The sequence below is a fragment of the Bubalus kerabau genome, chromosome 19 (genome assembly GCF_029407905.1).
Source record: "Bubalus kerabau isolate K-KA32 ecotype Philippines breed swamp buffalo chromosome 19, PCC_UOA_SB_1v2, whole genome shotgun sequence".
NCBI classification, from domain to species: Eukaryota; Metazoa; Chordata; class Mammalia; order Artiodactyla; family Bovidae; genus Bubalus; species Bubalus kerabau.
The window spans coordinates 33,495,094-33,637,533 of NC_073642.1; the positions used below are offsets into that span (position 1 = coordinate 33,495,094).

Sequence of the window (142,440 nt, forward strand, 5' to 3'; positions counted from 1 at the left end):
AGGCCCCAGAATACTGTCCCCCAAGTGCCTATTCATTGCAGAGCACAGCCAGGCCCCCAAAGCCTGAGCTTGACCACCCAGAGCACCCACAGCCTAACTCATGCCCTGGCTTGTCCCCCACAGGCAGGCCCACAGCTCTGCCCCCTGCTCAGTGAGGGACCTCCAGGGTCCCTGAGCCCCAGTCCTGACTGGTTCCTAGGCCAGAAGCTCCCAAACCCCAGCAGCTGCTCCCCAGCATCAGTAAGCCTCACCCCATCCGACCTAGGAACCACTCTCCTCTTTTCTTCCCTGAGAGCCGATCCCAAACCCCTTCTGCATTCTGCAACTCAGAAGTACCCCCAGGGTCATGGCTGGAGGAGGGCAGGGGCTCTGGGAGACGGAAGAGGAGAAAGAAAGAAAGAAAAGATGGCAGAGAGAGCCAAGCAGAGGGAGACGAGGCCCCTGGAACCTGCCCCGCACACATTTCACCCTCCGGTCTTCTCCTCACCCACCACCCCAGACGTCCACTGCTTACCTCTAGGGGGTGCAAGCAGGCTCAGGGACTCTTCAGAGGGACACCTGCAGAGAGACAGCAGAGAAGGGGTGAGAGCACAGTCAGATGGAGACCTGCAGACTCTTCACCCATAGGACCCATCTGGCGATCAACCCCACCAAGCCTCTGCCCACAGCCCAGGACAGAGGGAGCAGGAGACTGGGCACCCCAGGGGTGCCAGACTCACCTCACAGAGTTAAGAACACCCTTTTCCGTAAGTCAAGCACCCTGCTGCAGCCCCGGGGAGGGGCCTCAGGAGAGACGGAGTTATCCCAGGGGGTTCCTGCTGCAGGCCCGAGCTGCACGTGGGCCCTGAGGGACGCGCACATAAGCAGAGAGCGGCTGTCCCCTCCTACCTGTACCTGTGGGTTCTCTGGCCCCTGGACACACAGGATTGAGCCTCAGATTCTCCCTCCTGGGGTCAGATGTGGTGGCCAGAGGGAGCACCCAAGCCCTTTCTTTCACCTCTAAGTGGGACCTTGACCTGGTCATCTCAGCTTTGTCACCCCACAACACCGGGCAGGCCCACTCCCCTCACTGGGCCTTGACTTCCCCATCAATACCAGTCGGTGAATCAGAGTTGCCTGGAGGGCTTGTCAAAACGCAATGTGCTGGGCCCCACCCCCAGAGTTTCTGATTTCAGCAGGTCCAGGATGGGGCCCGAGAATCAGCATTTCCAAGAAGCTCCCAGATGATGCTGATGCTGCCATTTGGGGATCACACTTTGAAAACTGCTCGTCTAGTTGTGTTTGGCCTGCAAAGTGCATAGTGCACACCCTCAAGGAGTTCACAGGCTAACCGAGGAGACCACATGTATGTGTACACACCGCTGACTCAAGGAATGTGGAAATGTGGCTTGTAGATCACAGCAGGAAATGTGGCTTATAGATCACAGCAGGAAATGTGGCTTATGGATCTACTAGGTTTGGGCTATGGGCCAGTGCAGTCATGTAAGGCTCCCTGGAGGAGAGAAAGGCCTAATTTACCTTTTGTTACATATTGTAGTCTTATTCCTATACAAGTAATACAAGCATACCTGGTTTTATTGCACTTCATAATTATTGTTTTTACAAATTAAAGGTTTGTGCCAACCCTGCATTGAGTGAGTCTATCAGCACCATTTTTCCAACAGCATTTGCTTGCTTCATGCCTCTGTGTCACTTTTTGGTAATTCTTGCAATAGTTGAAACCCTCCACTAGCAAAAAAAGATTATGACTCACTGAAGGCTCAGATGATGGTTAAAAATTTTTTAGCAATGAACTATTTTTTAATTAAGGTATGTACCTGGTTTTTTTCAGCCATAATGCTATTACTTAATAGACTGTAATATAGTGTAAACATAACTTTTATGTACACTGGGAGACCAAAAACTTCATGTGACTCACTTTTCTGCAATATTAATTTTATCGTGGGGGTCTAGAACCAAACCCACAGTATCTCTGAGGTGTGCCTGCATGAAAGCTTTCTCTTGTTAAAGAGCTTCAGATACAGATGCTGCTGTTGTTTAGTCGCTCAGTCATGTCCGACTCTTTGCTACCCCATGGACTGTAGCCCACCAGGCTCCTCTGTCCATGGGATTTCCCAGGCAAGAATACTGGAGTGGGTTACCATTTCCTTCTCTAGGGGATCTTCCCTACCCAGGGATTGAACCCACATCTCATGCATTGCAGGATTCTTTACCGCTGAGCCACCAAGGAAGCCCTTCAAATACAGATACCTATGGGGTAAACATATTCTCACTCACAACCACATCTCCAGAGGTCCTGACTGCCCATCTGGTGTGAAATTTTCACTAAGCATTTGCACAGACATACTGAGAGGTGCACAAGTGTTTATATATAGAACAAACCCGCAGTTACACACCAGGAAAGGCTCTGTGCTGGTGTATAATCAGGTTCCTCACTTAATAGATTTTGGAGAACTTTCCCCATCTATATATAAAGATAATAATAATGATCACTGCTTGTATTCACTGAGCACCTACTATGGGCCAGATACTGGGTTGAGCAATATATGTATTAACCCATTTAATTATCCTAACACTCCCCTCCCCAAGATGGGTGCTGCCGCTGCTGCTGCTGCCGCTGCCGCCAAGTCGCTTCAGTCATGTCCGACTCCGTGCAACCCCATAGATGGCAGCCCACCAGGCGCCCCAGTCCCTGGGATTCTCCAGGCAAGAACACTGGAGTGGGTTGCCATTGCCTTCTCCAATGCATGAAAGTGAAAAGTGAAAGTGAAGTCGCTCAGCCTTGTCCGACTCTTAGCCACCCCATGGACTGCAGCCCACCAGGCTCCTCCGTTCGTGGGATTTTCCAGGCAAGAGTACTGGAGTGGGGTGCCATTGCCTTCTCCGAGATGGGTGCTACTGTTAGCCTAATTTGTAGAGGAGAAAACCAAACTGCAGAGTAACCTGCCCAAGAACGTCCAGCCTAGGGAGTGGCTGAGCACATGAACACCAGTGTCCGTGCTCCAAACGGAGCCCCACCCCACCCTCCATGTTCAGTGCTACATGGAGGAACTCCACTCAGGGGCAAACTCTCACCTACTTAATCAGACCTCCCAGGATGAGTGATTAGGGGGTTCTAATCTTTTATTTCCATAGCTAGGAAAAAGCCTGTCTCTTTATACACATGCATTCCTAAAAAGTAGGTCAAAAGGTGTACACATCTTACTTTTTTCTTGTTGGGGGAGCATTTCTTAGTTCCCCAATCAGGGATCAAATCCGCGCTCCCTGCAGTGGAAGTGTGGAGTCTTAACCCCTGGACCACAGGGGTGAGATCTCAGGGTATACACATTTTAAATTTGGATACACTGCCAAATTGTCCTCCAAAAATGTCTATGCCAACGCCAGGCTGACTGTTTCCCCAGGGGAGTGCCTACTGAAGAACAATTCCCATTTATTGAGTACACACTAGTTGCCAGATCCAGTGACATCTGGGTTGTCATTTCTATTTTGCAGATGTGGAACAGAGGCTCTGAGAGGTTAACTTTCTTGCCAAAGGTCACACATCTGATAAAGAACATATCGATTTTTTTTGATATAATGGAGGAAGAGAGAGAGGGAGGAAAAAAAAGAGGGCAAGAGGGAGAGAGGTTCCTCAACCCACATGACCCACAAGCCCTTCCATCTTTCTGCTCCCATTTATAGCAAAGGTCTCGAGCAGTCCCTACTCAGCATCTCAGCCTCCACTCCCTCACTTCCAGCTCTCCCTCACTCTCCTCCAGTTGTGCTTCCACTCTGTCACTCCACAAAACTGCTCTTCTCAAGGTCCCCAGAAACCTCCGTTTTTCCAAACCCGGCTGTCACCCTGATGCAGCTAACTGCTTCCTCCGACAGGAAACACTTTATCTCTGAGCTCCCAGGATTCAGCCTCTCCTGGTTGTGCTCCCAGGCTTTCCTCCCTTCTCACCCAAACTGCCTCCAAACATCCAAAGCCCCGGGGCTGGCAGGGCTCTCTGCTCTCTCCTGTCTACATTCCCTGCTCTCACCTGGTCTCTGTAGCTTTAAATCCAGCCACGCCCCCAGTCTCTCCAGCCCCAGCTCTCTCCTGAGCACCAGCTGCGTGTATCCACAGGCCTATTTGTCATCTCCACTTGCTCATCTAAGAGACCTGTCCAAAACAGAACTCTTAATTTTTATCCCCAAAATTACATCTCCCTCAAGCCTTGACTCCTCTCTGCCTCACCCCACACCCAAGCCATCAACACACCAGGTCAGTACAACCCCGGAAACACATCGCAAACCTACCTGCTTCCCCTGTTCCTCTGCTCTTGCCCTCATCAGCCCTTGCCTGGATAACTGCAGCAGCCTCTTGCCTCTCTGGGCTCCCTGATCCCACCCTGGTCCCAAACTATCACAGCAACCACATAATGGTACAGACAGAATCCTTCGCTCTCCAGCCATATGCAAGGGGTTTCCATGGCAGAGAGAATCAAGTCCAGCATGTTCAAAGTCTGCCCACCACGGCTCAGAATTCACCTTGAACCACAATCTGGCCCCCTCCCACACCAGCCAGCTTCGGGGACTCTGTCATCGCTGCTCCTTCTGCCCAGAATGCTATTTCCCCAGACCTTCTTATCATTCTGTTCAAATGGGACCTCCTTTATCTTCCCTGGTCACCTCCAGCCACCCCAACCTCTCCCATCATTCATGGACTTTATCCCTGCTGCTGCTGTTTAGTCGCTTCAGTCATGTCTGACTCTTTGCAACCCCATGGACTGCAGCCTGCCAGGCTCCTCTGTCCATGGGATTCTCCAGGCAAGAATACTGCAGTGGGTTGCCATGCCCTCCTCCAGGGGATCTTCCCAACCCAGGGATCAAACTGAGGTTTCCTGCATTGCAGGCAGATTCTTTACCGCTGAGCCTCCAGGGAAGCCCCAGACTTTATCCCTATCTAACATTATCTTGTGATTTACTCCTTGTTGTTCATGCATCTCCTCATCATAAGATGAACCCAGTAAGGCAGGAAGGGACCATATCCATCTTACTCACCTCTACATCCACCTCTTACCATGTGCGGTACTCGACACAGAGCACTCAGTAGATATCTGATGAATGAATGAATGAGTGGGCAGAGGCAGCTCTATCTGACTCCAAAGCCTGTGCTTCTGTTTCCTACACAGCCTGCTCCCATATGAAGCAGGAAGGAGCCAGAAGGTAGACCCGGCAGGGCAGGACCCTCTGAGCAAAGGCAGGGAGGTGGGCGCAAAGCTGAGACAAAGCCAGCTGGAGTGGCGGATGCACGCTGGAGAGCAGCAGGGCCTGGGGCCTCCCTGGCATGCCAAGCCCAGCAGCCCCTGCCCCCGGGGGGAACTGAGGCCCTCACACCTGCCAACCTGTCCCATTCAGGAGGGAGCCTTGGGGGGGCGGCCGGCAACCGAGCGCGACTGGTGGGGGGCCAGGATGGCTGCCAACAGCTGGCGCTGCTGCCAGGCAGCCAAGTAATCGTGTTAGCCAGCGGAAATTGGTCCAGGGAGTTTTTTTCCTTCGCCTCCCGTTTTCTTTCTCTTCTCTTCCCCCTCGGAGCTGCAAGACTCGGAAGATTGATCTTTGCCTGAAACGGAGGAGATAACTCGATATAATGAACTCCACTGTCCCTCTTGCTGTTTGGAGCTTTTAAAAAATTTAAAAGGGCTGGGGACAAAAAAGCTCATCCTCAGGGTTCTCTGGGGCTGCTCATCCTCCCCTGGAAGCCCCTGCCTCTGTTCATGCCCCTCTCCCAATTCTCCATCTGCCTCCTTCCCCCTTCTTTTTCCCTTGGGATGCCTTGATGGAACAAAGGTTAAAAATATCCCCTTTCTCTCGCAGGTTTTAAAAATAATTTCTTTGAGGTCAGGACTGGATTGGCCAATGGCCCTGCCTCCCACAGCCCCACCCCCATGGCCGCCCCCACTCCCCAGAGTCACCAGCCAGCCTGGGGGTGACAAGTTGGCTCAGACCACCTCTTCGCAAAGCATTTCCAAAGGGAGCCTCGAGGCCCAGACCTCCCACTGAGGCGCTGCCAGAGACGACTTTTGTTCCAGCAAAGGGCTCTTTAAAGAGCCGCCTAAAGACGCACAAAAGAAGCCCAGCTCCAGCTGGGACCCAGGTTTTGCCCCACCTCACTGGAGGTCCATGGCTCTGCATCCCCAGTCAACCCCACCCTCCTGCCTGGGAGTCTTGGCTCTGTGCTGCAACATATGTCCACACAGTCAATCAACATTTATTGAGCACCTACTCTGTGCCGAGCATTGGACTGGCAGCTGGGGACCCGAGGGACAACCAATCCCTTCTGATTCCTGCCCTCAGTGGCCCGAAAGCCTGGTGAGCAATCAGTGGTCACACTAGTTGGGGCGGGGCAGGGCGGGGGCACTCTGAGAGCATAGACAGAGGTCAGGGGAGGCTTGCCTGAGATAGCATCCTTAGAGCAGAAATCTAAGGACAAGTAGAAGACCACAGAGCAGAGGGTGTGGGTGGAGGGTTCCAGGCATTATCAGGAGGGTCTGCTCTCAGACCCAATGTTGGGGGTGGGGGGTGGCTTCTTCCCTGGGCTCTCTACCTGCAAAGGGAGGCCAGATCCCATAATTCCTTACCTGACATTCAAGTCCCTTTCTAAACTGGACTCTGACCCCAAGACTCCCCTCATCTCCAGCCTCCTCCTTCAAAGTGAAAGTGAAGTCGCTCAGTCGTGTCCGACTCTTTGCGACCTCATGGACTGTAGCCTACCAGGCTCCTCTGTCCATGGGATTTTCCAGGCAACAGTCCTGGAGTGGATTGCCATTTCTTTCTCCAGGGGATCTTCCCAACCCAGGGATCGAACCCGGGTCTCCCACATTGTAGACAGACGCTTTACCATTTGAGCCACCAGGGAAGTCCAAATATTTATTTGAGTCGCTGTTTGGGGGGCAGGGTGGGGATGGCGGGAAGAATACTGGAGTGGGTTGCCATTCCCTTCTCCAGGAGATCTCCCCGACCCAGGGATTGAACCTGGGTCTCCCACATTGTAGGCAGACGCTTTACCATCTGAACCACCAGGGAAGTACTCAAATGTTGCCTCATCAGCCCCTGGGCAGGAATTTCTGCTCCCTCAGAGCTCCTACACCAGTGCCTCCCCACCCTGCCTACTGGATTCTGCAGGCCCCCTGTTCACATGAGTCATGCTGAGCAGTCTCTGTGTAGCCAGAGCCCCATACATAGCCGGCAGTGTGTGGCCAGTAGAAGGGAGCAACTGGGACACCATCAGAAGGTTCCGGCTCAGATCAGTGATGGCGGAAGGCATCAGAGAGAGCTTCCTGAAGAGGTGGATCAGGGCTCTGAATAAAGAAGGATGTGGACAATAGAAGCTGGGGCATGGCGGGTGGCAAGGATCCAGGGCAGCAGAGACAGAGCAGCTCAGGAAAGGCCCGAGGAGGCAGGCACCCCAAAGCCTAGGCTGATCACTAAGCTGTAGCCCGTAAGAAGTCACAATGGAAAAGGGGAAACTGAGGCTCAGAGAGCAGCTGCTTCTACAAAGCAACAGAGGCAGGTGGGATGCTGTCCAAAGGTCCTTAAGCAGTCATGGTCCACCAGCACCCATTTCTAGTACTGTGCGTGCTAAGTCGCTTCAGTCATGTCCGACTCTTTGAGACTCTATGAGCTGCATCCCAGCAGGCTCCTCTGGCCATGGGATCCTCCAGGCAAGAATACTGGAGTGGGTTGCCATTTCCTTCTTCAGGGGATCTTCCCAACCCAGGGATCGAACCCATGTCTCTTAAGTCTCCTGCATTGACAGGTGGGTTCCTTACCACTAGCGCCACCTGAGATGCCTCAACCCCTATTAGAAGAGCTCACAGACCAGTAGGCAGGCAGGTACCACACCACGTGGCCCGTGGATGGGGGATGGGAGCCTGGAGAGTCCAAACCTGAGCTAGGGAGGAAAGAGACAGCCAAAGTGGTTCTCTGAGGAGATGTTAGCTGGGTCAGGAAAGGCACTGCAGGCAGCAGGTCATCCCGGGCGAGGGAAGAATCTCCAGCAGGTCTGTTTGACCCACCCAGGGTTTCTGGCTTGGCCAGGCTCCTGGGAACACAGTCAGCCCACTCCAGCCTGAACCTTGGAAAAAACATCCCCTTCCCCACCTACCATATTGCCCTGAGAGGCTGTTCTGAAAAAACCCTGGCCAGTCTCAGGCTTTCTGTCCTTCACTTTGGGGCCCTGAGATCCCAGCCTCCTGGGCCCAGGGACACAGTAGAGGTGAAGAGCTCTTACCCAAGAAGGCCCCTGAAACTGCATGCTCCTCCCGCATCTCCCAGGCGGCCCCGGAAACCAAGCCTGGCCACCCAAGAGGGGCAGGCCACAGCTCCCACAGATGGTAGTGTGGCCAGCCTCTCTCCCCAGGGCCCACCCTTGCCAGGAAGAAACGGAACGGCCCAGCCTGACCTTGTGGTTCTGCAGGCAAGTGGCTTCCCGCCTCAGCTTCTCCAGCACAGCCCCCTGGGGCTGCGGGCTCTGCGGGCATCAGGGCCGGCTGGAGGCATAGGAAGCTCGGTGTAACCAGCCCAGCCTGCTGCTAGGACCTGAAGCCTGGTCTCCACACAGACCAGGGAAGCCTCGCCCAGAACGTCCAAACACAAGGCTTCAAGACCTCAGCTGAACCCAGAGAGGAGCAGGGCTGAGAGGAATCAGGGTTCAGACAGAGGGGGAGAGAGTCTGGTGGGAGGAAGGGGAGAGAGAGGCTTGGGCCATACTCAGTGGGCAGAGCCTGAATGCCAGGTGGATGGAAATACTGGGCATCACCATCTGTGCCCAGTAGCTCATAGGCTGATCCAAGCAGAGGAGTGGGGCTCAGCCAGTTACTGGCAAATGTGAGGCCAAAACAGAGAGGCTGCTCCAGGGATGCTGACTGACCTGTCTGAGCCTCCCAGGCCCAGCTCTGGTCAGGCCAGAAAACCTGCCGTTGGGCATGTGTGGAGCTGAACATTTTTTCCTAAGCCTCTGAGGGGTGAGAAGGCCCAGGCTGGTCCCCCGACCACGGGCTCCTGGCCAGTCCAGCCAGAGTTGCCCCTGCCCATCACTGCACCCACTCCCCGGGGCCCCTGGGGAACAGAGTCACAGCAAACAGGCTTGAGGAGGCACCATGGGGTAGGGGGCCGGGGCCTGACATAGCAGCTCACCTTCCCTCTCAGCAGCCCTCCGAGGCGGGTGTGGGCATCCCCATTTCAGAGAGAAGAACAAGGCTGAGTTGAGGACACAGCATCTTGCTCCCAGTCCAACAATGAGAGACAACCAGGTGATGCACAGAATCATAACTTTTATCCAGCCTATCAGAGAGCTGAGGTCACGAGGCAAGCAGGGGAACCAAACTGCAGAGGTTGACAAGTCGCTCCAAGGAGCGTGAGACACACACACGGTTTCACCCGGGGCAGAGAGGGGAGGAAAGGACGCTGCCAATACAGCAGGTGAGCAGAAGACAGCTACAGGTGGACGAAGTCTCAGGGGCTGAGTGTGGGTCAGTATATGACCATGCAGATCCCACGGTCCCAGGCACAACGGAGGTTGGCCTTCCCCACCAGCCTGTTTTCATGGGCTCCCACAACACTCATGAGAAGGGCGGGCCACAGTGGGAGATGGAAGAAAGACCCCTCAGTGCACAGACAGGACACCTAGGCCACCTCTCCTTGGTGACCTGGCTGTCCCTGGAACTTCCCCAACCTCCCTGCCAGCCTCCCTGGCTAGGAGGGGTCTCATTGGGGAATTTGGGCAACCCCTAATCCTCTCTGGGCTCCTTCTCTCATCATTTGCACCCACGACCATCACCTTCACCAGGGCCCACAGGGTAGTGAGAGAGGGCTAGTGGGGAGCCCAGGAACTGGGGAGCAGACAGACAGCACCTTTCACATCTTCTCTGTGAAAGGGGGCACATGACCCCAATACCCCAAGGTGGAGTTGAGGGGCTGAAAGGGCACAGATGACGGGGTGCGGGCAGAGCCGAGGCTTCCTGGGTCAGGCCTGTGCCCTGTGCCCTGCCTAAGGAGCCCCAGCCTAAAATGGGTTGGCAGGGTCTTCTCCAATCCTTCTGCAGACAGGCTACTCCAGGCACAGGGTGGGAGATGATTCTCTTTTCTCTCTCCCTTCAGATAGCCAAATTATAGTTCAATATAAAAGCAGAGGCAAAGGCATCAACTTCAGGAGTTACTCTCTTTGTAACAAGTAAGTGGGGAGGACAGAGGGAGGCAGGAGGGAGACTGAAGATTTGCGGTGACTGTAGGTGGGGGGCAGAGTAGAAGAAAAAAAACCCCAGGCTGCTGCTGGGGGAGGGAAGCAGCAAGGCAGGGGGCCAGCTGGAGGGAGTGCTTCTGTGAGCCTGGGGGTGGGGGTCGTTCCCTCCCAACCAAGCAGGAAAGGTGGGATCTGAGGAGCTCAGGCGGTGAGCACTGTAGGCTCCAGGAGCAGGTGGGGGCCCACTCTGCTTCTATTTATGCAGCCAGACAATCAACAAGTATTTCTTGAGCACCTGTTATGCACCAGGCCCTGAGGGTCCTCAGTGAGTAAGACAGACAATGTCCTTGAAAGGGAAGTGAATGTGTTGTCGACTGGCTGGTCCAACACCTCCTGGGAGATCTCAACACTGGGTGCACACCAGACACGTCTGTGAGACACCAGGAAAGCCCAGAGTAGAGTGAGAGCAGAGGTTTGGAATTAAACAGGCCTTGGTCTGAATCCTGGACCTTCATCATGAGCCATGTCCACGGGCAAGTCCCCCACTCTCTCTGAGCCTCAGTAACAAAAACAATGGCAGCTAACTTTTATTTAAGTTACAACGTGCTCAGGTTTGTTCTATGACTTTACACGCCTGCGTGCATGTGTGTGCTCAGTCGTTTCAGTCGTGTCTGACTCTTTGTGACACGATGGACCAGTAGCCCACCAGGCTCCTCTGTCCATGGGGATTCTCCATGCAAGAATACTGGTGTGGGTTGCCATGCCTTCCTCGAGGGGATCTTCCTAGAGATTAAACCTGCATCTCTTATGTCTTGTGCATTGGCAGGTGGGTTCTTTACCACTAGCGCCACCTGGGAAGCCCCTTTACATGTATAAACTCATTTAATCAGTACAATAACACTACGAAGTAGGTACTATCATTATCCCCCTTTTCTTGGAGGAAACCAAGACACAGAGAAGTTGTGCAGATACTGTGTGAATGGAGACCAATGTAGGGTCACCTAATGGTTCCTGAGACACCTGAGGACATAGGGTACCTGAGTTTGAAAGAGCAGATTATAAGAACTGGGTCAGGATAAGTCAGTCAGTAACTCTCCTGGGGACCCTTCATAAGGAACATGAGTGTGAGTGAGGGACCTCCTCCACTTCATGCCGTGGTCTCCCATCCCTCACCCAACCCCAAGGCTGAAAGCACCTACTTGTCTCTCCACCTATCCAACTCCTGCTCAGCTATTTTCTCCCGTCCAGAGTCAGTACTGCTACCGCCTCCAAGAAGCCAGCCCAGATTGCCCAGCATCCTTTGGAGCACCTTGAACCTGCAGTCTAGTTGAGGACTAAAGCAGACCTAGAGGGTAGAACTGCCCCTGGGCCATGAGGAAAGGGCCATCAGGTGTAGCAGCACGGCCGGTGGGGAGGCGAGCCCTGCCTGGAGGATAACAAGGCACCCTACCCTGCAGGAAACTCAGGCAAGACGCCGCGCTCGCTGGCAGCAAAGCCAACGTGATGGATGACACCATTCAGTAAGAAATAAATCCTGAGACCCGCGCGCCAGGTGAACTGGGGGGTGTATCCGTCTTAGAGATGCTTAATGAATGTGCCAGCCGCAGTGGATGGCAGCACATACATCTGCCTCCCACCCCTCTCCAGCTCCTTGTGCTCTGGGACCACCCTCATCCCCAACCCTCAGGCTCAGCCCTTTCCCTAAGCTCTCCTAGAATCAGGGATGGAGGGTACAGGAGAGGTGCAGAGATTAGCTGGTCCAGACCAAAACTCCCATTGCACAGACTGAAAAACTGAGGCTCAGAGAGAGCAGCAACTCACCCAAGATCACATATGAAGCCAAATGCAGAACCTAGACTAGAACCCAGGCCTCCAGCCAAAGCCCATGTGGCCACTCCCTTAGACTCTACTCTCCAGGGGCCTCTCCAAACCCTTCCTGCCTTTAAGTTCTGCTGAGTTTGCCCCCATCCCCAGGCGCAGGGCTCCTCCAGAACACTAATCCTGGATCCTTCTGTTCCTCTGTTCCCCTCTCTAGCTGCAACAAGATGGCCACACCGTGGCAGGCGCCCAGGGCTCGTGATCGCTCCCAGTGGGACTGAGTGGTTCACAGTGAGTCCAGGTCGGAGAACAGGCAGGTCCTAAAGGTCCGGATTCATGACCAGGTAAGATCCATCCCTGGAGACTCCTCCCAAGCACCAGACCTTCAGGTTCCCTCCCCAGGTTAATCACTCCTGCTGTGCGCCTGTTAATTATTCTTGGGCTGGTGACCCCTTACTTCCTAGAAGAACAGAGGTCAGCCTGGCCCTGGCTGCAGCAGAATGTCTGCCAATTCCCAGGCCGGGCTTTCACCAAACTGATGGGCAAGTGTGCTCGGAACAAATCCCTCAATCAAATTAATGAGATGCTGACCTGCCATGAACAGAGCAGAGGGAACCTCAGGGAAGCGGGTGGGGGCAGAGAAGGGCCGGAGAACGAGCTGCATGCGATGACACAGGAACCAGGCAAGCCCCCACCCCAGCATCTTCCCGCAGCTGCCACCACGCCTGAATGTCACCATTAAAGGGAAACATCGTTCCTTTGGGGTTCAGAGGCATAAAAGTCTCCTATTAAAGTGAAAATATCTTGGAGAGAAATCACACCCTCAGTCATTATCCACCTCCACGCGTCAGCGCAGAAAGTGGGCAGAAGGAGGGGGAAGCATGGGGGAACCTACTGTGTGCCTGATGTTGGAGACGACCCTGAGACTCGGGGGCCAAGTGGCTGGTCAGAGGTCACTCAGCCTATGGGTGAGGGTTTGAACCCAGAGCCAAGCTTCCTCCTTCCATATGATCCAGAGAGGGGCTGTGGTTGCCTCCCTGAGCCTCCCCCTCGCAAGATGAGCTGCTGCCCAGCACCATCAGCCCTGTGGGGCTTCAGGGCAGAGCTCCACTGGGCCCCTGGGGGTGGGAAAACTCGGAATCAAATCCTAGGACAGGCACTCTGAGTTCTCCTAGTGAGGCAGTACTTTCCACAGTATCCCACCCTCTGGACATCCCCTCCCCTCACCCCTGGGGCCACCAGTTTGCCACTGAGGAAAAGGAACTGTCCTTGGAATCAGATGACCTAAATGCTAATCATATCTCTTAACCTTCCTGGACCTCAGTCTCCCTATCCATAAAATGGAGCGAGTCACACCCTCTTTGCAACATCACTGTAGGGATTCCCTGGAAGAAGATCTGAAAGAAGCCCAGGCCCTAGGGGGAGCCCCTCTGCCTCCACGTGGAGCCACCCACCTGGATTCCTGCAGAGCCCTGGAAGTCCTGGAACCCTGAAATGGCTGCCTCTAGAGGAGGGCTCAGGCCCAGTCAGCAGAGCCAGGAGGGCTGGGACCCTGCCACAGCCGCAGTCCAATTCCTGCAGTGGTCCTGGAGGGAGGTCTGGGCCCACCATCACCTGCCTGGCCCAGTACAGGGCTCTTCTGAGGCCCCTGCCTTTCCTGACCACAGGAAGCCCTGCCAAGAAACAAGCATAACACCATCCCCTGGGTGAGGCTCCGGTGAGCACCCCTCCACAACCCTGTCGCTCTCTGGGCAAGTCTCCCTGCAGCTCTTCCTCCCACCCAGTTCTCCCACACCTGGCCTCACGGCCCAGAGGCAAAAAAAGGCTCAGTGACGGCTGCTGGCTGCAGCTGAACAGGGCCCGCAGCAGGGAAGGGTCTCTAACTCCAGACATATGCCAGCCAGGCAGGGGTCCCTCCTTAGGAATGGCTCGTCTCTGTCCCTTCCCACAGTCACTTCATAGGCCTCCTTGTTGCTGCCTAGTGAGGCCACTTCAGTGCCCCGGAGGTTCTCCCACAAGACCACCATCAACCCACCCCATTTCCCAGGCCTCCCCGCCATCACCAAGGGGTCTTCTGAAAAAAAGGGGCAGGACCCCAGCCACTTATTGGCTCTTGAGTTAATTAATCACTTTCTCTCTGCTAATGAGTTGAGGGCTGTCTGGGAGCAGTCAGAGAGGTTGAAACACAGAAAAATAACTAGCTTGGGGGTTGTTGAGGAGAGTAAGGAAGAGACAGGAACAGCATTAAGTAAGCACCAAGCTGTGGGGCAGGCTTGCTCTATTTCATTTAATCCTCCAAATAGCCCCTCGTATTATGCCGTCTTTACAGATGGAGAAAGTGAGTCTCTCTGAGCTGAAGGTGCATGGCTTAACTTTGATTTGAACCTGGATCTATTGATACCTGACTCTCCATTGCTCCTTGACCCTCACCCACCCCAGGTGCTGAATTGACATCATCAGATGGACTAACTGCCCTGGTGACAGAGTTGGTGCTGTTTCCCAGATCCTCCTTGGGACAACCTTGCTAGTCACCCCTTCCTCCCTGCCCTCAGGGTCAACAGCTGGCCTAGCCAACCTGTGGTGGGAGGACGCCTGCTGCCTCCTGTGCGGCAGACTCCCTCTCCCCTCTCTCTGCAGTCTCACTGGCAAATGAGTAAGAAGAATAGAATTACAGTTGGGCTACATGAGACACAGAATTAGCAGGATTAAATAAAAATAGCTATTAAAAGTGCCTTATAATTAAATTCATTTTCCAGTTATTTGTTTTACACACACACACCCGCCAACACTCGTGCACACACGCACATTCTCCAGGCCGCAGCTCCACACTGAGTGGGTGTCAGGTCCCCAGCTGCCAACCAGCCTCCTCCTCACTGCCGCCTCTTCTTTGGAGTTCCGGGGCTTGCCCCTCTTCCTCACCCGTCTCCCTGGCCCTGCTTCCAGTCCATCCAAGGAAACTACCGCTTACCACTATTCCCACGTGCTGAGCCTACTATGAGCCAGACACCTAACACCATTCGCCTCCTTTGTTCCAGCCAAAGACATATTTTTCATTCAATAAATACCTGTTGAAAGCCAAGTACTTAACATGCATGATCTCACTTAATCCAAACAATGACACTCATTCCTTCATTAATCAAATATTAGTTGAACACCTACTACATGGCAGGACTGGGTAAGTGCTGGTAATATTTCAGCCAACAAGACCAGACCCTCTGTTCTTGTGGAGCCCATCCTGAAGAAAGCCCAGAGCCAGAGACCAGGCCAGGTGATGGGGAAGGGGCAGATGCCACCTGAGTCGGGCCAGGAGGAGGTTAGGTGGGATGGGGATGCACCGAGAGGGGCGATTCTTCCCACTGAGAACTCCTCGAGGGTGGGAGGGTGTCCCACCATCCTGTGTCCAGGGAAAGAGGCAGAGCACAAAGTGGGAACATCATTATGATTGTCAGCCTGAACTGACTTACCAGGTGTGAGCTTGTCTGTACCACTTCTCAAGTTATACTTCTAAATGCTTTTAGGATTACCATTATTACTACGAGTACTGCTGTTAGGGCTCTCATCACACCTGTGGAGCTGATCAGTCATGAATATGTAAGAACTTAGAGAAAGCCTCATAGAGATGGGACAAATTATAAGACCTCTAATAGTAGGGGTGGTGAAGATGCCCTGGGAGAAGTACAGTGAAAGTCTATGTACAGAGGATCACACAGGGAAGGAAGATTTCCAGCTGATCCCTGGAGGACTTCTAGGGGGAGGGAGCAATTCTTTTGGCCTCCCCATCCCAGACCCCTCCCCTCTGCCCACTTGGTCTGATCTTTAACTCCTTCCCCTGGGGCTGTGGGAGGACCCCAGCCCCAGGCCTGGACTCTAAATGTGTTATTGCTATTTAGCTGCAAAGTCATTTCCAACTCTGTGACCCCATGAACTATATATAGCCTTCCAGGCTCCTTTGTCCATGGGGTTTCCCAGGCAACAATACTGGAGTGGGTTGCCATTTCCTTCTCCAGGGCATCTTCCCGACCCAGGAATCGAACCCGCATCTCCTGCATTGGCAGGCAGATTCTTTACCTCTGAGACACTGGGGAAGCCCACTCTAAGGGAGAGGGCACTTCAAAACCTTCAGCCTTTGAATTCAGCCAGTTAACCAGCACCACTGTCTCCTAAGCCCTGGGAAAAGTACAAGAAGACCTCATCTTTCAAGCAATCAGATAGCTGGGAGGAGGGTACACATGTCCAGGATGAACAAGGTCTAAGACAACACCAAAGCAAGGGCATGGCCCCAGGCGGTGAACTGTGAGGCCACCAACACTCCCTAAGTCCCTGCTGTGCATCCAGTATTCTCCATCTTTTCCCTGAGGCGGAACAGCCACCCTCTCACACCACGGCGCAACCCTGGGCCCTTCTTCAGAGGAATCGACTCAAAACCCAGAGAGGTCAGCAGTGACTTGCCCAAGGTCACAAGACCTGCAAGTGGCAGAGCTGGGGTTGGATGGACCCCAGATCCATCTGATCCAAGGCCTTTCCTTCCCCCACACTGACCCTGACCAGGAAGGCCCTGCTGGGGGACCCAAAGGCCAAAGAGACAGCATTCCTGGAAAATGTCCTCTGTGTGGGCCCTGCCTGCCTGGCCCCTCTTGTCCTACCCTCTGTCCTCAAGGTAGACAGCCCACCCTCCTGACCCCCCGCAGAGCCCCCACACTCAGTCAGCCCCAGGAGCCCAACAGTAAAGAATTTGTCCTCGAAGGAGGCAGCTGAGCTAATTAGCAGACTTCATCCTTTCCTCAGCGAGAACATTACTTCATTATCAGAAGCCAAACACAGCCCCACGGTGTCCGGCAAACACGTTCAGGCAGCTGGCAGAAGCAGTGCGAATCGATGGGCAGCAAGAGGCCTGCTCTGGCCCAGCCTCCCCACAGGGCTCTGGGACTCTGTCCCATCTTTCTGACAAATGCCAGGGAAGGGAAAGGCGCCTGTGTTGGATGGGAAAGATTACAGCTGAGCAGTAAGGCACAAAGACCCCACAGACAACCTGGGTCTATTGTCACTTCCAGATGAAATCGGCCAACCCCAGGTGAAGGAGGGGAGGACGGGGGCAGGGTGGGATGCTGGGAGCAGGCCAGGCACTGGAGAGCCAAATGGCAATCCCACAGTGTCCATGGTGATGGACAGCCTTCCCTTGTGTCCACAGGACAGAGACCAGCCCCCCAGTGGGGGCACAGCCTACTTTCCTAGACTCATCGCTGCCCCCGCCCTACTCCATTGCATGGGCACCTCACCACCACCCCCCCACACACACACACAGGTGGCCTCAGGCCTGCCTCCTGTTCAGTAACCACACTGTTTCCCCCTCTTTTCTGCCTCTCCAGACTTGGTGCCATCTCTTTCAGGGGCCTTTCTGACTGTTCCACCCTGCAGGGACCTGGTCTGCCTCATGTCTAGAGCACTTTTCATAGGCCCCATAATCAGGCACCTGATTCTTTGCCTGCCGTGCCCAGCTCTCATTGTTGTGGTCGTCATTGGTGATTTGTGGGTCCTCTTGTGGAGAGAACAGAGATCCGGCTGCCTCCAGCTCTCCTCCGTCATTGAACTTGCTATAGAGACAGGCACACAGTTTCTGCTTGATAAGTGTTTGTTGACTGAGTACTGGGAAGGCCTTCTAAAGCCTCTAATGTGCTGCAACTGGGAACATGTGGAGAGTTCAGAGACCAGCGTTGTAGTCAGCTCTCATGCTAAGGTTCTGTCTGCTCTTGGAGAAGTCACTGGCATTCTCTTGGCCTTAGTGCCCTGACCTGACAAAGCAGGTTTTTGTCAGAACGACCAGTGGGATGAGTTCAGCTGGGAGGAGATGGTGGGCCCCAAGGATGAGCTGGGTGCTGTTTGTGGTGCTGAATCTGGGCAAGGCCCTCTCTGAAGCTGGTGGGTACAAAAACTGAACAAAGCCAGAGAGACAGAGGACTGGAGGTGGCGATAGGAGGGTGGGGGGTGGGGGTGTGGAGAAGGAAGGCACAGCTGAGAGACAATTTATTTGGACTGCTGGTTCTGGGCATTGCCCGGGTCTGTCAGCATGGGGGCCACATGCTCAGGCTGGGGGAGGAGATTCAGCTTCAGCCACTGGGGGACCAGCTGTCTAGCCAAGGACCCAGAGTCACACTGAGAACACAGTCTGATGGAGGAGAGGCTGGAAGCACACACACACCACGTGTGCATGCAGCAGCACACACATCACAGCCTGTGTGAACAACGCAAGCTTCACGGGCATGAAATTTCCAGCCCAGAGTGCCCTCCCAGGCCCTGCCACACTTGGTCCTCTCACAGCCAAGGAGGCCCAGGGCACCCTTGTGGACCCATTTAAAGGAAGAGGCAAGTCAGGCTCGGCTCCTGGATTCTTCTCACTTCCAGAGAGTGAGAGGCTACTCCTGGGTCCCCTCCTCCTCCAACTGTGCCAGGTGCCTCTCTTCGTGAGGGATGAGACAAAGAAGGCATTTGCTGTGGAAGAGCAGGCAGCAGGCCCGGAGCTGGGGGAGAACACGCGAGCAGGGAGGGAGGGAGGAAGGGAGGGAGGCAGGAAAGGAAGATAGATTCCACTGCTGTTGAGGAGCAGATCTTGGCAGGGCTCTGTGCTGGCCCAGCCACCGTCCGCTTTGGAATAATTTCTCCGGCAGAAACTCCATAATTATGGGTAATAACAATCACTCTGATTCGCGTGTATTGAACACCTTTCAGCCCAAGATCTCCAAGTGCTTTGCCAACACTAATTAATTCATTAGGCATGCCCGCCTCCCTGGGACAGGGCGACATGACGCCCCACCCAGTGCAGCACAGCTGGCTCGGGTACTCAGCCGGTGGGTGGCAGTCCCAGCAGGGGCACATGTTGGGTATCCTGCGGGGAGAGGCTCTGAGGAGGAGGAGATGGAAGAACAGCCCATCTGGCCCCATATCCTGGCTCAGTTGCCCCCTTAGAGGTTGGATCCACACCCCGAGACAGAGTCTCCCTGCCCCCAGCCTCCCTGCCCCCAGCCTGTTAGAGGGCCAGGTGCAGAGAGTGGGCGGAGCCTCACCTGAGCCCTCACTCCCTGGGGACCTTAGGAAACTCACAAGCTTCCAGGAAACAGTTTCTTCACCTGTAAGAAAGGGGCCCGGGGTCTCCAGCTCCCAAGGTGGCTGTGGAGCTCACAGCATGTAGGTGGAAAGAATTTAGACCTGAGCAGGGCTTTGCAAATGAAGGGTGCTGTTTCTCCCTCCGTCAGCCCACTCTATGGAAAATGGGACCAGCTGGCCAAAGATGGATGTATAAACCCTCCTTACTGGCTCAGACCCTCCTAGGACTATACGTGGGCACTCAGTCCCTTTCAGAAGCAAGGAGATGCCCCTCACTCCAAGGGGCGCCCAGTCCTACCCCCAGTCCCACACTGGTCTCAGTGCCAGAGGCCCATGGATCTGACTGGGAAGGAAGCGGTTCCCTGAAGGCCAGGCTCAGAATTGGGGCCAAAAGAGAACTCAAGGGTCAGCAGGCTATAGCCCTGAAGCAAGGCACTCCCCAAATTCAAAGAGAGTGGCCAGATCAAGTCATCTCCTCCAGGTTCTGACAGTGTAGACAAGAAAACCGAGGCACAGAAAGGGGAGGAATACAAGCTTTGAAGTTCCACCTGGAATCGAAGCCTTGCACCACCAATTCTTGAGCAAGTCCCTACCTCCCTGAGCCTCCATCTCCTTATCTGGAAGATAAAATGTAAAATACCCTTGGCTAACAGTGCTGCCTACACTGTAGGTATTAATACTTAGCAAATGGAGCCAATGTCATTAATTACACTGCACTTATGTTGTCTATTTAACAGCTTCCCTGAGGTCACAAAGGAAAGTCCATGACTGGATCCCTGGTTTCATGTCACAACTCTTTACAGAGCACCTACTATGTGCCAGGCACCCTGCCATTTACCTCTCCAGCTCCCTTCCCTTGTAAGCACCCTCTGCCCAGCTGGTTGGCTTCCTCCCTGGGGAGGCAAAGTCTCAACTACAAGGAACACGCACGTCCACATTCGTGCAGAAGAGCTAGGACAGACCATTCGCTCTTCCTGCTACTGGCCGCCCCCTGCCCAGCTAAGCCCACTTTCTTCCTTGATGGGTTCTGATCTCTACCTGGTTGTTGTTGTTCAATTTCTCAGTCATGTCTGACTCTTTGTGATCCCATGAACTGCAACACACCAGGCTTCCCCGTCCTTCCCCATCTCCCAGAGCTTGCTCACACTCATGTCCATTGAGTTGATGGTGCCATCCAGCCATCTCATCCTCTGTCATCCCCTTCTCCTCCTGCCTTCAATCTTTCCCAGCATCAGGGTCTTTTCCAATGAGGCAGCTCTTCACATCAGGTGGCCAAAGTATTGGAGCTTCAGCTTCCACATCAGTCCTTCTAATGAATATGCAGGGTTGATTTCCTTTAGGATTGACTGGTTGGATCTCCTTGCAGACCAAGGGACTCTCAAGAGTCCCCAAGCACCACAGTTCAAAAGCATCAGTTCTTCAGCGCTCAACCTCGTTTATGGTCCAGCTCTCACATCCATGCATGACTACTGGAAAAACCATAGCTTTGACTAGATGGATCTTTGTTGGCAAAGTGATGTCTCTGCTTTTTAATATGCTATGTAGGTTGGTCATAGCTTTTCTTCCAAGGAGCAAGCATCTTTTAATTTCATGGCTGCAGTCACCATCTGCAGTGATTTTGGAGCCCAAGAAAATAAAATCTGTCTGTTTCCACTTTTTTCCTCATCTATTTGCCACGAAGTGATGGGACCAGATGCCATGATCTTAGTTTTTTGAATGCTGAGTTTTAAACCAGATTTTTCACTCTCTTCTTTCACTTTCATCAAGAGGCTCTTTAGTTCCTCTTCAATTTCTGCCATTAGGGTGGTATATCATCTGCATATTTAAGGTTATTGATATTTCTCCCAGCCATCTTGATTCCACCTTGAGCTTCATCCAGCCCAGCATTTCACATGATGTACTCTGCATATAAGTTAAATAAGCAGGGTGACGATATACAGTCTTGACATACTCCTTTCTCGATTTGGAACCAGTCTGTTGTTTCATGTCTGGTTCTAACTGTTGCTTCTTAACCTGCATACAGGTTTCTCAGGAGGCAGGTAAGGTGGTCTGGTGTTCCCATCTCTTTAAGAATTTCCCACAGTTTGTTGTGATCCACACAATCAAAGGCTTTAGCATAGTCAGTGAAGCAGATGTTTTTCCAGAATTCCTTCACGTTTTTTGTGATCCAATGGATGTTGGCAATTTGATCTCTGATTCCTTTGCCTTTTCTAAGTCAGGCTTATATATCTGGAAGTTCTAGGTTCACTTACTGTTGAAGCCTAGCTTGAAGGATTTTGAGCATGACCTTGCTAGCGTGTGAAATGACTGCATTTGTGGGGTAGTTTGAACATTCTTTGGCATTGCCCTTCTTTGGGATAGGAATGGAAACTGACCTTTTCCAGTCCTGTGACCACTGCTGAGTTTTCCAAATTTGCTGGCATATTGAGTGCAGCACTTTAACAGCATCATCTTTTAGGATTTGAAATAGCTCAGCTGAAATTCCATCACCTCCACTAGCTTTGTTTGTAGTGATGCTTCCTAAGGCCCACTTGACTTCACAGTCCAGGATGTCTGGCTCTAGGTGATCACACCATCATGGTTATCTGGGTCATGAAGATCTTTTTGGTATAGTTCTTCTGTGTATTCTTGCCCCCTCTTCTTAACCTCTTCTGCTTCTGTTAGGTACATACTGTTTCTGTCCTTCATTGTGCCCATCTTTGCACGAAATGTTTGCATTTCATGCCAAGATCTCTACAGGGAGACCCCTTCATATGGTGACAGAAGATGACCCCTCGTGTGCAAAGACAGCTTTACAGTTACAGAGTGCACAGTCCCACTGGGGGCTGTGAGGAGCTCAGACACTTGATACCCACACTTGCAAGCCCAGTCCCACATGTATAGAGCACTAACAGTGATGCAGTCACACACACAATCACACGAAATACGCGGTGACACACAGCCATGGACACACACTCTCATACAGAGCCACACAATACATATACCAACACACAATGACAACCACACACCCATGAACACACACTATGAAGGGGAGGTCAAGCCAAGGCATTGCCCCGGGCTCAGCACAGCTGATTGGTGAGTCAGTATGACCATGTCCCTCCATCTGGGCATCTGCCTGGCTTTCCCCTCCCTCTTCTGCACATTTTGATCACAGTCTTAAGAGCACTTGTGTCAACATGTTAACTTGAAAGACGATCGCAAAAGTGCCACTCTAAGTGAATGTGCTCAGGCACTCCTCTATTTCCACCCACACATCTTCCCCACAGGGGACTGGACGCCTCCACATGTGTGCATGCACACCCAGGGCTCCACTACCTCTCACACACATGCATCCAGGCTCACATATGCTGACATCAGGGACACTTTGGAGCCCAGCTTGAGGGAATGGCCCCATTTCTGTTATGCAGGTCTCCCCACACATCCCTGCAGCCCCTACACTGGGGAGTGAGCCAGAAACCCCATGAGTCCCACCATCCTTGAATAAGATGAGCTGCTCAGGCCCCGGCTGCCTGCCTCCTTAGCCAAGCAACCCTCCCTTCCCCCTCCCCCACCAGTGTCCCTGTCTCAGGGTCACCTCCTCCAGGAGGCCTCCAAGGTTCCCAGGAATCATCTTGGTTTGATGTTTGAGATGATGTCTTTGAGAAGGGTCTTTTCAGGCAGTCTGCCCCTGGTCTTGGCTCTGGGCTGACACGACAGGAGGTCCAAGCCACCGGAACAAGAATGTTTGTGAACCACTCTTATAGGACGGTAGGACGCTCCCCCTGGCTTGGGGTCCCACCTTGCATCCCCAGAATGGGTTCATCAGGCATTGACCATGTGCTCATCAAGCATTGACCATGTGCAAGGGATTGACTCCAGGGACAAGGCATCACAGGGGAGGGGGGTCTAGTCATCCAGAGCAAATCTGAGGTGGGGATGGGAGCACCCATTGGCATAGGCTGCGTCCCCATAGACCTTAAAGAGGTCACTTTCCATCTTGGTGCCTCAGTTTCTTCATCCATCAATGGGAATATTGTGAAGACCAAATCAAGGTACTTATGATCTAAAAACACCATGCAGGTGTGAGGGTCTCGGTGTTTTCCTGCAGGGTATCCTCAGGGAAGTCTTCTATTCCCCTGACCACACAGGGCCTCCAGTGGACCCTGAACCACAGAGAGGTCCGATCAAGTCTTCAGAGGAGAAGAAAGACTGGAGAGAGGATAAGGAGAGCCAGCAAGGGGTGAGAGGCTGCCCTAAGGGACAGAGAGAAGGAAAGGACCCTGAAGGAAAACACCGAGACCCTCACACCTGCATGGCGTTTTTAGATCATAAGTACCTTGACTTGGTCTTCACAATATTCCCATTGATGGATGAAGAAACTGAGGCACCAAGATGGAAAGTGACCTCTTTAAGGTCTATGAAGAGGAGAAGAAAGGCAGCCATAGGTATCTATGAGCAAGAGCTGCCTGGAAATGCCCAGAACCCCCCACCCTGGCACAGGCCTCAGGGCACAGGGCCCCTGGTAAGAAGCCCAACCTTCAGCTCGTTAGCCAAGACCTGCTCATTAATCACCACGGGCTGCCTCTCCTTGCCTTGGCTGTGTCAGGCCATAATAATATATGAAGAACATTCATTTATTCACCATCTTCCCACTCAGGGAAAGATATATGACATTGTAGGAATGGATTTATCCTGACACCCAGCTTTCAGCAAAGTGAGGCTAATTTAAACATTTAAGTCAACAGCTCACCCCTCCCATTGTCTCCCAATTTCTTTTTTAATGGTGGGAGGTGAAGAAGGGGAAGGAGGTTGAAAATGCACAAGCCTGCGTGGTTGGAGGATTAAAGGCGATGGAGGGAGAGGAAAGGGAATCTCGGCCAGCTTTCCCTCTGGCCTCTCTCCCACCACCCATCCTGGCCCCACCTCTGAAAAATAAAAAACCAGGGCAACAAGTGGGTGTGGAGGAGCGAGCACCAAACTTGGGGTCCAGAGTCCTGCTCCATCTCTAACTCACTGCACCCTGATAAGCCCATCTCCAGCCTCTATGCCCTTGTCTGTAGAGCAGCAGGTTGAACAAACTAGACTCTGCCTAGGTCATCTCCAGCTTCTGGAGCTGGGTTCCTTTGTCCACTTCTGGGCATCTCCTCACCCCTGTGGTCCACCTGCATGCTCCTGGGATACAGAGGGGAAGCAGGACTAGGCCCTGCCTAGAGATCCATCAGGAAGGGCCAAGACGGCTGCTGTGCTAGGGATAGTCAGCTGAACCTGAGGGAGTTCAGAGCAGGCTGAGCAGTCAGGGCGCACTTCATGGAAGGGGCAAGGCTTACATTCAGGACAAGGGAGCAGCCAGGTCTCCATCTGTTTAAGAGCACCACCTCCAGGGGTAGATGTGTACTTGTGCTAGGTCACTTCAGTCATGTCCGACTATGCGACCCTATGGACTGTAACCCACCAGGATCCTCTGTTCATGGGACTCTCCAGGCAAGAATACTGGAGTGGGTTGCCATGCCCTCCTCCAGGGGATCTTCCCAATCCAGGGACTGAACCTACATCTCTGATGTCTCCTGCATTGGCAGGCAGGTTCTTTACCACTAGCACCACCTGGGAAGCCCCCGAGGCTAGATGCTTGGACTCAAATCCCTCCTCCGTGGCTTTAGCAGGCTGCTGACCCTCTCAATGCCTCAGTTTTCTCATCTGAAACCTAATGACAAGAGTGCCTACCCCACAGCATTCTTGAGAGGATCAGATGGGGCCACCATCCATGGGAAACCCCTGGTACCATGCTCAGCACAGAGGAAGTGCCGAAGCAACACCATCATCAGGGGTGGGCCAAGAGGAGAGGAAGAAACAGCTGGGTGAGGTCGGTCTGGCCCGAGTCTCCCCACTTCAGCTCAGGCCCATCTGGGCATGGTATCCCAGGGTAGGGCGAGCTCCACTCAGCCCATCCAGAGCCCAGGAGGCCCCTGACCATGGCAGCAAGATTTCTCTTTGCTCCCGGTTGAGACCAAACCCCCCCACCCTCCACGATCAGCAACTAAAACCAGGGCCCTCTCTTAATAGCAGGGCAGTGGAATAAGCAGCAGGGTACCCAGGGGGCAGGCATGTGGCATGAGTAAATGCACTGCCCTCATGTGAAGGGAACCCCTTTCCGGTTCCCCCCAGGCCCCAGCCAGGCTGCTTCACTGGCTGCGTGTGCATGTGTGTGTGTGTGCATGTACAAGCACACATGTAGGCACACACTAACTTTCCCATAGTTCCCTCTCCCTTCACTGGCCTCTGACCTGAGGTTCCAAGCCACCAGCTCCCCCCAGAGAATCCTTGGACCTGAGACTGGGCTGGTGTAGAGGTGAGGTGCTCACCACAAAGTCCCCGTCCAGATGGAAGGCTGGAGGGCAGCTGGGAAGAAGAACAAGGACCCTCAAAGCCTGCTAATCCCCCACTGCCAGGGCCCACTCGGCTCAAATGGGCCCAGGGGTTGTGGCCAAGTCACTCTCAGAAACTCGGTTTCCTCACCTGAGAAAAAAGGAGCCGATTAACACCAACTCCACAGCGGGCTGTAAGGCTAAGTGAGGTCATATGTTGAGACGCCCAACCCTGGGCCGGGCACACAGTGGGTGCTCAGTTGCTGAGCACCCCCCGCTGCCCCTCCCCACATTTCGAGGGTGCTGTGAAAGCCGAGAGCAGCTTTCCTCTCACACTCCCCACCCCCCCACCCCCCGCCCAGAACAGGGGACCCCGTTAGACAGTGACGGATGGGAACCAGCGACTGAGGGAAAAGGTGTCAGCTTATGTGGGGGTGTCTGCCTCTCTGCAAGTCTCGCTCTAATTGAGTGTCCTATTAAAACACGCTGATTGGTAACACAGCCACTTTATTTATTTATTATTTTTTTTTCACAGCCACTTTAATAAAAGAGTTCCTGTGTTATTTTTACAAGTCACCACTGAACAAACATGCCAAATCCTCCTCCCTGGCCACACCCACAGGGAGCCTGGCATCTGAGCCACTTGTCATAAGCGGGATGCCATTGCTCACCTGGTGTCATAAGCGGGATGCCACTGCTCAGCAGTGTCCATGCCCCCCACGGCCTGGAGGGTGGCCATGCCCAAAAAAGTGACAACCAGAACCACCTCCCCCGTGCCCCCCGCACCGGCCCCTGGCAGGCTTGAGTGACAATTTTAACAAGGCCGCTTATTTTCCCTCCTCGAAAGGAAGCCTGGCGGTGACTCACGCCTGTTTCCCACAGCAGCCTACTTCGGTGTTGTCGTTGCTCAAACACACCCGACGGCTCCCGCCCCTGTGGGGGCTGGAGGGCACCCGGGGGTGGGGGAGGTGGCATTTAACAGCCCAGGCTGGGTGTGGAAATGTTCGAGGAGGCGAAGTGAGCCTCCCCACTGAGGGTGAGCTCAGCCCCGCCCTGCGACTCCAGCCCGTTGGGCCTGGGTGCCCATCTATAAAAGCAGAGGTTGGACCATACACAGGGCTTGCAAACTGGGCAACAGAATGCTTTGTTTGGACTGCTCAGTGGGTTTTAAAAAATTAGAGTCTGTTGCCAACTTTTATAAATCACATAGAAATCTGGATTTCTCGTTCTTCTCCGAAAAACCTGATCTGGCCATCAATACCCTGCATTTCCACGTAGCAACAGTCAGGGCAGCTGACAGTGGCTTTCCGGTTCCCCCCAGGCCCCAGCCAGCCTGCTTCGCTCACCATTCCCTGCCTGGCTCCTGGAACCTTTGAGTGTGAGATCCCTGGGCCTCCAGTTCTGAGGTTCGGAATCTCTACATCTGTATGAGCCCCCTGTGCTCTGCCTGGAGCTGGAAGAAATGAGGCACAGAAGGAAAAAGGAGTTAACAGGACTCACAGCCAGACCCAGACTGGGGATACAATCCAGGAACACACAAACCACAGAATTTATTGTGAAAAGTTTTCTTTTGTGTTGCTATTAATAAGTATCCATGGGTTAATTCACACCATTCTATGAAACCAGACATTTGCTCTAGTGTATGGGACTGGATGGTGCTGGGACCTGCCACCCAACTGCGAGGGACCAGCCATGACAGCCCAGTGCAGACTCAGGATCACCATGATCAAAGGCTAGAACGACTTGCTGATAGCACAGAAAGGGGGATGGACATTCTCTTTTTTTTTCAAATTTGGGGACATAAGAACCAGTTGTAATTGTGCAAATACACAGAATGAAATATTTTCCACTATGGTTGTGCTCTTTCCAGTTAAAAATGCCTCAGCTCTAGAAATACCACTAATCTGGGCCAGGTCAGATGTAGGACACTCCAGGTAAACAATCTGTCACAGGAATTAGGGGCTGGAAGGAGAGATTCTAACAGAAGGAGTTCTCAGGAGGAAGGGCACCAAGGGCTTGGGGGAGCCAGGCATGAAACTGGCCTCAGGCATGAAGCCAAGTCCCCTCACGGCTGCCTGTAGCCCCAGGCCCAAGAATTCCCCTAGGGGAGTGATGTCAGAGGAGACGACCCAAGGAGTTCTTTGAGGCCCTGTCACATGCTTCCGTCCTTGACTCATGGCTTCTTTGAGCCTCAGTCTTCCTATCTATAAAGTGGACGTGAATGATGGAGTGAGGCTTGGCTGTGCAATGGTGTTCAGGCAACAGGCCTCTGCTTCCATCTCCCTTGTTCTCCCAAGAAAGGGCCCAAAAGCCAACTGCTATGCTACCGTGCTATGCTACTAACTCCTGGCTGTGTGACCCGAGGCCAGACCCTGACCTCTGGCCTCGTGTCTTCCATCTGTAAAATGGAGCTTTACACCCTCTTGGGTATTTTGAGCCCTAGAACTTGAAGAGAAGAACCTGTCCTGAAATAACCTGGGCAGACTTTGCTGAAGCCAGAACAGCCTGTGGCTTCCCGGTACTTGGGGGTGGAAGAGGACCCAAGGAACAGGCTGGGCAGGCGCTGGGTGGTTCCTGCTGGGTGCAGGCAGAGCAGGTTGAGGGGCGGGTGGAAGGCAGTGACATGAGGACAGTGAGTGCAAGCCACTCTTTTAGGACCCTGGCTGTGGTGATTAACCTTGGAGGGGACGTGGGGCAATGGCATACACCAAGCACATCATAGGCTCAAAGACCCAAGTGTAAGGCAAGGTACAGTCTCACAGCCCCAGAGAAGCAGGCCTTAAGCTAGCCTCCTCCAGGAAGCCTACCCTGATCACCTTCCTTTCTGGGTCAGGACCTCACTCCCCTCAGGCCCACATTAACTCCTGATGAGGCCCTCAGGGTCCAGATGGAGGAAGGTAACCACCTCATGCGAAGAGTTAACTCATTGGAAAAGACTCTGATGCTGGGAGGGATTGGGGGCAGGAGGAGAAGGAGACGATGGAGGATGAGATGGCTGGATGGCATCACTGACTCGATGGACGTGAGTCTGAGTGAACTCCGGGAGTAGGTGATGGACAGGGAGGCCTGGCGTGCTGCGATTCATGGGGTCGCAAAGAGTCGGACACGACTGAGCGACTGAACTGAACTGAACCTGCCCAAGGCTGCACAAGCCCCCAGCCTCCTGTGCTTCCCAGGCAGGAGATCTGGACTGGAATCTTGGGAAGCATGATCAGAGAGGGAGAGCACCTTGGGGAAGCCACACAGCAGATGAGGCTTCAAACCACCAGGTCTTTGCCCAAGCAGGGCCCTCCACCCAAACTCAGGTCTCTTGTCCACTTGGTGAACACTTTTCCACTTCCCACACTCAGTCCACATGTCCCCTCCTCCTCGAAGCCTTCCCTTGACCCACCACCCAGGGGACACACCACTTCCTCCACTGGCCCACCCACCTGCCAAGCAGTCCCTCCCACTCTACGTCTGCCCCAGGGCCCTCCCTGTGACATCTACTCACAAGGCCGCCTCCCCCAGGGCTGCCAGCTCCCCGCAGGAGGATTGGGTCTGACTGTTCTCTATCATCCCAGTACCAGCTTCAGGACGCTGCTTGGCACACAGTAGGTGCTTAAGGAACAAATGGAGGACCAAAGGTGAGAAGGCAGGAAAGAACTGCCCTGGAAAGAGAGGTGCCTGCCCACCCCCGCCCCCAGGCAGGCAGGCAGGCAGGCATGCCCCGCCCCACCCCGCCCTCGCCCAGTTGGCAAAAGCTGCAGAATTAAGCACAAGTTATAATTAAGACGGGATGTTTGAAGAGAAACATAATCTCCGTTTCCGTGGGATCCATGGGCACAACAGTAATTAACGTCTCATTAACATTCGCCTAATTAAGCAGTTTATGAAAGTGTATGGATTTGCATACTGCCACGCCAGGCAAAATTAACCCCTCAGGTCCTGGGTGGGGCTGGGAGGCAGAGAGGGCTGGGTGAGGCCTGGGGAGGAGGCGGGGTGGAATGCCACCTGTCAGCAGAGGCTGAGGGAGGGGAGGGTCTTCGCCTGCCCTCCTAGCTACCGCCCCCAGCCCCACCTCACACGCCCCTCCACCGGTCTGAGGGCGGAAGTTTACTCCTCCCGTCTCCCCACTCCCTGGGCCAACATAATCTTCTCAAAAAGGATCTTTTTAAAAAGGAAAAGTAGGTCATCGGTTTCCTGCCCCACTACTAACCAACCCCGAGAGTCTCCCTGGGAGCCCACTGCTCAGCCAAGCTCCTGGGTCTCCACCCTTCCCTGAGGCTCTCTGCAGGGAACAGACCTACCACCTAAGAAAACCTTTTTAGCTTCAGGTGCTATTATCTGCCTCACTCAGCACCCCCAGCTCCCTGAGGGCTGTGTGAGTGTCACCCCATTTAATCCCAAAGAAGAGGGGCTCAGGGAGGTGTCGGTTCAGTTCAGTTCAGTTGCTCGGTTGTGTCTGACTCTTTGTAACCCCAGGCACTGCGGTACACCAGGCCTCCCTGTCCATTACCAACTCCCGGAGTTTACTCAGACTCAAGTCCATCGAGTTGGTGATGCCATCCAGCCATCTCATCCTCTGTCGTCCACTTTTCTTCCTGCCTTCACTCTTTCCCAGAATCAGGGTCTTTTCAAATGAGTCAGTTCTTTGCATCAGGTGGCCAAAGTATTGGAGTTTCAGCTTCAGCATCAGTCCTTCCAATGAACACCCAGGACTGATTTCCTTTAGGATGGACTGGTTGGACCTCCTTGCAGTCCAAGGGACTCTCAAGAGTCTTCTCCAACACCACAGTTCAAAAGCATCAATTCTTTGGCGCTCAGCTTTCTTTATGGTCCAACTCTCACATCCATACATGACTACTGGAAAACCCATAGCTTTGACTAGACAGATCTTTGTTGGCAGAGTAATATCTCTGCTTTTTAATATGTTGTCTAGATTGGTCATAGCTTTTCTTCCAAGGAGCAAGTGTCTTTTAATTTCATGGCTGCAGTCACCATCTGCAGTGATTTTGGAGTCCAAGAAAATAAAGTCTCTCACTGTTTCCATTTGCCGTTCATTTGCCATGAAGTGATGGGACCAGATGCCATGATCTTAGTTTTTTGAATGTTGAGTTTTAAGCCAGCTTTTTCACTCTCCTCTTTCACTTTCATCAAGAGACTCTTCAGTTCCTCTTCGCTTTCTGCCATAAGGGTGGTGTCATCCGTATATCTGAGGTTATTGATATTTCTCCCGGCAATTTTGATTCCAGCTTGTGCTTCACCCAGCCTGGCATTTCACATCATGTACTCTGCATATAAGTTTAAAAAGCAGGGAGGTGTAGACCCTGCCCAAGATCACAGTGCTGGCAGTGGCAGGCTCCTGGGCCCCAAACCCTTCCCACTTCCTCGGGGGCTCCATGGGGTGGGGGGTGGGGACACAAACACTCCCCACCAGCAGTAACAACACAAACTATTCATTTGCAGCCCAGCCTTGGGAAAAGGCAGGCTGCTCCTTCTCACCGCCTCTGGATACCTCTTAACCAGTCTCCTGCAGGCGGCTTCAACTCCCAGCCCAGCTACCGCAGCTGGAGTCATGCGTGGTGTAGCCATGGCAGGAGGCCTCAGTTCTCCAAAGGAGACAGAGAAAGTAGGCTTTTAGGACAGTGTCAAAGATCAAGTAAAGCATTTCTCTCTGGAGCACTAAGAAGCCTTGAGCACTGAACACATTTTGGTGTTCATTAATTATTTTCTTCTTTTAAAATTTCTGGCCACACCGGGTAGCACATGAGACCTTAGTTCCCAGACCAGGGATCAAACCCGAACCCCCTGCATTGGAAGGCAGAGTCTTAACCCCTGGACCACCAGAGAAGCCCCAATTATCCTCTTACTCTTTGATCTCCACTCGTACCGCAATGACATCCACCATTCAGGACATCTGTCAACTCTCTCCATTCTGAGGACAGATCCAGACAACTCTTCTCAGTGAAAATTTAATTTAACAAGATTTATCATGATCTTTAAAAAAAAAAAAAAAAAGCTCATTCCCAACAAGCTATAAAAAGCCTAAGCCATAAAGGTGAGAGATTTGACTTTGTTACAGTTTAAAGCACCTGGGCAACCAAAGACTCACAGAGGGAAAAGGCAAGCCAGAGACAGGCCAGAGGAGCATGCCTGCAGCACAGACAGCCAACAACAAAAAAAAGTTTCCAGGCTATATAAAGAATTCTGCAAATCAATACGGAAAAAGACAAATTGCCCACTTTTTGTAAAAGCCAAAACATACGAGTAGGCAACTGGCGGATGAGGAGACCCAAAGGGCCAAACACATGGCAAGACTTGCCTCAGGGCAGCAGAGTTCCCAGCAGTGCCAAGTAAAAGGAGATATAACACTGTACCCATTAAGTTGGTGGGCATCTAATAAGTGCCAAGTGTTGCTGGGGCTGTGAGACAACAGGACTGGTAGAGGACAACATTGCTGGTAGAAGCAGATGTTGCTACACGCATTTGGTGAAACACTGCAGTCTTATCTTGTAAAGCTGAAGTTGCATGTAGCCTCAGTTCAGTTCAGTTCAGTCGCTCAGTCGTGTCCAGCTCTGCGACCCCATGAATCGCAGCACACCAGGCCTCCCTGTCCATCACCAACTCCCAGAGTTCACTCAAACTCACGTCCATCGAGTCGGTGACACCATCCAGCCATCTTATCCTCTGTCATCCCCTTCTCCTCCTGCCCCCAATCCCTCCCACCATCAGAGTCTTTTCCAATGAGTCAACTCTTCGCATGAGGTGGCCAAAGTACTGGAGTTTCAGCTTTAGCATCATTCCTTCCAAAGAACACCCAGGGCTGATCTCCTTCAGGATGGACTGGTTGGATCTCCTTGCAGTCCAAGGGACTCTCAAGAGTCTTCTCCAACACCACAGTTCAAAAGCATCAATTCTTCGGCGCTCAGCTTTCTTCACAGTCCAACTCTCACATCCATACATGACCACTGGAAAAACCATAGCCTTGACTAGACGGACCTTTGTTGGCAAAGTAATGTCTCTGCTTTTGAATATGCTGTCTAGGTTGGTCATAACTTTCCTTCCAAGGAGTAAGCATCTTTTTATTTCATGGCCGCAATCACCATCTGCAGTGATTTTGGAGCCTAAAAAAATAAAGTCTGACACTGTTTCCACTGTTTCCCCATCTATTTCCCATGAAGTGATGGGACCAGATGCCATGATCTTAGTTTTCTGAATGTTGAGCTTTAAGCCAACTTTTTCACTCTCCTCTTTCACTTTCATCAAGAGGCTTTTGAGTTCCTCTTCACTTTCTGCCATAATGGTGGTGTCATCTGCATATCTGAGGTTATCGATATTTCTCCCGGCAATTTTGATTCCAGCTTGTGTTTCTTCCAGCCCAGCGTTTCTCATGATGTACTCTGCACAGAAGTTAAATAAGCAGGGTGGCAATATACAGCTTTGACATACTCCTTTTCCTATTTGGAACCAGTCTGTTGTTCCATGTCCAGTTTTAACTGTTGCTTCCTGACATGCACATAGGTTTCTCAAGAGGCAGGTCAGGTGGTCTGGTATTCCCTTCTCTTTCAGAATTTTCCACAGTTTATTGTGATCCACACAGTCAAAGGCTTTGGCATAGTCAATAAAGCAGAAATAGATGTTTTTCTGGAACTCTCTTGCTTTTTCCATGATCCAGCGGATGTTGGCAATTTGATCTCTGGTTTCTCTGCCTTTTCTAAAACCAGCTTGAACACCTGGAAGTTCACAGTTCACGTATTGCTGAAGCCTGGCTTGGAGAATTTTGAGCATTACTTTACTAGCATGTGAGATGAGTGCAATTGTGCAGTAGTTTGAGCATTCTTTGGCATTGCCTTTCCTTGCCAGGTCCAATGCTGTAAAGAACAATATTGCATAGGAACCTGGAATGTCAGGTCCATGAATCAAGGCAAATTGGAAGTGGTCAAACAGGAGATGGCAAGAGTGAACGTCCACATTCTAGGAATCAGCGAACTCAAATGGACTGGAATGGGTGAATTTAACTCAGATGGCCATTATATCTACTACTGCGGGCAGGAATCCGTTAGAAGAAATGGAGTAGCCATCATGGTCAACAAAAGAGTCCAAAATGCAGTACTTGGATGCAATCTCAAAAACAACAGAATGATCTCTGTTCGTTTCCAAACCAAACCATTCAATATCACAGTAATCCAAGTCTATGCCCCAACCAGTAATGCTGAAGAAGCTGAAGTTGAATGGTTCTATGAAGACCTACAAGACCTTTTAGAACTAACACCCAAAAAAGATGTCCTTTTCATTATAGGGAACCGGAATGCAAAAGTAGGAAGTCAAGAAACACCAGGAGTAACAGGCAAATTTGGCCTTGGAATACAGAATGAAGCAGCGCAAAGGCTAATAGAGTTTCGCCAAGAGAACGCACTGGTCATAGCATATAGCCCACCACCAAGCAATTCTACTTCAAGAAAAACGCCCACACACATACACAACAGGAGGATGTACGATGCTCGTGCCAGGCTTGTTTGAAAGAGTGAAAGATCTTTTCGACCCCATAGACTGTAGCCCACCAGGCTCCTCTGTCCATGGAATTCTCCAGGCAAGAATACTGGAGTGAGTAGCCATTCCTATCTCCAGCGGATCTTCCCAACCCAGGGATTGAACCTGGGTCTCCTGCACTGCAGGCCGATTCTTTACCATTCTGAGCCACCAGGGAAGCCCAGAGTGAAAGGGGCAATGCTCTAAATGTCCACCAGCAGGAGAATGGATCCGCTGCGGGATGTACAGATTAACTACTGTAGGTTGAACACATGCATTCACCATCACTCTTTTCCAAAACCCCATTACAACAATAAAGGATCTTTTTTGTACCTAAATCCACAAGGACAAAGATTGGAAGAGGAGAAAACAGCAACATAATTTTGGAAGTTGGAAAACAGATGGGTGAGCGGTAATTGATTTGGCAGAGCTGAGAAAGAGAGTCCCCATCCTATTACCCGGCAGAGCCCACCAAAGGCGCAGTAACTGGTGGCCCCAGGCAGCCCTGGACATGGGTACGAAAGACTGGTTGGAAACAAGAAGCAGGTAGACCCCATGGAGCTCCCAGCTCTGCCCAGAGAAGACTGGGAGACACCAGGCCATGGGGCTGGTGGCAGGGAACCCTTACTAAACACTGAAGGAGTAGGTGAAGTTTCTGTGCTGGATTTCAGGTCTCGACTCCAGCCTTCCTCCCTGACTCACTTCCAGGAGGCCCTGCCATCAGGGCTTCCAGTGAACCAGCACAGTGAAGCCACAGTTGGTGAGTCTGCCCCCACACGAGGGACAGCAATCAGTCTTTATTGTCCCAGTGCTAAATAAGAGCTACCAAACAAGCATCATCAGACATTTGAACATCAGCTCCATCAGCTCGAGGACTTTTGACCATTTTGTTCAGGGTTCCAGAATGAAGCTGGTGCAGAGCAGTGACTCCATAAATTTTGCCAAGTGAATTAACTAAGGAAATATCTAATAGGAAAGACCAAGTCCCAAACAGGTAAAAAAAAAAAAAAAACAGAGAGAGTAAAAGAAAGCTAACTTGAAGGAAATCAGCAATGCAGATAGAAGGAAACTTTAAAAAGAGAGAGAACTATTATTATCCTAAGAAATAAAATATCCACAAAACAAGAGTTGGATGCAACATATTTTAAAGAGAACATTCAGCAAATAAAAAAGAATCTTTGAAATTTAAAATTTATAGAGCAGAAATCAAAAATTCTATTAGAGAACTTCCCTGGTGGTCCAGCAATTAAGAATCAACCTGTCAATGCAGGGGACACAGGTTTGATCCCTGATCTCCAGACCAAGATCCTACGCACCACAGGGAAACTAAGCCCGCACACCGCAGCTACTGAGCACATGTGCCCTAGAGCTTGTGGTCCGCAGCAAGAGGAGACACACCAGTGAGAAGCCTGTGCACAACTAGAGAATAGTCCCACTAGCCACAACTAGAGAAAGCCCATGTGAAGCAACAGACACCCAGCACTGCCAAAAATAAGTAAATAAATACATATTTTTAAAAAAAAAAACTTTATTAGAAGGGTAGAATGATAACACAGAAGAGGTCTCCCAGAAACAGGGACAGAAAGGTAAAACAATGTGTCCAAGGAAGGAAAAGATGAGAAAGTTAGGGGTCCCTCTGAGAAGCACAACATGTGGCTGGGTGGAGTTCCAGAAAGAGAGAACAGAGAAAACAGAGGTCAGGCATAAAGGAGTAAATCAAAAACTTTTCTAGAACTGAAGAACACAAGCTTCCAGCTTAAAACATCAGACCCTCACCTAGGCCCAGCACAGTGAGTTCTCAGAACACAGAGGAAAAGAGAAGGCCCTACAGGCTTCCAGAAAGAAAATCCCAGGTAGGATGCTCAGAATGGACGCCAGAGCAGCCATGGAAACCTCAACACCAGCACCGTAAGCAACGTTAAAGCAATGACTTCAAAGGAAGGGCCCCCATTAAAATTCTGGGGATAAAGATCTCCATCTGGAATTCTATACCCAGTCAGACCATCAATCAAGATTTAGGCAGAAGAAGAGTTTTCAGATGTGCAAGGTCTCAAAACATATACTTCCCACCCACCTTTTCTGGAAGCTATTGGAGGACGCGTTCACCAAAATGAGAGTGTTAACTAAGAAGGGAAGCAAGAGATCCAGTCCGAGAGAGGTGAAAGGAACCTGAGTTATGGAGAAGGGCATCCGGGTGTGCCCAAAGCACAACAGGCATCTCACTAAACCCAACTGGAGCAGGTCAGAAGGCTCAAGGAGAAATGTTTCCAAAAGGATGAAATTGATAGAGGACTTTACGTGTTTTACTTATATTGAAAGGAGATTTACCCAACTGAGGGAGAGTTGGGAATTGAAAAAGTGGTAAGTATTTTAAAGAATAAAACCCTAATCCCTCCCACCCCTCCAACCCTGCAAGAAGATAGTTTTAAAACTCCAGGGAAAACAGAGCTGTCAAGAAAGAAAAAGTAATCAGAGTATTCTGTGTGGCTCAGGTGGGAAGCTCAGCCGACCGAATATGTGGTGACTGGGGTGGAAGCAGGGGGATGGTGGTCAAATGGAGCTAAATCCTCAGCTAGGTAAACTCACTAGGTGATGCCTGAAGCTAAACCAAGGAACAGCCACACAAGCCATTCTATAGAAGTAGGGGCGTCAACACACACAACCCATGAACGGGTTGGAAGAGTTTGCTCCAGAGGTGTGGCAGTGGTTCAGGGAAGGGCAGACGACTATAGGGTTTATCACAGAGTAATACCCGTGGCCTCACCCGCTGCCAGGGGGCCACCTCTGGCCCTCGGCCCGAGCCCTGCCCCAGCCTGTGATCGTTCACTGTCCCGTGCACCCTACCTTCCTGCACCCCAGCCTCCTGGACCCCTCCTGCCTCCATCCCTGCTGGATTTCAACACCTGTCCCCCCACCCTCCCTCAAAGGGGCGGAAGCAGGTTCCCAGGGGTACCCACTTCCTCTATCTCCTCCTCTTCTCCCGGGCTGGGGGCTCGCTGAGCGTGGGGGTCTGCCCAAGCCAGCAGTCCACTGAGTTTTTCTTTCTACCTTTCATTTAACAAGTAGTTATTGAGCCCCTCTCTGTCCCAGGCTCTGGGGACAGAGCTGTGAACAGGGTAGCAGCACATTAAACAAATAGAGCAATAAATACAAACGGTGGGGAAAGCCACGGAGGAGGAGAAGCGGGTCTGTGGAAGGAGAACTCATGTCTTCATGGGGACAGTGAGGAGCAGGCTGCTCAGGGACAGGGACACAAGTGTCCTATGTAGACGGAAGGAGGGAAGGAGTAGGTGGGGGAAGGGGACTCTACCCCCATTCCATCTCCCCAGCCCTGTCTCATCCCACCTCCTTTGCTCCCCACCCTGTTCCAGCCAAGACTGGGGCCAGTCTTGTCAGAGGACACCAGGAGACAGAGAGATTCATGGCCCCGCCTTTTAATGGAAATTGATACCCACTTCACCAGCGTGATCTACACCCTCGATTCATTCCTCACTCAGGTCAGATAGAGCACCGCAGCCAAGCAGGGAGGGCAGGGCAGCGGCGTGTGGGCACCGGTTTCCTCTGCCAGAGAATTCTCTCTGCCGGCTTCAGCATCACTGCAGGTGTCTTCCTGCCCTGTCCCTCCTCCACAAACCCTGCTTTCATCCAGGCCTCTCCTGCTCAAGATCCTTCCATAGCTCCCAGCGCTCTTAGGGACAGTTTATGGTCTCTGACCCAGGCCAGGCTCAGGGCCACGGAGCTGAGCGAGGGGCTGATGACCACTCAGCATCATCCTGGCAGGAACAGAGGAGGCTGTCCATGGCAGAGTGGGGCTCAGAGAAGGAAGTCCCCCACTCCCCCAACCCCAGCTGCCATAAACTCAGCAAAGGCCTCCAGAGGGACCACACTAAAGCCAGCCTTGGGATGAGCAGAAACCCGGCAAGAGCTCCAAGAGAGGCCAAAACCCCGTGTGGCCCATTTGCACCTCCAGGGCTTCACTCTCGCTGGACCACTTGCCAAAGGGTCCGCCCTCCCTTCTACCCAGTTACCACTTCAAGTCCCCCCGAGGCTGCTCTTTCAAGCAGGCTTCTGTGACCTCTCGGGCTCCCCCATGACTTGGGCCTCTCTCCTTCCTCTCCCTAGCCCACAGCACATGTTTGGGGCGATCTGTTGGCCAACAAAATGGCCAGAGTCAGCAAGCGGTCAAGGAGGGGTACCTTCCCATTGGAAAAATCCCTCTCCTACCTCACCGTACCCCAGCTTGGACTGGACAACATCAAAGCCAACTACAGCCATGGAGGGAGGCAGGGGATTGCCACAGAGGGAGAATGAGAAGCCAGGTCCTCAGCCCCTTCCCCACCCCTGGTGGGCAGCGACCACATCTGACAGTGCTGGACCACTGTTGCCCACTTGCCTTGTGCCCCCCTCTCCACCTCACACCATGAGCAGAGATGGTCCCTGGGAAGAGGGGGCCAGGGAGGAGCTGAAATAGCTACAGCACCTCCTATGTGCCAGGCACCTCACATAAAGCCTGCCTTTCCTTACGTGCTCACTCAGCACTAAATGTGCAACACACATGAGCTCATTTAATTCCAAGACCCTGATGGGCCCTATTTTCCAGGTGGAGACATTGAAGTCCACAGAGGTTAGTGATTTGTGCCCACAATCACACTCTGATTAATGGTGGGGCTGGGATCTGGGGTCACATATGGCAACCTGGGGAGCTGAGTTCCTCCCAGGGACCTTCTGAGATAGGACTCTCTGGGATGGAGGGACAAGCAACTTGGGGCCTGCATCCCAGGAAGCAAACAAGCCGTGGTGCTCCTCAACTGGAGTGGGCATGACCAGAGGGGCTGGTCATTGCTGCCATCTATCACTCCCCAAAGATGGGGAAACTGGGGCTCTCAGAGGTCACACACCCAGGATGGGTAGATTTAGATCCAAGCCTGACCTCAGACCCAGGAACTCTTCCCTAGGAACAAGTCACCCTCCTCACCTGGGCAGGAGGCAGCAGGCCCTTTCTGAGCCCCTAGACTGGCCAGGGACACAGGAGGCTGGAGCTCCCCGTCTGGCCCAGCAGACGGGGCCAGAGAGAGCCCAGACACCCGCCACCTTCCACCCCCTGCTTTGGCCAGTCAGGGGAGTGGGCCCTGAAGAAAGGAGCTGGTCCCAATTTTAGGCTCCCAGGTGAGGACTGTGACCCTTCCCTGGGCTCAAGTCACCCAGAGAGCTGAACCCCATCCCACCCGCAACACAGCCACCTCCTCACCTGCAGACACCTGGTGAGTGAGACAAGGTCAGAGAGAGGATGAGGCCAAATAGAGGTGGGATGGCAGAATCACAGCCCTGGGGGAGGAGAAACCCCCTTCCAGAGTTGGGCCAGGGGCTCCTAGGACCCCATCCAACCTCTTGACAGTCAAGACCCTGGACCTCCACAGGTCTATGATTCCAAGATCTCGTGCTTCTGGGAACCTTACATCTGCCACCACTCTTGAGCACCAACTAACTGCAACACCATGCCTGCCGGCTCAGTTGCTCAGTTGTGTCCAACTCTTTGCGACCCCTTGGACTATAGGCCACCAGGTTCCTCTGTCCAGGGGATTCTCCAGGCAAGCATACTGGAGTGGGTTGCCATTTCCTCCTCCAGGGGATCTTCCTGACCCAGGGATTGAACCTGCGTCTCCTGCATTTCCTGCATCGCGGGCAGATTCTTTTTGGCTATATTTACCCCCTCCACCATCCCAGCAGGAGGAGGATTTTAACCCACTTTTTCCACTGGAAATGGGAACCTGTCCAAGGTCACCAGTGATGAAAGGCAGGCGGGGTCAGACTCCAGGGCACTGAGTGTAGTCACTGTGTACTTAGCCCACAGCCCATGAACCCTCACAAATCCCACTGTCCCATATGAGGCAGGAGGGGAAGGCAGGGGGTCTGCAATAGATCCTCTGACCTAGAAAACAAAGAGTCATGATTTCTTAGCCCTGGGCTTCTCCACTGAGAGCTCTCAGAGGATAGAAAGGAAGCCCCAACCCTGCTCCACCCTCTAAGACCTTCTCCAGGCTCTAAAGACAAGAGCTAAGACCTCTGAGGAGGAGCTGAGGGGCTCGGTCTCAGGGCCCCAGAAGCTGGGCCAGGAGCCTTGGATTGCGGCCCAACAGGTACAAGGGGCTGGCAGGGAGCCCAGAAGGCACAGCCACCCTTCTGCCTGCCTGTGAACAGGATACTGTTGGGCCCATTCCACAGATGCAATAACTCAGGAAAGAAGATTATGGGCTCAACTCTGCATCCTGGTTACAGGGTACCTGCTCCCATCCCAGCTCTGGCCCTGAAAAGCTGTGGAGGTCGGGCAGGCTGCCTGCCCTCTCTGGCCTTGAGTTTCTCTCTGTGCAGTAAACTGGATCATCCCCTCCAGCCAGGCTCCGGGGTCTGGTGCTAGCATCCTCAGAGTAACCCCATACTCAGATTCAGGGGCCACTGGAAAGATGGGCTGCCTACCTCCACTGCGGGCCCTGCCTCCAGACCTGAAAAGATCACCATTCATCCTCTGTGCAGAAAGAGGAGACTAGATCAGTTTGACCCCAGGTGCCCTGGAGAAGGCAATGGCAACCCACTCCAGTGTTCTTGCCTGGAGAATCCCAGGGATGGAGAAGCCTGGTAGGCTGCCATTTATAGGGTCACACAGAGTCAGACACGACTGAAGTGACTTAGCAGCAACAGCTGCCCAGTAGCCAGGAGGCTCTGCTAGCTTCTCCTACCTGCCCTCACTGTCCATGGGAGTGACCTGGGCAGATAGCCCCACTCTGGCTGCACTCCCTCACCCCTCGAGTCAGACAGCAAGATGGAGTAGTAACAGTATGGAGTTTGGTGTCAGACAGCCCAGGTTCAAAGATCACTCACCAACCCCTCAAATTCCAGAGCAGTTTGGGGCAAGTCTTTTAACTTCTCTCGACCTCCAAGTCCTGATCCATAAATGGAGCCCACAAGCATGCCCCTTAGAAGCAGAGACAGATTTCCTTTTCTTGGGCTGTAAAATCACTGTGGATGGTGACTGAAGTCATGAAATTAGCAGATGACTGCTTCTTGGCAGGAAAGCTATGACAAATCTAGACAGTGTGTTAAAAAGCAAAGACATCACTTTGCCGACAAAGGTCCATATAGTCAAGGCTATGGCCTCTCCAGTAGTCATGTACAGGTGTGAGAGCTGGACAAAAAAGAAAGCAGAGCGCTGAAGAATTGATGCTTTCAAACTGTGGTGCTGGAGAAGACTCTTGAGAGTCCCTTGGAAAGCAAGGAGATCAAACCAGTCAATCTTAAAGGAAGTCAACCCTGAATATTCTTTGGAAGGAGTGATGCTGAAGCTGAAGCTCCAATACTTCGGCCACCTGATGTGAAGAGCCGACTCGTTGGAAAAAGACCCTGATGCTGGGAAAGATTAAGGGCAAGAGGAGAAGCGGGCAACAGAGTCTGAAATGGTTGGATGACGTCACCAATCCGACAGACATGAATTTGGGCAAGCTCCGGGAGATGGTGAGGGACAGGGAAGCCTGGCGGGCTGAAGTCCATGGGGTTGCAAAGAGTCGGACACAACTTGGCGACTGAACAACAAAGCAAGCCCCTAACAGGAGAGGATGCATGTGAACAGGGGAACCGGTGAGACAGGATTGAGAGACTTGGCCCAGGCCTCCCACAACAGTCAGCCTGCCCCAGGTCCTGTCAACCTGACACCTCGGCTTCCATGTTCAATGCCTAAAACCCACTGATGAAGAGGAAAACCTGCCGTTTAAAATAAAGTGGAATTTGCCTCTCATTAAAATGAAGTTTGTCACTTCTATCATAAATTGTCCCTCTCAGCTGCAGAAAAGGTCCATTAACACATTATTTTTCCTTCTCCAAATGAGATGAGAGTGGGTAGGATTGAAAATCCCTGTGGACAGTAAAAAAGCCAGAAAAGCCCTCTCTCCTACCACCTCCAGCTGCCCCCCAAAAGCCAAAAAACTCATTGCAATTATCTGTCTGGGAGCAAGCTAGGGGAGTGCTGTAGCATGGTTCGTTAAGTTGCTAATTAGCAGGAACCAGCTTTGACTGTAGGGGTTGGGGGCCAGAGGAGTAGGTTTCAGTCTCTCCCTCCCCTCCTGCTAGCCCCCAAACTTATACCCACTCAGTCTCACCTGGTTCCTGCGCATTTGCTCTCAGAGCCCAGGTCTCTGCAGTAACCCTCTTCCTTTGAGGCCTCAGTCTCCACATCTGAGCTATAGACTCATCCCTGTGACTACTGAGGACTCATGGAGCCCTGGACACCGTCCCTGGGAAGCTCTGGCACAGACAGAACGACGGAGTATGCAGGGGGCAGGCTGGTGGGGGCAAGGGGTTGCTTGGAGCTCTGAGCACTTCCAGTTCCGATGTTATAACAATGATGACCTACGTTTAATGAGCACGTACTACATGCAGGGCTTGACAGAATGGACTCTTAATCTTGGCACAAGAGCCCCAAGAGGTCATCCTGCCCAATGTCTTTTACAGGTGAGGAGGCTAGTCATAGCAAAGTTGAGTGACAGCTACTAGGTGAGATCTGAAAAGAGGCAAGCCAAACTGAGCCTGGTCCCCGCCCACCCACCACCCATGGAGCCTCTGCATCTTAGTCCCTGACTCCATGCAGAAGGATGTGCAGTTCTCCAGCTCCTTCCGGTACAAATGGCCGTAGGAGACTGAGCTACTACTGTGCCTTGATACACAGGGTAAAGGCGCTTGTTTGGGGTCACACAGACCAGGTGAGTGAGGATTTTAATAATATAGTCTCCTACCTTGCACTCCCACTCCTGGGCATATATCCAGAGAAAAACATGGTCCAAAAGGATTCGGGCATCCCAGAGTTCACTGTAGCACCATTTACAGAAGCAAAGACATGGAAGCAACCTAAACATCCATCAACAGACGAATGGATAAAGATGTGATATATACAATGGAATACTACTCAGTCATGAAAAAGAATGCCATTTGCTGCAACATGGATGGACCGAGAGATTGTCATACTGAGTGAAGTAAGTCGGACAAAGAAAGAGAAATATTGTATGATATCGCCTATATACAGAATCTTAAAAGAAATTATACAAATGAACTTATTTACAAAACAGAAAGAGGCTCAAAGACTTAGAGAACAAACTTATGGTTACCAAGGGTGAAGGATAGGGAGAAGAGATAGTTACGGAGCTTGACATCAACATGTACACACTTTATATTTATATTTATATTATATTATATATATTATATTATATTTAAAATGGACAACCAACAAGGACCTACTGTACAGCACATGGGTTCTGCTCAATGTTACGTGGCAGCCTGGATGGGAGGGGCGTTTGGGGAAGAATGGACACATGTATGTATGACTGAGTCAGTTTGCTATGCACAATACTGTTAATCAGCTATGCATGCTAAATTGCTTCAGTCATGTCATTGCAACCTTATGGACTGTAACCCGCCAGGCTCCTCTGTCCGTAGGATTCTCCAGGCAAGAATACTGGAGTGGGATGCCATGCCCTCCTCCAGGGGATCTACCCAACCCAGGGATCAAACCAGAATCTCTTACTTCTCCCACACTGGCAGGCGGATTCTTTACCACTAGCACCACCTGGGAAGCCCTAATTGGCTATGTTGCTGTGCTGTGTCGCTCAGTCATGTCCAACTCTTTGCCACCCCATAGCTATAGCCCATCAGGCTACTCTGTCCATGGGGAAATCTCCAGGCAAGAATACTGGAGTGGGTTGCCATCCTCCAGGGGATCTTCCCAACCCAGGGATTGAACCCAGGTCCCCCACATTGCAGGTGGATTCTTTACCATCTGAGCCACCAGGGAAGCCCAAGAATACTGGAGTGGGTAGCCTATCCCTTCTCCAGGGGGACTTCCGACCTAAGAATCAAACCAGAGTCTCCTGCATTGTTGGCAGATTCTTTACCAGCTGAGCTACCAGGGAAGACCCTAGTTGACTAACTCCAATATAAAAGATTATTAAAAAAAAAAAAATATGGGCTTCTGCCCCCACATCATAGTCCTGGAAACTCACTTGCAGCCACGCAGTCCCCCAAAAGCCCTCCCCTCCATTACACTCACCCAGGAACCTGCCTGAGGCACAGCTGCTCTCCCTGGGCTCAGAGACCCTGTCTGTCCTGCCTACACAGTTGTATCTAGGCCCCATCAGCCCTCCCTTAAATTCTGAGAGCACCCCTCGGGTTCCTGCCAGCCCTCAGGCACAATATACCTGCTCAAACCCACACCTCCATGGCTCCAAGGGGGTCACTGGGTCGTGAGTTCTGGGAGCATCTCCAACCCCACCCGGAGCCCCGCCCACCGGGAGCAGCTCTGCTTACTGCCCCAGCAGATCTGAGGGCTGTAAGCTGGCCCACGCCCTTTCTTGGGTAGGGTGGGCGAGAGGAGATGGAGGCTGTGGAGGTGCAGTCTGGGAGGTGGTGAGAGTATGCAGGGAGGGTGCCTCCATTTCCCAGAAAGTTTTCTTGGTTCCTCACATGGGCAGGGAAGTGTGGGCCTTCACTCCCCTGAAACTATGGCTATGCCCAGCAGGTCTTTCCCCCGTCCTCATGCCCACTCTGTCCCCAGCCAAGCCCTCCAGCCCCCTGCCCAGCTCACCCAGGGCCTGCTGTCCCTCAAGCACCTTCCAGTTTAGATGGCACCTCAGAATCAAGGAGCAGCTGCTACCCGATTCCATTCACACCCCTGCGGATGCCAGAGATTGGGGGGCCTCCTGCGGGAGCCCAGCTCCAACCGTCCTCACCTAGTGCACACACACATCCACACACACACACTCATACACACAGTCCCAGGAGCCAAAGGGTGAGCACCCGCCACACACGCAGTCCATCTGCAACCCGTTCAGGCCTCTGGTATTGGTAATGAGAGCAGCAGGCCAACAGGTCAGGGGGCTGATGGCACTCAGCAGTGGCAGATGAAAGGAAATTTCCTGACCCGGGCTGAGCCCTGACTCTGGTCACAAGCATCACCAATGGGCGCTCCTGGGATCCGAGCCTCCCCCTTGCCCTGGGTCCAGCTGTCTGCAGAGGAAAGTGGCCAAGAGGGGCTAACATCAGTGCCTGGCATCAGGCCCTAAGCTTCTTCCTCAGCAGCTCCCAGCCCACAGCCTCAGTGCTCCTTGTCCCTGCCCAGAGAGGCCAAGGGCTCCATCTGAAGTCACAGAGCAAGTCAGAGACAAGCTGGCACTAGAACTCGGGCCTCCCATCACCTGGGCCTGGGACTCAGATGCAGTGTATGCTGTGAGGGAGGCAAAGCCATAGGCCCGACAGTCATCTCAGGGGCCATCTTATCTCCTAGAACCCAGGATGACTGTGCCTCAGGCCTAGAAGGACAAGCCTCAAACCCAACCCTTTCTCCAACAGGAATTCCTTCTTCAGTCTCCTTGGCCATGGCCATTAAGCCCCTGCTTGCACACTTCTGATGAGAGCAAACTCACTACCACCCAAAGTAGCCTGTCCATCTAAAGCTCTAACTGCTATCCCTCTCCCTGACCTGGGGGCAGGGGGCAGTCCATGGCTATTGCAGGTCAGGGTCTGGGGAAAAGGCTCTGGCCCCTCAGAGATTTCTGGACAGTCAGTGCAGAGCCTACCATCTTCTAGGTTCCAGTCCCTCCTTACTTTCCACTTCCTGTTAGAGTCCCTGTGGGCCCAGGTGGAGACCTAGGCTGGAGCACCAATGGCTGGGTGGCTGAAAACTAGTTCCTCACTCTCTCTGAAACAAGACAATTTAAGTAAATCCTTGGCCCCAGAAGCTCTGGCAGTGGGGATCCACCACACTCAGCCCTGAACAGGACCCTCCGTACTAGACACGACGGAGCCTCCGGTCATCTCCTCCTTCACACCAGACTCCCTGCTTCTTGTGATATGCCCTCCCACAGCCTGAGCCAAGGCTCTCTAGCACTCTGCCCTATGTCTGTGCCCCTCCAGGCCTAGAACAACAATTGTGTGGCTGGTCTTCTGAGTGCCCATTGCTAACAAGTAAGGGAAAGCCCCTGACTCTGAAAATATCTCCCTGCCAGCTTGGCCTGGCTCTGAGGTTGGTCCTGGGCCAGAAGCCAGAGGCTGGAGGGTCTCCCCCAAACCCTGGGCAGCAGCAGGCACCCATTGTCCCCCTGGGCACCCAGTTCCAAGCCCCTATCCCTCCATCAGCATCCCCACCATGCCCTCATTAGTACAGCCGGCTGTCCCCGAGCCCCAGGCTTGCTGAGTTACAGCCCATCCATCCCTCCCAATGTCCTTGCCACTGCCACCACGGGCCCATATTACGGCATGCACATCTGTCAGCCTGTGGCCGCCACTACCGCCACTGTTTCCAGGGAGACAGTCTCCATTTATGACATTATCAAAAAGTCTGGCCCCTCCCTCCCCCTCCCAACCCTTACCCCTGCCTCCCTTTATGGGGATGAAGATTTCGTCTGTAAATATCACCACGTCTTCTCTGCAGATTCTAACGGGGCCTGACTACGTAGGTGCTGCGGAGGAAGCTGCAACCACAGCACGCAGCCTCAGCCTGCTAGTAGGTGCACCAAGGCCTCACTCTGGCTGCCCTGGCCACCCTCCCTGCCCCACCCAAGACCATCAGAGAGGACCCAGCCCACTGCTCATCCCTGTACCCCCTGCTGCCATATAAGCCCTGAGGCAGAATCTGCTCACAGTGGAGGCAGGCTGGGGATGGGTCACCAACCCAGGGCTTTGGCTTCAAGGAGGGTAGAGACCTAGTCCCGGGAAGCCCTCAGCTTGGAGGCCCCAACATAGTGGGCCCTTTACCCATCAGCTACCAAATCCTTCTCCCAGCAGCCCTGCAAGCAGCAGGTGTTAACAGGACAGAATCAAGCATCTAAAATCACACAGCTGGTCCACGGGGGAGCTGAGATTGGAACCCAGAACCGGGGACTGAAAAGCTCCTTCCACCACAGTCCTGACTCCCCCACCCCCACCATGGCCTAAGGGTTAAGATCTGACATATTCTAAGCATTTTACATGTTTACATGTATTAATAATAAGTTAAGCTAAGACAGTAAAAGAATCTGCCTGCAATGTAGGAGACCTGGGTTTGATCTGGATAAGGAAGATCCCCTGAAGAAGAGAATGGCAATCCACTACAGTATTCTTGCCTCGAGAATTCTATGGACAGAGGAGCCTAGCAGGCTACAGTCCATGGGGCCACAAAGAGACAGGACTAAGCAACTAGTTGGACTTGATTGAGTGACTAACACTTTCACTTTCAAGCCTCACAATGACCCTATGAGGCCAGCACCACCAATATACCCATTTTCCAGACAGGACACTGAGGCAGAGCCAAGGCCACATGGCTTACAGGTGGAGGAGTCAGGATGCAAAGCCAGGCAAGCTGGCCCCAGAGCCCAGTTCTTAAGGCCTCTGCTCAGAGGAGCGATCTAGGCTAGCCAGGTGAGGGGTTCCCACCACCTTGGAGAGACTCAGTCCCTTCCCTGCATCCTCACCACGGAGATGGGCCTTGTCACCTTTCTCTGAGATAACACAGAGGAACAAAGCCCAGGCACTGGGCCTAACACATTGCACGGATTCACCCCAGCCCTTCCCAACCCCCAGTCCAGTCTTAGTCACAGAGGGATCATGAGGAGCAAATGTTCAAGATTTACTCAACTATCAAGGGCCGGGAAAGTGGTACATGAAAATATTATCATCATTACTGATTTGAGATCATCACAGTGGAGATTTGACCCCATCACTGTGGGTTTCTGACCTCACACCCCACAGGAGGGGATACACAGGACCATGGAACACTGAGGGTGCTTCACAGACTCTCTAGGCCTGTTACAACTGTATTCATTTCCAAGCCTGCTGTCACAAATCACCACAAACTTGGTGAATTAGAAATTTATCCTCACACTGTGCTGGAGGTCAGAATTCTAAAACTAGTTTCACTGGGTCAAAGTGAAGGTGTCAGCAGGGCTGGTCCTCTCCGAAGGCTGTAGGGGAGAATCCATACCTGGCCTCTTCCAGCTGCTGGGGCCACTGGCATTCCTTGGCTTGTGGCCACATCACTCCAATCTCTGCCTGTGTAGTCACACAGTCTTCCCCTCTCTGTAGTCAAACTTCTTTCTCCCTCCCCATTATAAGGACATTAGTGATTGCATTTGGGACCCACCCAGACAATGCAGAATGATCTCTCCATCTAAAAATCTTTAATTTAATCACATATGCAAAGTCTTTTTCCATATAAGCTAACTTCCACAGGTTTTAGGGATTAGGTCATGGACATCTTTGGGAGCCATCATTTAGCCTAAAACAGTCACCAGCTACCAACTCGACACCCCTCCTAGGCAATTAGCAGGTACATCAAACCTCACATGACCACAAGTTGAGTGCTTTGTTTTACCCCGAGCCTGATCCTGCCCACGTCCCCATTTCAAAAGTAGTTATACTCCCATATGCCCAGCTATTGAGGCCAAAAACCATGGGATCAACTCTTTTTTTTTCTTTTTTAATATTTATTTATTTGGCCACACTAGGTCTTAGTTGCAGTCCTCGGAATCTTTGACCTTGACTGTAGTATTCGGGATCTTTAGTTGCAGCATGTGGGATCTAGTTTCCTGACTGTGAATTGGCATTGGGAGCATGGAGTCCCAGCCACTGGACCACCAGGGAAGTCCCAACGGGGTCAACTCTTAGTTTCCCCCCTTCTCTGCCTCAGCATAGCTGATCCACCATCTGCAAGTCTCACTGGATTTCCCTTCAAAATCGATCCAGGATCTGACCACTTCTCACTGTTTGCACAGCTGCCACTTGGCTCAAGACACAACCCATCTCTCCTAGATTACTGAAGCAGCCTCCTCCCTGGGCACCCGCCTCCACAGTGTCCTCAACACAGCAGCCAGAGGGACCCTGAAAACCCACGTCACACTGTCAAAATGCTGCAGTAGCTCCCATCTCACTCAGAGCAAAAGCCTTACAATAGTCTCCAGGTTCTGGCCCCATTTGCTCTCAGACATCAATTCCCATACCCCTCTCTCCCTCTCCTGCCGCTTCTGCCACTCAGGCTTCCTCCCTGTCCCTCTTATAGGCCAGGCAAGGGCTGGGGGTCCTTGTTCCCTCAGCCTTGATTGCTCTTCCCAAGTATCCACGCAGCTCCCTCACCTTCTTCAGGTCTTTACCAAAAATCATCTTCTCAATGGGGCACCCTCACCACTAACATTTCCTTTTTCCCTCCTCCCTGATTTGTTTTTTTTCCCCTTGACTTTATCACGATCTAATGCAATACGTGTTTTGCTTATGCAGCTTGTATAATGTCTGTCTCCTCTGCTAGAATGTAAGTTCTGTGGAGACAGCCTCCTAGGTCCTAAAAAGTGCCTCGACAAGTTCAGTTCAGTTCAGTCCCTCGGTCATGTCTGACTCTTTGCAACCCCATGGATTGCAGCATGCCAGGCTTTCCCGTCCATCACCAACTCCCAGAGCTTGTTCAAACTCATGTCCATCAAGTCGGTGATGCCATCCAACCATCTCATCCTCTTGTCGTCCACTTCTCTTCCTGCCTTCAATCTTTCCCAGCATCAGGGTCTTTTCCAATGAGTCAGTTCTTCGCATCAGGGGTCCGAAGTATTGGAGACAAGTAGGTGCTCAATAAATATTCCTATCAATTGACTCCACAGACAATTATGGCACCAGGCACTGGGGAGGTACCAAGTGGTGAACAAGACACATCCCTTGACGAGGACCATCCAGGGCATCAAATACAGTGACAGGGAAGCGCAGAGTGCCATGGAAGTTCAGAAGGAGAGACTAACTAGGAGTTCATTGGCTAGATGAGGAGGCAGCAGGTACAAAAACAAAGAACAGAAGACCTGTTGATGGAACAAGGGAGAAGGCAGGAAATACGCCTAAGGGGTCAAGCGAGGACCAGTTCAAAGAGCCCTGGAGAGCAATGCAAGGGGGTTGAACTTCTCCCTATGAGCAGTGGCAGGGACTGAAGGGAAGGACATCGCAGGTGTGGGTGTCTGGGGGCTCCCCTGCTGCGGATGACTGGCAAGCAGCCTAGATGTGGGGAGAGGCTGGGGTGCAGGGCCCACCAACCAGGCCAGGGGAAGGAGCAGGAAATTTCCTCAACTTGTGGCCCCAGGCAGGAAGTGGCTCAAGACACAGTGACATTCTGGGGCCCCCAGTATGCCCAGGACTGTGCTGGGGGAAGACCTTGGGGAAAATTAAAGCCAACAGTTTACAACAGATGCTGGACTGTACAGCTCTAATGGAGCCAGGAAACAGGAGAGCAGGGTGGCGTCACAGACTGAATTGTGTCCCCCAAAGCTGGTGTGTTGAAACCCTAGCCCCCAGCATGAGTGTACTCAGAGTAAGGAAATAATTAAGGTTAGAGAAAGTCATAGAGTAAAGCCTTAATCCAATGCCTGGAGAATCCCATGGCCTGTGGCCTGCCAGGCTCCTCTGTCCATGGGATAGCAAGAGTCGATAGGACTTGATAGGACTTAGCGACTAAACGACCACCACCTTAAAGGAAGAGACACCAGGAACCCCTCCCTCCCGTCTCTCCCCCTCTCCACGCTCCCTCCTCACTCCCTCTGCCTTGTGAGTACACAGTGAGAAGGCAGCCACTGCAAGCCAGGAAGAGAGCTCTCACCAGAACCTGACCATGCTGGCATCCTGATCTCAGACTTTCAGCCTCAGAACCAGAAGAAAATACATTTCTGTGGTTTAAGCCAGCCAGTCTACATCATAGCCACCCAGTCTTTTGTTAGAGTCATCAAGCAGACTAAGACAAATAGCAAAGTCAAGGAGAGCTTCCTGGAGGAGACAAGGTTTGGGGCCACCCTAGGGCTTGAAGACAAGTTAGATCCTGGCTGGCTGGACCTGGGGTCACACAGTGGACACCAGCCAAGGCCCTCCTTCATCGGGTCTGCAAAGTCTCAACAGCTTCTTCGGGGTTTCATTCCTCTGCCGAGGAGCACAGAGATAGCTGTGGGATTGATGGAACTTTGCAGCTTCCATAAAGTACAACCAGACCCCTCAAGACGGGGTTAGGAGGTCAGAATATTAAGGTTCCTAAGCACTGGATCCCCACATCCCTATTCTGCTCCCGTCAAAGGTAACTCAGCCTGGTCTGGGCCAACCAGGAGTCAACATGCCAGGGCCTCCCCCAACTCAGGCTCCCACCCCTATGGGGGCTACCTACAAGTGGAGACCTGGGTTGGGCTCTGAATGACAGGATATGCAGAGAGAGAGAGAGAAGAGCTACAGATGAATATAGAGAAGGTCTACAAATGAATATACATTTTTATAAGACATGCTTAATTAAAGTAGATTAAAATTAATTTGCTTTAAGAAAATTAGAAGTGCCCTAGAGGATTTCAGAAGCAGGACAAAGTCCCTGAATCCAGAGGCTCCACAGAAGGGCCTGGAAGTGGGGAAGAAGGAGGGGCACGCACGCCTTTCCCTGGTGGCTTAGATGGTAAAGAATCTACCTGCCAATTCAGGAGACTCAGGAGACATTGGTTCGATCCCTGGATCAGGAAGATCCCCTGGAGAAGGGAATGGCAACCCACTCCAGCATTCTTACCTGGAGAATCCCATGGACAGAGAAGCCTGGTGGGTTATAGCCCATAGGGTCACAAAGAGTCAGACACAGCTCAGTAACTAACACTTACTTAACCATTCTCTGCACAAGGAATCCTCAGAAGGATGTGCCTCCCACTTACACAGCCCTCTGTACACCTCAAGATGTGGTCCGTGGGATAGCAGGCCCATTCAGCCCCATTATAATCAGGAGAAACTGAAGCCCAGAAAGGGCAGTGACTTGCCCAAGGTCACACAGCACACCTGTGGCAGGGCTCAATGGGGAGCTGGTCCCTTCTGCCAGCCCTGGATGTTTTATTCAGCATCCCAAAAGCCCCCCCACCCCACACACAAGCCACCCCCTGACTGAGCTACTGACCCCCAGGATCCTCTCATCTGCAGGGCAGGGACTTTGGCTCAGTGACAGTCTGGCTCCTCTGAGGCCTGGCACAAGGAAGGTGGAAGGAAGCAGCCTGGGGGTTGGGGACAGGAGGCAGAAAGGGAAAGGACCTGAAATCAACAAGCGTTCCAGAATTTTAAGCAGTTTTTGGAGGAAAACGAGGAGCAGGTTCAGCTGTAGCAATTTGCTCCAGGGGAAAATTATGTTCCCGTGCTCTATTATACAGAACAGAAGGAACATTTGGTGGGTTGAATACTCGTTAATTTATTTCTCTGTTTGTTAATGGGCCTGACGCACGCGCATGCTCCTGTACACACACATACCCCCAGGCGTCAGCAGGAGATGGCGCTGGGCTCCCCGAGTTTTCCTGCCACCCTCCTTTGAAGTATCACTGTGATTCTTACACCCTCTTCTCAACGTGGATGCCAGGGGTCTAGAGGGAGGCAGTGTACAGTTCAGAGACGGAGGTGAGGTAAGAGCCCCTCAGTTTCCTCATCTGAAAAATGGACTTGGCAAATGGGATGATCCAATGTATTGGGGCAAAGCCTTTGACCTTGGAACAAGTGTAATAAGACACGTGAAGTCATTTCGAGAGTCTAGAGACATGCAGGAGGTCCCAACAGAGCCCGAGGAAATGATGCTCCAGTGAAAGGCTCCTTGACACCTCACACCCAGGAAGTCCAAATGAGGACCATCACACTTTTGCTTGGCCCACAATCCCATCTTAGAAAACAAGGCCACTCAGGCCAGACTGACTTCCCCCAACCCAGACTCAGTCTTCCTACCGCAGGGCCCATCTCCAGCATCTACCCCCTCCACCCACTTCTCACCATCCAGAAGCTACCCTCCTCCCCGCTGTGACCCCCTGGGTCTCCTCCAGATCCAGCACCGGCACCAGTCTCCCCACCAGGCTCCCTGCTTTCCCTGCCACTGGCTCCAATCCATTCTCTCCCCATGGGGGCCAGAACGGAATCTGAAAAGCACAAATCAGATCCCTTCACTCTCCTGCTTTAGCGCTCTCAGAGCTCCCCCCACCCCCACTCCGAATAAAACTCGCCTCTGCTGGGGCTCCCCTCTCCCTCCTTCCCCATCCACCAGCGTGCTATCTTCCTCCTGGTCTGCAAACACATCCAGCTCCTTCCCATCTCCAGGCTTTGGTCTAGTCGTTCAGCCACCCTAGAATGCCGTTTCTTCTCAGACTTGAGATCACCTCTTCAGAAAGTCCTGCCTGGATCCCTTCCCCTCCAAAGTCACTCAGCCCACCCCAGCCCTCCCTGCTTCTTGGCCCTGTTTACTTCCCTCCCAGTTTCATCACAGTCTGGCGCTATTCAAATGATTTGAGGTTTGGGACTTTGCTGTTGGTCCAGTGGTTAAGAATCCACCTGCCAATGCAGAGGACACAGGTTTGATCCCTGGTCCCGGAAGATTCCACATGCTGCAAGGCAAACACCCTAGAGCCCAGGCTCTGCACCAAGCGAAACCACTGCAACAAGGAGGCCGTGCGCTGCAATGGAGAGTAGCCCTCACTCGCTGCAACTAGAGAAAGCCTGTGCACAGCAACAGAGATCCAGCACAGCCGACACATTTTTTAAAAAAGAGAGAGGATTCCCTCTGCCTAATGACAAGTGATGTGAGGTTTGGCTCACTGCCCCTCCCACAAGAATGGAAACTACGTGAGTGCAGGTGGAGTCTGTGTAACTCCCCTCTATCTGCAGAGCCTAGAAATAACACCCAGCACTTAGGAGGTATTTTATAAACACATGAATGAATGGATAAATGAATGAATGAAGAGACAGGGAAGCTCTAAGCCAGAGGGGTTAGTGAGAAGCGGGCCAGGGATCCCTGATCCCAGTGTCATCTGCCCCAGGCCCTGAAGGGTCTCAGCACCTCTTCTACTATGAAAAGGGAACAGGCAAGGATGAGATGTATGGAGCGGCACCTATGATCTAGGACCTTTTATCTAAACAATTGCATAATGCAGTTACAGATCTGAGACTAAGGCCTGAGTCCTGGCACTGCCACTCTGTGCATCTCACTTGACCTCTCTGAGCCTCAGTTTTCTCATCTGTGTAATGGGGATAATAACAGGACCCATCTCCCAGGACTGTTCTGTGGGTGAATAAGATCTTGTTTTCAAAAATATGAGATGATGAAGATGATACAAAGACCCCATCTCTTGTAAGTGAGGAAGCAGGAAAGGTTGTGGGAGTTGTCTGGGTCCCACACTGGAAAGGGGAAGCTAGGACTAAATGCAGACTTGTGTGACTCAGAATCCAAGCTCGTGCCCGTGTGCTGGTGAGCCCCGGGCTGGGAGTGGGGAGTGGCGCACAGGGGGCCTGTCTGCCATCTGTGCGTCAGTGGTCGTGTTCCCTTGTTCCCCAGGTGAAGTGACTTAGGCGCCCCCCCACAACCCGGTTCCTGCAGGTTCAGCACAGAGATACTTTAGGAGGCGGGGAGCACTGGCCAAGGAGAACAACTCAGATCCCACTTCCCCTCCCACCATGCCTGAGGCTAGGGAGCTGGGGAAGAGGCAGTGGCCCAAGCCCCAGACAGGTAAACTGAGGCAGCCTAAGAGCAAGCCTATGCAGAGACTCCCCAGGGTGGTCTAAGGTGGAGGAACGGGCAGGTCTGAGACTCAGGAAGTCTGAGAAGAGGAGGCGGCCCCCACAGCAGGGGAGGAGGAATACCACTTAGCAAGCACACCCTTGTCCACCCCCCAACACACACGCGTGCGTACGCGCACACCGCAGCCAAGGGCACAGAGCAGGGGGAGGCGGCAGGACTCCGAAGACCCTGGGGTCGGGTATCTAAGGACAGATTCGGGGAGCACCCACTCCCACTCAGACAGGCTTCTGGGGTTGGAAGGTCATCAGTGAAGGTCTAGAGACCTAGAGGTAAGGTCGCCCTGCTGAGATCCTGCTTAGGTCCAGCAAGTGAGGGACATGGCAGCCAGAGCCAAGGTGCCTTCAGCTGGCGGCTCGTGCACATTAAGAATTATTCCTCTCACCAGCAAACAATTTGTTACAATATCCATAGCGCGCTTTTCCCAGCTGGGTGCCCTCCCATACATCCTGGATTAATCCCAGAAGTCACTCCATTCATTGAGGACATGCCTGAGTGTGCCTCCTCTTTTATCAGGGAAATTTTTCATTGTTTTGAAGCACTCATAGGTTTTAATTTGGGGTTGAGATTTTAAAGCCTCCTTCAGTGGTGAAGACATATGAGGCAGCTTGTGGCTGGAAAGATTACCTCTGACCTCCAACCTGAAAGGGCCCAGAAGAGGCCAACAGACCCTCTAGAGGAGGGGAACAGAGAACCTCCTCTCCAAAGAGCCAGAGACTGAAGGCCTCAGTGTGGCATGAGACACACCCTTGACCTCTCTGAGCCTCCCCAAGAGAGGCAAAGTCGAGGAGGACTGCATATTTGAGTGACCCTCTACTGAGCACACTCAGGAGAGTCTGTGAGATGCTCGCCTTTAAATCCCGCAGACCTGGGGGGTAGTGGGGCCACATTGAAGGCTAAAAGTTGGGAGTTCCGATCTTAAACGACCTGGGACAGGTGAATCATTATCCTCTCTGACTAGGATGAGCTCAGTGCCACCCTAGGCTGCTGTGCAAGCCCAAGTTCAGAGTGGGTCTAACTGAGGGCCTGGCACATAGTGGGTACTCGGTAAGAGTGACTCTCCTGGTTGGGCCTTCCCGGAGGTCCAGTAGTTAAGACTCCAAGATTCCAACACAAGGAGCGCAGGTTCGATCTCTGGTTGGCAAACTAAGATCCCACATGCTGCATGGGGCAGCCAAACTGAAAAAAAGAGTGGCTCTCCTGGCCTTCCCAGCCCACCACAGATCCCTTCCACTTCTCCGGCTTTCAGTCTCTTGGCCCTCAAGAAGTCAGACCCCCTGGTTCCTTAATCCAGGCTGCCCTCAGGGTGACACCACCTCCAGCCAGAGCCTCTCCACAGGCCTTGCCAGCCGGGGTAGCTGCCACCAGCCCCTCCCAGGCCTTGCACAAGGCTGCCATGCTTCCCACCAGAGGTCTGGGGAGTCCTGTCTGTGCACAATGAACCCATGCCCCCGCTCGCCCACAGGCACCATGCCAGGCCCTGTGCTGGGATCCAGGCTGCAGGCCTGCTGTCCCCCTGCCCTGAATCAGGAGACAAGTGTCCCACTCCCACTTCCTAGTCCCCCACCCCCACCAGGGGTCCAGGGCTGGGGCTTCTCTAGGCTCTGAGTGCAACCCCCCACCCTTCCAACCCCAACCCTAACCCCATTACCACCCCCTTCCTGGTTTTTGCTCACACTATTCCTAACCAGCCATACCCTCTCTACATTCCTCCTTGTCCCACCTCCTTCCCCAAATTCTCCTCAACACTAAGGTCCAGCCTCTTCCAGGAAGCCCTCCCTGACTTCTCCAACCCTTATGTCCCTCCCTTTCTCGGACTCCCAGCATTTCTCCTCAGTCCCACTAACTTCACGCTGCTACCCAAAAGCAGGAACCGTGTCACCTACTTGTTTTGGGGCCACCAAGCCCAGTACCACTGAGTACTCAGGAAGGGTGGGATCATTAAATGATTCAGAGAGAAGGGGATAGAAGTCTCCCACTGATGAAGTAGACACCTCTGTGAAGAGCCATCATTATGCCCATTGTGCTGATGGAGAAACTGAGGTTAAGAGAAGAGAAGCACTTACCCAAGCAGCAGGGCTGGGATGTGAACCAGCCCCAGCAAATGGTGCTGTTAAGACACAGTCCAGGGAATTCCCTGGCAGCCCAGTGGTTAGGATGCTGTGCTTTCACTTGGGGTTCGATTTCTGACTGATCAGGGAAATTAGATCCCACAAGCAGCGTGGCTTGGACAAAAAAAAAACACAGTCCACAAATCCACATTCCACTGACATGACCCGCCAGCCCTGCAGTTCACACACGCTACCTCGTGTGACCCTCTGCTCCACTGGAACCTGTGCCACCTGGAGGCACAGTTATGGCTAGGCACAGAGAGCCCGAGAGGTGGGGTCACTTCTCAAGGCCACACACACAGCCGCAGCTCTGGAGCTCGAATCCAAAGCCTCTCAGTTCCCAACCTGGTCAGAGTGCCTGACCCTGACTCCTGTGACATGGTCTGTAGACGAGCCTGCCCACCTTGGTGCCCTCCCTCCCCAGGCTGTGGGTGGCCCTGCCTGTCCCCAGCCTGCACATTGCCTGCTCCCAATTATCGGCTGAAACCCGGCACTCCGGGGAGCACCCACACGGTCGGCTGGCCTTCTGGAGAGGCCTGGCTCTCACGGTTCCGGGTGTTGACACAGACAGCCTCGCTGCGATGGCTCCCGAAAAGTAGGACACGTAGGGGGAGGGCAGGGAAGCAGGTGTGGGTAGAAACCCTCCCACCACCCTCCTCACCGCCTGGACTGAGGGCCCACCAGGGAAGGGTCTCCTCGAATGACCCTGACAACTCCCGGAGGCAGACCCTGTGGGGCCTGGAGCAAAAGGCCTGGACTGGCCCACTGAGGGGAGAGGCTTGCCCCATGTCTCCTCCAGCTCGTCTTAGCTCAGTCACCTGGAGAGCCCCGGGGGGCCATGGGAAGAGAAGCCTCTTTCAGCAAAAACCCCTCTCTGCATCTAGGGGTCACTTCACTACTCCCTTATCTGTAAGTGGGGCTCAGGTAATAGAGGCTTTCACATTCCAGACACTCGGGGAGGCTAGGTTGGCTTATCTCGGCAGGATCCGAGGAGGCAGCTCTCCTGGGCCACCCAGCAGACTCTCAGCTCCAAGCAGGACAGACCCAGTCTCCCAAGAAATCGGCCAGGTAGCACCGAGCCCAGAGGCCAGGCTGGAAGGCAGGTGGACACGCCCACCCAACAGCTATAAAACCACACCCAGCACGTCACCAGGGAGCCTAGGGTCTCAGAAGCCAAGAGGTACTGCCCTCTATGCAGACTATGTGCTCCTGAGCACAAGCTCAGGCCATGTTCACGGTTACAAACTGTCATCACCGCATCCCAGCCTCCTCCCAGTTCCATCCTGGCCTGAGAGACAATGACAGAGGGTTCCCATAGAAGGCACCAGGATGTAGGGTTCAGGCTGGAGCCAGAAGGGCTTAAAGGCTAAAGGGTAGAAGTTAAGACAGTTCCCTGCTCTTTGCCCTTCCCATGCCAACCTCCCCCCCTGACTGTTGAGCAGGAAGGAGGTGCAGCCCACCCCATCACACACAGCCATCATTCTCAAGGCTGTGGGCGCCCATCTTCAGTGTCCCCCACTCTCTTGTCTGCAGCTCAGGCTCCATTCCGTCTCTCTCCAAGCCCAGCTCAAGCACTTTTATTATTCAGAAGAGCCTCTTGATTGAAAAGGCCTCTGAGGCATCTCACAAATAAGAATCCTTTAATTGGGAAGTTGTTAACTTCTCAAAGAAGAATTTTAATTTTGCTTCCCCACCACCTCCTCTCCCCTGAAACCTATGAAAACTATGGACTAGAAACAAAGACAGACAAAGCCAAACACCCCGGGGCACCCCCTCCCCAACAGTGCCAGCATCCAAGGCGGCAGAGACAGAAGTGGCAGCTGCCCCTTGCCAGTTTGCACAGACACCACAGACCCCCACCTAAGAAGTATGAAGGCCTGTGGGAAGGCCTCGGACCTTTCCCTTTGGGCGTGCCTGCTCCATCCCCCACTCACCACCCACACAAAGGGTGGCAGATGGCTGAGGGGTTCAAGGATGACAGGGCACCCAGACAGAGGGGTGGACCACGTCTATTGGCTTCCCAGAGCCTGACTCTTGATGCACATCTCCCCACAACCCTCTCTTTTATCCTCCGTCACACTGTACTACAGCGGACGACTACACTTAACTGAGCATTTACTATGTGCCAGACGTTGCTCTAAGCTCTTACGTGTACCAACCAACTTAATCTACACAAAGTCAATGCTGTTACATTCCATGTTTACTGAGGAAGAGACTGAGGCCCAGAGAGTGTAAGTAAATAGCCTGAATTTGCATCATTAGTGAGAGGCAGAGCCGGGACTGGATTCCAGGCAATCTGACCCCAGAGTGGGCATAATCCAATGGGCCACCTTCATCCGCCGGCCCCCCTCCATGGCCTGTGCGCTCCTCGAGGATCAGGGCCATGACCAGCTCATCTCTGGGTCCCCTACCAAACAGCCCCAAACAGCTGCACTTAGGAAATGTCTGCGATGTGAATGATGAAAAGGAACAAAAGGAGTGGTTAAGAATCCGCCCTTCAGCTATGCCCATGCGCAGAAACTAGAGAGGAGCCTGGAAGCTGCAAGCAAAGATTATCCCAGGAGCCACACCCATGGGTCATCTGCCCAGCATGTGAGCATTACTGGGTGAACACACGTGCACAGGGAGGGGCAGGCTGGGAGGGGCCACCTGATGGGCCCAGAGGTCAGGGAGGCTTTCTGGAAGAGACACCTACCCCCAGCCTCCTTCCATGGCTCTCCAAAGTCATGGGTCACCTCCCCCTCTCCCCCTAGGTAGGGGCAGAAGGGAGGCCTGTGTGACCAGTAGCACTGATTCAGGAGTCAGCAAGTGTCCAGAGCGGGGGTGTGTGCCTCTCCTGCAAGGAGACCTGGGCAGAGCTGGCCACAGAGAGAGAGGCTTGATTTAAATGCCATCAACCCCACCAGGAAGTGAGAAGTCAAGGGCTATGGGCATCTGGGACCCCCAACTTCACCTGCCCTTCCCCTACCCCATCAACCCGCCCCCTCCCCTCAGACCACAGGAGCGCTGGAGGAACAGGTGGGAGGAGGCAGGAGACAGCAAAGAAAGACCTGGGCTCCCTCCAGGGTTTGGCTGAGTCAAGTCTCAACTCCTCAGCAGGCCTCAAAGGCTTCCGGTGACCAGCCTGCACTGCCCCCCCATCCACCTCCTGGGCACCTCATTCCACAAATACTCCAAAGTCTCCACCTCTATACCTCTGCTTAGCCTGGGCCCTCCCCCTCTTCCCCCAAATCTTTTCCACCCATCACAGCTCCACATACATCATCTTGTTCACGCAGCATTATTTATGACACACCAAGGAAAACAATCAAACCCCACCACAGAGAATTGGTTAAACACGCAACGGCACACACAGGCTGGAACATTACGCTGCCATTAAAAATCACATTCCAGAGCGGTATTTAATGGTGGGGAAATTATCTTGGCGTAGTATTAAATGCAAAAGGCAGGTTAGAAAACAGTAAGTACAGTTTGATCCCAATTATGATATAAATACATATTTTGTAAAAGACTGACGGGCAAAACACCCAAGTGCTCACATTTTCTATGGAGAACACACAGGCTTCTTTATTTATCGGAAAAATAGAACATTTTAAATGAATCCTACAGCCTTCGAGGCTCAGCTCGGGCACCCCTCCTCCAGGGCCCTCCAGCCCCCCAGCTGAGAAGGCGGCCTCCACTCTGCGTTAGTTCCCCGACTCCCTGCACACTGAGCTTCCCGTGCTCACGCTGTTGCCTGAGCAGTTGGGGGGGCAGTGGGGGGTGGTGGAGGGGGCTGCAGTGCTCCCCCCACCACGAGGGTAGGGGCAGGGCCCAGCCACCACCTCCCTGCCGCCCCTGCCCCCAGCCCTCCCATCACCCCAGGCTGCCTTGCAGAGAATCCTGACCACCTGCTCTCTCCCCATCTCCCAGCAGCAATTACAGGTTAAACTGGAGGGCTAATTAGCTGCTCATTCCACCCAGGGCTGACTGATTAGCAGGAATATCTTGATGGAGGTAACTGGACTCCAAAACGAGGAGGGCCCGGGAAGGAGATCCTGCCGTCTGCTCCCTGTCAAACCCTGCAGCTTCCTGAAGGGGAGGACGGCGTCGGCTGAGCCTCAGCCATATCACAACTGTTCACCCAACCCTTCAGGAGAAGGGGCCGCTAGGTCTCCTTCCTCTGAAAAACTGGGTTAACGTTCCAGCCCAACCTACTGTCCCAGCCCTCCACCAGCATGCCTTCTGTTTAGCAGACCTTCTCATGGGTCACGGAGGCCTGTCAAGAACAAAGCATTAGCCCAGAAAAAGAGTGGAAGTCACTTGTTCAAGGTCACAGGCAAGTCTAGCGAGGCAACAACCCAGGTCCCCCCCTCCCCCCACATCAACACCCTCTTCGGGACTTGCTGTGGCTTTTCCACATTCCCTCATATGGGACCAGAGTGGGGGGGCCTGTCACCTCCCACGTGCTGGGTGTCCTGCTCCTCATGATAGAGTCCAAGAGGCCATCTGCTCTGCTCGCACAGACAGCCAAGGTCACCTGGCTGCCAGTGCCTGTCACACGCACACACCTGGGGCTGAGCCTCTCCTGCCTTGAAGGTGTCAGGACTCACACATTTACTCTGGCTCGAAGCCCCGTGAAATTCCCCACGTCGGAGCCAGTGCCAGCCTCCTGACAGTTCCCTGGACCCTGACTGTCTCAGTCCACACATTCCCACTCCCGCCTGACCTGCAGTCATGCACACGTCTGGTCAACAGTGTGACAGGACCAAGGACAGAGCCCTTCAGCTCACCACGAGAGACCTCCCACGCCACATGGGAACCCGACAGCCAGCGCGTCCAGGAAACTGTGTTGCTCAGAAGAATGCCCCAGGCTTCTGAGCTGGCTGCCGGTGCCCTGCCACAGCCGGGACTAGTGGGACGCCCATGGCCACAGCAACCCTCCTGGACTTGAGTTCAGGCCGAGGTGGGAGATGGGAACCCCCCGCGATGGCCTCCCCACAGCCTCTTCCTCAGGGACACCACATCCACCCCCCATGGCCCACCTGCACCTCCCAGGCCCAGAGCAGCGTCTTACCTCAGGTCAGGTGGGCTTGTAGGGAGTGTAACTGGGAGGGGGCCTGGCGATCTCTCTCTTTGCCTGTGGGCTCGGGGGCCTCAGGGCCTGTGAGGGCAGGAGGCTGCGGGAGAAAAAGTCAAACCATCAATCAGCCAGAGCGGGGGCAGCACGGGACGGTTCTGGGGGGCAGTGGGGGGCCACGCACACAGAGGGTCTGATCCCACTAGGCTGGGCAATTAACACTCATACATCTCACACCCAGACTCTCTCTCCCTCTTGTTGACACACTCACATACACACTCGCATGTGTTCTCACTCCTTTGCACACTTGTGCTTATATACACACACACAGCACGGAACTGCAGCACGCCAAGGAACTGCAGCACGCCAGGCCTCCCTGTCCCTCACTATCTCCCGGAGTTTGCCCGAGTTCATGTCCATTGAATCAGTGATGCTCTCTAACCATCTCATCCTCTAAGAAAAAGACCCAAGTCCCTTTCTGAGCTATTGCCAAGAGGTTCCAATCCAATCAGTGTTTCTCAAAGTGTGGGACACGTGCCACAGGGGTGCATAAGGGGATTCTAGGTGGTATGCAAACAACTTTATTTTCATAGGTGTTTATTTTTCCAATGACAAGCATATCACAGCTGTGATTTTATGGATGTGTGGCGTGGGGAGCACTGGGTAATCCACCTTCAAATGTGAGTCAACACGAAGACAAGGACTAAGACAATGCAAGCGCGGTGGCGCCCAGAGGCGGCTATACCTGCAATGGTGACAGGGAAAGGCAGGCGGCCAGCACGTCACAGGGCCTGGCTGCCCGCAGCCCTCAGGAGGGTCAGCAGTTCCCTTCTTCTCTGGCGGGCCAGGCCAGCCTCCCCTTGTCCTCTTAATTCCCCTTATGGCACCGTACAACACAGGCCTGGACCCCCGGGGGACTCACAAGGCCTTCCTGACAGGATGGATGGAAGCGTGGATGACTGCAACTCGGAGGTGGTTATCATAACGTGAGCAGAAGATGGCAAAGGCCTCTGAGTCCCTTCCAAAGTCAACATTCCATCAAGTCTAAGATGCAAAAGTGGAATTCCTAGCTACATGGTAGGTGAATATGGAGGAACCCTCTAGAGGCAACTCTTCTTGTTTCCTGGGCTGCAAACTTCTCCTCCAAGGAGGAGGCGGAGAAATGGGCACTGAGCAGGTTCCAGGGTCCACCTGGGCTTTCCCATCCTGACAACAGAACCACGGCAGTGTGAACCCAGTAAGAGAGGGCCTGCCTAGCGCCACAGGTCACCAGCCCCAAATTACACTCCCTGCTGCCAGCAGATCCCAAGGGTGCCTCCCCGTGGCTGCTGACCCTGGAGGACAGGACCAGACAGAGGGATGCTAGCCCGGCTCAGAGGGGTGGCCAGAGTCTGGGCCATTCCTCAGGCCTGGGTCCTCCAAGCCAGGCCTATCCAGGCAGGGTACCCTGCGTGGCTGCCCAAGCTGGCTCCCAGTAGATTGGCACAAGTCAGCAAGGCCCAGGCCAGCCCAAGCAGCCCCGTCCCGGGCAGGCCTCCAGACCACCTGGCTGGCAGCCCTGAGTCCAGTTCCACCTGAGCTGGCAGGGCAAACCATGCCCACAGCTCTGCTCCGAGTACCCAGCTGCCATGTTCCACGATAATGAATGGGCCTCCCGCTCCCTTCTCCCCAAACCTTCCGGAAGCTCCCACTCTCCTCGGTGGCATCACAAGGAGTTGCTATGGAAATGGGACCACAGGCAGAGTGTGACAATGATTTGGGGCAGGGGAGGAAATGCAGGGGGAGCCGGAAGCTCTGCTGGACATGGGGGGCGGGGGTGGGGGCTGCCTGTGTGCCAAGTCCTAGAAAGAACATGAGATCCCAGCTGCAGGCCTCAGAGCCACGGAGGGTAATGGGGACTATGGCAGAGGTTGGGGGGGGTGGGTGCTTCTGACCTGCCCACCTGGCTCCTTGGCCCTTCAGTGGAGCCCGGGGAGCCCTGGAAATCAGATGCCTGTGTGTCCAACAAAACTAACATATGCCCTGAGGAACATGAGCGTTTCATGGAAACAGCTACTTTGGGGGGACTAGAACCCAATAAGTGCTCAGCAAACACTGTGATCAAAGAGAATGATACTGGTGTATGTATATGCACATATGTGTGTGTGTGTAAGAGAGAGACAGAGACATGTGGCTGTACTGGTCAACCCAGTCACAGAATCACAGAGTTTGAAAGGCCCACACCCATTGTACAGATAGGAGACTGAGGCCCAGTGAAGGCCAGGGTCAACCCAGAAATTCAGCCAAAATGTTAGGCCCAGAACTCAGGTCTCCTCTTCCCCAGACCTAAACCCTCTACCCAATATCCCTGGGTTTTCTTTCATTCATTCATTCTGTTTTTGCTGAGCAGTTACTCTGTGCTTGGTGACTGGGATATAGAGATGTGAAGGATATTACCCGCGCCTGCCAGAAGCTCAGAGAGGAAACAAGCTGCCATGGTCAGAGGGAGGCGGGTGGGACAGAGGTTCAAGGGACTGCAGGAGCCCAGGGAAGGTTATCATGGGGGTTTGAGTTACATGCTTCCGAGCCCGGCATCAAAGAGACCTCGGGCTGTGCCCAGCTTGTCTCCCAACTGCTCCCTCAGTGCAAGCCCCTTACAGCTGCCACACAGCGGCCTCCTGTGTGGGACAGTAGCGAGCCCACCTGGGGCCCTCACCTCCAGGAGGTCATTAGCACATCCAATCCCCAGAAATGAGCAACCATGAGCAAAGCACATTATTACACAGGAGGAGTTCAAAGAAAGCTGGTGCCCTGACTGCCCTCCTCCTGCCCCAGGCTCAGCCTCCTCTTGCATTGTCCACTCTTTCCTTGTTCATTCTTGCTTTCCTGGGCACCTTGCATGAGCTGGGCATAACTCTGGGCCTGGGTGGAGCAGAGCACAAGTGAGCCCTAGACACCAGCCACCACACTTGTAGATTTCAAGTCCCCATCTGTCAGCGCACGCAGATTCTCTACTGCAGGGGGGTTTTGGGAGGGGGTAGTACTGAGAGGGCAAGAGGGGACACCTTCTAGAGTTTGGCTTGAAAGACCCATCAACTTTGCTGTATCCCCCATGGGCCACGCCTCCCAGCAGCTGGTACACACTCCCATGACCAATTCCAAACAGGTGGAAACCGAGACCCTGAGAGGTGACCAGGTGGACCCCGGTCGCTCAGTGCTGAGGAGGAAGGACATGGCAAGACAGAGGACAGTGAGGACAGAAGGGAGGGGCCAGGGCCGGGGCTGTGGGAAGGGAGGAAGGAGGAGATATCTGGGAAGGCCTCCTGGTGGAGGAGGGATGGGGCTTAGCTCAGAGCCTGCCCTCGGCCTCCCAACAGGAAAAGACTTTCTCCAAGAGAGAGAAATGCACCAGGGGTTGTCCTGCCAGCCCATGTGACAGGGGGCTGGGCTGGCAGGTAGAGGATGAGAGGGGCACGTTCCTTGACAGCCATCATCCTGTCCCAACCCACTGAGGGCTGCCCCAGTGCCATCTCACATCCCAATTCCCTCTGCTCAGTGGGGAACCAGCTGGGGAAGGGAAAACAGTAGAGACATAGAAATGGGGTGGGGGCAGACACCCAAAGAAATGGAGGTCTAAAGAAAGAGCAACTGTGACCCCAATGCCAGAGGGCAGAGGGGAGACAGAGAGATGAAGTGCATGGGCAGAAGGGGCCATCCCTCCCTTCCCCAGAGCCAGAGCTCCAGCTGCCAGGAGGAGCCTATAAACCAGGGCTTTGCAAAGACATCTCAGCAATAAAATTCTTATTTGAAATGAAATCTTATGCAGTGGGGGAAGCCTTCTATGCCAGACATTAAATCCAGAAGCCATAAAGTGAAAAATTTGATAAATCCAACTACATAAACATGTAAAAACATCTGTACAGCAAACACACTATAAACCAAGTTAAAAGGCAGTGGGAGAAAATACCACTAATATACAAAGAGCCCCTACAAATCAATAAGAAAAAGGACAAAAGAAGAGGGAAATTGGCAGTGAATTAGAAACCCACAGAGGAAGAACTAAAATTGGCCAATAAACATATGAAAAGATGTTCTATCTCACTAGCAATCAGGGAAATGCAAATGAAAACGACATGATATCATTTTTTTGCCCATCAGACTGGGAAAAATTAAAATGATTGATAACAACCAGTGCTGGCAAGGATGTGGAGAAATGAGCACTCATGGACCAGCAAAGGGAGGAGGATTTGGCTCAACCTTTGTAAGGGTAATTTGGAAAGACTGAATAACATTTTAAAACCCACACACCCTACAACCTAGAAATCTCACTTCTAGGAGCTTCTCCTACAGAATTGATAGCATAGGCACTCATATATAAATATTCAAGGATGCTCATAGCAGTATTGCTGGTGAGAGTAAAAAAGAAATGGCCTAAATGTTTATCAGTAAGGGAATGTTTAAACAAAACACAGCACATCCATACTATGGAACACTCCGCAGCCACGCAGCCATTTGACAGAAGGAGGCACATCTATGTATAACAATATGGAAAAAAATCAAGCTGTACAATGCTATTTCAGAATGAGCCCATTTTTATAAATAGCAGATTGTTCGTTTATGCCCCAAAAGGCTGGAAGACAATATGCAGACAGTACAGGGATCACTTCTTAGCAGGGGCACAGGGGGGCTTTCACAGTCTCCATTGCCTACAAATGTGTCATTGAATTTTCAATAGAGTTCACTTAATCCTTTCAATCCTGCTAAGACTCCAGTATAAAAGGCAGACCTGAGCAGACTGGCTGTGGTTGAAAGGGGAGGGGCCTACGTAGCCCCACCCCCAGACCTCTGGTGTGGGGTGGGAGTAGGGCTACCTAGGACCAGTTTGAGGACCTCAGCTGGAGAATGTGAAGCCCATACCTCCACTGCCCCAAACCAAGGCCCATGGGGAGCCCTCCCTGGCCAGATGGCACTCACTGGCAGCAAAGCTGTTTGCAATGAGGCCTCTGTGGCCACTGGGTGTCTCCAACCTGGACTGATTTCTCTGGGATGCAGTCACAGTCCATAGCTGTGCAGGAGGGGTCGAGGGGCCCTTGTGCCCAGGTCCCCCCACCCCCTCAAGCCCTCTGCTGAGGACACAGCTCTGAGGCCAGCCTGGGGTAGGGTCCAGCATCTCTGCCCAGGGCAAGGGGGCCCAACAAGCAGTACAGACAGGTCGTGCTAAAGCCAAGGCCACTGGCTCCTCAGCAGGGCAGTGGCCCTCATGGGCTGGGATGGGAGTTTCCCCTAGGTGACCAGAAAGCCCTGGAACATCATGAGCTTGAGAACCCTAGTCTAAGACTCAGGGGCGTCCAGGGAGTGAGGACAAGGTGGGAGGGGCCTTTGCAGGTCCAGCCCTGGGCTCTCACAGGGCTCTTGTGCTAGGGAAGGAGGGAGGGAACAAAGAGAAGACAAAGCAACAGGGAAGCTGTGGTGCTTCTCTCTGTGCAGAGAGAGGCTGGGCGAGCCCGCGCTGCAAGCAGAGGGCTCTGGTGTGTGCCCGTGTGTGGTGCTCAGAGAGGGGCTTGTGTGGGTCTGCAGAGGAGAACTATGGACAGGGTGTTGTGTATCGTCATGTCTATATCTAGAGTCAGTGAGTATGTGTGTGTGTGTGTGTTAGGGTGTAAGGACAGCCAGCAGGCTTGTAGAAAGGCTCGGGCGAGGGCGGGGAGTGAAAAGTGAAAGTGTTAGTCACTCAGTTGTGTCCGACTCTTTGTGACCCCATGGACTGTATGTAGCCCACCAGGCTCCTCTGTCCATGGGATTCTCCAGGCAAGAATCCTGGAGTGGGTTGCCATTTCCTTCTCCAGGGGATATTTCTGACCCAGGGATTGAACCCGGGTCTCCTGCCTTGCAGGCAGACTCTTTACCGACTGAGCCACGAGGGAAGATGGAGAGGCCAGGAGCAGGTGGCAAATTCCGGAAACCCATCTCCAACTGGCCCTCAGCCTGAAATGCCTCCCAATACTATCCTCCCCATGATCTTGTTGGCTTAAAGCTCAACATTCAGAAAACGAAGATCATGGCATCCGGTCCCATCACTTCATGGGAAATAGATGGGAAAACAGTGGAAACAGTGGCAGACTTTATTTTTTGGGGCTCCAAAATCACTGCAGATGGTGACTGCAGCCATGAAATTAAAAGACGCTTACTCCTTGGAAGGAAAGTTATGACCAACCTAGATAGCATATTCAAAAGCAGAGACTACTTTGCCAACAAAGGTCCATCTAGTCAAGGCTATGGTTTTTCCAGTGGTCATGTATGGATGTGAGAGTTGGACTGTGAAGAAGGCTGAGTGCCGAAGAATTGATGCTTTTGAAGTGTGGTGCTGGAGAAGACTCTTGAGAGTCCCTTGGACTGCAAGGAGATCCAACCAGTCCATTCTGAAGGAGATCAGTCCTGGGATTTCTTTGGAAGGAATGATGCTAAAGCTGAAACTCCAGTACTTTGGCCACCTCGTGCGAAGAGTTGACTCATTGGAAAAGACTTTGATGCTGGGAGGGATTGGGGGCAGGAGAAGAAGGGGACAACAGAGGATGAGATGGCTGGATGGCATCACTGACTCGATGGACGTGAGTCTGAGTGAACTCCGGGAGTTGGTGATGGACAGGGAGGCCTGGCGTGCTGCAATTCATGGGGTCGCAAAGAGTCAGACACGACTGAGCGACTGAACTGAACTGAACTATCCTCCCCTCCAGTCAGAGGAGATGTCAAGGACCAAAGTTTGTGGGAAGAATGAGAGGGTTATCACAAAGCTTAGCCCCCAGGCAGGCACAGGGTGGAGACTCAGATACCTGGCCTCCCATCCTAAGGCAACACTACGGGTCACATTAACCATGTCCCCTGGAATCGATGACAGCAGAGATTCTCAGCAGAGTCCCCAGAGAAGGGGAATTTAGGAGGTCTGTGAGCACAGAAACTGCACGAAACTCTATGTGAGTTTATGCATGTGGTGTGGGGCGGGAGAGCATGTCTGTTTCAGGTCTGGGGCCATGGCTTTCATCAGATTCCCCAAGGGACCCACAGACCAAAAAGACTCAGGACCATCAAGCAGGAAGGGAGCAAGGCTGGGCCCCTGAAGGACAGAGGTCTCAGGGGCTCAGTGTCCACCTGTTCATTCATGGCTGGCAGGGCAGCACGATTTGGAGGGCAGGGGCTAGGGCAGGTTCTGCAGCTCTAGGCCCCAAGCAGGACACTGCCCCCCTCCAAGAGTCCCAGGGTGTAGATGCTGGTTCGAGCAGGGATGAGAGTTGTCAAAGATGAGCAAGGCTGCCCTGGCAGGAGGGGAGCACAGGCTGATGGGGACAGAGATCAGGGTGAGCAAGTGGTGACCCTGAGCCTTACTCTCAGACTCTCTGGGCCTCTGTGTACCCATCTTACCCCCCAGGCTACACAAGGTAGACCCTGGGAGTCCATTCTGAGCACATGAAAGGAAGGCCCAGGCCATGCAAAGGTAAGGCTCGGGCTTAGCACTGAGTGTGCTATGCCATGCTATGTCACTTCAGCTGTGTCTGACTCTATGCGACCCTATGTACTGTAGCCATCCAGGCTCCTCTATCCATGGGATCCTCCAGGCAAGAATACCGGAGTGGGTCGCCATGCCCTCCTCCAGGGGATCTTCCTGACCCAGGGACTGAACCCATGTCTCATGTCTCCTGCATTGGCAGGCAGGTTCTTTACCACTAGCACCCCCTGGGAAGCAGCACTGAGTGTACACTCCTGCATTTGGGAGTCTTCCCACCTGTTGTTGGCCTGAGCCCCTCTTCCCTCCTGGGATAGGGGGCAGGCTGGCCTGGCCGCCCCACACTGCTAACTAGGTCTGCAGAGCCCAAGCCCTTCTTGGGTGTCACCACCTCCCACATGACAGCGACTCCAGAAAGGAGAGGAATAAGAGGTTTCACTGCAGTCCTTGACTGGAGTCAAGGGAACCTAGGGGCTGCACAGAAGCCCTGAGCAGGGCTGGCAGGCCAGGGCATATGAGCTCAGGGGAGCCCCCTGAACTGTCTCTGATCCCTCCAGGGTCCTCTGTCAGCCTGACATGGGGAAACTGAGGCACAGAGTGAGCCCTCTGCCCTGGGTCACACAGGGAGTTGGTGGCAGATCAGGGCCAGGATCCCAGGCCTCCCGCCCCTGGCTGTGTTTACTTTGGGCACAAATGCAGCTCACCCTACTCAGGGGACTCAGTGCCCATCTCAGCACCCCTACCTGCCAGAAAGAGGCAGCTGGCACTGGGGACCCAACACACTGAGTCACATGCAGGCCTGCAGGGCCTCTGGATCCAGACACCCCGAGTCTCTGTTTCCTCCTCTCTAAAACAGAGGTCCAGGACTTCCCTGGTGGTCCACTGATTAAGGATCTGCCTGCCAATGTCAGAGACACCAGTTTCATCCCTTTTTCTGGGAAGATTCCACATGCCACAGGGCAACTAAGCCCATGCGCCACAACTACTGAAGCCCGAGCTCTAGAGCCCACAAACCACAAGAGAAGCACCACAATGAGAAGCCTAGAGAAAGCCCACATGCAGCAATGAAGACCCAGTACAGCCAAAAATAAATAAATGAATAACATAAAGCAGCTATTATTTTAAAAATAAACAAAAATAAGACAGGTGCAAAAACTCCTGTTGTGAGGATCAGCAGAACAACAGGATGCTTAGAGCATCACAGGAGCCCTTTCCACCGCCCCCACCCCCAGGTCTGGGCCTCAGTTTCCCCACTTCTAAATGGGAAGCTTGCTCTGAGTGATTTCCCAGGCTCTCGAGCCTCTGAAACTCCTGGGAAACTTTCCTGGGTGCCCAGCCCATGCCAGTATCTGTGGGGAGACAGGCAGAAGCAGAGACTAGAGCCTGCCCTCGTGGAGTTCCCTGCAAGCTAGGGAGTGACAAGTGTGGCCGCGGAACAGAGGCTACTCAGCAGAACTGGGTGTGAAAGCAGCCACAGCCAGGCTCCCGAGCGCACAGCCACACTGCCACACTCTCCACCTCGCCCCATCGCTTCATCCCCAGCCTGTCCCACTCATTACCTGCCTGGCCCCTTTAGGCACTAGGTTTATACCCTTGCTCCAGGGGCCATGAGAACCTTGAATATTGAAAACTCAGTATGAGGCCTGGCAGTGACCAAGGAAGGCTTCCTAGAGGAGACAGGACAAAGAGGGTCAAGTTCTCACAGCGTGCGTGTGTTCTCAGTCACTTCAGTCGTGTCCGACTCTTAGCGACCCCGTGGACTGTAGCCTGCCAGGTTCTCTGTCCATGAGGATTCTCCAGGCAAGAATACTGGAGTGGGTTGCCATGCCCTCTTGGGAATCTTCTTGACCCAGGGATCGAACCTGTGTCTCGTGTGCCTCTTGCACTACAGGCGGATTCTTTACCGCTGAGCCACCAGAGAAGCCTGGTTCTCACAGCAGGCCTCGAATATCCAGATGAGGAATCCAGACCCTAGGAGCCACTGGAAGTTTCATACAGGTCCCCTTGGCCTGAGCAGAGATGCTGGATCCCACCCCAGGCTGGCCTCAGAGCTGGGACCCCTGCAAGGGACTCAAGGGGGTGGGGGGAACCTGGGCACAAGGTGCCCACTGCCCCTCCTCCACAGCCATGGACTATAACTCCATCCCAGAGAAATCAGTCCTCGTCTGAGAAGCCCAGCGGCCACCGAGGCCTCATTGCCATCAGTGAGTGCCGTCTGGCCAGGGAGGGCTCCCCAACAGATTAAGAGCAGTGCCAGCCCCGACTCATTCATATTCCGGTCTGGCTGCCGGCTTCAATATGGCTGAGAGACGCGAGGGCAGAGGCAGCCCTCCGAGAATGCCCAGCGATGATTCCTCTCTGATTCCAATTTATTTTCTATCATTAATGCTTTTGAAAAGCCCCACATGCTCTGCAAACAGGGAAGGAGCATGGGGCTGGGGAGGGGAGGAGAGGAAAGGGCTGGGGGCAGAGGGGGGCATGACAGAGGTGGTACGGGCAGCAGGCCAGGGGCCCTGAGACCTAGGTTGAGATTTCCACCCTGTCTCTACCTGCCTGGAGACCTGGGGACAGACCTGGCCTCTCCCGGGCTGTGGGGAACAGCCCCCTGCTCTGCCCACCTCGGGGGACACTTTCCAAGATCTCCTGAGGGGTCAGAGGTGAGCAGGCTTTATACACTGTGAAGGGCTGTACACCTTGAGGAACCGAAAGCAAAGCAAGCCTGACTGACCGTGGCAACAGAGGCCTATGAACTGGACCCCTGCCTCCCCAGCTATACTGGCGGTCCCCAACCCAAGGGTCCAGGAAAGGCCTTGACTGCTTCTGACCAAAGCACAAGCAGAGGAGACAAGCACCAGGATTTGGACACCCCTACCCCTCACCCGACTCCCATCCCCTGCCTTTTCTGTCTCAGACTCACACTCTAGCCTCCCTTCCCCCACAGACTCACCAAGGATCAGCCTCCCAACCAGCATCCCTCCTCCCCTACTACCACCTGCGTGGAGCCTGGGGTAGGGTTGGGGGATCATTCCCACACGTCCTCTGCTCAGAACCTTCCAGAGGTCCCCATCACCTAAGCCCAAACTCCCCACGTGCATGCAAAGCTCTCCCAGGCAATTCAGGCCCCTGTGGGCAGCCCCAAGGCCTCCCTGGCCTGACCCCACCCTCAGCTCCAGCACTGACCACCCCTGGTCTTTGCACACGCTATTTCCAGTCTGAAACTCTCTCCTCCTCGGCTCCAGTTCACCTGTCAAACTCCTACCCCTTCTTCAAGATGCAGCCCAAGTTCCCCCTGTGCAACTTTTCCCAACTCCCCTGGCCGGCCCTGCTCTGTGCTTCTAAGCATGCCGTGTCCACCTTCTACGACTCAGCAATACGGTCATTATGTGTGTTTGGCAGCTCCCCTCTATTCAGTAAGCCCTGGTAGCCAGGGGCTGCGTCTGATTCATCCAGCGCATTCCTAGTGCTTGGCAAAGTTCCTGGCTCACAGAGACCCACTGATCCAGTCAGCGGTCTTAACAGAGCACCTACTGGGTGTCAGACTCTGAGCTGGGTGCTGGGGATGCAGCAGCAAAGACAGAGTTGGTCCTTGCCCTCAAGCTCTTTCAGAGGATGTGCTCAGGGAATGTCCGTTGAATGAATGAACATACTACCACCTTGTAAACAGAGAAACTGAGGCTCAGAGAGGCAAAATGCCCTGCCCGAGGGCACTTTTGCCTCCCTGCCCACATCTCTTTCTACTCTGTTTCTCCCCTAGAACCTTAGCAGCAGTGAGGAGGAATTCAAAACGTAAGATTAGAGTCAAAAAAAAAAAAAAAAAGGAAGACAAGAATGTAGTGGATTTTCCCCCCTTTCTCCATAATGTAAAGAAAATTGCTTTTGCCAACTATCACAGCTTAAAAGCAATTAGAGTTTTTGGAGGGACTCTGGGCACGAGCAGAAGAGACAGACAGAGCGAGCGCCCCACGCAGAATTTCTCCAGCATTCGTTTGTACCGAGCAAAATGGGGGTAGGGGGTTTGGGGGGAAGGGGATGTGTTAAAAGCAGCAATTTCCAGCAGCAGAGATGGTGGAGATAAAATATTTACAGCCTCCAAGGGAGGGGCCTGGGAGGGCCAGAGACCACCCCCTCCGCACTCCTACTCCTCATTCTGGAGGCAGGAAAAGGGAGGATAAAGAATGGGAGACAAGGAAAGCACCTCCCCGCCACTCCTGCGCTGATGGATTCTTGAGACAAGGAGGGGAGAAGCCCCAGATGCCCCGGCTCTCTCACCACTCCCCCACCAGGCAGGACCCACAGCCACCACCCATCCCCCAGCCATCAGAGATCCACCCCTCCAATCGTCAGCCCTGGCTCTGCTCAAAATCTGGAGAACATCACCACTCCAGGCTGGCATTCGAGGCGTGCACAGTCAGGCCCCTCTCCAGGCTCATCCCCAGATGCTCCCAATGGGGCACGCGGCCCTGACTGTTTTCTGAGAAGCCTCGCTCGGTCCCACCTCCAGGCTTTACCCTGAGAAGGGAGTATAAGGAGTGTGCACGCCTCCCCTCTGGGGGAGGTAAGGCAGGTCTGAGGGTGCAGACTCAGAGCAGATGACTGAGCCAAGGACACACAGCTCTAGGCTACACACCTGACTTCCAGAAATGCCTCTTCCACTGAACAGCCTCTTCCCCACCTGGACCCTTCACTTGACCCTTGGCCTCTTGCCTCCAAATACAGAGCAGCCACCAACAGCATCTTCCTGAATTCTAACTTCCTCCTTCCTAGTTGCAGCACAGACTCTCCTCGTGTTGCACACAAATGACACAGCCTCCACTAGAAGCAGATGTTCCTAGGTTTGAATGCCAACCCCTCCACTAACTGTGTGACCTTTCCATGTCCCTTGATCTCTCTAAACCTCAGTTTTCTCATCTGTTAAATGGGAACAGTAGTAGTGCAAATTTCATGGGGTTGTCTTTAGAGTTAAACGAGATAATATACGTAAAGTACCTGGCACTATGACTAGTAGGTGTGCAGTGAACTCACCTCTGCCCTACTTCAACTCAGTCCTCAAGGGTGACTCTCCAGGCCTCAAGTGGCCCATGCCCATGCACACAGGCTCCCATGCCACCTTGCCATCCCCTGATAAATGCACAGAAGGCACACACCAGCTGGGTGCAGAGGGCGGGAGGCACTGATGCGCTTTGCACACACACAGAGGCCTGATCCCTCCACACAGAGCCAGGGAGCCCTCGCTTTCTTGGCTTAGGAAGCATTCCTCCTTCCTAAGGACGGGGGAAGCCTCAGTTGGAACCCTGAGAACCTGCCCGGCCAGGTGGAAGGAGTGGCCAGAGGCTCAGCCTTCCCTCTAGCCTGTGGCTATGGCCCAGCCCTCAGGAATCCTCACAGTCCTTCCTGACCCAGGACCCAGAGAACAGCATTTAGTGGCAAAGCCCAGAGCAGAAACCAGGACTCAAAGACTGCGAGATCCAGCAAAGCTAGGTAGTTTTGGTCTCAAATCCCAGACCCACCACTGAGTGGCCAAGTGACCTCCCTGAGCCTCAGTTTCCTCATCTGTAAAATGATGCCCATAATGGCCACTTTGCTGCGGTGAGCACTAAGCTCTTCCAGCACCCTGCCAAGGTTCCAGCACGCAGTCAGACAGCATGGGGACCTATGCTGGTTCTATCCTACCTGCCCCCCGGACTCTAGCACAGGGAGAGCAGAAGGAAGGCCTGGGGATGGGGCAACAAGGACCTGCCCTATGACCCTTGCCAGCCCACTGCCCACCCAGCACGTGGCTAAAGGACCAGTCTACAGATGGGCCAGTGGCCACAGCCAATCCTCCCTACCCTTCTCACAGCAGAAGAGGTCCATTCCCTGCCTCACTTCATCCAGGAGAGGTTGTGACATGCCCCAGGTCCACAGCCCCCATCCAGCCACTTGGGGGAGGCTGGGTGTTTTCCTCTCCACCCCCAACTGCAGAGAATACACAGGCTTGTTGTAGGGTCTGGCCGTGCCGCAGGGCTGTGGACAAGGAATCAGAGGTGTTTTGACCTTTGTCTCTTACTCTCCTTCCAGTCACCTTCCTCCCAGGGGACTTTCCTGCTCACTGTTCCTACTTCTGTCCTCAAGAAATAAGCCCAACAGTAAGTGTGGCACAAACCAGGGTTCTCCTCATTGTGGGGGCAGAGATGGGAGCACAGGAAGACCGTCTCAGCCCTGGATGGCTGAGCCTCAGGACACCCCGCTGAAGCCTCCTCCCCAACCAGCACACCCACACTCCCCACTGGTAAATAAAAAGGTGTGTGTGTGCGTGTGTGTGTGTGTGCATGTGCGTGTACAGAAGGCAGGGCAGGTCCTAAGAACCTGGGGCCGACCCCAGGATGACTGACAGCCCTTTCCCAGCTGGGCCCACCTCTGCCCCTTTGAACCAGAGGGAGCACTGGTCTGTCTGAACCACAAGCCCTCAAGGCCCAGGAGCAGGGGATTCTGGGACTGAGAAACCAGACTCCTGACTTTTTGCCAAGGCTGTGTAATGCTCTTCTTTTTTTTAACATTTATTTTTATATATATTTATTTATTTGACAGCATCAGGTTTTAGTTGAGGCATGCAGAATCTTCTATCTTCGTTGCAGCATGCAAGGTCTTTAGTTGCAGCGGGTAGGATCTAGTTCCCTGACCAGAGATTAAACCCGGGCCCCCTGCATTGGGAGCTCCGAGTCTCAGCCACTGGACCATGCAAGTACAAAAGTGTTGTATTTGCAATGCTTCTCAATGTGACACTTGAGATGGGGTTGGCCACTCCCTGTGCCTCAGTTTCCCTATCTAAGCCTAAAAGAATGAGATCATCTCCGAGGCTGCCATCTAGTTCCAGTGTTCTCCAGTTCCATATCTGTGACCCCTGTGACCCTTACAGAATCAAGAGGTGCTCACAAGTCACCAAGGGCACTAAGGGCAGAAAAAGCATGTGTGGGTGCCAGGAGGGCAGAAGCACCCTGACCCCAAGGAGACAAGGAAGCCCGGGGAGGCCCATACCTGCCCTAGGCTGGCAGAGGACACCCGGCCTCCCTCCCCAAGGAGAAAACTGGGCCCAGGCAGGAGAGTTGGAGAAGGAAATGGCAACCCACTCCAGTGTTCTTGCCTGGAGAATCCCAGGGACGGGGGAGCCTTGTGGGCTTCCGTCTATGGGGTCGCACAGAGTCGGACACGACTGAAGCGACTTAGCAGGCGGGACAGTGAAGACAGCTCCTCCATGTGGCTAGAAGCAGCCAAAGCCCGCCCTCCTTTCTGCACCTGCCCCAGCTCACCCCTCCGTGCCTCGCTTCTCATCTCTGTTCTGAGGCTACCAAAGACTCAGCCCAGCCCAGATCTCAGGTGCAGCCCCCCACCTCCCCCACACACACCCTCAGTTCTCCCAAAGCCCCTGGCTATCCAGGCTGGGCCCCTAAGCACCGCCCCCGAACTCCAGGCAGCCCTCCCCTTGCCTTCCGTCCTGCCATCCAAAGTGGCTGGTGCGGGCAGCCCTACGCCTTGTGCCAGCAGAGGCTCCCTTGGCCCTGCATGGCCAGAGCCTGATAGCAGTCTCCTAAATTAAACAATAAACAAGAAGTTGTTTTAGATATTCCTGACGCTGCAGTTCCTGATTAATCCCTGTAGCAAACAAAAGGAAAAGAGCCCGGGCTATCCTAAAAGAGACTCACTTCCTGTTTCCAGATGGAACCTCCAGCCTGAGCCAGAGGAACCACCCTAGCAGCATCCTACCCCAGCCACCTGCCCAGCTCCAGGCCGCTTCCTGCCTCGCCTCGCCCCCACAGTCTCGGGCAATCCTGGGCTGACACCTGTAGGCAGCCTCCTAGATCCCACTCCTTCTCCCCTCCCTCTCTGCGCTGTGTGACCGTGGACAGGCCAGGCTGTCTTTCAGGCCTCAGTCTCCGCATCTGTCAAGCATCCTCACCTCTCAAGGAGAAAATGAATTATGTGACCACTTGAGGTGAGACAAGCATTTTCTTATATTTTTTGGAGATGGATGCTGAAATATTTAGGGGTGAAATGTCATGATGTCTATAATTTACTCTAAACTACTCCAGAAAGAAAAAGATAAAGCAAAATGTGGTAAAATGTCAACAACTGTTAAATCTAGGTGAGTGGGTATATGGGAGTTGCTACACTACTCCCTCTATCTTTCTGTACCTTTGAAAATGTTCCTAACAAAAAGTGGAAAAAAAACAACGCATTGGTCACATGAGCCAGAACCCCACAAATAATGCCTCCTGCTCCCGGCAGGCCTGAAAGGCAGCTAGGTCTCTTAAGTAGGTTAAACATGCCCCCTGCCATCCCCTTTATGTGGTTTCCCTAGAAATCGCTTTTGCACAAATTCCACTGAGTCCTAGCTCCACATTTAGAAGCCTGAGTACATTCAGAAGCCAGACACAGCACTTTAGTGAAGCAATTGTTTTCTTCTGACCAACCACCTTCCTCCCACCCACCACCTTTCTCCCACCCACTTCCTCCCTGCCCTTCTTCAAAATGACCCTGGATTAGAAATCTTTTCTTTTTTATATTCATTTTTATTTATTTATTTGGCTGCTCCAGGTCTTAGTTACAGCATGTGGGATCTAGTTCCCTGACCAGGGATTGAACCCCAGGCCTCCTGCATTGGGAGCTCAGAGTCTTAACCACTGGACCACCAGGGAAGCCCCCGGATTAGAGATCCTGATGCTGGCTCCATCCTCATATGACCACTACCCTCTCTGAGCCTCAGGTTGCTGCTCCCCTGCCCCACCCCCATCAACCACAAATAACGACAAGTCAGGGACTGCTTAGGCATCTCATTCAAAGGCACAGTGTTACCCCACAGAGACTGAAATCCCCACTTAACAGATGGGAAAGCTGAGACCCAGGCCAGGAGAGACTGGAAGCAGAACATGGAAGGGAGGTGAGAGTGAGTGAAAGCTCCCCTTCACCCCCTCCCTATCTCTCTACCCCAGCCCTGGCAGTGCGAATCTAAGAGAGGATCACCAGCACCTCCCTTTCTCTTGTTCCTGTTTACGAGCATCCTGGTCAGGAATAAATGACCATGATCGCAATCTCCCAGCCAGGCCCAGCTGACCCACACCAACGTTGGCCAGGCCCGCCTCCACCAATCGATAATGGAAGAGTTATCAGTACCCCAAATAATCAATTGTTAGTTGCTAGATGCCATGCAATTCATCGGGGAGAGTTATGTGTGGCCAGTGACTGGGTATCACCCCCCTGGCCTGGCGGAGCCTCCCAGAGGAGAGAAGGCCTCATGCGTAGTGAGCATCTTAGCAGAAAAGCCGCCAGTAACTCGGAGCTTCTCAAAGAGATGTCCTGGGCTCAGCCGGAATCTCCAGACCCAAAGAGGAGGAGGAAGAGGCAGTGGCCACGGAGGCTCTGAGGGATGGGCCACATGCCTGGTCAGCCCATCTGGTCCCAGGTCCCTGGATCTGCCAGGTGCCCCGGATGAATAAGCCCAGTCCTTGCCACCAAGGCATTCCCAGGCCATGAGGACAGACCAACTGCCATGTATTGCAGGCCTTGCACACATTAGGCCTCACATACAGTAGGTGCACAGCAAGTGTTTGCAAAACGTAAAGCAGATACGCTGCTCTGAGTTCTGAGGAAGGAGAAGCTGCTCCCAGCTAGGGGGACCAGGAAAGTGAAAGGCAAAGTGAAGTCGCTCAGTCGTGTCCGACTCTTTGCGACCCCATGGACAGTAGCCTATCGGGCTCCTCCGTCCATGGGATTTTCCAGGCAAGAGTGCTGGAGTGGACTGCCATTTCCTTCTCCAGGGGAGTCTTCCCGACACAGGGATGGAACCCAGGTCTCCCACATTGCAGGCAGACGCTTTACCATCTGAGCCACCAGGGAAGCCCAGTGGTGGGACCAGGGGGCCAGGAGGGGTTTCTAAACACAGCATTTGGGCTGAGTGTGGAAAAGCGGGTGGGATCTATGGGCAGAGATGGAGGAAGGACTCAGGTTGGGGAGTGGTCAGTAGGGTGAACCCTTGGAGGAAGGAAAGCCACAGCGCGTGAGAAGGGGAGAATGAGTGGCATTGGGCTAGAGCCTAACTGCACAGAGGACTATGGAACGAGATGGCTGGGTGTGGGGAGAATCGGACTTTGCAAAACACTGAGGGGTCCAGACACCAGTCTGAGGAACAGGGAGCCCTTGGAGGATACTGAGTGGGAGTGTGACAACCAGCATGTGTTTGGAAGGACCGTTAAATGCCACGGAGTCCACAGTTGCTGCCAGGTTCCGCCCCACGAGGGCGGGGGCTAGTCTTACTCATCTCTGTCCCCAGAGCAGCCAGCATAGCCGGGCCCAGAGGAAGCACCCAACAAGAGAACTGCTGAGCGATCACAGGACCCGCAGATGTAGGACGGGGGATGCCTGGCCTCGCAGCTGTGGAAGATGATGTTTGTATCAAAACATGTATTTACAGTAGAGTCCCAAACACAGCGTTGGGAGGCAGGCAGGGAGGGGATTATCTTGCACTTACAAAGAGGGATGCTGAGGCTCAAAGAGGGACACACAGTGACCTGGCCAAAGCCACACAGCTGGGGGAGCCCAGTGTTCTCCGCGGAAGAGAGCCCCGAAGGCGGTGCCCTGCTTGCCTGGGCAGGGTCCAAGGGTGCCCAGGAGGTAAAGACTCCCTGCTCCACGCTCCCTGACACACACACACACCCATCCCCACCCCTACCCCACGTTGGACAGACATTTCATTGGAGAAATGCCCCAATCACTGCCTCACTGAGCATCCCCCACAGTAACCCCAGCTGGGATTGGCTATCTGTCACCATGGCAGCCTGTCCCTGCACCTGTATCAGAGACAGGGCTAGGCAGAGACTCTCTAGAATCCCCAAGCTCGGTCTAGACAGACTTCGTTGAAGACAGACCCACTTCTCCCCAGCCTCCACTCCCCCGAAGTTTGGGACACATATCAAGGTAGCAAGAGTCCTGGACCAGGAGTCCAAAGACAGGGTCAAGGCCAACTCACTGTGTGACTCTGGAGAATCGCTTGCAAGTTTCTTCATCTGTGAAATGGGACGGTGCTCTCTGCCTACTTTACAGCATGCCATGGGGACTAAATGAGGGATGGAGTATAAAAACTTACTTATAAAATTATAAATTGGGCTTCCTAGGTGGCATTACTGGTAAAGAACCTGCTGGCCAATGTAGGATATGCAGGAGACATGGGTTTGGTCCCTAGGTCAAGAAGATCCTCTGAAATGGCAACCCACTCCAGTATTCTTGCCTGGAAAATTCCATGGGCAGAGGAGCCTGGTGGGCCAACAGTCCATGGGGTCACAAAGAGTCGGACACAACCGAGCACGCACGTACCACATAAAATTATAAAGCAAATTTTTTCCTGAAAAATAAGGCTCCTCTTTACTTCAGCCTAGAGACTGAAACTCCAACAGAATTCACTTCTGTCTCCCAGCAGAGGGCAAAACACGACTGACACTTACTGAGATTCTTCAGTGTATCAAGCTAGTGCATGCTTTATATGTATTATTTCAAAGTATGCTAATGACACCCCAAGAAGGTAGGTTATCATTCTCACATAAGAGATGAGGAAACTGAGGCCAGAAAAGTGATTTGCCTGAGCCCATCCAGCTCAGAAGAGGCTGAGACAGAATTCAGACTCAGTTCCAGATGGTTCCCATGCCCAAGGCAAGCCCTTTTAATCACACCAGACTGAATTGAGGGGCCCATTTCCATACTCCAAAATCTCAAAACTACAGAATCAGTGATTAGGGTAAGGCTGCATGTCACATCTGAGCTGCGTGTCACACACATATACTCCACTCAAACCTGAGACCCCGACATCAGAGGTGCTGTGCCACCCCATGGCCTGTGGACCAGCAGGGCCAGAGGAGTGGCATGGGGAATGGGGGTGGGGTGTCTGGCACAGCTGGTCCTGAGTTAATTGGATCAGTCCTGGGCATGGAGCTGCCTGTCCGGCTGCCCTGGCAGATGGGTGCTGAGACTGGGCCACCTGCCAAGGCCCAGCTTCCATGTCCAAACCAACCTAGACACTGAGGTTCCACTTTGGCCTCCTCCCGCCCTGACCCTGGGGGTGGACAGTGCCCTCATAGATCCAGAAGGCCAGAGTGTTAGCCGCTATCCCTCCTGGGTGGTGGGCTCCTCCCCTGATGTGGCCATATGGCTCCATACTCTCCCTGACAGCTGGATAGTTGAAGCAAGTGCCTGAGGAGGCCCTCTGTGAAGGCCCCGAAGCCCCGGGCACCCCACCCAACCCTGCCCTGCAGGCCACAGGCACAGCCAGGAAAACCCCCGGCTGGAGCCCCTGCCCCCAACTTGCTTTATGACCTTGTGTGAGTCACTGCCCTTCTCTGGGCCTCCAACTCTTCCTCCATCAAATAGCGATGCTGACCAGCCCTCTACCACTTCCCCCTGCATTCCACTTCCCAGGTCACTGACTTCCACCCAAATTCACTCCAGGTCTCCAGGAAGACATACTTACCCATTTTACAAACATAAAAACTGAGCCCCAAGAAACTTCAGGAACTTGCTCAAGTGCGCACAGGGGAAGGGCCAGTAATAAAGACACATTTATTGACACCAGGATGCCTGCTGACTCTGTATGCCCAGGAGGTGGGAATGGTGATGCCAGAGGCCCTGCCTCACTCTGATGGCCTGCATCACTCCACCTGACTCCCCACCCTGCCCAAATTTCTTCCTCCTCCACAGGAAGGGGAACCACGCACAGCCCCTTGGCCATCCCAGCGAAGGCTGGCAAGGCCCCTGGCCCTGCTCTTGTCCCCACCACCAGCCTGCACTCCCAAAGCAGCTCTAGGAAGGCTGCCCTGCCTCTGGCTCTCCCAGCCAACACTCCCACGACCACCAGAGGGAGCGGTTTAAATTGCAAATCTGATCGCGTCCCTCCAGAACTTCACCCCTACAACCTCTGAATACGAAATCAGCCCACACTCCTCAGCTGGGCACTCAAGATCCTCCTCCGTCTTGTGCCAACCTGCTCTGTGCCTGCTGTGCCCCTGCAGGAGCCACTCCACTGCAAACACATTCCCCCCGTGCCTGGCGCCTCCCACCACCAAGCCTTTGCTAACACTATGCCATCTGCCTGGAAAGCCCTCACTCAGTCGCATCCTCCACTCATTCACTTATCCAGCACATTTCCTGAGCATCCACCAAGTGTCAGAAATATCTGAATAGGTCAGCCCTCCTGGGTCCATCTGAAACAACCCGTTGCCAGCCTCCCTTCCCTGTACCTTGCGGGGCCTAGCCCAGGCTGCCTTATACCCAGGGATGTGGGTCCATGTCTGTGACTCCTTTCAGAGCTCATCCAGGGATGGACCCAGTTTGTCATAAGTACCCTCAGTATGAGCTCCCAGGCCTCAAAGCAAGAGAGGCCCCCAATATGGAGTGATCCCCAAGTGGACAGTTCCAGGCAGTGAAGAGCAAGGCCAAGTGAGACACAGTTCCTGGGAGCAGATATTGAGGCCTTGGAAGCCCACAAAAGAGAATCTGATTGGCCAGGGTGGCCCCCAGTTCCCCACAAAGGAGGCCTGAGTGGTCAGGGGTAACTCTACCCCCTCAAGTTACCCCAAGGCCCAGGCCAATCAACGACTTCTCACTGTGCGCTTAGTCGCTGTCGTGTCTGACTCTTTGTGGACTGTAGCCCGCCAGGCTCCTCTGTCCGTGGGGATTCTCCAGGCAAGAATACTGGAGTGGGTTGCCATGCCCTCCTCCAGGGGATCTTCCCAACCCAGGGATCGAACCCAGGTTTCCGCATTGCAGGCGGATTCTTTACCAGCTGAGCTACCAGGGAAGCCCACTTATCACTGAGTTTGTTATAATTTAAAACACAAACACACCAGGGTCAGGGCCTGGATGGACAAGGAAATTAAGGAGGCCACGCAGAGCAGGACTCCTTCCCAGTCAGGAGGTTTAGAGCAGGGAGTGGTCATCTTCCTAAAGGAGGCAGCCAGTGGGGGCTGGGAGCACCTGACAGGGCTTTCACCCCTGACCCCCAGATCAGGGGCCAATGAGGTTCCATGTTCTCTCTCTCTCCTTGGCTTGAGGCCCCATATGGAGGACTCACCCTGCTGGAGTCAGTTGGGGATGGGGGATTGGGGTACGGGTCAAAGAACCAGGGCAGGGTTCAAGCAGGTCTTGATGGCAGGGGTGGGGCCAAGCAGACAGCTGGCTATGTTCCAGCCACTTGGGTACCAACCAGAGCATCAGTCAGGTCAACACAAAGGAGCAAATGTCCAGAGCTCAGGGAGCCACAGGGGGACAAAGGGGTAAAGAGGTGGGGGGCAAGGGGGTCGGGGAGGCAAGGGAATGACAGCTAAGAAAGACTGAGTCAGCTCAAGCTGGCAGAAAGGAAGGGGCAGAGGCAAAGAGAGGCTGCCCCAGAGTGAAGCCAGCAAAGTGGCTGAGGGAGCCACCACTGAACCCAGTAGACCACCCCCAGCACTCCCACCCCCAGATGAGCTTTGGTCACTTCTGGACAACAGCTCTTCCCCCCTGAGATCTTCAAGGGCCCGAGTGACCCTGGGGATAAGTCCAGGGCATCATCAGGACTGGGCTGGGGAGAATGGGCACAGACACCTGCCTGGAGCTGAGAGCTACTCTAGCTGCCTGTGCCTCAGGTGGGCCACTTGGGAAGGAAGTGGTCCCCATAACCATCAGGCCCTATCCCCACCCCCAGTGCACATTTGGACCTCTGTGTGGGGAGCCCATTCACCTGAGGGTGAGCTCTTTGGCCCAGAAAGGGACTCCATGGGAGAGACCTCAGAATAGTAGGAAGGGTTCCAGGATCCAAGCAGGAGGACGACTACAGGACCTAGAGTGTCAGGCTGGTGCTCTGATCCCCAGAATGACACTGACATCCCAGTGCCAAGGATTATAGGTTTGCAAACCATCAAGCAGAGACCAGGCGGACTATGGGGTCTGCCCAGATGAGGCTGGGATCAAACCAAGAGAATCAGGCTGACAGCGGCTGTGCCTATCTCCCCGACCATCTGGAGAGTGTGTTGGTCACAGCAGCAAGAGAGCTGCCCTGGGGAGACCCTCCAGCAGCAGATCCCCAGAGCCCTGCTGCCAGGTCAATAAAGAAGGCTTGAGGGCCCTCCCTGCGCCCTCCCACCTCAGCAAAGATCAGGGTTAAAGGATACCTTCACGGTGCAAGGGACTGACTGCCATTCCCCTAGCTCCATCTCTGCCTCAATATCCTCCTCTGAAACGGAGAGGAAACGTGCCCACGGCCCCTTCATTCTCACAAGGCAGCAGAGAGATCGCGGAGCAGCAGTGAAAGTGGAAGTAGGTCTAAGCCTACTTCCACTTGTAGATATTACCGTATCTACAAAAAACTTGTAGATATTACCATACTTGTAGATATTACCATACCCCTTAGACTCAGGGAGATACAGACTGGCCCAACATCACCACCCTCCACCCAGCATCGAGGCTGAGAACAAGACTTCTGACCCCACGGGCTCACACACTGAGTGCCAGGGAGCGAGGCACATGGACAAGGGCGGCTGAGAAACTCAGCTGCTCCATCCCAGAATCCCAAGCTGAAAGGAAAGATGGGGAGCAATCAGAGAAGGCTTCCTAGAGGAGGAAGAATCTGCTTGGAAGCAGGGAGAATTCAGTAAAGTGGAGGGGCCTGCAGGGAGCCTGAACTCTTTCCCTTTCTTGGGCCTCTCCCTCCTGGGACACTGGCCTCCCGCACCTCTCAGGGCACCATCCTGGACTACCCGACCATTCTATCTTTTACTGAAGAGGCAGGGCTGGCACTGGGGGCAGAGGGGGTGGGGATAGGGGTTATTGGTAAGCTTCCTGAAGGACAGGAATGCCAGAAGATGGAGGTGAGGATGGGGGCACAGCACAATCAACCTCATCACAGAGTGAGGCAACAGGAGCATGGTTCCAAGAAAGCATGGGAAAGGGAGGGGGAGGGGCGGGGCGGCACCAGGCTGGGGGCCTAGTGATTCCCCTTCCAATCCCTAGGCTCTTGGGAGCTCCTTGGGGGCCAGGGCTGATGGGATGCACTTTCCTGGCAGTTCCCTTCTTCCAGCCGCCATCCCACGAAGCAGAAGGAGCAGGGTCACACACACACAGAGGCACGTCTCCCAACTCCCAAACCTCAAACCCGCATCCTCAGCCTGGGTGCAAAGATGACCTCGCGGCCGTGAGGCCGGGAAGCCATCGCCTCGCGGTCCCATCTGACCCTGGCAGGGTCACGGGAATCCAGCGCCCCCAGCGCCTCCAGAGCGACGCCGCGGGGCTGAACCGGTGTCCCCTAGAGCCAGCGGCTGCGCTGATAAAGTGGATGTTCCCCCTTGACCGGCCGGGCGGCACGGCACGCGGCCCATTCCTCCCTCGCGTTCTCTCCGAGAAAGGCCGGAGTTCCACCATTAAAGCGCCTCCATCCTCTGCCCCCACACGCAAAGTTGCTCCAAGTCGCCGGGATTCTGATGGCAGGTGATGGTTAGGCGGGGCCGCGCAGCGGGCGAGAGCGCGGTCACGAACCGGGGTGCTGAGCGCGCTCCCCTCCAGCTCCACGCGTGCACCCCCCTCACAACGGGCGCGCACCCAACACCCCACCTCCCACCCGCTGCCCCTGAGGCTCCCGCCCAATCAGAGGCCGCGCACGCGGCGCTGCCGGCGGGCAGACACCCCAGCTCCCCGGCCTGCGCCCCCGCGGCCCCAGCTCCGCCACAGCATCCCTCCTGTCCAGCCACACTCACCGTCCCGGGCGCGCAGTCGGCGCGCAGCTCCGCTCCGGGGCCGCATTCCCCCGCTGGGCTCCTCTCTGGTTCCCGCTCCGGCTCGGGTTCCCGCTACGCAGGGCTCGGCTCTGAGATGGTGGCCGCGGCAACGAGCGAGGCAGGGAGGGCGTGTGCGCGAGTGTGTGTATGTGTGTGTGTGTGTGTGTGCGCGCGCGCGCGCGCGCGGTGCGTGTGCGTGTGCACGGGAGGGCCCCGCGCTCCCCTGCGCGCCCCGCTCCTGCCTCCAGTTCTCCACACTGCGATGCCAGCAGAATCCCTAACGCGCGCTCCCAACTGCCTGGGCGCTCACACTCGTGCACACACGCGCACACCTGGGCGCGCACACACCCCCGCCGCCGCACAACCGGCTCCGCACTCCTGACTCTTGCCCTCCTGGGGCGCTCACAAAGGCCCCGGCCCGCCGGGAGCCCCCGGAGCGCGGCCCGCGGAGCCTGCGGAGTGACCCTGCGGTCCTACCGGGCTGGCCCCGCCTTAGACCCTCCGGTGTTCCCAGAGGGGCCCCCTCGGGCGTCCCTGCTCCTTCACCCTGCCGGCCCGGCCGCGGCCGTGCTCTCCGCCTGATTCCCGGCCCCGGCGCCCGACTCCGGCTTCTGGTGCTCCCACCCAGAGGCGCGGGCTCCCTGCTCCTCGCCTGCGCCGCCGTCCGCAGCCGCGTGCTCTCCCGCTCCTTTCTTTCCCTCTTTTCTGTTGCTGCCTCTCCTATCTCGTTTCCCTTCTCCCACCTGCACCCGCCCGGATCCCGGTCCTCCGTCTCTCCGGCTGCCTCTCCGTCTATCTTGCCGACGCCCTCTCCCGCGCCGCCGCCTCCTCTCCACCGGCCTGCGCTGCCCTCACATTCTCCGCATTACACTGGGGTGCCGCCCGCCACTCGCCGGGCCCAGGGTTCCGGCGCACAGTGGGCGGCGAGGGGACCCGCCGCGCCCGGGCCCCACCGCCCCCTCGGCTCTCCACCGGCTCCGCGCTCCGGCCTGGCGGGCGGCGACGTCCCGCGCTAGCCTCGGCTGTCGCTGACAGCTCCCATCTCGCCCGGGCTTAAAGAGATAGCGCACCGGGCTCGACCTGCCCCACCCGGGGGCGCCGAGGAGGGCGGCCTCGTGCGCCGGCACAGTCCGGGGCGGTGGTGCAGCCGGGGCCGTGCGGGCGGCGCCGGGTCCGCCGAGGTTGAGCCCAGCCCTCCGGGGCTGGAGGGTGAGTCAAGGAGACTGGCGGTCGGGCCGGACCGCGCCATCCAGGGGGCGCTCAGTGCTTGTTGGCTGCTAAGCCTAGGGGCACGCTGGAGGTGTGGGGCGGTGCAGGCTGGGCGCCCGGCACTGCGGGGCGGGGGGAAGGAGGGATCAGGGAAGCAGCTGTCCGGATCTGAGCACAGGATGAGGACACCTGTCATGCCGAGAGGACAGGGCTCACAGGATGGCCTCCCACTCTTGAGCTGTGTGACCTTGGGCAAATGCCTGCCTCTCTCTGACCTCAGTTTACACTTCCTTGGAAGGACATTGAGTTCCATCATCTCTGGGGGCTCTGATTTGGTAGTATCAATAGGTCCCTCCTCCCTGTAAGAGCAGGAAGTATGACGGAACTTTGCGGGGTGCAGGCGGTCTGGAAAAGCTCTTGAAGGAGTTGACATTGAAGCTAGGTATTGAAGGATGAGTAGGAGTTGACTGGGCAGAAAGAGCATCCCATTTCAATAGGATATGCAAAGACCTAGGTGTGGGAAGCAGGAAAGGATGCCAGGTATGATTCCTGGGTCGGGAAGATCCCCTGGAGAAGGGATAGGCTACCTATTTCAATATTCTTGGGCTTCCCTGGTGGCTCAGCTGGTAAAGAATCCACCTGCAATGCGGGAGACCTGGGTTTGATCCCTGGGTTGGGAAGATCCCTTGGAGGAGTACATGGCAACCCACTCTGGTATTCTTGCTTGGAGAATCCCCATAAACAGAGGAGCCTGGCAGGCTACAGTCCATGTGGTTATAAAGAGTCAGACAGGACTAAGTGGCTAAGCACAGCACAGCATATTGGGGGGTGTGGGGGGAGGAGGTGAACAGAAGCTATAATAGCCTTGAGTTGAGGAGTTTCAACTTTGTTCAGGGGTAATAGTAGGGATGACACAGTCTAGGGAGAAGCCCTGCTCATCCTTCAGCCATCACAGATGCATTGCTAAGGGCTCCCCAAATCCAGGAGCCTTTAAAGGAGACCTCCTCTTTCCTGTTCCTAAGCCAAGTCCCAACCTCTGCTCCCAGTCTCTCCAGCCAGACGCAGCACAGCCTCCCCCTGCTGACCGGAGCTGGAAATGGAAGAAGCCCAGGCCTGGCTGTGGTGGTGCTGTGAGTCCCGGAAGGGTCAGACTTTAGCACCCACCCATCAAGTTGCCCTGCGAAGACCCCAGACTTAGTTGTCAAGTCATGCCCAGTGCCAGTCCCAGTCTCAGTGTCCTCTTCTGTACAATGGGAATAAAAATACTCAGCCACAATAAAAATACTCAGGTTGGCTAAGAATTCCTGAGGAATGATACACCAATATGATCCTGCATACAGGAAGCATTCAGTGAATGTCCCTTTCCTTCCATACACCTGGCCTTGGCTCTGTGGACCATCCCCAAAGTGCTTGCTGTCTCCCTTTTCCCTCCTTCCCTGGCCATTTTCCTTCTTCCTTCCTACTAGACTTTCCGGGGGCCTCAAGGGAAATGAGCTCATGGCTGTTACCTGCTCTGGCTCAACACACCTCCTGAGGAGTCTTCCCAGGACTTGCAGGTGGACCCTAGGGAAGCCAACCAGAGACAAACAGCCTTTCCCCAGAGTCCCTGACATCCAAGCAGAGTAGCAGTCTACATCCCCTTCCATTTCTCCCATTCTCCTATGCTGGAAGCCACACAGCCTTTGTGTTTGTGCTTGGAAATTTATGTCCCCAGTTTTGCTGTGCAACATCAGATAAGTAGCACACCCTCTCTGAACCTCAGTTTCTTTCCTAAGTATGGGACAAGCTGGTGTGCCCGAAAGGGGCAATGAACATACGTCTAAGTCGTTTATTTTCCCTCAACAAGTCCAGGCCATGTCCCTTTATCCAGAAATTCTTCAGAGAGGCAGACAGATACAAAAGACTCTTGGGACCCTCAGATGTCCTGCCTTTGTGCTAGTGACCAGGAGCTGTTACTGCCTTTGCCTCCCAGCAGGCTTTACAGAAAGTCGAGGCATGAATATGAACAGACACATGGAGGAATCATTCCCCAGTGCCACAGCAGCAGAGTTTAGGGGCCAGGCCGGTGTGGGCAGCTCCAGGAAGATGCTCCTTCATGCGAAGCTAGGAACTAGCTGCTTCCTGCCACGCGGGCTGAGTCAGTGCCCCTACTGATGTTTGCTCACAGCTCCTCTGCTGTTTTCAGCTGGGTCCACAGGCCAGTGGGGGAGACCTTGGCTGCGCCCCAGACCCAGTCACTAAGTCAGGTCTAGCTGGGGGCTAAGTGGCCTGCATGGAATCCCAGGAGACAGTGGGCATTTCCTGCCAGCCTTCTCAGTCAATAACTGGCTTCCTGGATCAGGGTGGAAAATAGGGTCGCTAAGAGAGAAATGTCCCACCCAGTCAGGCTTTCTCCTTGCTGTCTCTCATCCCACCTCCCCATCTCCAAGTCTTTTCCCACCTGTCCTACCACCTCTTGGCTTCCCCAAATTCATCCACCTCTCAAGTCCTTCCATACCTAGACGGCTTCCCCTGAGTACTCCCTGCCCTCTCCAATCTCTCTCCTCCTTTGTACTCTTAACCTACTGTGTGTCAGGAGTTTTCATTCATTGGTTCATCTTTACACTAATTCTGGTGTTATCATTCTCATTTCAGAGAAGATGAAGCCGAAGTTTAGTGTGCTGTGCACTTCCAGGATTTGAACTGAGGGCCATTTTCTTCATTCTTTCCACAAACATTTGTTGAGGGCTTGCTCCATGCCAGGCTCCAGGCCAGGTGTAGGGAATACACATCAGAGGACCTAGAGTCCAGAGAAAGACAGAGAACACTTAACATTGCAAAGAAACATAAAATCACAACTAGGACAAGTGCCGTGAAGCTCTGTGGAGCTATTTGGTTGAGGCACAGTCTGGTCTTGAGAGTCAGAAAAGGCTTCCCGCAGGATGTGACGTTTTGACCTAGCGCCAGAAGGTTGGGTAGACATTAACTTGGAGCAGTCAGGGGTCCCAGAGAGAGGGAACAGCTTGTGTAAAGGCCCTGTGTTGAGAGGAAGGAGAGAAAGGCCCTGTGGCCAGAGCATAAGGAGAGGGGATTGGAGATGGGGCTGCATGGGGCCAGGGCAGCAGGTTCCAAGGGACCCCACAAGGAGTTGAATGTTTAGCCTGGTGGCTCTGGGCTGGCCCTGGAGGTTTGAAGCAGAGGACAGTGCCCGTTGTTCCTCCAAGTCCTCCCCAGTCCACCACTCAGCACCTTTGCTCCCAGGGACCACTTCCACCCCTTTCTTCTGATGCCCCAGCCCTAGCACAAGGTGGGACATGCTGAGGCTCAGACTTGCAGCTGAACTGACAGCTTGGTAAGCCAGGCCAGGGAGAGACAGGAGACCTTGGCTTAGCCTCCACCTGGCCTCTGGCTGAATAACTTTGGTCGGCTTCCACCTCTCTCTGTCCCTCATAACTGTAAGTCAAAGATTAGACTGAGTCTTTGCCATCTCTGGTTGATCCTGTAATAAGCGAATGGAAAAGACTCAACAGTCAAAATGATCCTGCCTGAGCCAGAGGATTCAAGGCCTAGAGCCCTGCAGGGGTATGGAGTAGGGTGCTGCTTGGGGTCTGCTGCTGGCCCAGCGCCGTCCCATCTCGCCTCTCCTCCTGAGCTTATCTTCCCAAATTAAGCACTCCAAGGGGGCTTTCCTCCTCCCCTCCACCCCAGCATGGCCCATGCCCTCACCCACTTCTCCCCCATCAGATGTTTGGGAATCACTGTTGGCCTGTAAGAGCTGAATTGGATTCCTTGCACATTTGGTTTTCCCATCTGTAAAAGGGTGTCATCCTTTCCCCTCCTATCTCCCTGGGAGAAGAGAGGATGAATAAACGGCTTATTGGTATAAACTCCACCTTCTCTATCAGGGGCACTGCTCCCTTGCCAAGTGTCCTCCTGGGACCATGATGTCAACAGCACCCGGGGAAACAGACACACCAACTGACCTCTGATTTTTTTTTTAATATTTGTTTATTTATTTATTTTTGGCTAGATGGGGTCTTAGTTGTGGCACACAGGCTTCTCTCCAATTGTGGTGCACGGAGCTCAGTAGCTGTGGTACTCAGGCTTAGTTGTCCCAGGAAATGTGGGATCTTAGTTCCCTGACCAGGTATCAAACCCAAGTCCCCTGTGTTGAAAGGTATCAGATTCTTAACCACTGGACCACCAGGGAAGTCTCCCAGCTGACCTTTTAAAACCTCCCCCAGAAGACCATAGCCAGCTGCCCTCCCCAAGGACACCACACACCTCCCAATAGGAAGTCCAGGGAAGGGTGACTCTTGGGGTGCCACCTTCCCTCCCCCAGTGCTCCTTTGTGGGTCCAGACAACAGCTGGAGGGGCCGCTTCAGAACTTGCTCCCTCTCTGGGCAGCAATGCCCTCTGCCCTGTGGGAACCTCGCTCCTCTGAGTTGTACTTGCTGCTCTGATCAGCCTTATCTTTTTACGGGTCCATCGTAAGGATGCTGCCCCCAGGTCAGCCGCAGCCCAGGCCAGGTCAGTTCACAGTTCTGTTCTATCAGCTTTTTCTATGACGATCACACCCACCTGTAAGTGGGGAAGCGGTTTGCTGTCCACAAGTCTATCCCATGTGCCTTCTCCACAAAGCCTCACTACAGCCCAGGAAGTGAGAACAAGGATTGGCCTCACTTACAGATAAGGAAACCGAATCACAGAGTTGTGACCAGTACAGACTTTGGGGACCTGCAGCCCATCACAGTCACCTGGGGGGGTGGGGAGCAGTCAGGAAAGGAGGATGCCAAGGGCAGCAGGAGAGGTGGTTGTTGGGAATCTGCGTGGAGAGGTGACCCTGCCTATTACTGAGAGGTGGGATTGGAATTGCAGTTTGGGAGGCCAGTGAGGCAGGGGGGGTTTAAGGACCTGAGAGTATGCACAGTTCGGAGGACAGACCTACACTTCGGCTCCCACTCACAGGGGACGTGTTCTGTGCCAGGCCCGGGGGGGCCCGGTCCTCAGGGAATTCACAGGCTGTAGGCAGACAGGCACATCTACAGAGGAAGGCCAAGGTTCTGAGTTCTGGAGTGGTAGGTATTGTGTCGAGGTGGCTGGCAGGATCACAGAACTAAGAGTCAGGAGCCCATGGTGCCTGGTCCTGAGCCTCAGAAGAGATGAGGGGGCTTCCCATGCTCACCTGGGCTGGTGTCCGTAGGATCAGGCTCTCCCAGAAAGGCTGTGGATTGGCTGCCTTGAAGGGCACATAGGAATTCACTGGGCATGGGAAGGGGGCCTGAGGAGGCACGAGTGCAAGCAGAGGTCGCCTCTGAATCCTCAGCACCCATCAGGCCTGGCGACTGCAGGCATTTAGGGAGCATGTGCTGGCCAGTTGGATGGTGTTTGAATGAAAGAAGGAAGCCAGGGAGGGAGAGTGGGTGGGAGGGAAGGAGAAAGGGAGTGAGGACTGCTGAGAACAGACAGAAAAATAAGAAAGCACCCACACTGTCAAGGAAGGGGCAGGAAAGCAGATAGGGCAGCGCAGGGGATCAGAGCTGGGTCACCAAGGTCCTTGAATGTCATGGGAGGTGATCACTGTACTTTGAAGGATTTTAAGGTGAGGCAGATGATCAGATCCAAATTTGTGGACACTCCCTCCAGCTCCTGTGTGGAAGATAGATGGAGGGGTGAAATTGGAGGTCAGAGCCTGGAGAGGCAGCCAATGGGGTCTTCCAGGTGAGGGGATGGGGTGGGATGGAGGGTAGATACTTAAGAATTCAAGAAGCAGGACTTGGTGAGTGTCTGAGTGTGGAGGTGAGGAAAGGAGGGGCCCCCCATGGCCCCTCAACAGAGTTTCCTGTGAGCTGACCTCTGCCAGGCTTCAAGACTTTGTTCCCGGGAACCCTCACACCCGCCTCCCTGAGGGTCTACACTGTGTAGGGGGCACCACGGTGCACGGCTTGAACCCCCTTCAGGCTGAAGCACTCCTCGGTGTCACTGGGAGTGTTGAGGCTGGCTGGCCGGCCACAGATGAGCCCCTGCTCCTCAGCTGAAGAGAGAGGCTCCCTTGCCCCTCTAGGGACAGCTGCATCCAATGAGTGACCAAAAGTGAAAGTATTAGTCACTCAATTGTGTCTGACTCTTTGCGACCCTATGGACTATATATAGCCCGTGGGCTTCTCCAGGCAAGAATACTGGAGTAGGTTGCCATTTCCTTCTCCAGGGGATCTTCCTGACCCAGAGATCGAACCCAGGTCTCCTGCATTGTAGGCATATTCTTTACCATCTGAGCCACCAGGGAAGCCCAAGGCAGGGGATAAAGGCCGAACCCTCCTGTCCCAACTCAGGACGAGCCCACAGAGAGAGCTCAGGTCCAGACTCCCATTGCTCTATGCTATGAATGCATCACAAACCATCTCCCCGCTCTGCCCCGTCCTGCTTCCCTCACTCCCTCCCTGCCATGGGTCTAAATCCCAATAAACCTCCTGCTCGCTAATCTTCCTCAATGTGCTGGTATTAACATCCCCATTTCACCCCTAAGGAAATTTTGGCTCAGAGATGTTAAGTGACTTGCCCATCGTTGCACAGCTGATAAACAGCAGATCAGGGGCTGGCTAGGGAGGAAAGAGGCCAGGGACTCTGGCTGGCTGAAGCAGAGAGTCAGAGGGACAGTCAGTCCCCAGGAAAGGCTGATCCAGCCTGTAGACCAGCAGTGGAACTAGGAGGGATTTATTCCATCTGCCTCTCTCTCCACATTCCACAGATGGGGAAACTGAGATCAGAGAAGGGATAAGATTGCCCAGGCTCATAATGTCACTTAATGATGACCCTAGGAGTGTTCCCTAAGGTTCTGCCTCCCAGACCAATACAGGCATTTCCTTTGGTTTATGTATTTATTTATTGCTGGACTGGCTTTTCACTGCTGTGTGCAGGCTTTCTCTAGTTGTGGTCCAAGGACTTCTCGTTGTGATAGCTACTCTTGTTGCAGAACATGGGCTCTAGGCATGCAGGCTTCAGTAGTTGTGGCTTGAGGGCTCTAGAGTGTGGGCTCTGAAGTTGTGGAACCTGGACTTAGTTGCTCCGCAGCATGTGAGATCTTCCTGGACCAGGAATCGAACTGGTGTCCCCTGATTGGTAGGTGGATTCTTAACCACTGGACCACCAGGGAACTCCTGGGCATTTTCTTTGGACCAGACTGCTGTTCTCTTTCCACCAGCCCCTTTTCCAAGCCAAGCAGCGGGTCTCAGGCTCAGAGACCTGTCAGGGTTGACCCTTACTCAATTCCCCCAAGGCTGGAAAGAGGTGGCTGTGGTTCCCCCAGGCTTGCAGAGACCTTCGCAGCAGCCTGAGCTGCCCAGCACTGGCGTGAAGTTGGGATGAACTGGGCTGGGCAAGGCTAGATCTGACTGGCACAGCAGAGCAAACAGATGAAACAGACGGGAAGGAAATCAATTTGAGTGTTTGATTAATTTTAATTTTTAATTTGCGCGGAGAGTAGCGCTCCCCATTTGATACCGCATGCACACTGTGAGCTGCTGGCACTGGCCATGGCTGCCACCGCTGCAGCCTGGTGTGCCCAGCGGCTCCCTGCCCTTCTGTCAGGGAAGCCAGTCTTTCACATGGCAGACTGGCTTTCTGCAAAGCATAGAGGAAAGGGGCCTCTGCCCCTTCTGCCCAGGAGAGAAGAGTCTATAAGTCCCCTCTGTGCCAAGTGGGAGGAGCCAAAGCAATGCTCCCTCCTAGGAGGACACCAGTCAGGCCACGTCTGCACATCCATCACGGTGGATGAATGAACTCTCGGGCGTGGTGACAGATCAGTCTCGGGGGCAAGGGAGATTCTGGGTGCACATCAGTTCACTGGTGCTCAGTAATTGCCCAGGCCACGTACACTTAAAAGCCACTATACCTGGAGTCGGATCTGCCGTAAAACTAGGACAGTCTCAGCTCTTGTGTTCTGAAACTTTGAGGGTCAAAGCTCTGCTCTTTGTTGACTTGGAATTTGACCATATACAGAATGGAGAAAGTTGGTCTGAACTGGAAGAGACTAAATCCATCATACACACCCCTAGCTCCCGGCCCTTTCTCCCCAACCCCCTCCCTACCAGGCCCCATACTCTGAGAGCATCAGCCTATGGGATTGAGAGCAGAGACCCTGGAAGGAGGCAGACATAGTTGGAATCCTGGCTCCACCACTTTCTAGCTGTGTGACCTTAGGCAAATCACATAATCTTTCTGAGCGTGGCCTTCAAGAACACACCACTCAGTGGCCTCCTCCAGGAAGCCTTCCCTGATTGAAACTTCGTCCTCACCACTACTGTTCCCAAGTGCTGGCCCTGCCCTCAACACGAGCCCTCTCTGACCTTTCCTTGACCCTCAGCAACTTGACTGTGTGCACTACACACATTGCCTGGGACGATGTGCTAAAAAGAAAATGACTTTTGGTGTAGACATCGCTGCTTCAAATCCAAGCTCACCTCCATGCTGGCCGCTTAGGCCCATCTCTTGAGCATCTCAGATTCAATGGATCCAAACTGAACTCACCAACCCTCCTCAAACTCACCTTTGCCTCTTTTTCTTCCCCATCTCATTTAACAATATCCCAGTCTAGGAGAGAACCCTAGGAAACATTCCTAGGGTCATCATTAACTGACATTATGTGCCTGGGCAATCTTATCCCTTCTCTGATCTCAGTTTCCCCATCTGTGGAATGGGGAGAGAGAGGCAGATGGAATAAGTCCCTCCTGGTTCCCAGTGCTGGTCTATAGGCTGGATCAGCCTTCCCTGAGGACTGACTCTCCCTCTGTCCTCCTGCTTCAGCTAGCCAGGGTCCCTGGCCTCTTTCCTCCCGAGCCAGCCCCTGATCTGCCACTTATCAGCTGTGCAACGATGGGCAAGTCACTTAACACCTAAAGCCAGTGGGCAAAGATCCACTGAAACTCCTCCATCTGCCTCATTCCCTGCATCCTACCTGACCCAGGCCCTCTGTCCCCACCCTCCACTCCTACCCTCTGATAGCGCAGGCAGAGGGAGAGGGATTCTCCGTTGTATTTACTCCACTATATGGCAGGGCTCGGGGAGCCTTCTGAGAACAGCCAGTCTTCCCCTCAATTCTACAAGATGAAGACCCTGAAACCCAAAAAGAGACAAAGACCTGCCCTGAGCCCGATGATCAACTGCCCACAACAGAGCCCACAGTGAGAAGTCTGGTCTCCTCTGCAGCCCAAGTGGGAATTGCAGGGAGGTCATGGTCAGGGCCAAACCCTGGGACAGTGGTAGAAGGGAACCTGAAGCCCCCAAAGTCCCAGCCCACCTACCCTCATACCCAAAACCCAGAGAATCTGCAGAGGAGGGGTGAGGGCTGGGCTGTGTTCAAGTTCCCAGGCAGATGGAGTAACCCACTACTGAGAAGCCGACAAAAGCCACACCTCACTCCATGCTGAGTCCACAGCCCAGCACCCCACAGTCCTGCTTGGAAGTGGCCGCAGCAGCAGGCAGGAAAGGGCCTCAGTTATGGCTAGAGCTGGTGGCCATCCTCTGCGTCCCCTTCTCCCTGCACCCAGTTCTCATACTGCCTGGAATTCTAGTAACCTTGCCTGGCTCAAATGCAAACTAATCCATTCTGGCCATTAGAAGAGTTGGTACAAGGGTGGGTGAGAGGGCGTGACGAAGAGTCATCCCAGTTAGAAGTCCCAGAGAGAGACCCCAGGGTAGACCAGGCTGACCCCTTCTATTGAGCACCTTCTGTGTTCTGGGCACTGAGCTAAGGGCTTCACAAGCTTCCTTGCTGCTCCAAGGCCCCCTCCCTGTTACCCAAGCATCCTTAAACCCCTCCCAGCCTCAGTTTCCTCTCCTGTAAAATAAAATTAGTATTAAGAGCTGCCTCTAGAGACTATTTGGAGAAGGCAATAGCACCCCACTCCAGTACTCTTGCCTGGAAAACCCCATGGACCGGAGGAGCCTGGTAGGCTGCAGTCCATGGGGTCGCTAAGAGTCGGACATGACTGAGCGACTTCACCTTGACTTTTTCACTTTCATTCATTGGAGAAGGAAATGGCAACCCACTCCAGTGTTCTTGCCTGGAGAATCCCAGGGATGGGGGAGCCTGGTGGGCTGCCGTCTATGGGGTCATTGGGTGATTAAATAGGAAAAGGTGTGTAAAGTGCTTCCTACAATTCTGGACACAAAATACATGCTAATTTAATGCTAATTATAGATGAGATGACTTTTGTGATAAAGCCAAGAACGGATCCAGTTTATGTTCGTGCTTGTTAAATTTTGAGCTGCTGGACTTGCCAGGTGTTCCAGTAGTTGAGAACCAGCCTGCCATCACATAAGGTGTGGGTTTGATCCCTGGTCCGGGAAGATCCCACATGCCATGGGGCAACTAAGCCCATGTGCCCCAACTACTGAGCCCTGCTCTAGAGCCCGGGCCCCACAAGAGAAGCCACCACGAGGAGAAACAACTGGAAAGTAGCCCACACTCCCCACAACTAAAAACTCACGGGCAGCAGCAAAGACCCAGAGCAGCCAAAAATAAATAAATAAATAATTGTTTAAAAGTCTGAGCTGCTAGTAAGACAACTGTTTCCCCACTTGCTGCCGGAATGGGGTAGAGCTGGGAGTGGAGAGGGGGTTCTGCCCAGGTCTATGGGACAAAGGAGTTGTCTAGAAACCCACAGCATTAATACTAAAACAAAGCATAGAGAAGGAATAAGGCCACAGGAAATGGGCCACAGGAAGCCAGAATCCACTATTATCTTTTAAAAGCCTCCCTCTCTGAGGTTTGGCCCTGGGTGGGCTGACCCCAAAGGTTCCTGAGTCTTTTGGATTGGACCAAGCCAGGCAGTCAAGGAGAAGGAATGGGAGGGAGAGGGGAGTGGCAGAGACCCCAGTGAGACAGAGAGGTTAGGAACATAGTCATGTGACAGCCACCAATACACAGCCCTTAAAACACTTGTGTTTGTCCTTTGCCCACATTTTCTCATCTCATCCTCTGAACAACCTTGTCAAGGGTATCGTTTATGCCCATACACAGAGGGGGCCCCAAGAGGCCAATAATGACTTGCCCTTTGAGCCTGGATCTTTCTGTTTTCTAAAGACCAGACTTGGAACCATATTAAGAAGGATCAAGGAGGAAGCTAGTGCCAGGGTCCGGCTTCTCCTCTGGGTTCCAAAACCCCTGGTCCAGGGCAGTGGGGCCTTCCAATTTCCAAACCAAGGCTTCTTCAGATATTCAACAGTTTAGAAGCCCAGAAAATGCCTGCCTCTTCCTAGCCTGACTCTGTAAGCAAGTAGAGGTTACTATGGGAGGAACCTGGCCATGTACTGGAGGTTCTTGGAGCAGAGTTGGAGCAGAAATGCTTGAGGTTAAAAAATAATAACAGTTTACTGCACTAACTACATACCAAGCACTGTTTTAAGTGCTTTATGTATTATGTTTCATTCTATACCACCCTTTGAAAGTGAAAGTGAAAGTCGCTCAGTGGTGTCCGACTTTTTGCTACCCCCTGGACAATACTGTCCATGGAATTCTACAAGTCAGAATACTGAAGTGGGTAGCCATTCCCTTCTTCAAGGGATTGAACCCAGGTTTCCTGCATTGCAGGCAGATTCTTTACCAGCTGACCCACCAGGGAAGCCCAAGAATACTGGAATGGGTAGCCTATCCCTTCTCCAGCAGATCTTCCCAACCCAGGAATCAAGCCAGGGTCATCCCTATTTCACAGATGAGGAAACTGAAGCACAGAGAAGTTAAGTAATGCCTCCAAGTTCGCACAGCCTGGAAGAGACCAAGCCAAAATTCAGTTTCAGGCAGTGATGTTGCACAGGCCATGACTCTAACCATCTACCAAGCTGCCTATCAAAACAGCCAAGTACTGCCCCCAAAGACCAGAGCAACCCAGAATAGTGTTGGGGGTAGAATTCAACTTACAGCTCTCCTATTTGCACACACTTTTTAGAGTGCAGAAAGTAAGGCACCTGTGTCTTTGCCGACTCAGCACAGAGAAGCCAGCTGGGCTACCCCTGCTTTTGCTCTGTTCCAGAAGACGCAGGCACAGGCAGTCAGGCTGTATGGAAACATGAGGCCGCTGACTCACTGAATAACTTGGGCAAGCCAGTGTTCCCAGGGCTCCAGGCCCCAGGTCCCACCCATGTGATGATTTCCCAGGATGAGCCACTTCTGAAAAGCCCAGTTTGGCATTCCACCCACCTCTGGGGGTTTGGGGCACTCTCCAGGGTCCTGAAATAGCTCTTCTGCCTGTAAGCAGGGAGTCTGGAGACCCCAAAGCAGCTGATTTGGTTCTCTGGACGTGTTCTTAAAAACAAGGAAGGTACATCAACATTTGAGACATGAACTACTACCCTAAGCACACGTGGGGAGCTATTTCTTAGATTCATCACCACCGTGACCAAGCTCAATCCTTTTGTGAAATCAATGAATTGATGCTCCCTCCTCCCTGTGGGTGGCTCTGTTTCCATTTGAATTTTCAGGTAGAGGATGCACCTCAATGAGATAGGCTGGTCTGTAGCCCTAGAATTGAGATGAGTGCATCATGAGGTGTTCAGCCCAGGTGCTCAGTAAATGTCATCAGCTGCCATCATTACCACCATAATCCTCATTATCCCTCATCATCCCTGGGCAGACCCCTCTTCTAGGATAGCAACATACCCAGATGTATACCCCCCCCCCCCCGTTTGTGGCTCCAGAAGCACACACGGGGAAAAGGCAGTGGTCACCATTGCTATGTGCAATGGCCAGATGACAGTCTTTAGAGGGAGGAAGAAGAGGGCCTTCCTTTCAGAGGCTGCTCAGATCCTCTCCATCCCAAAGTTCCCCCTTGGGGGCCTAGAATATCCTTGTCCCACCTGTGCTTTCAAGTTTAGACTGAGTAAGGCTCTGAGAGTGTCTCCCTCAGTCTCCCACCCACCATTCACAAGTCCTGATGGGGAAACCCCATGAAGTGACTCCAGGACCAATTGATTATGGGGCCATCTTCTCCCTCCATATCCTGCCTCTTAGGGCCCCCAGACTCCCCCATCTTAGTGGGAAACCAGGCAGCCAGATTCTAGTGATTGAAGAAAGCAGGGGACTTCCTGTTTAAGGAAAGGACTCTATATACCTTGAAAAAAACATAGTTCAAAAAGACACATATATCCCAATATTCATTTCAGCACTGTTTACAATAACCAGGACATAGAAGCAACCTAAATGTCCATCAACAGATGAATGGCTAAAAGAAGATGTATTGTGGTACATATATATGGTGGGATGTTAGTTAGCCATAAAAAGGAATGAAATTGGGTCATTTGTAGTGATGTGGATGAACCTAGAGTTTGTCATACAGAGTGAAGTAAGTCAAAAAGAGAATAACAAATGCCATATATTAACACACATGTATGGAATCTAGAAAGATGGTTCAGATGAGCTTATTTGCAGGGCAGGGATAGAGACGCAGACATAGAAAACAGACGTACGGACACAGAGTGGGAAGGGGAGGATGAGACAAACTGATAGACAGATAGCTAGTTGGAACATGCTAGGAGAAGGCAATGGCACCCCACTCCAGTACTCTTGCCTGGAAAATCCCATGGACAGAGGAGCCTGGTAGGCTGCAGTCCATGGGGTCGCTAAGAGTCGGACACGACTGAGCAACTTCCCTTTCACTTTTCACTTTCATGCATTGGAGAAGGAAATGGCAACCCACTCCAGCGTTCTTGCCTGGAGAATCCCAGGGACAGCGGGGCCTGCTGGGCTGCCGTCTATGGGGCCGCACAGAGTCGGACACGACTGAAGCGACTTAGCAGCAGCAGCAGCAGCAGGTAGCACAGGGAGCTCAGCTCGGTGCTCTGTGATGACCTAGAGGGTGGAAGGTGGGAGTGGGACAGAGGTTCAAGAGAGAGGGGATATATGTATACATATCGTTGATTCACAATATAGTAGAGCAGAAAGTAATACAACATTGCAAAGCAATTATGTGCCAACAAAAATAAATAAATAAATGGAAGGGGCTCAAATGCTGGAGAAAGGGCTGTGTCCTCATTACAAGAGTGGGCAGTGGGGCAAGAGAAGAAGCTACACCTCTACCCTTTGCTCCCCACTCCCACATTCTCCCAGTCACCCCAACTTGGAAGGGGCAAGGTCTCAAGGCAGAGGCCCCTGACTCTTGTCATCACTTTCAACCCCAGCTGGCCAGGACCCTGTTACTCGATCTCCATTGCAAAGCAACTCTGCAGCCTCCACTGCTGGGCCTGAGAACCCTCAACTCCTCTTTTCAGCAGACACTTATTAAATACCTACTATGTGCCTGCCCTGTGCCAGGGTAATTCTCTTACACTTGATCCCATGTGATCCTATAAGAACTCTTAGGATCCTATGTGATCCCATGGAAATATGTATTTAACAGACGAGAAAACTGAGGCTTAGAGAGGCTAAGTCATTTCCCCAAGGTCACACAGCTGGGGAGCGGTGGGTCAGAAACACCAGATTTTCTAGTCTGATGAGAGTGGCTCTCCCAGCCCTGCCCCAGGTTGATCCACAGAGATGACTACAGCACAAGCCTTAGAACAGGTGAGCTTCACTGAGGAGTCAAAGGAGAAAGCCCTAGTTTACACCTGCTCTGGAAGAACCTGCCCAGCTGGCTCCCTGGGCTTTGCAAGGATACCCCATGTGGGCGATGGTCAAGGTGGTGGAGCAGGGAAAGTAGGCACATCCCAGACTGAATGCCTTGCTTGCTCCCCACTTGGAGCTGCGAAGCTGAGGGGCTAGAGGTGGGGCGCAGAGCGGGGTGTGCACCAGGAGACCCAGGAGGCAGATGTGCCCTCCTCCCCCGCCCAAATACAGCCCACTCACTTCTGTGGACCACTGCGGAAGACCCTTCTGAAATGCCAATGTTTTCTGAAAGGGTTAGGGGTCTCTGCCCCCAAGGGGTCAGGCAGGTAACCAGAAGCGGAGCTGCTGAGGACGGCCAGGGAAGCACAGGCTCTGCCTAAAAACCCCAACCACTCCATGTGGGCCTGCCGATTTTTCAAGAGAAGCCAAAAGTCAGATTTCCTCAGAAGGCATCCATTTTTAAAATATTGGCCACTATTTCAATTTTTTACAGTACCCAATGGGTCAAACATTTGCCATCTCTGGCTCATGCCCTTAGATGTTCCCATTGGCCAAGGCCCCAGTGAGACCAGCACAGCATATAGTCATATATAGACATATATAGACATATATAGACACAGTGGGAAATAGACTATGTCACACCAGGCCTCCTTGCGCTGACCCCTCTCTGTAGCCCAGGGAACACAGACAGGCCCCTCTAGGGGAAGGGACCTGAACTCCAGCCAGACAGAACTGGCTGGAGCCCAGATGAGGACACCAGGCTGCTCTCAGGAGCCTGGGGCAACTGGGTGGCGAGAGGGAAAGAATTGGGGATTAGACTGGATTTTCTCCATTTGGAGGCAATGTTAGCTCCACTGTGCACTGCTCTCATCATTATTTTTTATCCAGAAGTTGATACACTGGCTGGACTGGGGGCTAGGTGGGGACCAGGTTCAGGGGCCCAGACCCCCATGGAGCTAGCCAGGCTTTTCAAGGAGAGACCACAGCAGGGGGTGGGATGGTAGGGAGAGGAGGTGAGAAAATCCACAAATCTGAGACAAGGAGGCACTGATGTCCTTTCTCAGCTTTTTACACACATGTGCCCAAGACTTATGCATGGAACCAACACATGCACACATGTGTGTATATGGGCAGATAGACATGCAAACTTTCTCACACATGCCGCCAAAGCCTTTGCTTACACTGTGCTCCCCACCTAGGATACCCTTCCCTTGTCTCTGAGTCCTTTCGCTTCATTTCTTGGGCCACCTCCATTCTAGTGTCTGGAGCCAGAGAGGGGTGTTTGGATTAGGCCTGGGGGTACTGGGCCCTGGGTGTGTTTAAGAGAGAAAGGAAGGGGGTCCTCGGGCAGAGCGGAGCTCAGGGATGAGGACCGTGCCAGGACTGGCAGTGGGGCTGGGAGGTGTCCCAACGCTGCCAGAAGGGAAGTGCAAAGGCTGCCGCAGGGCACTGAGAAAGGTCTGCTGTTTGCAGAAAGGGACACCGAAGGTGGACCTGAAAATCTTCCTGCCGTCCCCGCCCCCCGGTGGAAGTCTTCCAGGATCACCCCGGGTCGGGTGATCTCTCCTCCCTTCTAGCTCCGAGAACCGTGATGGTGTGCTGAACCTACTGGATACTGCGCTCAAGAAATCTTAAATCCATCTCCCCGGAGCAGCTAACCTCCTGGAACAGCTCCAGACCTAGGACTGGACTTTTAAAACCCAAGCCCTTTGGCGATGGAGAGGCAGCCTTCAGCACCTAGCAACGGAGAAACCAGGCCGAGTGTGATTGGTCAGTTCCAGCTCAAAGGAGGGACATCGTGAACCGATTGGGTGGCGATGCTTATAAAAGGGAGATGCCGGCGACCGCGAAGAAACAAGTTCATGGGGCTCTGCTGTCCTGAGAGCCAGAGAACCAGCCAGAAGGAAAAAGGACAGTCTGCAGTTCAGAATTCCCGCTCCTGCCAGAGCAGGTCAGAGAGGAGCACTCCAGGTGGAGGTAGGTGTCCAGTTTCAGACCCTAACGTTGGTGTTCCAGGAAGATGGGCTCAATTCTCAGTCTGCTCATGAAGGCAGCACTATTGGCAATAAACAGAAGTGTCTGGCACTCAAACGGTTAAGCCTGAATTAACCAGAACAGCCCCAGAAGCATTCCCCCGGGACTTCCCTGGCAGTCCAGTGGCCCAATACAGGGGACAGGAGTTCAATCCCTGGTCAGGGAACTAGACCCTGCATGCTTCAACTAAGAGCCCACGTGCCCCTTCCTCAGGTTTTCCTAGCAGTTGCAGAACCTTGAGATTGCTACCCTGAAGAGTTCTCATGCCTCAGCTGCACACCTCCAGGAGCATTACTCATGTTGTTTTCCACTAATTGCATCCCCCCAGAGCCCAACTCCACAGACTGTAACGTGAATGGTGCCCCCTGGAGCTGGGTGCCCCCTGGAGCTGGGTGCCCCCTGGTGGCTCTGGGTACTCAGTGCAGCCCAGCTGATGGTGGGCTCCAGAAGGAGACTTTAGTCTCAACTGAGCAATCTCCCTCCTGGTGGTCATGGGTGGGGGCTGACTAAAGACTGCCAGCTTAGGTGCCTGTACAAGAGAGCCCAGACCCTGCCAGCCCCAAACCTCTCTTCTCAGCCTTTTCCCCTCAGCAGCCACCAGCCATCTGGCTGGACAGGCCCATGGATGGCGTGTCTGCAGCACCCTGGTGGCAGCCAGGCAGTTGATAACTGCAAGATGCCCATTTACTTCAGGGCAATATTTACATTTTCCAAAACCAGGCAAAGGGGTTTGTAATGTAACAATAAGGGGAGCATAGAGGCTATTCCATATACTAGTGACACCATTTTAGGAGTACCCTCTGTGGGTCAGACACCATGTAGCATTTCTGATTCTCACAAAAATCTTGAAAAAGAAATATAAATTATTCCCATTTCACATATGAGGAAACTGAGGCTCCAAGAGACTCAGGAACTTTCCAGGCCACACTGTGTCATAGCAGAATGGGATTGGAGGGTGTCCTGCCTGACACCAGGGCTTTCCACACGCCTTCTTCTAGCCCAGCCCCCAGTAACTTTCTGTCCTCAAGGGCTATAAAGGCAGCAGTAACTTAGGTCAGAAGTAGCTTTGGCCAGTCCAGTGTGATGAGAGGGCTGCCCTGTAACGGTCCCCTCCCTGAGGCTGTGGGCATCCTTTCCTGCAGCAGACAGGAGCTGCCTTTGTGCCGCATGCTTATGTGGCCGCCTGTACCTGTGACCGTGTGTACGTGTGCTACATGAAACAGTCATGTGCTCTGGTCCCCAACAGGCTGGCCTCAAGTCTCACTCATTCACACAGTAGCATGGCCCCTGGGGAGTCACTTCCCAGCTCTGCCACTTACCCCCTGTGTGACCTTGTGCTGTGCTTAGTCACTCAGTCATGTCCGACTCTTTGCAACCCCATGGACTGTAGCCCACCAGGCTCCTCTGTCCATGGGGATTCTCCAAGCAAGAATACTGGAGTGGGCTGCCATGCCCTCCTCCAGGGGATCTTCCCAACCCATGGATCAAACCTAGGTCTCCCACATTGCAGGTGAATTCTTTACCATCTGAGCCACCAGGAAAGCCCGAGAATACTGAAGTGGGTAGCCTATCCCTTCTCCAGGGGATCTTCCCAACCCAGGAATCAAACCAGGGTTTCCTGCATTGCAGGCAGATTCTTTATCAGCTGAGCTACCAGAGAAGCCCCCTGTGTGATCTTAGTGGGCTACTTAACCTCTCTGTGCCTCTGAGTCTCCATCTGTACAGTGGGGATAATAATAGCACCTTCTTCAGAGGTAAAAGAGTCTAATGCAGTGCCTGGTGCATGGTGGATGCCATAAGGGTGTTAGCTAGTCTATTTTTCAGCAAAGGTTTACTGAGTGCTTATTATGTGCCTGGGAGTCTGATAGGTGCTAGGACCACCCCCAGCTGCCTGCTCAACCCCTGTACCCGGGTGTCCACCATGTTCAGATAACACATCACCCTCCTCCCCCGCCAGGTCTGCCCTCTTTCTGGGTGCCCATCTAAGAACTTAGCACCCCCAGCTATCCAGTCACCCAAACCAGTAACCTGGAAGCCCCCTTGTCACCTTGCTCTCCATCACCCCCTCATTCAACTAAGTTCTATCAACTCTATCTCCTAAATCACCATGAATCCATCCACTTCTCTGCAACCCACCAGACTCCCCCTCCCCCAGTAACAGTAATAGGTGCTATTGGTGCCTCATCCAGATCCCTTCCACCAGTGTATCCCCCCCATCCTCACCCCCCTCCCCCACCCTCTGAGCACTGCTGTGAGTTCTGGCTGTCAACAGCTCACAGCTGTCCTTCTCTAGAGCATTGCCCTCAGCCAAGGGAGACCGACCTTATCGGGAAATGCTTGAAGGTTTACAACCCACAGCCAATGGCTGACAGATCCAGGAGCAAAAGCCCACCCCCCTGCCCCCAGCCCCTTTGCCTCCTGACAACTCTGATGCTATTCAAGCTCCAGGGCTCCCCTGGGATCAGGCAGAGAGCAGACTTCAGCTGACCCCTCATCCTTGCCTAGCTTCCTCCCCGCCCTATCCCACTTTTGGCATCACTTGAAAGCACTCGTTTAATAAACCTCTAGCCCTCGGATCTCCTTTTCCTGCTCTGCTTTTCAGGAACCCTGTCTAAGAGACCCTCTCCCTTGCTGAGTTAGTCACAGTGACATGTTCTGGCTCTGGAAGAAAACTTGAAGGACAGGTGGAGCCCTGGCTGGGGCAGGGGACAGTGGGGTCCTGAAAAGGGAAAGCAGATAAGCTCTGGCCCTCCCCACCCATCCTGAATGGGCTGGCCTGAAGGAGTGGCCAGCACCCACCTGGCCTCCAAGATGCTGTGATTAACTTTTGTGCCAGAAGGAGAATGGGGACCTGGGGCTTTCCCTCCTCCTTTTTTTCTTTTTACTTCTCTTTCGCTTTCTTCAAAAGCTGAGCCCAAGTTAATCAGATAAATTCTTTGCCAGTCGCACCAACCATTTTTCTAAGATTCAGTCTCCCCAGAGCGACTCATAATTACTCCAGACTGAGACATTAAAGCAAAAGGGGAAAGAAGAGGGGGAGAAAAAGATGTTTTTAATTAAAAAATTAATTTTTCCAACAGACCCATGGATGGCTGCCTGGCTGTGGTGCTTCACTACCTCTGAGACAATCCCCTTCCATCCGTCTTTTCCTCATTAAATCTCGAGGAAGGGGAGGGGGGCCTGGAGCAGGCAGCCCCTTCCTGAACAAAGCTTTCTCTCCCTCCAGCAGAAGCATCCAACTCTCTGCCATCCTGAAAAGTAAGTGGTTAGACTGCAGGAATCTAGGTGAGAACAGCAGACGCGGGGTGCAAGCTTGGAGTCAGACAGACTCGGGCCCCTATTCAGTCCCTTAGGACATGTACAGCATAGCAGCGCTCCCTGGCACCTCCCTCTTCAAGTAAGGTCCTTCGACCAGCAGCATTGACATCACCTGTTAGAAACCAGAATCTTAGATCACCTGAATCCAAATCTGTGTTTTAGTAAGATCTCTGGTGACTCATGTGCACACTGCATTTTAAGAAACACTGTCCAGGTGGCTCTGAGCCTCAGTCAGCTCCTCTGGAAAATGGGGAGAATAAGGACCTCCGCCTTGCCGTTTAGTTTGCAAGGTTTATGGAGGCATAGAAGAAAACAATTCAGCAAACTGTAAAGCGGGAACCTCAGAAAACATTCACTACATAAAACTCTGAGCCTTTTTGTCGTTAGGTGTCAAAGCTCACATCTGGTAGCCTTTCAGAAACTTGATTTGGTGAGCCAGAGGCCTTCCCACTCACTCGGGTACTTCATTCCCCGTATCTGGGGCCCAACCAGGAGTTTCTTAAAGCAACTAAAGAGTTTGTAATCAGGGAACTCTTGACCAGAGGAAATAAAGTCACTCACTGTCTGAAGCATCATCTAGGTGCCTTCCCTGCTCACAGCAAGCCATGAGCTACTGGGGGTGAGTAGGCTGGGGTGAGGGCAGCTCAAATCCCAATGTCACCAGGATGCAGGCACCCACTCTAGACAGACATCAATAGCCAGAGCCTCTGACTTATATTAATTAAATTTTACTGGAGTATAGATTATGCTTCCCTGGTGGCTTAGTAATAAAGAATCCTCCTGCAATGCAAGAGCTGCAGAAATGGTTTTGACCCCTGGGTTGGGAAGATCCCCTGGAGGAGGGCATGGCACCCCACTCCAGTATTCTTGCCTGGAGAATCCCATGAACAGAGGACCCTGGCAGGCTGCAGTCCCCAGGGTTGCAAGGAGTTGGACACGACTGAAATGACTATCCACGCATGCCCTGGAGTATAGTTGCTTTACAATGTTGTATTAGTTCCTACTGTACAACAAAGTGAATCAGTTACACATATATATGTGTGTGTGTGTATACATATATTATATATATATATCCTCTTTTTCAGATTTCCTTCCCATTTAGGTCACCACAGAGCAGCCAGTGGAATTCCCTGTGCTACACGGTAGGTTCTCATTAGTTATCTATTTTATATGTAGTATCAATAGTGTCTATATATTGATTTTTACATTGTCATTCCCTTCTGGGGTCTTTCCTGAAGACATAATCTAAAGTGTGGACAAAGCCTTGAGTCATCAGGTTACCTCTTAATTAAGAGTGACTGGAAATAACACTGAAGGAAAGACTGAGTAAATGGTAGTAAGCACCTTTGAAATATTAAAGAACTACTAATGACAAGAAGACGTGTTTATAATGTAATGTAGGATATAGAACAGCTATAAACATACCTGTGTTTTAAAAAATTGTTTATATGTTTGTGTGCCTGCAGGTGTGTGTGTCTAGGCTTCTGGCCAGACAACGCTATAGTTCTGGTTTCCAGGGCCTCTGTAAATCCAAGTCCCCTAAGCCAGGGGATCCTGTGAGCAAGGCTCTGCTCCAGTAGAAGATGACTGAGGGAGGAAGAGAAAATAATAGAGGAGAAGCATTGGGGCCCAGCAGACAGAGCCAGGGATCAGGGCTCATCTCCAGCACCTGCAGAGTACTGCAGAGACCCAGAGAAGGAAATTAGAGAATAAGGCAGGCATGGACCACACTGCAGGGGTGTGAGGGAAGGCTGAAGCTCCACGATGGAGCTCACTCTAAGCCATGGGATGCAGGGCAGAGCATCTCCAGGCCTGGATCCTGGAGCTGGGGCCAAACCTGCAGCAGCAAGCCTGGAACTGACACTATGTCACAATATTCAAAGGTCTTTGTTGGCTACATTTTAGGGAGAAAGGTGCTAGACTTATAGTAACAGTGGACCTTCAGTCAGGATTCTTCTCTAAACTTGTGCTCTGTGGGCCTACCACTAACTCCCTCCACTTTTATGCAAAACTTTAACAGTGACAGAGTAAACTTAAAAATAAAAAAAATAATAAAGAATGTACAACCCAGGGAAGCCAGAGGAAGCTGACCCAGCAAAGCCGCATGCTGGTTTAGGGACGGAGTTCGCAATACCTACAAGATCACCAAGGGATAGAGCCTTAAGCAGGATATAAAAGAAGGATAAAAACCAACATTTTAGACAATAAGAAAAAAATAAGACCTGGTTTTGCACTCAGGACTTCAGGGGATTAAAGGAGCAACTACAAAACCAACAGTTGCTGGGAAAAATACAGAGAAAAACTGCCCCCTCAGGATGTGCTTATAGAGCAAAATTTCAAAATGCATAAAGAACATTGATGTTAAAGCAAAATCAACAGTTAGAAGATGAACTTATTGCAGAGAAAATAACTAATAGAATAATCTTTAAATGGCTTAACATTGTTACCAAACCAAACTTGGGGCAACTCGCCTGTTGCACAGTAAAGCCAATCTACTGACACCACTTTGTGGTGAAGGAAAACTTGACATTTAATGCAGGGGCCAAGTAAGGAGGTTGGACAGCTTGTGCTCAAAAGACCTGAACTCCTGGATGGCTTTCAGGGAAGGGTTTTTTAAGACAGTGCAAGGGAGAGTCACAGGGTATGTGATCAGCTCATGCACAATTCTCTAATTGCTTGATGGTGAGGTGACAGGGTGATGTTTCTGGAATCTCAGTCATCATCCTTCTGGTTTCAATGGACCTAGGGTCTACATGCTGGTGGTCAGCGTGCAATTAACTTTTTCCACCTGGGGGGTTTTATTTGCAAAATAAATTAAAGATATGGCTCAGAATATTCATCTATAGCCCTGGGGAGGAATGAAAGGTACTTGACTTTGTCTTGCGGCTTAACTATTATTGCTTTTGTCTTGCTTGACTGCTTTCCTTTGCTTCTGCATTTTCTCACTTTTCTGATTAAATTTTTTCTTTGAAACTCCATGAAGACATAGGACGTGCATGTGTGGTAAGTAGCTTCAGTCGTGTCCGACTCTTCACGACCCTGTGGACTGTAGCCCTCGAGGCTCCTCTGTCCATGGGATTTTCCAGGCAAGAATACTGGAATGTGTTGCCATTTCCTCCTCCAGGGGATCTTCCTGACCCAAGGATCGAACCAGCATCTCATGAGTCTCCTGCATTGGCAGGTGGTTCTTTACCACCAGCGCCACCTGGGAAGTGCTTGAAGACCTAGGAGCCTAAAGCTTTACTACAAACAGGAGGCAGGGGACACGATGAGGGAGGGGGTTTGTCCCCAAGAAGGCCACCACACAGGGTCCTGCTCAGTTTCAACAAAAGCCTGTTTAGAAACCTTTAAAAAATGGGAGAAAAGACAGCATCTGCCAAAAGGAATAAAAATAAGCATAAATGTAACAAGAGTAGATAGATGTAAAAATAACCCATTGAAAATCTTAGAAGTGAAATGTATGGACTCATGTGAGAGTCCATACTCATTGGGGGAAAACCCTCCAAACTTGGATAAATTCTAAACTACACATGGCCAAAGGGAAATTTAGTGAATTGGAAGCTAGTGCTAAGGAATTTAAGTAGAACACAGCATAGAAAGGTAAAGATATAAACAGTCCATTAAGAAAAATGGAAAGTAAATTGAGTTGCTGTTGTTCAGTCGCTAAGTCATGTCCCACTCTTTGTAACCCCATGGATGGCAGCATGCCATTTGTCGGGAGGATCTAACAGATGCCTAATAGGAGAAGAGAATCAAGGGATGGAAGAGAAGTAATAGTCAGAAATATAAAAGCAGATTATTTCCTAGAATTAAAGGAAAAGATAAGTTCTCAGGGTGGAAGTAAACATGGAATGTCTGGCATCATAAATACAGCTGAATCACAGCTAGACACACGGTAGTGCAGCTGCAGAACACCAAAAATAAGGATTAAAATGTAGAGGCTTCCAGAGAGAAAAGACCTTTCGCCTATCAAAGTCCTGACAAGAAGACATACAGACCTCTCATCAGTAAGAGGCCAGAAATCCCTGGAGCAAATGCTTCAAAGTACTGAGTATAAAAAAAATGGAGGTTAAAATTCCATGTGCAACTAAATAATCACTCGAGAATAAAACAAAATAAAACCTTTGTCAGACTTACAAAGACTAGAAAATTTATACCCAGGGACCTTCATTGAAAGAAGTTCTAAAGAATGTACTTCAGCAAAATGATAAGTGGACCTAATGGAAAAGGTAGGCTGTACAAACATAAGAATGAGTCCAGAAATTCGTATACATATATGTATATATACACATATACATATGCATATACATATATATTAGGGTTTCCTGTGTGTAAGCATGCATACATACATACATATACACTAACTGAAATGTTGACCATAAAGGCTTCCCCAATGGCTCAGCAATAAAGAATCCACCTGCAATGCAGGAGACACAGGTTTGATCCCTGGGTTGGGAAGATCCCCTGAAGAAGGAAATGGCAACCCACTCCAATATTCTTGCCTGGAGAAACCCATAGACAGAGGAGCCTGGCAAGTTATAGTCCATGCTGCTGCTGCTGCTGCTGCTAAGTTGCTTCAGTCATGTCCGACTGTGTGCGACCCCATAGACGGCAGCCCACCAGGCTCCCCCGTCCCTGGGAGGTCGCAAAAAGAGTTGGACGTGACTGAGCAACTAAACAACAAAAATTGACCATAAAATGATAATAATAATAATAGCTACAGTTATCTTTTTAAAAAAAAGACGTAATATTTTAGACAATGAAATTGAGTACTTGTCCAGAGGATAATAAAGATACTGAATAACCCATAAACTTTGTTTTAAAAAAATAAGTAAATGTGTATATTGAAAATGTAAGAGTGCCACTAAAGATTATAAATACAATTTATAGGTTGTGATATGCAACTAAAGCAATATTTAGAAGTAAATGTATAATCTTAAATGAATTCATTAAAACATGGAAAAATTTTAAACACCTTAAGTTCTTAAATTCCAAAACAGAGGGAAAAAAAAAGAAAAACAGTAAGTAAAAACAGAAAGTAAAAGGAAGAAAACAATAAAGAAAAGATTTTTAAAAATTATTTTAATAGGAAACAAAAGCAACAGAGAGATACAACAGTCAAATTATTTCATCACATCTGCTCTGCAGAGTTACATCTTTACATGCTATAAAAACTTTCTAAATTTGTTTTTAAAAGTTATCACTTAGCTGGCTTAAAACTCAACATTCAAAAAACTAAGATCATGGCATCCAGTCCCATCACTTCATGGTGAACAGATGGGGGAAAAGTGGGAACAGTGACAGATTTTATTTTCCTGGGCTCCAAAATCACTGCAGACAGTGACTGCAGCCACGAAATTAAAAAAAAAAAACGCTTAGTCCTTGGAAGGAAAGCTATGACAAACCTAGACAATATATTAAAAAACAGAGACATCACTTTGACAACAAAGGTCTGTATAGTCAAAGCTTTTTTCCCAGTAGTCATGTATGGATGTGAGAATTGGCCCACAAAGAAGTCTGAGCACCAAAGAATTGATGCCTTCAAATTGTGGTCCTAGAGAAGACTCTTGAGGGTCCCTTGGACTGCAAGGAAATCAAACCAGGCAATCCGAAAGGAAGTCAACCCTGAATATTCATTGGAAGAACTGATGCTGAAGCTGAAGCTCCAATACTTTGGCCACCTGATGTGAAGTGCCTAGTTGGAAAAGGCCCTGATGCTGAAGGGCAAGAGGAGAAGGGGGAAAAAGAGGATGAGATGGTTGGATGGCATCACTGACTCGGTGGACATGAGTTTGAGCAAACTCCAGGAGATGGTGAAGGACAGGAAAGCCTGGCGTGTTGCAGCCCATGGAGTGGCAAAGAGTTCGACATGACTTAGCGACCGAACAATAACATACAATTTGTTTGGGTAATCCCATTATAGCTGATCTTTTTCTTTTCGAGTGGTTTGATGATAGACTTTAAATGCAGGCCTGAATGTTTTGACCAGGAAATGGGGGTAGAAATCTTTGCCAGATGCTTTCAGGTTTCCTACCTCGTTTGCATCCTCTGAACACCCAGTGAAGTGGGGAGGGTGGGGCTGTCACTGAGGGTCAGAGAGGCAGAGACTGTGGATGGTGTTGAGTGGCACAACCAGAAACAGAACCCACATCCCAACCCCACTCCCACAACCCCAGTTTTTCCTATGTCTCCCCAAGTCACCTCCTAGTTGCAGTGGGACTATGAAGTATCTTTCCTTGAAGCCTCCTCCCTGAGGCTGATTCAGACCAATCTTGTGCATATAACCTCGTTCAAGATGCCAGAGGTGGGACTTCCCTGGTGGTCCAGTGATTAAGAATCTGCCTTCCAATGCAAGGGATGTGGGTTCGCGCCCTGGTCGGGGAACTAAAGTCTCATATGCCAGGGGGCAACTAAGCCTGATCTCTGCATTTAAAGAGATGCCCTAGTGCTACAAGGAAGACCCATCACAGCCAAAACAAAAAATAGGTTTAAATTTTTTTTAATATTTTTTTAAATAGCAAAAGAAAAAAAAAAAGATGCCAGAGATGAGAGAAAGCCAATGTCCCTGGGGAACACTGCCAAGCAGTCCAGGCTCCCCTCACTCTCCCTTGGGGAGAACAACAGATCTTAGAACAGAAGGCTATGCATCTACAGAGCAGTCTCTAGTACTGGTGTTTGAGGTTCACTTTTGCAGGCAGACAGTGAGGAGGGGCTGCCTAACAAGACCAGAGTCACTGTTTTCCAGGTGGGGAGAAAAAAAGTTCTTGTGAAGAAAATTATCGTTCTTTGGATCTGCTTAAGATGGGGCTCAGCCGTTCTTTAGTTAATCTCTCCACATACTTAGAAAGAAAGTTAAATCACTGACGACTTCTCAGTAGAATGACTTGGCCCAATATTGTGGTTATAAAACTCTAGACTGGTAAATTTCCTCATCTGTGAAATGTCCTTCCCCAGAGAGCTTCCGGAGCACAGCAGACATGCAGCGATGTGAGAGTGGGCACAGTTAGATCCAGCCTGAGATGGGGGCCAGAGGTGGGCTCTGGGTTCCCTGCCCAGCCTGCTCAGGGAGCCCTCTTTCTGGGTGGGCTACTCTGTGTTTATTGCATCAGGATGGCATCTGGTTCTCCCACAAGCTCTGACCTAATGGGCTCTAAGACAACCTTGGGGCGAGTCACCAGCCACTGGCCTGGCGCTAGTACCATGTTTCCCCGGAGGAGAAAAGAGGATGTCCTCATTGCCCGGGGTTCCTGTAGAGTGAAGGAAAGACAGAAATTAGCATGCCCACCCAATTCCGTCACACTGTCACGCTCTTGAAAGAAAATACTCTGTAATTTGCTTTGAAATCTTGAAGAAAGAAAAATACTAAGTCACAGAGTATTCAAGGCTGAAAGGAACCTCAGACAACGACTGGCCCAACCCCCTGACTGTTTGGAGAAGGAAACTGAGGCCCAGGGTCACACGATGAGGATTCGGGGGGCCTGAGACCACAGCCCCCCAGGGTCGGCCTCCGTGGCCTGCTGCTCTCATGCCAGGGCCCTTGCAGCAAGGGGGTCCAAATCTCCACCGCCCAGAGGGGAAGCCTGAGGAGCAAGAGAGAGAGGAAGCTAAGGGGGAGGACAGAACACAGGGTGGCAGGAAGCAGCGTGAATTTGCTCAGCCTAACCGTACTTGATCAATCGTCAGCGGGGCGTGCGGAGCGGCTGCTGGAACCACAGCTCCCCGGAGCCCCATCACTCAGCGATATGGTAATAAAGTGGCCGGGGCTGGAAAAATGCTATGAGACTCCAGAGAGCTCAGTCTCATCCCGCCGGATTATAACCCTGTTATCGACACCCCTGAGGCTTGTTCTGTCTCCTTCAGCACCAGCTCTGGAGATGAAAGCTCCAGCGGGATGCCGTCCGACCCAAGCATCCAGGGCTGGGAGCAAAAGGAGGTAGGTGGCAGGAAAGACTGACTCCTCCAGGGCCACACCTGCCATCGATGTCCTTTCTTCCTGAATCCCAACTCCTGTGTCCACTGAGGCCTCCGCAGGGCACTGGGCTGTGTGCCGTGGGGGACAGAGGGAGGAGAAACTGGGGTCAGGCTTGATGGTCCTAGAGTGCTGGAGGCACAATCACCACCCGCCCAAAGATTAGCAGATAACAGAGCTTGTGCGGTTCAGCTGTTGATACTCTGAAGACAGACAGGGCCCTGGGGGTTTCAGAGGGGAAGACAAGCTTCCTGAGGGAGCTGCAGCTACATCGGGCTGCAAGGGTCATAATTCTACTGAACAAACTATCACCACGGGTGCCTGCAGACCACCACCCTCCTCCCCATCCTCCCACACACGGGTCTGAGAGCATCCTGAACACCAGGCACTCGCTGTCATCCTACGTAACCCTCCCCAGCATGTCAATACTTCCAGGAGAAAGTCAAAATCCCACTGTGTCATAATACTATTCAGCCATGAACAGAAATGAAATTCTGATATGTGCTACAGCATGGGCGAATCTTGAAATCATTATGCCAAGTGAAAGAAGCCAGACACAAAAGGACAAATATTGTATGATTCTGCTTGTAAGCGGTACCTAGCATAGGCAAATTTGTAGAGACAGAAAGTAGAACCGTGGTTGTCAGGGGCTGGAGGTGGGGGAGAGGGGAGGGGAATTTTGCTCTGTGGGGACAGAGTTTCTGTTTGGGAAGATGAATTTCTTGAAATGGATGTGGTGATGGTTGTACAACATTGCGAATGTACCTAATGCCAATAAATTGTACACTTTAAATGGTGAAATGGCAAACTTCACGTTATACATTTTACTACAACTTCTTAAAAATTCTTACCCCTGAAACTAATGTTATCTGTCAATTATACCTCAATTTTTAAAACACCCATCACACACTGCCGTGCAAGGCGCCGCCGCTTCCCCCTACTTTCAAGAGGGCACGTCCCTAGAATGAGGGGAGAACCAGAAGTCTTGCTGAACACAGGGAGGCACATAGCTCATCCCCTGAATGACTTCTGTCCTGGCCTCTGCAACCTGGTGCTGCCTCCTTTAGGCACTATGCCCTGTCCTGTCTCTGTGCCTTTGCACAGGCTGTTCCTTGGCTTGGAATTCCAGCCCCCGCTTCACTCTCTGGCTAATACCAGCTGATTCTTCAGGGCACCACGGACGTGCCACCCTCTCTGTGAATTCTCCCCCACCAGCCACAAGCAGAGTTACAGCAGTCCTCCTCTGGGCAAGCATATCTCCTCGGATGCCTGCATCAGGGAGCCTCTGCTGCTGAGTTTGTGGGCCGACTGGGGCTTCCCAGGTGGCTCAGTGGTAAAGAATCCTCCTCCCAATGCAGGAGACACAGGAGATGCAGGTTCGATCCCTGGGTCAGGAAGATCCCCTGGAGGAGGAAATGGCAACCCACTCCAGTGTTCTTGCCTGGGAAATCCCAAGGACAGGCTACAGTCCATGGGGTCACAAAGAGTCAGACACGACTGAGCAACTGAGCACAAGCAGGAAAATAATACCATCCTCTTGAAGTGAAGCTGGACAAGGCAGCCCGAGACATCACAGCAAAGACTCCCGTGTCACTTCCTGTGGGAATTCTTAATTAAAGCAACAACAACAAGCCACATCACTGATCAGAGGTAGAATCTGGGTTACTTCCCCAGCATTTTCCATTTGTAAGCCATGGGTCAAAAGCGGTAGGGCCATTGCTAGGGTCAAGCTTATTCTTAACTTCCCAAGAGAATGTAGTGATATTTTGGTCCACCAGCAACAGAGAATAGAATAAAAAAGAAGATAGGACTTAGAGAAAAATCAAAAGAGCAGCTAAAAGCTGGAGCTATCCATCTCTCTAGGAGAACTTTTAAGTGGCCCCCAACTAGAAGAACTTAAAACATGGATTTTAGCTTAAAACTCTTATGATCTATAAAAATGATACTCTACCAATCAAGATTTGATTTCCTATTCTATCCTGGTACAGAGGATGCTGAATTTACTTAAATAAAATCACATTCGCTACATGGATAGACAATAGATACATACATACCTAGACAGACAGAGATATGGAGACATAGAGCCGTAGACATCAGTTCAGTTCAGTTCAGTTCAGTCCCTCGGTCATGTCCGACTCTTTGCGACCCCATGAATCGCAGCACGCCAGGCCTCCTTGTCCATCACCAACTCCCGGAGTTTACCCAGATTCACATCCATTGAGTCAGTGATGCCATCCAGCCATCTCATCCTCTGTCATCCCCTTCTCCTCCTGCCCCCAATCCCTCCCACCATCAGAGTCTTTTCCAGTGAGTCAACTCTTTGCATGAGGTCGCCAAAGTACTGGAGTTTCAGCTTTAGCATCATTCCTTCCAAAGAACACCCAGGGCTGATCTCCTTCAGGATGGACTAGTTGGATCTCCTTGCAGTCCAAGGGACTCTCAAGAGTTTTCTCCAACACCACAGTTCAAAAGCATCAATTCTTCAGTGCTCAGCTTTCTTCACAGTCCAACTCTCACATCCATACATGACCACTGGAAAAACCATAGCCTTGACTAGATGGACCTTTGTTGGCAAAGTAATGTCTCTGCTTTTGAATATGTTATCTAGGTTGGTCATAACTTTTCTTCCAAGGAGTAAGCGTCTTTTAATTTCATGGCTGCAGTCACCATCTGCAGTGACCATAGACATACATGTAAGTAAAAATATTTAGGCTATTTGAATCCTTGTATTTACAAGAATGTACGATGTGACTTGTAAAGCAGCACATCTTCTACATCAGCAAGTCTAGGACTGTGTCTGCGTCCTCTGTTTCCTCATCTAGACTGTGAACTCTTTTTTTTTAACATTTATTTATTATTTACTTGGTTGTGCTGGGTCTTATCTGGCTGAGTCATTGTAGCACGCGGGATCTTTAGTTGCAGCCTGCAGACTCTTAGTTGTGGCAAGCAGGATCTAGTTCCCCAACCAGGGATCGAACCCAGGCATCCTGCATTGGGAGCGTGGACCCTTAGCCATTGGACCACCAGGGAAGTCCCTAGACTGTGAACTCCTTGAGGATAGGTCTCTCTGTTTGCGGTCTCAGCCCAGCGGAGTTTGGCACATAAACCAAAATAAATAAATGTCTGCTTTGTAATTGAATGAGTCAGTCTGTTTCTCCAGCACCCAGCACAGGACATGATTCTTAGCCAAAGCCTAGTATGTACTGGGGGGAGAAAAGGAAGGAAGGACCTGACCACTGATACAGTGCCCCCGCTGTAGACTGACCTACCTCCTAACGTTAAGCGCTTGGAGAAGCAGAAGTGTCACTGCAGACAGAGGGCCAGGTGGCCCTGCTCACTAGTCTGCCCCGTGGGGAAGACGGCAGGAGGGCGAGGAGGCCCAGCAGAGTTGCCTCCGTCACTGAGAGGCCAGAGCGCCTGGGTTGTGGGGTCACGAAGGCTGAGGCAGGAGCTGCATGGAACTCTCCGTGAACTGCAAGTAGCTCAAAGTCCACAGTTTAGGATGATGAAATCCAAGCGAAATTTCAAGATGAGACTGTTCGCTGTAGCAGTGTGTGTAATAGCAAAAACCAAAACAAACGCAAATAAAAACTGAACAATCCAAATACCCTTTGAAAGGAAAATGGGTACGTGGGGATAGAATCACTCTGTGAAGCCCTAAACTGTAATAAAATGGGAGAAGTCACAGCTACATACAGTCGTGTGAATAAATCTTAGCAACACTTAACAATGTTGAGTGAAGAAGTAAATCTCAGAAGATCACATATAACGTGATGGATGCCTTTCTATAAGGTTCACAACTAAAATCAAAATCATATTGCTCACTCATCCCAAGAAAAAAATGTTTCTATTTCTTTAATGTTGAAGCTATATGAGATGATGGATGTTCACTAAGCCTACTGTGGTCATCATTTCATGATGTGTGTAAATCAAATCATTATGTTCTACACCTTAAACTTACACAGTGCTGTATGTCAATTATCTCTCAATAAAAACAAAAGAACAATGAAAACATATTATTTCAGTATCCACAGGTATGTGACTGAGGTATCCAAGCTCCGAGCTCACCAAAAACTCCAATTTTTCCTCCTTTGTAGGTACCTGCCCTCTTGAAATTAGGGAGAGCCATGGGAAGAGCTTTGGCCAGTGAAATGTCACCAAAGTGTTCAATGTCAGTTTAGGGCAGAAACACCTAAGTATGGGTGCTTAGTTCTTACTCTCTTCCCCTGCCAAAGCAAACCCCAGATCTTAGTGTTGAGTAGCAATCTCATAGGAGGGTGGCTGCGCCGTGCCTGGGGTCCATGTCTGCAATGTCCTTGGCTAATCTACAATGGCCATGTGGCATGAGTGAGAAATAAAATTTTGTTGGGTAAAGCTACTGAGATGAGGGATTATTTGTTACTGCAGCATAACCTGGTTCATCCTGATGGATACAATAATAAAATTATATTTAAAGTCAAGATAGTGTTAAACACAAAATTGAGCATTGTGATTACCCTCTGAGAGGGAGGCAGGGGAATAAGATAAGGGAGGAAGAGTACAAGATTAGTGCAAGTATTGTTAAAGCTATAGATCTTAGGTTGAGTTCTGAGTTCACACCTGTTCACTATATTATTGTAAACAAAAATAGGTCATTGTAAGACTTCCCTGGTAATCCAGTGGCTAAGCCTCCACACTCCCAGTGCAGGGGGCCTGGGTTCAATCCCTGGTCAGGGAACTAGATCTCACATGCCACAGCTAAGAATTTCCATGCTGTAACTAAAAATCCCACATGCCCCAGGTAAAGATTCTACATGCCATAATGGAGACTGAAGATCCCACGAGTGCAAATAAGACCCAGCACAGCCAGATAAATAAATAAATAAATATATTCTTAATAGAAAAGCTTTTTAAAAAAAATAAACCATTGTAAACAAACTGCTTAATTAAAGGGGCCCTGTATAGGCCAATAAGGAGTGTGTCATAACCAGGGATTGTGATTACCCAGCTCCGTGTATCTGAGGCCCATTTAAAACTGAAAAGAAAAGAGAGTGTCACTCAGATATGAGCCAGAAACCCAACCACTGTACCTGCCACAGGCTGCTTGCATCTGACCTTGTAGAATACGTGTTAGTCACTCAGTCGCGTCCAGCTCTTTGCAACCCCATGGACTGCAGCCCGCCAGGCTTCTCTGTCCATGGAATTCTCCAGGCAAGAATACTGGAGTGGATTGCCATTCCCTTCTCCAGAGGAACTTCCCAACCCAGGGATCAAACCCTGGTCTCCTGCATCGCAGGCAGATTCTTTACCACACCTTGTAGCATAACAGCCAACAAAGTGTGGCAGGAGGGCAGTGAATGAGCTCAGGTGTGCCGTTTTCCCCCTAATTCCCTGAGGTCCAGGGCCTGAGATGTCACTCTCCACAACCCCTCCTCCAGACTCCCCCAAGGAAACTGTCAGGCCAGCTGGCTGGGGAGGTGGGAGACAGGAGCATCACAGAGCCTCTGTTCCTGCCAGCTCCACAAACCAGCCCAAAGCCTCATTTCAATATATTTGCATGAAATGGTTTCATCCCGGAGTTGCCACCTCCTTACCCCCATCCCCACCCTGGAGTGCCCGCAGGCCCCTGGACCAACCCCAGGCCCCTTTGGATGATGTCATATTTACCAGGAAAAATTTTTGCTTTTTCTGCACCCCAGATATCATAAATCTTACATAACTTTTTCTCCCTCAATGTTGATGCTAAATTCACTGCATTCGATGGGGAGTCACTGGGGAGTTTTCAGCCGGAGAGGGTGTGGTGGGATTTGCAACTTGAAAGCTGCTCTAGTTACCAGTGAGGGACAAGGGTGGAGGCAGGGGGACCACTAGGGGAACAAGCAAGGCATCGGAACCTGGGGTGGGGGCGAGGAGGCACAGCAGTGGGAGGCCCCTGGACAGTCTCCAGAGCCTCTCAGAGGGTGGGATCAAGAACTTGGCAGGGAGTCAGACGGGCACAGCCTGACTCCATGGTCACTGGGGAAGATAAGGGAGGGGACCTGCCACCCACCTGCTCCCGACACCACTCGGGGTGCAGAGAGGGAGAGAAATGTCCTGGGAAATGCCTGCGTGGGGCTATGGCCTCTGGAGGAGCCTGGGCTGGAAGTGGGGGTGAAGCAGGGCCAGCCATTTATCTTTGAACTTTTAAAACTAGTTGCATATATTAATTTAACCAAACAAAATCAACTGAAAACATAAAGAGTCAGAATACGTCAGTCACATGTTCCAATACATGCAAGCTTCTGGGAGTTCACAGCCCTAGAAATTATACACCAACTTGAACAAGTGGGTGCAGGGTTTTTTTCTGAAAAAGAGTCTCTATATTTTATTGAATTCTCTAAAGAGCCTGTGACCTGGGAATACTAATGACTATTTATGTAACACCATACTTCAGGCTCTACACTATATATATATATATTCATTTAATCTTCACAGCAGCGCTGTGAGAGACAGTCTGTTGTCATCCCCATTTTACATTTGTAGGGACTGAGGCACAAGAAGACAAAGCAAGATGCTGAAGTTTGCTCAGGTTAGTGAGATTGGAGCCTCCAGAGTGTCAGCCACTAACCTGGACCCGGTCTGGTTCAACTCTGAACCTGCCCAGATGGACAAGTCAGGCCCCAGGGAACAAAGGCCCCAGGTCCTGAGCACAGACAAAGCTGGGAAGCCAGGACATGCGGACCTCTGTACTCACAGCCCTTCTCGGGATCAAGTTCAGGAGAAATAGGACAGCGGACCCTCGCTGTCATCCTGGCCCATGGCAGGGAAGGCGGTTTCGTGCCAGGGTCATCTCAGGAGCGGGCATGGGGGAGGGAAGCCCCCCAACCATCGCAGAGGCCAGCCCAGCCTGATCAACCCCTTGCAGGGACAGGGACCCTCCTTCCCCCATAACCAGGCCCTGTATCTCCCTGGCCTCTCCTCACACTTCGGCCCGCAGCCCCACCTGCAGCTGAGGACAAGCACCAGGCTATCCACAGTTGGGGGTGCAGCGGGGTACCTCCAGCCTCACTTTCCCTGTCTCTCCTCCCTGTTGTCCAGCCCCAGCAGGGGTCGGCCCCTGGGACTTGTCCTCTAAAGCCTCGTCCTGGATCTAGCCCCCTCCCCTCAGCCAGGCTGGAGGCCGCCCCCAGGGAACTGTGGCAGAGGCAGGACCCAGAGCAGAGGCAGGGTGGGGCTGTCCCAGGAGGTAGCGAGGGCCCTGCCCTAGGAGGCACGTGAGCAGAGGCTGGACCACCCCCCGCCCCCCCAATCATCTCTGAGAGGCATCTGGAGCAGCGGTCACACCCAGGTCTCCAGTTCTCCCGTTCTAGGGCCCCATGATGACGTTCTAGGGGCATGGTAACACTTACAGGCTATCACAGAAGCAGGTGCAATGGGCTCCAGCCAGCTGGACCTCAGAGCAGGGCTCCAGCTTGATTCCGCAGAGGGCCAGTGGCTTGTCCAAGGTGCCACAGCATCTTGAGGTGCCCTAGGGTAAGGGCAGCCCTGGGGGCGGAGGGATATGCTGGGAGGAGGGGCTGCTGACTTGAGTAGGACGAGGTGAGTCGCCTCCCATAGAATGGAAGGCACACGAGGGTCCCTCAAGGTAGACAGGACATCTCTAGACAAAGCAGGAGACGGATGGAGTCAGACATCCTCATTGCGGGGAGAGGTGTTTCAGGGGGTACTCTGAGAATTTAAGCCCTAGGAGGAGAGGTCCCTGTTGACACCCTCCACCAGCCCACCTGGGACAGATGCATCCTGGTGCCCCACCTGAGCCTGACGGTGGGGGGACGGGTCGGGGGGGTACTAGGTTATCCTAACAGCATGCAGTTGGGGTGGCAGGCCAGGGCCTCCCTACACCCACCCTCAGTCAGGAGCCCTCAACTCCGAGCTCTCTCTGCTCCCCACCGTCTTCCCAGAGCAGGGCCCTGGCTCCCACCCACCCCCACCACCTCCCCCCGCACCTCTGGGCCCAGCAGGCAGCGCCAACACAGGAGGGGTTGCCCCAGCCGCGGCTCCTGAATGGATTTTCCCAGGTACCAGCGACAGGCGAGAGGGAACGAGCTATTTTTAGCGGACTCTCCGCAGCAGCGAGCAGTCTCAGAAGTGCCCGCCTGTCGCTCCCACACTGCTCTCAGGTTTTAGCTCCTGCAGGCACTGATTCTTGCACCCAGCACGCTCCGATTGCCAGGGTGACCTGAGCAGCTGCTGTGCATCTCCTCATGAGCAGAGTCCACAGGCAGACGACGTGAGAGCAGCCGGGGCAGGCCTCCCACCACCAGCCCCACAGCGCCGCCCCCGACCCTGTGTGCCCCTCTCAGGCACCCGTCACCTTCCAGGAACGTGGGCGCTGAGAGTGGACTTCACTGGACCTCGCTGACTTGATTTGCATAGCATACCTGGTGCTTCCCAGGATGTGAGGACCACTCCAGGAGCCCATCCTGCCTCCGTCCTTTGCAGAAAGACACGCCGTGGAGGGGGTGGACATAGGTCACCCTTGTGAAGAGGCACTCATTTGAAAAGGGGCCCCCCTCCCCTTGATGGAGATCAGACACTGGAATGTTTTCAGCGGGGGTTCAGCAGGTACAGGAGTGAACCGATCTGCTTTGCATGTAAATGCTTCCTGCCATTCTTCAATTCCACAGACGGCTGGATGCACGGTGTGTTGATAGGTCTCCTTGGTTTTGTTTTGTGTTTTTTTAAGAGAACTTTAAAATTCAGAATCTGTTGTGGAATCTCCCAGGTTTTAAATGTTGGCAACCAGGTCAAATCTTAAAAGAACACTGTGTGGTTTAAACAAAGCTCATTCCGGAACCACACCTGATTCACAGGCCAGGAGGTGGGAGCGGTGTTAACAGTGGGGCCAGCTTTCCAAGGCCTACCTTGCTCTGAGATGTCCGCATGGGAGGCCCCTCCGTACCAAGGGGGAGCAGACCTCAGGACCCCAGATCGTTAAGGACAGGGTAGCATCCTTTAGGGCCCATTCAGCACTTATCAAACTGCAGTCCAGGGAGACTAATTCTTAGAACTGTTCAAAGATGTTCCTTATTGATGAGCAAACACTCTGGGAATCTCTGGATTAAATAAAGCAAAACAGACTTCTTTACTACAGGACTTGTCTGAGGCTTTTACGTGCAACAAAATGCCTTGTGCATTTTGAGGAGCCGGAACATAGGCAAAGCTTCTCAAAAGAGTTCCACATGGACCCCATTTTCAAGGCATACACATTAACTCCAGAAAGACACTGTTGTTGTGTGGAATGTGGTTCTAGAAGTAGGGCTTGCCACACTAACCTAGGCAGTCTACAAACCAACATCCCCGGGTGGCTGCAGCCTGTGAAGTGGGTGGAGAGGGGCATCAGAGAAGCTGAGTCCAGCAGGCAGCGGTCAGGAGTGTGGCTTTGTCCTCGGGACACGGAGCCACCAAGGGTAGTAGGCAGACAGGGATGTGGTTGATGGAGTGCTCCCATTGTATGCAGACCAGACTGAAGAAGGGAGACTAGGCCAGAGACAAGGAAGCTAGTGCAGAGGGGATGGGTCCCAGGGATGTTTTGCAAGTGGAACAAACGGTCAGGACTAGGAGGCTGAACGGTGGAGAGTACACCTGTCAATGCGGCAGATGCAAGAGACATCGCTTCAATCCCTGGGTCAGAAAGATCCCCTGGAGAAGGAAATGGCAACCTGTTCCAGTATTCTGACCTGGAGAATCCCATGGACAGAGGAGCCTGGTGGGCTACAGTCCATGGGGTCGCAAAGAGTTGGACACGACTGAGCGTGTGACACGCACACAGGTGCCTGAAAGGCTGTGGGGAGTTCTGGGGAGGGAGGAGGTGAAGACAAGGCCAGGCGGCAGGCCGAAAAGGCAGAGCCCAGACAGAGGCTGTGAGCCAAATGAAGCGCGAAGCTCAGAGCGCAGGCTGGGAATAGTTCCCCTTGCTCTGCCTTGCCCGTCTCTTCAGGAAGCCGGGTTCAGGTAAACCTCAGCCACCCAGGGTTCCCATGGCAACCTGGAGACAAAATCAGCTGAGCACCTGAGCAAGCAGAAGGTGGAGAAGGGGTGGGGATGAGCTGTTGACCTGATCAGTGTGCTGTGGGCTCCTGGGGTTCAGAACCTGGCCACCCGTTCCCCCAGGCAGCTGGAAGTGGCCAAGGGGTGGCCAGGAAAGAAAGGCTCCTACCCGCCAAGGCTCCTGATCTGAGAGCCAAGTTAGGAGGGCTGTGCGGTTTCTTGCCGCTGCAGTAAATCCAACCCCACTCTGGGTCCAGGCCTGTGTCCATCATCTTCCAGCTGCCCTGGTCACTACCTCTGAGAGAGAAGGCAGGGCAACTCCCATGACTGTGTCTCCTGCCACCCTCAGAGCCACAACGCTAATTTTAGCCCTGACATCAGGCTGTAGCCAGGGTGTTGGGTGGAGAGGGCTGTGTGTCTGCCCAGTTCTAAATTCAGGCCCTGGGAGCCCAGCGGGAGGGCCTGATGGCTGGCCATCCCTACCCCCAAACAAGCAAAGCAGCTCAGTCCAACAAGGCCTTCTGACACTCCCACCCAACCCTCTCCACACCCTGGCCATGCCCTCAGCCCTCCAGGAGTTGACCTTGCCCACTTTGGGGTCAACTCCCAAAGTCTGGGCTCTCTCACCAACCAAGTCAGACTGGTTCGCAGTCAGCTCCCCAGCCCCTGCTGCACCACGCAGAGCAGACATGCTACACCATCTATGACAAAAAAGATACGGTGCTTCCAGCAACCCCAGAACCACGTGCTAAAATCCCAGTTTGTGGCTCAGATCAGATATCACCCGTTCCATGAGGTAGCCCCACGCCTCAGCCAAAGCTGAGTTCTCCCTCCTCATACACCCCAAGCTACTTGTGTCGCTTGGACAGACTGTCTCCCACCCGAGACTCTCAGCCCCTGAGAGCAGGGGCTGAGTCTTGTTCCTCTCTGCCCCACCCCACCCCCATAAGCCCAGCATGGTGCTTGGCACACAGTAGGCATTGCTGGGACCAAATCAAGGAGGCCGGGGTGGGGGCTGCAAGTGTGGCCTCTGAGCCAGAGGGGACAAGGCCAAGCCCAGCTCAGACACTAGCTTGTCCAGTGGTCATGGTCCCCTGTCCCCACTCCCACCTTCTTCTAAGGAAGACAGCCCCACTCCCAGGTCCGTTCTGGGTCACCGTGGAGTGACCATGCCTATGAACATCGGACCTCCGAGGCCACACTATGGGCTGACCATTGGCCTGGTGGGAAATGACTGGACCAGACTGTCCCCCTAAGTAACTTGACGTGGGAGCTTCCTCGCGTCTTAGTCCATTCACAGCAGAGGCAGACGCGAAGAGCATGTGTCTAGAGCAGCCAGGAGGTAGATCTAGAGTCTTGATGGAGATGTAGGAGGTAAAGGTGAAGAGCGGGCAAGGAAGAGAAGGAACACTTCTGTCCCAGGCTCAGCCTCAGCCCTCCCCCCGCAGGTGTCCCCACCCACCCACTCAGTCGCACCTGGCCCCGCCCCAACCCCTGCTCTTTGCCGAGGCCGCTCTGCCTGGCAGGTTGGTGAGGCTGTTTCTAGTGCCTGCAAGCCCCATCAACAGGCTCTGCACGCAGCCCAGGTGGTGGGTGACTGCCCAGCTCCCTCTTGCCCGGGGTGGGAGGGAGGCTCTCTCTCAGAGCAGGGAAGCCCGACCTCGCCTCTCCCTGGAAGAAGAGGCTCAGGGACCCCGAAAGGAGCGCAGCCCGGAGAACATTGTACCCTCCCCTGGAGGTCAGTGGCTTCTTTGCTGTGGGGCAGTGGGCTCTCAAACACAGCTGTGGGCCCCCGCCCAAAGGAAAAGACACCCTCAGCTGTGCAGGCCGCAGGGCTCAGGGTCTCCAAGTCCATGTTCCCACTCTGGGAGGAGAGACAGGGAGGGGCCCCAGACCTCCACCTGCCAGCCACAGAGAAGGGTCCAGACAATGCCCCATCTGGAAAGGCCTATGACGTCTCCAGGGGGCGCCAGAGAGCTCCCAGCCCGCCAGCGTGGCCTCCGTGGTCCAAATCTGCAGCAAGGCCCCTGCTGTTTAGCTTCCTAGGCTGGGGGCCGTGGTCATGCTGGGCTAAGTCCGGATATGTGCAGCCACCACTGGCCACACAGTCCTCTTTCTGGGCCTCAGTTGCCCCTTGTGCGAGGGCAGGACCCGAGGTGGCCCCTCTGTGTCCCAGTCTGGACGCTCTCCCAGGCAGGTTTGGAGCTTCTCCGAGGCCATCCAAGGGCACCGGAGCTGGGCACACACCAGGCCAGGCAGAGATGTGTCCCCTCCCTCCCCTCAAGCCAGACGATGCTGGAGGAGGGGAAGATCGGAGAGGCCCAGAGGCCCGGAATGGAGCCGGCCCAGGAATGACCACCCCCGCCGTGCCCCACCCCCTCCACGGGCAGCAATCCCCGAGGAGCCACTTCTGCAGGAGAAGGGACCCAGGTGGAAGCCGGCAGTCATAAAGCCATCTCAAAAAAGGCTCCTGGCAGCCAAGCGTAAGTGCCCGTGCCACGGTGAGTAGCAGAGCCGGTAAATTACCACTGAGGGCTACACACACCCCCCCCCCTCTGTATTTATATCTGCCTTGGTGCCTGAAAATGGATATTTATGCATTTTCAATATTCAGGGCAAACGCTCCATCACTCAGTGCTGCGTGGCTGCAGCACATTACACCAGCCCCGCCGAGATATTCCTCTTCCACCTGGCTTGCCAGCTCAGGAGCTTCCAGGTCAAGCCTGGACCCCAAGCCCTTGCAGAGCCCCCACCCCATCTGCAGGCCCGTTGTGCCCCAAGGGGGAGTGGAGGGAACAAAGGGCCAAGCCAGCCTCTCCTGCTAGCCCCAGGGCTCACTTTACAGACCAGCAGCCAAAGCTCAGAGAGGATGGGTGGCCTGGGCAAGGTCACACAGCATCCCGTCTAAGCTACGGTTACCGTCCCCAGGTGGAATGACTCCCTCATCACCAAGGAAAGTGGCGGCATTGGGCTGTCTCTCCCGATCTCCCTATCTCTCTTTGCATCCTTTGCTTGAGGTCTGTCTCATCCTGGCTCTGATTCTCTCTCTAGATTCCACTGTGTCTCTGCACCTGTCTGGCTCTCACCAGCTCAGTCTCAGTCTCTCTCACCTCTTTCTCTGACTCCTTTCTTAGTGTCTCCACCTCCGTCATCTCTGGTCCCTGTGTCTTTCTGTCTCACCCCCACCCACACTCCACACACACCCCCTTTCTCTTCCTCAGAGCCTCTGTCTTTGTCCAGCCCTGCCTCCTGACTTTGTCTAGGGTCTGAAATCAGGGCAAGGGGGCAGGGACCTGTCCTGTTGTCCAGGAGGGGCCAGCTTGGGGAGTCACGTCTCCCCCACACTGGCCCTGTAAAGGCGAGCCCCACGCCCTCTGAGCTGGAAGACCCACAGAGCAGAGTGGAGCTGTAGTGGGAGGTTCCGGAAGCGCGGATTGAGACTCACTGGAAACAAGGGAAAGATGGGGTGAATTCCCCATGTTGGGCCCTGCGAGGTTTCCGATCTGCCGTCCACTGTGACTTTAAAGGGCCCACCTAGTTTGTGACTGAGGTTGAGTGATGGTGTCCCTGGGCCTGCCCTTAGCTGAAAGGGTTAACGCACCTGCCCAGGTCCCCGCTTCCCCTTCACCCCACCAGCTGCTCCTTTTCCTTTCTCCCTCTCTTTCTCTCTCTCCATCCATCCATCCCTTTCTCTGTCTGTCAGGAATGATAAGAATTAATTAAATGTGTCCTCAGCTCCTGTCTCCTCACTTCCCTCAGGGAATTTAACCAGTCCCAGCACCTCAGGCCTTGTTAGATTCCAAGAAACACATAACCGCTGGTGTACTCTGTTACATGTATGTGTGCACGCGGCTGTCCCTGCCCACAGACACGCACGCGGGGGCATGCAGCGTGCTACTGCATGTTTCAGCGTGTCCAGTCTGCTGGTTCATCGACACGTACACGACTGTGTACAGCTCCGTATGCGCTCCTGAATCTGGAGACACATGTCAGGATGTTGGTGTGAATACACATACGAGTCTCTTGGTGTGGGCGTGGCATGCGTGCATCGTACGTCTTCACATTTAGGTCCGCTCTATTGAATCTATCCACTTGTACTGTGAGTCTGGGTAGACCTCATTACCATGCAAGTCTGTTTGGAGGTAGGCATACATGCCTCTGTATTCTGGGTGTGGCTGTGTGTGTGTGTGTGTGTGTGCACGCAAGCACGCATATCCCTATGTGTGCACATCTAATGGCATGCGTGCACTGGCGCATGAGCATGTCTGGGGGCACGTGGGCCGTGCGTGTGCAGTGTACACACACCCACACACCCTGGCTGCCCTGCACGCACACCTCCTTCCTGGCTCCCTGGGAGCTGGCAGCCTTGTCCCCAGGAAGAGCCATTGTGCTGCGTCTCAGGGGTGATGTCGCTGGCAGTACGGGTGGCAGGAGCCTGAAGGTAAGAAGGTGGAAGTGGTGCAGGGGAAGGCGCTCGCTAATGAGGCCACCTTCGTTGCCAGCCTGGGAGCTGCTGCCACTAATTATCGCCTCAGTAAGCAGCTCCCCAGGGAAGGGCTGCTGACGGAGCCCTGCTCTCTCCCTCCCCCCGAGACCTCTTTCCCCACCTCCCAGCAGTCCTGAGATGCTGCCGGAGCCCTGGTCACCAACAGAAGGGCAGAGAGGAGGGCCAGTGCTTAGTCCACCAGGAGACCTAGGATGCCCGCCTGCCTGCCCACCAGCCTGCTGCCAGGAGCCCACATTTCAGGGTACTCCTCTATGTTAGGGCATGGTCACCAAAAGGCCTCTGGGAATCCAAATGTGCTCCTGGATAAAGGAAAGTCTACACACCCTGACCCTCACAGACACCAAGCATGACCCTGTAACACGAGCACTAGACTGGGAGTCAACTGGGTCAGCTGATAACCCCAGTGCTGTGTGACTTTAGGCAAGTTCCCATACCTCTCTGGGTCTTGGTTTCCTTGTCTGTTAAGTAGGGGAAGAAGACTTGCAATGCAGGGGACACGAGTTTGATCCCTCGTCAGGACCCCACATGCCACAGGGCAACTAAGCCTGCAGCAGGCAACTAGGAGCCTGCGCGCTCTGGTGCCCTCATGCCACTACTGGAGAGTCCATGTGCCGCAAGGAAAAATCCCGCATGCAACCCGCATGCCGCAGTGAGGACCTTGCATGCCACAACTAAGACCCGACACGGCCAAATAAACAAACATTTTTTTAAAAGAACGGTGAGACACAAGACTGTTTCAGATAGTACAGAGATGGGCATCTGCTATGCGTTTATTTTCATGTGTATATTCTCATGCATATGTGTGTTTGTGTGTACTTAGCACATCAGACCCCTGATTTCACAAATATTGCTTAAGAGAAGGCAGTGAGCCAGTTTAAAGAAAAATGTTCAGTAAATGAGAAGGAAACCTGGCATCTGAGTATGACAAAGTCCTGATGGAAGTTGACAAGTGCCTGCGGCCCCAGGCCAGAGGGTCTCTGAGGCCCTTCCCTCTCCAAGAAGCGGTGGGTTCAGACCCCCAGGCCCCCTAGAATGAGAAACACACAGACTGGGCCCTGGTTTCCACCTTGTCCTCATCAGCACCAAGATACACCATCACCAGGAGCAGCAGGAGAAGTTGCTATGAAGTAAGTGGGGTGGTCCTTCCTGGCCACAGGCCCCCATATGACCTCAGAGGACACAGAAAGTGTCCACACACATGACCCCTGGTGTGATTCAGGCCAGATCAGGCCAGGGCACAGGATTGACCCAGACTGAAGGCAGATGTGGCCGGAGTCTTAACAGAGATGGTTCAGACTGGGCCTGGCGTGTCCGGAGGGTCAGCAGCCACACCTCCCTTAGAGGCTAGGGGGAGGTTCTGAGCTCCCCTGGGCCGGCGAATAAGCTTTTCCACCTGTGCTGCCCAGGGGAGAGCTGCCTGTCCCACAGCCCCAGTGTCTCTGTCCTCCAAGTGGCCGGGTATGAATCACAGGGATTTACAGCCCAGCCTCGAGTGGGATTTATGGGTCTGTCTCAAGCCCGGCCAGCGGGGAGTGGCCGCCCGTCAGTCCCCCATTGCGGCTGATTGATGAGGATGTTTCCTGCCAAGAAAAATCCCCTCTGTGGCAGGCAGCCGAGAGAAAGGCTCCCAGGCCCAGGGGCCAGCCCCTCACCCCATACCTGTCCCCAGTCTGGTCCCCCTCCTGCGCTTACAGCTCACACCTTCCCACGATCCCCCCAGCCCCACACGCTGACAGCCAAACAGTAGGTGCACCCAATGGCCCCAGCTTCCAGGCCAGCATTCCACCTTCCCAGACCTGCCACTTGCTCATCCTTGGGAACAGTGTGCTTCGAACAAATCCATCCCAGGGCTCGAGGCTGGACATGCCAAATTCCAGAATGAATTTCTGAAGGAATCCAGAACACACACACACTTCACAGATGAAGAACCAGAAGTCCAGAGAGGGATGGGCCTTGCCCAGAGTCACACAGCAGCACAATGGTGTAGCTGAGACCTGAGCCTACAAGGCCCTGGACTAGTCAAGTCAGTGTCTGATCCCAGCTGATTGTCCTATAGCATCAGGGATAGTTTTCACCTCCAGATAAGGGCTCCTCTTCTCCAGAGAATTCACAGACCTGAGTTTGAATTCCTGTTCTATCACTTTGTATCTGAGAGTCATCATTTCTCTGTGCCTGCTTCCTCACCTGAAAAGTGAGGCTCAAAAATAGTCCTGACCTCTTGGGGTCATTATGAGGTTCAAGTGGTACAATATAGGTGAAGTCCCAGGGCAGAGCTGGATTCCTGGCAGTGCTTTATAGGTGTTGGAAATTGTCCTCCTTCATCTCTGATGTCTCAAAAGGCCCCCTGCTCCCTGATTTGTTAGGGGGTGGGGGTAGGGCAGTTTAGGGCAGGTGGAGCAGGAGGAAAAGGAGAGGATATATGTAGGGCTGCAGAACAGGAGTGAGACCCCTTCCTGCTGAAGGAAATCCTGGAAGGCTGCCTGGAAGAGGTGACATCAAGCAGAGAATGCAGAGCTCTACCTCTCTTCCTCTGAGGCTATCTGGGGACTTCTGAACACCACAGGGCTAAGGGAAAGTACCCTGCCCTGAAAGCCAATCCCAGCCCTAGACCAGCCCCAGCACAAGCTGCTTCCTTGAGTGATCTGGGGGCAAGTCCCTCTCCTCTGTAGGCACCTGCAAAACAGGGCCAGGCAGGACCAGACTGCACTCTCTAGAAGGCATCTTCCAGTTCTGACCTTTAGACAAGCCCATCCAGACCCATCCCATGCAGTACCCAAATCTTGACACTGGGTGGCAGCAGGGAGCAAAGCCAGAATCTGGCCTCCCCGTGGCTGCTGCTGACCAGTCCCTCCCCGCAGAACCAGATGTTCTTTCCTTCCCCACGCCCTCAGCTGACTCTCCTGCGAACCAGAGCTGAGCGATCACCCTCATCCAGACATGCGCTGCAGAGCAGCCTGCATTCTCTACTTCTCAGATGAGAAAACTGAGGCCAGAAGAGGGAAGGATCTGTTCAAGGTCACACATCACACACGGCTGAGCCAGGTCTCTAAGCCTTTTTCCCAGCCCCCGGGCCCCTAGCAGAAGCCATGTGAAGGGAGGACTGGAGTCAGAGAGGCTTGGGCTGGAATCCTGGTGCCCCCACCCCTAGCTGTGCATTATCACGAGACAGGCTCCCCACCCTGTCTGATCCTCAGCTTATGTAGATGCGTGGTGCCTGGCAAGAACTGAACACATGAAGCTACTTCTTTGTTTCCAGTATATTTGACACCCCACGAGAGCAGACACGTGTCTATCTGACTCACCTTGGCGTCCCCAGAGCCTGGCATGGGGAGGATGTTCAGAGAATAATAGCTGCCCAGAGGCTCTCTTCCTCCTGGCCCTGTCTGGTGCTTAGTATAAGGGTTTCCCCCTCCTCAAGTCCCTTCTACCCTCTGGGAGATCAGCCCTTTCCCTTCCCCCTCCCCTTGGCAGCCCACACCCTCCCAGGCCCTGAAGCGATGGCCCCTGGCCCCCCACCTTTTCTCCCCATGTCTCTCAGCCCCCACTGTTCTCTGTCCCTGCCTCTCCTTCAGTCCCTCTCTCCTGCTGAGTCCCCGCTCTGCACTGTACTCTGTGTTTACAAGAAAACCATGACAGTTTTTTATTTCTCTCTTTTGTCTCCCGTCTTCCCCTGAAGGGAAACGTGCTTCCACTCTCCCAGGAAAAAATGAAGGCCCCAGAAGAGAAATCGCAAACAAAGGGCAGTAGGCCCCGTGGGTGCCCCCCAGCCCCACCCATGGGCCACATGCACACACGCCTATCCAATCCTCCTCTTGTTCGGGCCTCCAAGAACGGCTCTGTTATTTTGGGGGTAATTGAAAGTGTCGATCTTTATTCTAGAGGATAAACTAGGCAGAGAGACGTGTGGAGCAAGAGGCAGAGAGAAGAGAGTGGAGGGAGGCAGAAAGACAGAGGGTAGAAGAGCCAGATGGAAGAAGGTGGACTCTACAAGGAGAGAGAAGAAGCCGGAAGGAACAGGTCGGCAGCAGATTCTGCCTCCAGCAAACTTGGAGAGGCAGCGTCTGACCCCTCTGGGAAGCCAGGGGCATTTGTCCATCAACTAGCTTCCCGTCCCCACCCTGGCCAAGGACCAGGAACAGGAGGGGTGGGGGCAGGGAGAAGGGGTCTGACTTGTCTTGGTCAGTGAGGGCTCACCAACCAGGTGACTGGAGGGCTGAGAGCCAGGCAGCGGCTCCTCAGCCTCCCACCCTGGGCTGGGAATCACGCCCCATGCCATCCTGAGCCCAGAGACCCTCCTGAGCTCCCTGCCTGCAGCCCACCCCACCCAATCTGCACCTGGGCATGTTGAGTGGCGGGGAGAGGGGGGTTCTCACGGTGTATCTGCTCTGATTCTCCGGGGCTGTGGGCTGTGAGGGAGCCTGCGGGCAGGTGGGTATGTGCGTGAGATAAGGAGGTGCTTGGAGAGAGCAGGGTGTGGGATGGTAAGCGTGCCTGTGTCTAGTGTGTGTGTGTCTGTGTGTTTGAGTGGGTTTGGTGTTGGGGCGTGTGTGCGAAGTAGGGTGTGTGGTCTGAGTATGTGCGTGCATGCGTGTGCACGTGTGAGCAGTGTTGTAAGGAGCGTCTGTGCCTTGTCCCCACGCATATGTGGGTAAAGGACAAGTGTGTGCACACAACCCCTACCTGTGAGCCTGTGAGCGGTGTGGAAGTGTGTTCCCATGAGCAGGGCCCCTCTTTGACTCCTGGCCCAGGGCCACCATCCCCCCAGCTCCTGGGAGCCAGAGTAAACTCTGGCCCTCAGGGTCCCTCCAGCAACAACAGAAGGACGGCCACCTACCCTCTCCCCACCAACCTGGTCACATGACTGCAGTTTCACCACCAAGCCCAGGCAGGGGTGGGCTCCCCCCACCCCCGGGAGAGATGGGCAGAAGCTCTGGTAGGCGTCCTGCCGTGCACATGACCCTCACCTACCTTCCTATGTCTGCCCACACCTGGAGAGCACTTTCTCATCCTCCCACCCAGCCACCCTCTGAACTCCTGGAAGTCATGGCTGGGACTCTGAGGCACAGTCAGAGCTTGGCACAGGGCAGGAGCTCGGCAAATGTTTGCTGAATGAATGAATGACTGTGTCTGTGTGATCTGGGACCTAACTACCTGAGGGCACAGGCTGAAGTCCTGCAAGGGTCAGACCAGGGCTTCCGGCCAGGTCAAGCGTGGCCCCCAAGTTGTTCAGAAGGGGTGCGCTTAGCACCCAGACAGGCCTGAGATGCAATGCCCACTGACCTTCTCCAGGTCATCTACCTGGTCACCACCACAGGGGAGGCAAGGCCAAGAGCTGGGGAGTGCTTTGTCGAAAGGTTTGTCTCAAGCTAAATGACCCTCTCACTTTGTGGGCTGAGGCACCAGGGAGGCCCCATTTATCTTCTCTGGAGGCCACAGCCCGTTATTGGCGGGGCCATCTCTCTTTCGAACATCTTCATCCCCCTGGGGCTTCCCTGGCAGTCCAATGGTTAAGACTCTGCGTTGCCAATACAGGGGGCACAGCTTCAATCCCCTGGTCAGGGAACTAGAATCCTACATGCTCCATGGTGCAGCCAAAAAATAGAAGGAAAACATCTACATGCGCCAAAGATTCATACTGAATCCTCCAGCCTGCTATCCTTGCTTGGGAACCACAAACCAAGGGTTAGTTCTAGCTCTGGGGTGAACACCCAGCCCCGGCCCATCCTTAACCTGGTAACAGCTGGGGCCACTAGGCTGAAGGTCTGCCCCCAGACCGAGCCACAGAGGCAAAAACTAACATTTATTCCTAATATAATATAATATATTAAGACTATGTAAGTCCTAAAATAACTCATTCCAAACTGAGCCCTGACTCTGCTTACCAAACCCGATCACACTCTGAGTTCTGACCCTGTAACACATTGAGCCCTGACCCTGATCACATACTGAGCCCTGATCCTGGTCACACACTGAGCCCTGACCTTGGTCATGAACTGAGCCTGGACATTTATTTAGAGACAGGCCATTATTTTGTCACCTGGCCAAAGCTATTTCCCTGGATCTGGGCCTCAGTTTTCTTCTTTTTTCTAATGGAGGGCCTTGGGATAAACTGATCATTAAATCAGAAAAGCCCTACTCAGAGGTTGGCCTGTAGTTTCCCTGACCTGGTGACACTAGAGAGCATCAGCCACTGCCACCTGCCAGCCCCCACCCCCAACCAACACATTCAGCCCAAGCATCACTAATTTTTGCAGCCACCATGATAAATGGCATTGTCGGCAAAACGACGTCTTTCTAATCTGCTGCAAGACAGATGGGTCCCTGAGCTCACTGGCTGTCTCTCGAGCCTGCCCAGACCAGACTTGTGGAGGAGTGGGGAGGACAGGACAGACACAATACCCGAGGCCTGCATGCTGGGGTGGGAAGGGGAGGACATTTCAGGTCCAGAGTCAGGAATGACCCCAGTGGGGTTTTCTACAAGCCCCCCTTTTAAAATATTCAGTTGTTTGTTTCTTTTTAATATTCCAAGGATAGTCTCTGCTCCTTTCTACCTAAAGTTAGTTCTTCAATACCATTTTCATTTTCAGTTAAAACCTGAATATTGGACTTCCCTGGTGGATCAATGGTAAAGACTCCTCCTGCCAAAGCAGGAGACGCAAGTTTGATCCCTGGTACGGGAAGATCGCACATGCTGCAGAGCAACTAAGCCTGTGTACCACAACTACTGAGCCAGTCCTCTAGGGTCCAAGAACCACAACTACTGAGCCCACGTGCCGTGACTAATGAGCCCATGTGCCCTAGAGCCCGTGCCCCACAACAGTAGAAGCCACCGCAGTGAGAAGCCCGTGCACCGCGACGAGAGAGTAGCCCCCACTCACGGCAACTAGAGACAAGAGCCCATGCAGCAACAAAGACCCAGCACAGCCAAAAGTGAATGATAACATTTAAAAATAAAGACAAAACTTGAATATTGCTCAAATTCACAGGGATAAGCCATCAGACACTGGTTCCTAGTGGCCCCTTCCTCCTGCCTCCCTCTGCTTCGGGGACAGTGGCTGCAGAGGAACATGCCTCTGCCTGAGCCATCAGGTCTGGGGCAGATTCAGCCTCCCCTCGTCCTTCCCTAAGCCCCCCGCTCCCTCCACAGTTCCTGCTGCCCTTTCCTCACTTCCAGGGGCTGCAGAGCAGCAGGGGCAGTACTCCCCACATCTCCTGTGGCCAGGGAAGCTAGGAGAGGGGCTTGTCCCAGGGGTGAGGCAAGCAGAACAGAGAATCTGGATACCAAGAATTAAGGAAGGACAAACACCAGCCCCCAAGACCCCAGCCTCCCCAGAGACCAGCAGGAGAGCGGACACCAGGCAATTCAAAAGCAGCCAAGCCAGAAGGGGTGGGGGCTCTGGGCCCTGCCTGGACTCATGAGTGAGGCAACACTGCCCCCTACTGGTTAGTTCACAGCTCTCTCCTCTGCCACCAGACACTAGGGGGCTAAGCGGTTGGGATGGGGACACAGAGGTGACTCTCCAAAGACAGCATGTGACATACAGACCCTCCCCCCAGCAGCTCCCTTCCCCTTTCCGTCCCCCCTACGCTGATCCCTAGCCTCCAGGCTCTGCCTGTCTTGCCCAACCTGCTCTCACTGCCCAAGGAATTCTGAAAAGACAATATCTCCTCCAGCCCCATCACCCTGAGGACAAACCCCTAGGCCCCTTCAAGCTGCCCACCATCTGGTCTCATTACAGGCCAGCCTCCAAGAGCCCAGGTGCCCGCCCTCTGCACCTGCCCTGGTTCCCTGATCTTGTACCCTTTGGTCCCACCCGCGTGCCATCCTCTTCATCTTTACCTCCACCAAGAATACCCTCCATGCTACTCACTGTCTCTGCTCATTCCTGGGGTTCCTCCCCCAGGAAAACTGCCCTCCCCCATCCCCAACCCACACGGCCCCTCCTTCCTGTGCTCACATCCACTCACCCTGCTCCTCACTCCGCTCTCGGATGCTGGTCACCATCAGGGATCAGAATCAAACAGTTCAGAAGCTGGAGGGAAACTGGCCATTCTCTAGGTGCCTCCTCCCCACTCACCGAGGCCCAAAGAGGTGTGAGAGCTGCACAAGGCCAGACAGCACTCTAGGGGCAGATGCGGGGCTGGAACTCAGCTCCCCGGAGCCTCTACCCGGGGCTCCTTGGAGGACACAGAGCTGCCTCCCCTGGTGAGCCACAGCAGAACATCTCCTGGACGAGGACCCCTCCCACACCTCCCAGCATCCCCAGCTCCTCACCCAGGGCAGGGCCCAAAGAAAGCAGCTGTGTTTGCAAAACCAAGGAATAAATAAATGAAAATATTTATCTAACGCCTTCTATGTGCTGGACACAGCAGGCACCAGCTCTGCTACTTAAAATCTGGGTAAGTCGCTCAATTCGGTATAGAAAAATAACTTCTAGGGACAGGGTGGGGGGCAGGAGTGCACCAGGAGGGGCCTCAGTCACGAATGTCGACGATCAGCGGGCATAGGTGGGGCGAGTGCTTGGTGCCCATGGTGAAAGCGGGCGGGCGGGGCTTGTGTGCCGTGACCTGCTGGACGTTGTGGGAGCCGGGGCCAGGCCGAGGTGTGTGGTCCACCGGGTAGCCAAAGCGCTTGGCCATGCTATAGACGGGGCTGCGGTTCTGATAGACGGACGGCTCTGGCCGGGTGTGTGCGGCCGGTCCGGGGCCTCTTGACATATTCTTGTAGAACCAGTTCTTGTCCAAGGGGGCCAAGCTATAGCAAGGAGCAGCTTTGTTGGCAGGGAGGTTGGGCCCCAGCAGGAGTGGCATCTGGTACCGGTTGGGGCCTGGATTGGGGTCCATCACTCGGTATGGGCACCGGAAGCCAAAGGAGTACTCAGGAGCCCTTCGTTCCCCAGGCGGGTGGGTCTTCTCCAGGTGGTAATGGCAGGGGGCTGGGGTGGGGCTCAGACCTGAATGTAGGTGAATGAAGGGGAGGGGTCTCAGGGCCGAAACCAGGCTGAATCTCCTGGTGACCAACTAAGGAGTCTAGGGAGGGGGCAAGGTCTTGGTGAGCCTGGGGTGACTTTATTATAACCATCTTAGCATCAGGCGGGAACATCACCTCCCTGCATGAGGCTCTGGGACGAGGGTGGGTAGGGACTTCGCCATCCTGGCATCAGGATTATGACACTGTCTTCATAATATAAAAACCCCGAGCATCATCAGAACGTCACCCTTGGCTGTCATTGTCTCCGTGACAGCACCAAGAAAACATGCTGGAATCAGTAGTCTGTGAACTCATTAGCATAACACAAGCCCTGTGATATTTTTACAATATCACCCTGCAACATACATGGAACATTGGCCTTCAGACATTAAGTACTGTGACCCAGACACGGTGACATGGGTGTCTTGAAGTGACCTTGCAGGGAGGTGCCAGCATCTGCAGACATGCCTGGCGAAGGGAGTCATGACCCCTTTGCTCCTGCTTGTGTCCTAAGCATGGACCCCCACCCTCCAACCTCCCACCCCCCAGCCTCCCACCCCCGACCTCCCTCTTCTGGCCCATCTTACGCAGGTTAGAGATGTGCTCTGCCATGGGAACCTGAGGACAGCTGGCCATCCCAAACCGAGTTATCTTAGGATCCAAGAAATAGCAAGGCCCGGGGCTACGTATGTCCATGATCCCTGCAAGGCAGCCACGGAAAGAGCCAGTCACCCCAGAGGCTGCCCCAGGGTGAGTCTGGCCTCTGTCTCCAGGCAAGATCCCCCTCCCCCAGAAAAGGACCTAGGGCGCCTTCCTAATGCCTTGGGCTCTTGGGGATTTGTGGAGCCTTTATTTCCTCATCTGTAAAATGGATCTTTTAACACATGACCTAACATTCTCTAGAACTTGTTCAGAGGAACAGATAAAGTAACAGCTGCCAGGGACTGGTGCCAAGGGGACAATAACAGGCGTGTGTGTGTGTGTGTGTATAAGTCACTTCAGTCATGTCCAACTCTTTGCGACCCCATGGACTGTAGCCTTCCAGGCTTCTCTGTCCATGGGATTCTCCAGGCAAGAATACTGAAGTGGGTTGCCATACCCTCCTCCAGGGGATCTTCCCGACCCAGGGATCGAACCCATGTCTCCTGCGGCTCCTGCATTGCAGGTAGAATCTTTGCTGCTGAGCCACCAGGAAAGCCCATGGTGGCTATTATTAGTATGAAGAAAGGACGCAGCCCCAGAAAGGGGGGGTTCCCCTGCTGAGAAGGGTATGTTACCCCAGCAAGGTGCCTGGATCTTAGATCCCCAGCCACCCTCTCACCAGCTGTGGCCATCAGGCCCAGCTCTTTGCCGGCCCTTGGGTCCCTGCCTTCCAGGGGGTTCTAAGCCACCTGGGAGGCCCTGAGTCCACCACCACCACCCCCTTCCCTCCACCCCATCCCCCAGTTATTCCTGCTTTGGCAAGTCAGACCACAGCAGTCAAAGCTGAAGGGTGCCAGCCAAAGACCAGTCAGAAAGGAGACCCTGCCAGCTGGATGCAACAGGTCACTTCACAGCTCCCTCAGGAGGGCCAGCTGGGAGGTGCCTTCAGAGGGACGGGTAACTTGGCCCCCTGCCGACTTCCTTCTGGACCTAGCAGGCCACCTGGGTGTCCCACTCAGGGCAGGCCTGGGCTCCCAGGGGCCTGTGGCTACAGGTAATGACTCCTCCCCTCTCACACCGCCCCAAACATCCAATAGTAATAATCCTACGCCCGCGGGGACAACGGGTGTGGCAAGCACTCACGCTTCTCCGAGTGCCGGGCATGCAGGGTATAGGCTGGCTCCTGGAACATGGAGATGTCATGGTCTATGTAGCCCGTGCAGGATGGCCGGAGGTACTTGGCAGGCCCCGGACCTGTGAGCATGGAGAGAGAAGCCCTCAGCCTGGGCCTGTGAGATCAGAGGCAGGGAAAGCCCTGAATACAGTGTGCTTAAGACCACTGCAGGAACTTCCCTGGTGGTCCAGTGGCTAAGACTCTGAGCGCCCAGTGCAGGGGCCTGGGTTCAATCCCTGGTCAGGGAACTAGATCCCACATACTGCAACCAGGAGTTCACACGCAGCGACTAAATGTCTCATGGGCCGCAACGAAGACCTGGTGCAGCCAAATAAATTAACATTAAAAAAAAAAAGAACACTGGGGTCTTTGCTCCTGCTAATGTCACACTGCCACAAATTCCACTATTGAGACGCTTCCTTTGGGGAAAGTCAATGTTCCTAGATAAAATGCAATTTCTCTTGGACAGGCAATGCATAATAAGAAAAGTAATAAAGTTACAAGTAACTGAGAACTTATTCTGTGCCTAGCACTATGTTAAGCATTTTCTATGGGTTATCTCAGTTAAGTCTCTCAAGAGGCTTAGAAATAGCAATTCACACAAAGTCACACAAGCTGGTACTGTGAAAATTCTAAGACAGCAGCCAACAGAGCCCAAACATTTAATCACATACTAAACAACCCCACGTACAGCAACAGTCAGTCATCAACAATGTAGTAAGAATTCGTTTGTCTGTTTTCGGTTGAGAGTAAGATTCAGGGCAAGTGAGGAAAGCTAATATGGACTAAAGATGCCACTGAATCCCTAGTCTTTTTCCAAAACTGGCCTCACTTCAAACCCCTTCCCACCCAAATTCCCAGCAACCCTCCCCAAATTCCCAGCAGTTAATTCTGCTTGTGGAGTTTAGCTTAGAAGTGCAGATCTTCTGTGGTTTTGAGAAGAGCCTGAAGGGGTTTTGCAGGAGGCAGGGCTGCAAGGTTAGCACAACTTCAGCCTCTCTTCAGAGAGAGGAATGAGCCCAAGCCCAGGTCAGGGGTCTGCTCTCACCTTTGAGCATGGCCAGGACCACAGGGATCTGCTTTATCTCGTGCCCTGAGGACACTGGCACCTTTTTCTCTGGCTGCTGCCCATAGAACACAGGGTTCTTGACACCCTTGGGCAGTTTCATGTCTGGGGCCAAGCAGGGAGCAAGAGCAGCTACTGAGAGATGTGGAGCACCGGGCGAGGAGCTGGGCCTGGGTGAGACCTGTTCTGGGCACCCCTGCCCAAGCCCCTGTGTCCACTATCTCTCCCGGACGCCACAGGCGGCATGAGGGCTGAGAAGCAGAGCAGTCCTCCTACTAGAGCAGCTGAGGCTGTCTGGGGTGCAGCCAGCTGCAGGGCCCCGCAGGCAGGCGCTAAGGATGACCTCACTGCAGAACTTGGACTGTGAAACCCAGAGTGTTTATTTCCTCCAGTTGCCGTGGCGCCTGGACTGTGGTGTAGAAATTCTATGCTGGCAGCTCAGCTGTGGAACCCTGAGAACTCAACCCCACTGTCCCTGCTCCCAACCTGGCTAAGTAGCCTGAGGGGCCCCAGGACCCTGTATCAGGAAGCAGAAAGGGAGAGTGGAGTGACAGACCCAGCTCTTCACTCTGGGTTTGTTGTTGTTCAGTCGCTCAGTCGTGTCTGACTCTTTGCAACTCCATGGACTGCAGCACACAGGCTTCCCTGTCCTTCACTGTCTCCCGGAGCTTGCTCAAACTCATGTCCATCAAGTTGGTGATGCCATCCAACCATCTCATCCTCTGCCACCCCCTCGTCCTCTTGCTCTCTATCTTTCCCAGCATCAGGGTCTTTTCCAATGAGTCAGCTCTTCACATCAGATGGCCAAAGTATTGGAGCTTCAGCTTCAGCATCAGTCCTTCCAATGAATACTCAGGGTTGATTTCCGTTAGGACAGACTGATTTGATCTCCTTGCAGTCCAAGGGACTCTCACTCCTGCTGGGTGCCCTGGAGGTGGTGAAACAGTGGACAGATCACGGTTGAAGGATTCTTGCTACCTGCACAGCCCCC

The 142,440-nt window shown here is 53.1% G+C and overlaps 1 protein-coding gene and 2 long non-coding RNA genes across 3 annotated transcripts; 1 reads left to right on the top strand and 2 right to left on the bottom strand.

Annotated features, from left to right (window-relative positions):
• Positions 1 to 513: 513 nt before the first annotated feature.
• Positions 514 to 86,932, bottom strand: LOC129633859 (uncharacterized). The gene is made up of 3 exons (XR_008705333.1): positions 85,955 to 86,932; positions 61,730 to 61,832; positions 514 to 558 (listed from the first exon to the last, which is right to left on the bottom strand). It is a non-coding gene; the product is annotated as an uncharacterized LOC129633859 (long non-coding RNA).
• A 19,303-nt stretch (positions 86,933 to 106,235) lies between these two features.
• On the top strand, positions 106,236 to 110,502 carry LOC129634052 (uncharacterized). The gene is made up of 3 exons (XR_008705391.1): positions 106,236 to 107,052; positions 108,198 to 108,254; positions 110,237 to 110,502. It is a non-coding gene; the product is annotated as an uncharacterized LOC129634052 (long non-coding RNA).
• Positions 110,503 to 138,071: 27,569 nt separating this feature from the next.
• Positions 138,072 to 141,685, bottom strand: CIMAP1C (ciliary microtubule associated protein 1C). Its single transcript, XM_055556625.1, has 4 exons — positions 141,432 to 141,685; positions 140,353 to 140,463; positions 139,155 to 139,268; positions 138,072 to 138,550 (listed from the first exon to the last, which is right to left on the bottom strand). The coding sequence occupies exons 1-4, from the start codon at positions 141,550 to 141,552 to the stop codon at positions 138,072 to 138,074; spliced, it is 825 nt and encodes a 274-aa protein (XP_055412600.1). The 5' UTR covers positions 141,553 to 141,685.
• Positions 141,686 to 142,440: the final 755 nt, after the last annotated feature.

What these genes read in the sequence shown, in the direction of transcription:
- CIMAP1C (XM_055556625.1), bottom strand. Translation starts at nt 141,552, where the DNA reads ATGAAACTGCCCAAGGGTGTCAAGAACCCTGTGTTCTATGGGCAGCAG. An exon ending in TGCCCGGCACTCGGAGAAGC is followed by an intron (nt 139,269 to 140,352) that starts GTGAGTGCTTGC and finishes GCTGCCTTGCAG; the next exon opens with GGATCATGGACATACGTAGC. An exon ending in AGAGCACATCTCTAACCTGC is followed by an intron (nt 138,551 to 139,154) that starts GTAAGATGGGCC and finishes ACCTACATTCAG; the next exon opens with GTCTGAGCCCCACCCCAGCC.